The 141,092-nt window shown below is 44.3% G+C and overlaps 3 protein-coding genes across 9 annotated transcripts; all 3 read left to right on the top strand.

Moving 5' to 3' along the window:
* Nucleotides 1–34,564: 34,564 nt before the first annotated feature.
* Rrs1 (ribosome biogenesis regulator 1 homolog) lies at nucleotides 34,565–36,198 on the top strand. The gene has a single exon (NM_001079699.1). It carries the CDS (start codon nucleotides 34,654–34,656, stop codon nucleotides 35,749–35,751), a length of 1,098 nt encoding a protein of 365 aa, NP_001073167.1. The 5' UTR covers nucleotides 34,565–34,653; the 3' UTR covers nucleotides 35,752–36,198.
* An 897-nt stretch (nucleotides 36,199–37,095) lies between these two features.
* On the top strand, nucleotides 37,096–63,717 carry Adhfe1 (alcohol dehydrogenase, iron containing, 1). 7 transcript variants are annotated; one of them, NM_001025423.1, is made up of 14 exons: nucleotides 37,163–37,247; nucleotides 39,191–39,228; nucleotides 41,261–41,307; nucleotides 42,493–42,546; nucleotides 42,895–43,049; nucleotides 43,203–43,399; nucleotides 45,102–45,179; nucleotides 47,019–47,124; nucleotides 48,125–48,277; nucleotides 50,040–50,138; nucleotides 53,143–53,221; nucleotides 53,425–53,521; nucleotides 55,959–56,116; nucleotides 63,206–63,717. In NM_001025423.1, the coding sequence occupies exons 1-14, from the start codon at nucleotides 37,189–37,191 to the stop codon at nucleotides 63,287–63,289; spliced, it is 1,404 nt and encodes a 467-aa protein (NP_001020594.1). In that variant the 5' UTR covers nucleotides 37,163–37,188; the 3' UTR covers nucleotides 63,290–63,717. The 7 variants fall into 7 exon arrangements, with proteins under 7 accessions (XP_038966134.1, XP_038966136.1, NP_001020594.1 ...); XM_039110208.2 differs by lacking the exon at nucleotides 42,895–43,049 and having other exon boundaries at nucleotides 37,127–37,247; XM_039110203.2 differs by lacking the exon at nucleotides 41,261–41,307.
* Nucleotides 63,718–85,000: 21,283 nt separating this feature from the next.
* Nucleotides 85,001–110,461, top strand: Vxn (vexin). Its single transcript, NM_001109260.1, has 6 exons — nucleotides 85,001–85,424; nucleotides 90,741–90,796; nucleotides 95,711–95,873; nucleotides 101,825–101,886; nucleotides 105,102–105,193; nucleotides 108,007–110,461. The coding sequence occupies exons 1-6, from the start codon at nucleotides 85,358–85,360 to the stop codon at nucleotides 108,188–108,190; spliced, it is 624 nt and encodes a 207-aa protein (NP_001102730.1). The 5' UTR covers nucleotides 85,001–85,357; the 3' UTR covers nucleotides 108,191–110,461.
* The last annotated feature ends 30,631 nt before the right edge of the window (nucleotides 110,462–141,092 follow it).

The following is a 141,092-nucleotide window of genomic DNA, read 5'->3' as shown; positions in this document are numbered from 1 at the left end:
TGGCTTTTAAATAGAAGAAAGGTAATTTTCCTAAAACAGTGAGTTAAGCATGAACATTTAACTAGATGTACTAATGTGTTGTTTAGAATCAAGCACTGTAGGAGATTATAGGAACTATGGCCTCCCTTTAGTTTTGGAAAGGGCTGCCTTTAGACATAGAAGCTTTTTAACATAACTGAAAACTCTGAAAAGATTGCATGAATTTATTAATAGCCCTAAGATTGAAGAAATTGTCACTGATGAGGGCTATGTTTTGAGGATAAACAGTAGCCCATGGGTTTGATACCTTGTGTCTCTGCTAGTCCCTAGCCCTGTGGTTCTCAAATAGGAACACATCAGATCATCTGGGAAAGTGGTTGTTGCTGTGATGGACTGAAAGCATGCATGTCACTTTGTCCTCAAACATCAGCACACATTAAAATTACTTAGACTGGAGATGATCCCCTCCCCGCCCCCCGATGGCTCATAAGAACATGTATTCCTGTGCTTAGATGTTTCTAGTTTGGATGCTCTGTGCTGGGACCTGAGAGTTTGACTACCTGCACATTTCTGGAAAAAGGACTTGACTGAGAAACTCCACTTTATCACCTAACACTGAGGTAGTAAGTGTTACCAGTTTTGCCACATGGAAGTTTTCTTCAAAGTGCCAAAAGTATATCACTGGATGACAGCAGTGAGCAACACGAAGACTGTGCTTCAGTGTACATCATCATTATTACTGAAAATTAACAAGATCTAGAAAAGAACCATGAGGTTTTTAATTGTTGGGGCAAATTATTCTGAAAAGATAGGTGCATTCTTGAATTCAGTAAGAAGACACTGGGTGTACCAGGGAACATGGACAGTATTTTCAACAATTAAATATCACTCTAAGCAATTAAGCCTTCTCACAATTAAGTGTTAAAGCTTTGAATGCTTAAGTATTAAGGCTTGACACTTTATTAGGCAGGCAGTCTAACTGACATCAGTTTACACACCACAGTTCCCGGCACACTAGTCACAGAAGCAGACTGGTGATGATTTTTGGTATTGTAGTTCCTGTACATTGGAACAAACTCATAAGAATAAAACATCTTAAAATTCACTAAGCCAGTGATATTTCCAAAGGTTAGCCCTGTCCCTTGAAACCTTCTCTTAGGTAACACTAAATTTTATGTTGTGATCATAGTTCACATCAGACAGAAAACATAATCTAGATGTGAGGAGTGGGGATGTCACAACATGGCCTAAGAAATGGCAGTGGTTCCAGATCAAAGTTAAGTTTGTAGTTTGTTAACATAAAGCTTTAATGATCTCTCATCTATGCTCATTTGCTAATATCATGTTATCGTAGAGGTAACCCTTAAATATACATTCTTAAAATATACTGTATGTGATGAATAGTATTCTATTCTGAACTCTCTATGTTGTGGTAGTAGTGTAAACCCATGAAGAAAATATCAACATATTTATGGGGTATAAGATTTTATAACAGCCATCACTGGGCAGAAATCCAAGGAAGCCTCCCTTTATCCTGGTCTCATATGCATAGGGTTGGACTCACCCAAAGGTCAAATGAATTCAGCAAATGGCATTGACTTCCTTTGAGATTGCTTAGACTGTATTTTACTTAAAATAATAAAAAACACTAAGCTCTCGATTTCTTCTGGAAATTGAAAGCACGTCATATTTAAATGATCTTCTGATGACAGCCTATCATATATCATGCTGGTTGGAATGAATTAACTCCAGAGTATACAAAATGTATCAGTGTCATATTAAGGAAATAAAACTAATAAACCATTTATCTCCCTGTAATTTAAAATAAAAGTGGGCCCAGATTTTAATTTTCTTCTCTCTCCCTGTGTCTCCCATTGTTCCCTGTCTGTCCATTGTCTGAGCCTGAATTTGTGCCCTGACTGGATGCTGTCTTGTGAATCTTGTTTCTGTGCAGATGCCCAGTATGTCTGTCCCTACACCAAAGGGCTTTGCATTCTTTTTATTGAACAGCACAGAAAACACTGTGTGGGGAAGGAATGAAGGATGCTTTACAGAAATCTTCAACACATTGTTTACAAGGAATGAAGTCACTATCTCAAACTGACCTGAATAACACAACTACATGGCAAACAGCAGTTTATCAAGGACTATCTAGATGCAGATGAATCTATATTCATACATTGTGTCTGTAATTCATGGTGGATATCCATTTTATAAGATGGCTGTCATTCCACTTCAACGAATGATTATCTTGACATGCATACAAATGCACATGCACTGCTGTCTGCTCCAAGGGCATGGAAAAGCATATAACATCAGATTGTAGCTATGCTTTAGTTTGGGGTGTGAAGGTTGTTTCCATGGGAAATACAAGAAAAGTAAGGTTGGCTAGAACGATGTTCTGGAAGATCTGGTTAACAAACAGGACTGCCATAGGAGAGCAGTCTCATATGATCTTAAGGTAAATTGTTAACACTGGCTGTGAGGCCTCCTCTATCCATATGATTACACCCTAATTCACACTATTAAATAATACAGTGATCTTTACATTTCTAAAGGCACTATATTCTCAGGTTTACTTAGGAACCATGGATGTATTAGTCCACTAAACATCAGTTATATAGTTACTATTAGTCATTACTTCAAATGTGTGTCAGGCTGCTTTTCTCTGATCTGGAAAACTGTGTTTTAGTAAGTTTTTTCAAATATTATGCATGACAGTGATTCTTGTCAACTTGACAACATCTGGAATTAACTAAAACCTAAAATGCCTTGGCACACCTGTGTGGGATTTTTTTTGGTTTGTTTTTTTTGTTGTTGTTGTTGTTGTTTTTGTTTTGTTTTGTTTTGTTTTTGGTGTTTGTTGTTTTTTGTTTTTCAGGAAATGGGGCCAAAGCTTATGGCCTAAGCAGTTTTTTGTCATTATTACTTGTATTTTTATTTTTTTACAGTCCAGTCATTTACCTGGCTCCTGGTCCCCTCTCCCACATTCCTCATCCCATTCCTCCTCTCCTCTGTCTCCAAGAGGATGTCCCCACCCCTTTCCCCCCCCCCAACACACACATACACACACTCCCTGGGGCCTCAAATCTCTCCAGGGTTAGGTACCTCTTCTCCCACTGAGGCCAGACCAGGTAGTCCTCTGCTGTATATGTGTTGGGGGCCTCCAACCAGCTCATGTATGCTGTCTGAGAGATCTCACAGGTCTAGGTTAGTTGAGACTGCTGGTCTTCCTATGGGATCACCCTCCTCCTCAGCTTCTTCCAGCCTTTCCCTAATTCAACCACAGGGTCCCTGACTTCAGTCCAATGGTTGGGTGTAAGTATCTGCTTCTCTCTCAGTCAGCTTCTTGTTGGGTCTCTCAGAGGACCGCCATGTTAGGCTCCTGTCTGTAAGCACACCATAGCATCAATAATAGTGTCGGGTCTTGGAGCCTCTCCTTGAGATGGATCCCTAATTGGGCCTGTCACTGGGCCACCTTTCCCTCAGTCTTTTCTCCATTTTTGTCCCTGCAGTTCTTTTAGACAGGAACAATTCTGGGTCAGAGTTTTTGACTGTGGAATGGCAACCCCATCCCTCCACTTGATGCCCTGTCTTTCTACTGGAGGTGGACTCTATGAGTTCCCTCTCCCCACTGTTGGGCATTTAATCTAAGGTCCCTCTCTTTGAGTCCTGAGAATCTCTTACCTTCTAGGTCTCTGGTCCCCGCCCCCAACCCCCGTACCCCATATTTTGATTGGGTTTTTTTGGGGGGGGGTTGGAGGTTAGCTTTTTAATTTCATTATATATTTTGGATATTAGCCCTCTATCAGATGTGGGATTAGTGAAGTTTTTTTCCCAATCTGTTGGTTGCTGATCTGTCCTATTGACTATGGCCTTTGCCTCACATAAACTTTTCAGTTTCATGAGGTCCTGTTTATCATTTCTTGATCTTAAAGCCTGAGCAACTGGAGTTATGGTTAGGAAATCTGCCCCCTGCCTACACCTACATCAATGAGTTCAAGATTCTTCCCCACTTTCTCTTCTATTAGATTCAGTGTATTTGGTTTTACGTCAAGAAATTTTTTAAGGTGGGAAGATCCACTTCTAATCAGGACTTTGAGGTGGGAAGACACACTTTTGATCTGGGCCATACCTTCAGGTCACCTGTATAAAAAGCAAAGAAAGACAAAGTTTTTCTCTTTGCACACTCACTCTCACTCCTACTGGCAAGACCATTCCTCCACTGGCATTAAGGCCTACTTCTTCAGGATTCTGGCATACTCTGAATACCAGCTGGGACATTCAGCATCATGGACTGAACAAGTTCTATATTCTTAGACCTTCTATTGGTAGGCAGCTATTGTTGTACTAATTGAACCGTAGCCTTTAAACCATTCCAATAACCCCCCTCTCTGAGTTTTGCCTTTTCAATTAGACTAATAGCCTCTGAACTACAGTCATCTTGTCCCTCTGTGACATCTGGTGTTCCACTGCATTACACATGCACTAAGTATTTATTGAATCATGATTAATACAAACTAGAAAGTGGGAGTAAAATATTCTATTATGTGTCCATTTTCAAGGTAGCAAGAGCATGTTGCCACAAAGGCTCACAAAAACAGTTGCAGTCTGTAGTTTACGTCTATGGCTAACCAGAGAGCTATAATCTAAGAAAAATATAACGTACAAAAATGTTCTTAACATTTATTTACTCAGAAAAACTTGAGAAACCGAGATATGAAAAGTATTGATAGTGTCTGCTAAATTGTCTGCTATTAAATATAATGCCAAGGGACTATATCCTTCTGTTCCATAGTGTAAGAAATGGCTTTTAATGAGATGCTGAGAGTAGAGAAATAAGGACATTAATAAAATGCCCTTTGTTAAAACAGCCACTGTCATTTCCCTTACTAAAAAACAACAAGAATTAATAATCCCTAAATATTTCACATTATATAACTTTTAACTGAGGGATGCACTAGTATCTTATTTCCACAGCACTCATATTGAACAATTTACTAAACTTCCCCTAAAGAAAACCGTTTTAGTAAAAGCTTAGAAAATTATCCCTCCACAGGAGCATTTCCAACAAATCAATTATGATACAGAAATAACCTAACCAGCCCGAGTCTGACACAGACGGAGAGTAGGAATGGATGCCATGCCCCTCCTCCTTTCCTTCCTCCTCTGTCAGCAGGAACAAGCATTCCAACACACATCTTCCGTAGGCCACACAAGAACGGATGCAGCCAGATGTGACCGGTTTCCCTCTCTCCAGGTCCAGCCATCTCCACCTTCTCCTATCCCCTTCACATCTCTCTACTGCATCTTTTCTACTGCTATCCCTCTACATGGTCAAGGCTCAATGTTTGCTCCCCTGAACTCCTGCAGCCATCTCCTCTCTGAGTCTCCTCTGCTTCAGTGTCCTCAGTGTCCCAATCTGTAGGAATGATTTTTTCACTCTGTCAGCCCCTCAAGGCCTGTAGTTTCTGAAAGGCAGGAATGCTGTAGTCTCTGAAAGGCAGGAATGCTGTAGTCTCTGAAAGGCGGGAAGGCTGTAGTCTCTGAAAGGCGGGAAGGCTGTAGTCTCTGAAAGGCAGGAATGCTGTAGTCTCTGAAAGGCAGGAATGCTGTAGTTTCTGAAAGGCAGGAATGCTGTAGTCTCTGAAAGGCAGGAAGGCTGTAGTCTCTGAAAGGCAGGAAGGCTGTAGCTTCTGAAAGGCAGGAATGCTGTAGTCTCTGAAAGACAGGAAGGCTGTAGCTTCTGAAAGGCAGGAAGGCTGTAGTCTCTGAAAGGCAGGAAGGCTGTAGCTTCTGAAAGGCAGGAATGCTGTAGTCTCTGAAAGGCAGGAATGCTGTAGTCTCTGAAAGGCGGGAAGGCTGTAGCTTCTGAAAGGCAGGAAGGCTGTAGCTTCTGAAAGGCAGGAAGGCTGTAGCTTCTGAAAGGCAGGAAGGCTGTAGCTTCTGAAAGGTGGGAATGCTGTAGTCTCTGAAAGGCGGGAATGCTGTAGCTTCTGAAAGGTGGGAATGCTGTAGTCTCTGAAAGGCGGGAAGGCTGTAGTCTCTGAAACGCAGGAATGCTGTAGCTTCTGAAAGGCAGGAAGGCTGTAGCTTCTGAAAGGCAGGAAGGCTGTAGCTTCTGAAAGGCAGGAAGGCTGTAGCTTCTGAAAGGCAGGAATGCTGTAGCTTCTGAAAGGCAGGAAGGCTGTAGCTTCTGAAAGGCAGGAAGGCTGTAGCTTCTGAAAGGCAGGAAGGCTGTATTTTGCAACTTGCATCTTTACAACTCAGCACAGTTTCTGCCACACATTTGGAAGTGTGCCGTGAAATCCATGTGCAACCTGTCCAAACCTGCTCCATGTAGTCTCATTTCCCACTGTCCCTCCAAATGAGCCTACATCTGAACTGTTCTGTGTCCCAAGTACACGATACACTTTTATACTTCTGACCTTTTTTTTTAAGATTTATTAATTATTTTGTATATGAGTACACTGTAGCTGTCTTCAGACACACCAGAAGAGGACATCAGATCTCTTTACAGCTGGTTGTGAGCCACCATGTGGTTGCTGGGGATTGAACTCAGGACCTCTGGAAGACCAGTCAGTGTTCTTAACCACTGAGCCATCTCTCCAGCCCCTACACTTCTGATCATTGATAAACTATTTTGTGTTTAAAGTATTCTCTGCCCAGAGACTGGAGAGATGGCTCAGTGGTGAAGAGCCCTTGCTACTTTTGCAGAGGAACCTAGTTTGTCCCCAGTACCCATATCAGCCAGCTCACAATAGCTAGTAACTCTGTATCCAGTGGATTTGATGGCCTCTGAGGCACCTGCATGCACATGCGCACCAACATTCACATAATTAATTAAAATAAAATTAAAATAAAAATTAAATATATATTCTTGATCCATTTTATTCTGCCCTTTTCTCCCCCAGTTACAGATGTCTTCTGAACCTCAGATATTTGTGTTCAATCATAGTTACATAATAATGAGTAAAAATATGCCTCCAGTTAGCCTAAGCTTCTGCCTTTATTCCTACATCACCTTAGCCAGACTCCCCCATCAACACAATTCTAGGCTCACTTCTTCATGCTGACACTTATGTTACATGAAACCTAATATTGCTCTGCACAATGGTGCATGCCTTTAATCCTAGTACGAAGTAGGGAGAGGCAGGAGGATCTCTGTGAGTTCTACATAACAAGGCCCGGAGAGCACGGAGAGACCCTGTCTTTAAAAAAAAAGAAAAAGAAAAAAAACAGGTGGGCAAAGGATGTTGGGTTCACATTTCTAATACTCTTAACTGCTTTTTCTCATTTTCTCACCTTCTAAATTATAGAAATGAGAAAATACAGCATGCATTCAGGAATGGGACAAAAGTCATGAAATACTCATGTGTAAAGCAGAGAGGTATGAGATGAACTATGAGTTTTCATGTATTGTGCTTCATTCTGTGTCACTTAACAAAAAATAACTCATAAGAAAGAAGGGGGAGGAGAGGGAGAAAGGGAAGGGATCACTGTTAAGATAGAGGCAGTCCTCCTTCAACAGAGGAATGGATAAAGAAAATGTGGTACATTTACATAATGGAGTATTACTCAGCTATCAAAAACAATGACTTCATGAAATTCTTAGACAAATGGATGGAACTAGAAAACATCATCCTGAGTGAGGTAACCCAGTCACAAAAGAACACACATGGTATGTACTCACTGTTAAGTGGATATTAGCCCGAAAGCTTGGAAAACCCAAGATACAATCCACAGACCACATGAAGCTCAAGAAGAGGAAAGGCCAAAATGTGGAAGCATCAGTCCTTCTTAGAAGGGGGAACAAAATATTCATGGGAGGAAATACGGGGACAAAGAGTGGAGCAGGGACTGAAGGAAAGGTCATCCAGAGACTGCCCCACCTGAGGATACATCCCATATGCAGCCACCAAACCCAGTCACTATTGCTGATGCCAAGAAATGCTTGCTGACAGGAGCCTGATATGGATGTCTCCTGAGAGGCTCTGCCTCTGTATCAGCCCTACTAATACAGATTAAGATGCTTGCAGCTAACCATCAGACTCAGCACAGGGACCCCAAAAGAGGAGTTAGAGAAAGGACTGAAGGAACTGAAGGGGTTTGTAACTACATAGAAAGAACAACAATATCAACCAATCAGACCCCCTCACACACAGAGCTCCCAGGGACTAAACCACCAACCAATGAGTACACATGGAGGGGCCCATGACTCCAGCTGCATATGTAGCACAGGATGGCATTGTCCGTCATCAATAAGAGGAAAAGCCCTTGGTCCTGTGAAGGCTCATTTCCCCAGTGCAGGGGAATGCTAGGGTGTTGAGGCAGGAGTAGGTGGGTGGGCAGGGGAGCATCCTTATAAAAGAAGGGGGAGGGCAAATGGGAAAAGGGGGAACTGGGAAAGGTGATAACATTTGAAATGTAAATACATAAACTATCGAATAAAAAGAAAGAGTAAAGATAGAAGCAATCCTACTTAAACCTAAGACACTTACTTAGTTCCCAAGGAAGCAGCACAGCACTTAATGGAGGCAACTCACCAGCTACAGTGTAAGCGGGTTTCTCTGCCCAAGCCTAAGAGTGCTTAGGTCCTCTGAGAGAGGACCAGTGGATGGACACCTGCCTCCTCAGTGTGGAAGGTAGGCTGCTCTCAGAGAGCCCAAATGCAGCTTCCTAGGATCCATCCCCCTCTAGCTGATATGAGCAGGCATAGAAAGCGTAGACTACACTGATGTAGCAAATTTAATGAGAGACAACAATCTGAAAAGAACTTTAATAAAATATAATGGCAATTTCGGGACAGGTTTATTTAAAGGAAAGAAATGTTTTGGCACATAAAACAAACAAACAAACTTCTGGACTGAACTTAAAAAGACCACTGCTGCCAGGTGTGTTGGCTCATGCCTTTAATCCTAGCACTTGGGAGGCAGAGGCAAGTGCATCTATGTGAGTTCAAGCCCAGTCTGGTCTACAACGCAAGTTCCAGGACAGCCAGGGCTGTTATACGGAGAAACCCTGTCTCAAAAAAATTAAAGACGAACAAACAGATAAGCAAAAACCACTACTGCTAAAAACCCAAGTAGTAACTACAACCAATAAACTAAACAGGACCCATAAGATCAAAGAGAGAGAAGCTACCACAGGAAGAAACCCAAACAAAGAGGCACCACAAGAAAGAGATAAGGAAGCCATTCTGTGGAACACACATACAACCAAAAGTAAGGTTTTCAAAGAGAAGAAAAGACAAGATGCCACTGTAAAAGTAGATTTTCTACTTTTCTAAGCTAAAAGTTGCAGGAGGCCAGGCAGGACTGATGAAAACTTTAGGCACTTTCCATTGAAATATTTGACCTTCAAAGATGGGACAGGGAGGGGCAAACAAACATATAAACTTTTACTAAGAGAACACAAATGCCAGCCCAGGTTACTGTATCCTGCAAAACTCTCAATTAACATAGATGGAGAAACCAAGATATTCCATGACAAAACCAAATTTACACAATATCTTTCTACAAATCCAGCACTACAAAGGATAATAAAGGGTAAAGCCCAACATAAGGAGGCAAGCTATACCCTAGAAGAAGCAAGAAACTAATCGTCTTGGCAACAAAACAAAGAGAATGAAAACACACAAACATAACCTCACATCCAAATATGAATATAACGGGAAGCAATAATGACTATTCCTTAATATCTCTCAACATCAATGGCCTCAACTCCCCAATAAAAAGACATAGATTAACAAATTGGATATGCAACGAGGACCCTGCATTCTGCTGCCTACAGGAAACACACCTCAGAGACAAAGACAGACATTACCTCAGAGTGAAAGGCTGGAAAACAATTTTCTAAGCAAATGGTCAGAAGAAGCAAGCTGGAGTAGCCATTCTAATATCAAATAAAATCAATTTTCAACTAAAAGTCATCAAAAAAGATAAGGAAGGACACTTCATATTCATCAAAGGAAAAATCCACCAAGATGAACTCTCAATCCTAAATATCTATGCCCCAAATACAAGGGCACCTACATATGTAAAAGAAACCTTACTAAAGCTCAAAACACACATTGCACCTCACACAATAATAGTGGGAGATTTCAACACCCCACTCTCATCAATGGACAGATCATGGAAACAGAAATTAAACAGAGATGTAGACAGACTAAGAGAAGTCATGAGCCAAATGGACTTAACGGATATTTATAGAACATTCTATCCTAAAGCAAAAGGATATACCTTCTTCTCAGCTCCTCATGGTACTTTCTCCAAAATTGACCATATAATTGGTCAAAAAACAGGCCTCACCAGGTACAGAAAGATAGAAATAATCCCATGCGTGCTATCAGACCACCACGGCCTAAAACTGGTCTTCAATAACAATCAAGGAAGAATGCCCACATATACTTGGAAATTGAACAATGTTCTACTCAATGATAACCTGGTCAAGGAAGAAATAAAGAAAGAAATTAAAAACTTTTTAGAATTTAATGAAAATGAAGGTACAACATACCCAAACTTATGGGACACAATGAAAGCTGTGCTAAGAGGAAAACTCATAGCGCTGAGTGCCTGCAGAAAGAAACAGGAAAGAGCATATGTCAGCAGCTTGACAGCACACCTAAAAGCTCTAGAACAAAAAGAAGCAAATACACCCAGGAGGAGTAGAAGGCAGGAAATAATCAAACTCAGAGCTGAAATCAACCAAGTAGAAACAAAAAGGACCATAGAAAGAATCAACAGAACCAAAAGTTGGTTCTTTGAGAAAATCAACAAGATAGATAAACCCTTAGCCAGACTAACGAGAGGACACAGAGAGTGTGTCCAAATTAACAAAATCAGAAATGAAAAGGGAGACATAACAACAGATTCAGAGGAAATTCAAAAAAATCATCAGATCTTACTATAAAAACCTATATTCAACAAAACTTGAAAATCTTCAGGAAATGGACAATTTCCTAGACAGATACCAGGTACTGAAGTTAAATCAGGAACAGATAAACCAGTTAAACAACCCCATAACTCCTAAGGAAATAGAAGCAGTCATTAAAGGTCTCCCAACCAAAAAGAGCCCAGGTCCAGACGGGTTTAGTGCAGAATTCTACCAGACCTTCATAGAAGACCTCATACCAATACTATCCAAACTATTCCACAAAATTGAAACAGATGGAGCACTACCGAATACCTTCTACGAAGCCACAATTACTCTTATACCTAAACCACACAAAGACACAACAAAGAAAGAGAACTTCAGACCAATTTCCCTTATGAATATCGACGCAAAAATACTCAACAAAATTCTGGCAAACCGAATCCAAGAGCACATCAAAACAATCATCCACCATGACCAAGTAGGCTTCATCCCAGGCACGCAGGGATGGTTTAATATACGGAAAACCATCAACGTGATCCATTATATAAATAAACTGAAAGAACAAAACCACATGATCATTTCATTAGATGCTGAGAAAGCATTTGACAAAATTCAACACCCCTTCATGATAAAAGTCCTGGAAAGAATAGGAATTCAAGGCCCATACCTGAACATAGTAAAAGCCATATACAGCAAACCAGTTGCTAACATTAAACTAAATGGAGAGAAACTTGAAGCAATCCCACTAAAATCAGGGACTAGACAAGGCTGCCCACTCTCTCCCTACTTATTCAATATATAAGTTCTAGCCAGAGCAATCAGACAACAAAAGGAGGTCAAGGGGATACAGATCGGAAAAGAAGAAGTCAAAATATCACTATTTGCAGATGATATGATAGTATATTTAAATGATCCCAAAAGTTCCACCAGAGAACTACTAAAGCTGATAAACAACTTCAGCAAAGTGGCTGGGTATAAAATTAACTCAAATAAGTCAGTAGCCTTCCTCTACACAAAAGAGAAACAAGCCGAGAAAGAAATTAGGGAAACGACACCCTTCATAATAGACCCAAATCATATAAAGTACCTCGGTGTGACTTTAACCAAGCAAGTAAAAGATCTGTACAATAAGAACTTCAAGACACTGAAGAAGGAAATTGAAGAAGACCTCAGAAGATGGAAAGATCTCCCATGCTCATGGATTGGCAGGATTAATATAGTAAAAATGGCCATTTTACCAAAAGCAATCTACAGATTCAATGCAATCCCCATCAAAATACCAATCCAATTCTTCAAAGAGTTAGACAGAACAATTTGCAAATTCATCTGGAATAACAAAAAACCCAGGATAGCTAAAGCTATCCTCAACAATAAAAGGACTTCAGGGGGAATCACTATCCCTGAACTCAAGCAGTATTACAGAGCAATAGTGATAAAAACTGCATGGTATTGGTACAGAGACAGACAGATAGACCAATGGAATAGAATTGAAGACCCAGAAATGAACCCACACACCTATGGTCACTTGATTTTTGACAAAGGAGCCAAAACCATCCAATGGAAAAAAGATAGCATTTTCAGCAAATGGTGCTGGTTCAACTGGAGGGCAACATGTAGAAGAATGCAGATCAATCCATGCTTATCACCCTGTACAAAGCTTAAGTCCAAGTGGATCAAGGACCTCCACATCAAACCAGACACACTCAAACTAATAGAAGAAAAACTAGGGAAGCATCTGGAACACATGGGCACTGGAAAAAATTTCCTAAACAAAACACCAATGGCTTACGCTCTAAGATCAAGAATCGACAAATGGGATCTCATAAAACTGCAAAGCTTCTGTAAGGCAAAGGACACTGTGGTTAGGACGAAACGGCAACCAACAGATTGGGAAAAGATCTTTACCAATCCTACAACAGATAGAGGCCTTATATCCAAAATATACAAAGAACTCAAGAAGTTAGACCGCAGGGAAACAAATAACCCTATTAAAAAATGGGGTTCAGAGCTAAACAAAGAATTCACAGCTGAGGAATGCTGAATGGCTGAGAAACACCTAAAGAAATGTTCAACATCTCTAGTCATAAGGGAAATGCAAATCAAAACAACCCTGAGATTTCACCTCACACCAGTGAGAATGGCTAAGATCAAAAACTCAGGGGACAGCAGATGCTGGCGAGGATGTGGAGAAAGAGGAACACTCCTCCATTGTTGGTGGGATTGCAGACTGGTACAACCATTCTGGAAATCAGTCTGGAGGTTCCTCAGAAAATTGGACATTGAACTGCCTGAGGATCCAGCTATACCTCTCTTGGGCATATACCCAAAAGATGCCCCAACATATAAAAAAGACACGTGCTCCACTATGTTCATTGCAGCCTTATTTATAATAGCCAGAAGCTGGAAAGAACCCAGATGCCCTTCAACAGAGGAATGGATACAGAAAATGTGGTACATCTACACAATGGAATATTACTCAGCTATCAAAAACAACGAGTTTATGAAATTCGTAGGCAAATGGTTGGAACTGGAAAATATCATCCTGAGTGAGCTAACCCAATCACAGAAAGACATACATGGTATGCACTCATTGATAAGTGGCTATTAGCCCAAATGCTTGAATTACCCTAGATCCCTAGAACAAACGAAACTCAAGACGGATGATCAAAATGTGAATGCTTCACTCCTTCTTTAAATGAGGAAAAAGAATACCCTTGGCAGGGAAGGGAGAGGCAAAGATTAAAACAGAGACTGAAGGAACACCCATTCAGAGCCTGCCCCACATGTGGCCCATACATATACAGCCACCCAATTAGACAAGATGGATGAAGCAAAGAAGTGCAGACCGACAGGAGCCGGATGTAGATCACTCCTGAGAGACACAGCCACGATACAGCAAATACAGAGGCGAATGCCAGCAGCAAACCACTGAACTGAGAATAGGTCCCCCATTGAAGGAATCAGAGAAAGAACTGGAAGAGCTTGAAGGTGCTCGAGACCCCAAAAGTACAACAATGTCAAGCAACCAGAGCTTCCAGGGACTAAGCCACTACGTAAAGACTATACATGGACTGACCCTGGACTCTGACCCCATAGGTAGCAATGAATATCCTAGTAAGAGCACCAGTGGAAGGGGAAGCCCTGGGTCCTGCTAAGACTGAACCCCCAGTGAACTAGACTATGGGGGGAGGGCGGCAATGGGGGGAGGGTTGGGAGGGGAACACCCATAAGGAAGGGGAGGGGGGGGGATGTTTGTCCGGAAACCGGGAAAGGGAATAACACTTGAAATGTATATAAGAAATACTCAAGTTAAAAAAAATAAATAAATAAATACAAAAAAAAAGAAAGAAATACTCAAGTTAATAAAAAAATAAAATAAAAAAATAAATTAAAAAACAAAAAAAAAGCAGTAAAGGGAAAAGGTTAAGCAACATATAAAGACAGACCTATCAGAACTCTCACCAGAGACTATGAAAGCCAGAGGATCCTAGGCAGATACCATACAGACCCTAAGAGAACACAAATGCCAGCCCAGGCTACTATATCCAACAAAACTCTCAGTTAACATAGATGGAGAAACCAAGATATTCCATGACAAAACCAAATTTACACAATATATTTCCACAAATCCAGCCCTACAAAGGATAATACATGGAAAACTCCAACACAAGGAGGGCAACTACACACTAGAAAAAGCAAGAAAGTAATCTTCTTGCAACAAACCCAAAAGAAGATAGCCACACAAACATAATTCTGCCTCTAACAAAAAAAAAAAAAGAAAAATAGGAAACAAAAATAATTGGTCCTTAATATCTCTCAACATCAATGGACTCAATTCCCCAATAAAAAGACATAGACAAATAGACTGACTAACGTATGTAACAGGACCCAGCATTTTGCTGCATACAGGAAACACATTTAAGTAACAAAGACAGACACTACCTCAGAGTAAAAAGCTGGAAAACATTTTTTCTAAGCAAATGCTTCCAAGAAATAAGATGGAGTGGCCATTCTAATATCAAATAAAATCAACTTGCAACCAAAAGTTATCAAAAAAGATAAGAAAGGATACTTCCTACTCATCAAAGGAAAAATCCACCAAGTTGAACTTTTAATCCTGAATATCTATGCTCCAAATACAAAGGCACCTACATTCCTAAAAGAAACCTTACTAAACCTCAAAGCATACATTGCACCTCACACAATAATAATGGGAGACTTCAACACTCCACTCTTAGCAATGGACAGATCAGAGAAACAGAAAGTAAACAGAGACACAGTGAAACTAACAGAAGTTATGAACCAAATGGGTTTAACAGTTACCTATAGAACATTTCATCCTAAAACAAAAGAATGTACATTCTCTCAGGACCACATGGTACCGTCTCCAAAACTGACCATATAACTGATCAGAAAACAGGCCTCAACAGATACAAGAAGATTCAAATAATCCCATGCATCCTATCAGCTCACCACTAACACTGTTCTTCAGTAACAACAAAGATCACAGAAAGCCCACATACAAATGGAAGCTGAACAATGCTCTACTCAATGATAATTTGGTCAAGGAAGAAATAAAGAAACTAAAGGCATTTTAGAATTTAATGAAAATGAAGACACGGGGCTGGAGAGATGGCTCAGCAGTTAAGAGCACCCGACTGCTCTTCCAGAGGTGATGAGTTCAATTCCCAGCAACCACATGGTGGCTCACAACCATCTGTAAAGAGATCCGATGCCCTCTTCTGGTGTATCTAAAGACAGCTACAGTGTACTTATATATAATAAATGAATAAATCTTAAAAAAATAAGAAGAAGAAGAAAGAAAATGAAGACACAACATACCCAAATTTATGGGACACAATGAAAGCAGTGCTAATAGGAAAACTCATAGCTGAGCGCCTCCAAAAAGAAAAAGGAGAAAGCATACACTAGCAACATGACAGCACGCCTAAAAGCTCTAGACTAAAAAGAAGCAAATAAACCCAGGAGGAGTAGACTTCAGAAAATAATCAAACTCAGGGCTGAAATCAAGTAGAAACAAAGAGAACTATACAAAGAACCAACAAAACCAGGAGCTGGTTCTTTGAGAAAATCAACAAGATAGATAAACCCTTAGCCAGACTAACCAGAGGGCACAGAGAGTGTATCCAAATTAACAAAATCAGAAATGAAAAGGGAGGCATAACAACAGAATCTGAGGATATTCAAAAAATCATCAGATCCTCCTACAAAAGTCTATACTCAGTAAAACTGGAAAATCTGGAGGAAATGGACAATTTTCTAGACAGATACCAGGTACCAAAGTGAAATCAAGATCAGACAAACCATCTAAACACTCCCATAACTCCTAAAGAAATAGAAGCAGTCATTCATTAGCTATCTCCCAACCAAAAAAAAAACCCAGGACCAGTTGGGTTTAGTGCAGAAGTCTATCAAACCTTCATAGAAGACCTAATACCAACATTATCCAAACTGTTCCACTTAATAGAAACAGAAGGAACACTACCCAATTGCTTCTAAGAAGCCACAATTATGCTTATACCTAAACTACACAAAGACCCAACAAAAAAAGAGAACTTCAGACCAATTTCCCTTACGACTATCAATGCAAAAATACTCAATAATAATTCTCATAAATCGAATCCAAGAACATATCAAAAGGATCATCCATCATGATCAAGTAGGCTTCATCCCAGGCATGCAGGGATGGTTCAATATGTGAAAATCCATCAATGTAATCCACTATAGAAACAAACTCAAAGAAAAAAAAAAAAACACATGATCTTCTCATTAGATGCTGAGTAAGCATTTGGCAAAATTCAACACCCCTTCATGATAAAAGTCTTAAAAAGATCAGGAATTCAAGGCCCATACCTAAATGTAGTAAAAGCAATATACAGCAAACCATTGGCCAATATCAAACTAAATGGAGAGAAACTTGAAGCAATTCCACTAAAATCAGGGACTAGACAAGGCTGCCTACTCTCTTCCTACTTATTCAATATAGTACTCAAAGTCTTAGCCCAAGCAATCAGACAACAAAAGGAGGTCAAAGGGATATAAATTGGAAAGGAAGAAGCCAAAATATCACGATTTGCAGATGATATGATAGTATATTTAAGTGACCCCAAAAATTCCACCAGAGAACTCCTAAACCTGATAAACAACTTCAGCAAAGTGGCTGGGTGTAAAATTAATTCAAACAAATCAGTGGCCTTTCTCTACTCAAAAATAAACTGGCTGAGAAAGGCATTAGGGAAATGACACTCTTCACAATAGTCACAAATAACATAAAATACCTCTGTGTGACTCTAACTAAGCAAGTGAAAGATCTGGGTGACAAGAACTTCAAGTCCCTGAAGAAAGAAATTGAAGATCTCAGAAGAAGGAAAGATCTCCCATGCTCATGGATTAATACTGTAAAAATGGCCATCTTGTCAAAGCAATCTACAGATTCAATGCAATCCCCATCAAAATTCCAACTCAATTCTTCATAGAATTAGAAAGAGCAATTTGCAAATTCATTTGGAATAACAAAAAACCCAGGATAGCAAAAATAATCCTCAACGATAAAAGAACTTCTGGGAGAATCACCATCCCTGACCTCAAGCAGTATTACAGAGCAATAGTGATTTAAAAAAAAAAAACTGTATTCTATTGGCACAGAGACAGGCAGGTAGATCAGTGGAATAGAATTGAAGACTCAGAAATGAACCCACTCACATATGATCTCAGGATCTTTGACGAAGGAGCTAAAACCATCTAGTGTTTAAATAACAGCATATTCAACAAATGATGCTAGTTCAACTTGTAGAAGAATGCAAATTGATCCATTGTTCAATTGTACAAAGCTCAAGTTCAAGTGAATCAAGGACCTCCACAAACACTCAACTTATTAGAAGAAAAAGTAGGAAAGAGCCTCAAACACCGGAGAAATTTTCCTGTACAGAACACCAATGTATTATGCTCTAAGATCAAAAATAGACCAATGGGATTTCATAAAATTGCAAAGCTTCTGTAAGGCAAAGGTCACTGTCAACAGTACTAAATGGCTACCAACAAATTGGGAAAAGATCTTTACCAATCCTACATCTGATAGGAAGCTATCAATTGTATATCCAATATATACAAAGAACTCAAAAAGTTAGACTCCAGAGAATCAAATAACCCTGTTAAAAAATGGGGTACAGATCTAAACAAAAATTCTCAACTGAGAACTATCTAATGGCTGAGAAGCACCTAAAGAAATGTTCAACATCTTTAGTCATCTTTCAAATACTGATATGTGAGTTTAGTGGCTTTCTCTGGAGTGGTTCCAGTTTCTTGGGTCCTGGAGTAAGAAATTGGATAGAGATGAGTGAATGGTAATGGAAGCAGGACCATGTTATTAGAACGAGATTCATGTGGGCCGGAGAGATGGCTCAGTGGTTAAGAGCACTGACTGCTCTTCCAGGGGTCCTGAGTTCAATTCCCAGCAACCACATGGTGGCTCACAACCATCTGTAATGGGATCTGATGCCCTCTTCTGGTGTGTCTGAAGAGAGTGACATTGTATTTACCTAATAAAATAATAATTTTTTTAAAAGAAAAAAGGACAGAGACTGTCAATGGGCATGTCAAAACCTAGCTACCTCAGTGACTAGGAAGCACTAACCAGTGTATGAAGCCTGCAAAGTCCTCTGTGGGTGTGCTGGAAGACACAGCAAGATCTTTACAAAAAGAAATGGTTAGAAACACAGGAATGCTTTTTTCTTGAGAGAGAGAGAGAGAGAGAGAGAGAGAGAGAGAGAGAGAGAGAGAGAGAGAGTTTATTGTAGAGAGTTTTACCTCTATTGGTTGTCTCAGTTAGAGTTTCTATAGCTGAGAAGAGACACCATAACCAAAACAACTCTTGTAAAGGAAAGCAATTAATTGGAGCTGGCTTACAGGTTCAGAGGCTTAGTCTATTATTGTCATGGCAGAAAGAGAATGGCACTGGGCCTGGCTTAAACTTCTGAAACCTCAAAGCCCACCACCAGTGACACATTTTCTCACATGGGACCATGCCTACTCCAAGAAGACAGTATCTCCTAATAGTGCCACTGCCTGGTGGCCTAGCATTCAAATCTATGAGCTTATGGGGGCCATTCCTACTCAAACCACCACATTCCACTTTCTGATTTCTATAGGCTTATAGTTATATCATAATACATTTAGTCCAACTTCAAAAGTCCCCATAGTCTATAACAGCCTCGATTCTGTTTAAAAGTCTAAAGTTCAAAGTCTCTTCTGAGAATGAGATCACACACTTCCAACATACAATGGCGTAGGACGTACATTACCATTCCAAAGGGGAGAAAAGGGGAACACAGTGAGGAAATACTGGATCAAAGCAAGGCCAAAAATCAGCTGGGCAAACTCCAAATTCTGCATGTCCATATATGATGGCAATGTGCTCTTTAGATTTCTAACTCCTTTCAGCTTTATTGACTAAACACACTTGTTTCTGATACCCGATAGCAGCTCTCCTTGGTAGGGATTATATGACTCTCGCATCTCTGACATTTTGGGGTCTCCAAGGCAATCCAGGCTTCACTTTCAGAGCTTCACATGATGGCCTCTCTAGACCTCCATGTAGCGATCACCTGGCCTCAGTGGCTTTCCTTAGTCGTGAAAGGAGATTCCATAACCCCTGTCTTGTATCCTTGACTCTAAAGCCAGAACTGTGTGGTGAAGCTGCCAAGTTCTGCTGCTTGCTGGGCCCCCATCGATTCAAATATATTTTCACCACCTTTCTGCTTGTGATGGTTTCCTTTACAACCTAAGCTTGGCTGTCCTGGAACTCACTCCGTAAACTTGCTGGACTCAAACTCAGATATTCGCCACCCTTCTAAGTGCTGGGATTAAAGGCATGCACCACCACAACTGGCCCTAAGCTTTTAATTCCTTTTCACCAAAAGGAAGCTTAGGTGGTTGGGGTCATGCTCTGAGGTCATTAACCTTTTATTCCTTTATCAGCAGGCTTTCCTTTACCCTGTTTACACTTCCTTCTGGATGCTTCCTTTCTTCTCAAACTGTACATTGAGCAAGCTCAGCTTGCTCCTTTTCAATATAGATCTGCATAAGACTGGTCACTAAAGACCCTGTGAAACGGTTAACCCTGGGTTGTTTTCAAATCTCCTCTACCAATACAATCAATCTAAAACTCTTCAATTTAGCCTCAGGCCGACTTCAGACAAAGCAGCCACACTCTGAGACAAAATGTCACAAAAACAGTCTGTAGGCCACTTCTCCTCTAAAGCCACTTGAGTCACACCTCCACAATTCAAATCACTCTCAGTACCATTGTTTTTCTCTGTGCCTACCAGTATGTCCCATTATGGACCACTTAAAGCATTCAACTGCTTTCCAAACCCAAAGTCCCAAAATCAAAGTTCCTCCAAACAAAGGCATAGTCAGGCCTATCACAGAAATACTCCAGTTTCTGGCACCACACTGGGTGTGTGTGTGTGTGTGTGTGTGTGTGTGTGTGTGTGTGTGTGTGTGCATGTTTACTCTAAAAAGCCTTGTTTCCCTCCTTAGTTTCAATCCTGAGGGTCAATCCATCTGGGGATCCAATGACACTTTTACAGGGGTCACCTAAGACCATCAGAAAACACAGGTATTTGTATTATGAGTTACAACAATAAGAAAATTACTGTTATGGTGTATCAGCAAAATACTTGTATGTTGGGGAGTTGGGAGTCACCACAACATACGAAAATGTATTAAAGGGTTATAGCATTAGTAAGGTAGAGAACCACAGCTTCAGAGCATGCTGAGTTTAATTTTCGACTTGTTAAAATAAATGCGCTTTCTAGATGTGAACTATCTCTATTGCTGGTTTGAAAGCAGGGAAAACTTTGCTCTTTTAATGAACAATTCCTTTAGCTGATGGTGTGTTCATTGTCAGACAGTGATGTCGCTAAAAAGCTTTAAGTTGTCAGAAATTAATTGCAAAAGACAGGACAGTGCTCTCGGATGAAAGGCTCCTCTCTTGGAGTTGTGGTGATTTCAGAGCAGAATGTTACAATAATAAACTAACAGGATCCGAGACAAAATCTAGTTACTCATCATAAGTGCTCACAACGACATAGAAATTTTAGTTTAAAAGGAGATTAATTCCAGGAAAACACAGGGAAGTGTAAAACATCAAAGTATAAATGCAGGAAGCATAAATGTTGTAGCAGAGAACACATAGGTCTAAATACATACAACCATGTATGTACATGGACGCACATACATATTCAAAGTCTGAAACTGGTGAAATTAAATTGAACATATAAAAGTTTTAATTTAAAAAAAAAGCAAGAGTTTCCTCCTTCCTGGCAATGGTCAAAGAGACACCTTGTTAGTAACGTTATCATATCAGTCAGGGGCAGAGAGATGGCAGTCCTTTGTTCATCCTGGCTTGAGTCCTGGCTTGGTGGCTGTCTTAGTCAGGGTTTCTATTCCTGCACAAACATCATGACCAAGAAGCAAGCTGAGGAGGAAAGGGTTTATCCAACTCACACTTACACGTTGCTATTCAGCACTAAATTCAAGACTGCAACTCAAGCAGGTCAGGAAGCAGGAGCTGATGCAGAGGCCATGGAGGGATGTTACTTACTGGCTTGCTTCCCCTGGCTTGCTCAGCTTGCTCTCTTATAGAACCCAGGACACCCAGTCCAGGGACCGCACCACCCACAATGGACTGGGTCGTCCCATCTTGACCACTAGTTGAGAAAATGCCTTACACCTGGGTCTCATGAAGGCATTTCCACAACTGAGGCTCCTTTTCTGTGATAACCCCCAGCTTGTGCCAAGTTGACACACAAAACTAACCAGTACAGTGGCCAAAGCTGTTTTATGCCTGGGACACATAAAAAGCAAAGCAAAGCAAATCCAGGCAGCGCAGTACAAGAGGAGGAAGACAGAGAGCTGCACTCAGCCATGCCACGCGGTGCAGACCTGCCCTCCACTCTCCACCCTCCACCGTAGACACACAGACCCCTGAGCCCACCCTGCCCCCATGTGGCACAGTGCGGGAGAAGACAGACATGTCACCTACAGACCTGTTCTCCAGTGCACAGTACGAGAGAGCCATAGACACTGCAAAAGGATGTCATCCAGGGTCCCACCAGTCACGAGACCACACTGCAGCGGAAGCCACCACAACATATGAGTGTGTGGTAGACAGATAGGAGAGGAAGAGAAGTGGGGCAGCTTGAGCATTATGGAGAGAGATGGAACTGGAGACTCCAAGGTGGAAAGGAGTAACCGGTTGTGAGTGGCCAGCCCTACCCCCTGGGGCCGTGGTGAGGTCCCAGCCCAAGCAGCCGCCCGCTTAGGGCCATTATCTGGGTCTGGGGCTACACAGCGGCAGAGGTCAGTGTCGATATCCACGGATTATATTACCACTAGAGAACATGGAGATATTACTGGTTGCTGCAGCCGCCCGGGACCACGTGGATGTCCAGAGGCCGGGTAGAGCTGGCCCGGCCCCTAACTACCTGCTGGACAGTTGGCCCAACCTCTCACTGGCAACATTACTTAGGAGAACAGGACCTGTGCCTCACCCACAGAGCAGAGAGGCCCTGGTGGTGTGGTTGATGTTCTTACCGGACCATAAACTCCTTGAAAAGGCCTGTGTTTTGTTTGTTCATTTAGTAGACATTTACCGAGCATTAGTAAATACTTTTGCACTATTCTAGAATATTTTAGGCACTACAACTACTGCAGTGATCATAACTAAGTCCCCATGTTTTAAGTTTACTTTAGAAAGATGAGAGCAAATGAAACAGCCAAATGTTACGAGCATAATAGAACAGTTAACATGATGGAGGTGAGTGGCTTCTAAGATGCTTAGCTAGCACAAGGGAGCCAGTTTTTCAAGCAGAGTGCCATGAACCAGGATCTTACACAGCGCTGGGCTTAAGAAATAACTTCTGTGTTTAACATTTGTGTTTGTGGACACACGTGGTAGTCAGAGGACAACATGTGGAAGTCAACTCTCTGCTCAACTCTATACAGGTTTCAGGAATCGAAGTGGGGCCAGCAGGCTTGATGGCCACCACCTTCAGCAGCTGAGCCATTTCAAGAATACAGGCAAAGAAGTAGCCCATTTTTAAAATGTCTGAAATATTCAGGGAAGTTCCTCTGCCCTTCCTTTCCATATCAGACATGCACCTTATCTCGCAAAAATTAGATGAGCTTTCTAAGACTTCACAGGTCAGGTCACCTCACATAGAAAAATCTATTCATGACCCAGGAGTGCGTTCAGAGAAGAAAGTGCCTTATTAAAAAAATAATATTGGAGCACTTAAAGAATTCAGGATTGTACCAAGAAGAAAAGATCAGAAAGACGAGTCGAGGGCCTACCTAGTCAAACTCTTCATTTTCCAAATGAATAAGCTAGAGTCGAGCAGCTCTCTGCTCCCAGACCCGGTGAGAGAGAGGCCCAACCGCCTGGTCAGGTGGGCACTCCTGAGGCTGCAGAGCGGAAGAGACCACCAACACTGCTCACCCCTGCCCACATCCCTGGCCCAAGAGGAAACTGTATAAGGCCTCTGGGCTCCCGTGGGGGAGGGCCCAGGAGCGGCAGGACCCCTGCCACAGACACCCCCGGAACCTGAAAGAAACAGACCTGATAAACACTTCTCTGCACCCAAATCCCGTGGGAGGGAGAGCTAAACCTTCAGAGAGGCAGACAAGCCTGGGAAACCAGGAGAGACTGCTCCCTGCACACACATCTCGGACGCCAGAGGAAAAAGCCAAAGGCCATCTGGAACCCTGGTGCACTGAAGCTCCCGGAAGGGGCGGCACAGGTCTTCCTGGTTGCTGCCGCTGCAGAGAGCCCCTGGGCAGCACCCCACGAGCGAACTTGAGCCTCGGGACCACAGGTAAGACCAAATTTTCTGCTGCAAGAAAGCTGCCTGGTGAACTCAAGACACAGGCCCACAGGAACAGCTGAAGACCTGTAGAGAGGAAAAACTACACGCCCGAAAGCAGAACACTCTGTCCCCATAACTGGCTGAAAGAGAGGAAAACAGGTCTACAGCACTCCTGACACACAGGCTTATAGGACAGTCTAGCCACTGTCAGAAATAGCAGAACAAAGTAACACTAGAGATAATCTGATGGCGAGAGGCAAGCACAGGAACCCAAGCAACAGAAACCAAGACTACATGGCATCATCGGAGCCCAATTCTCCCACCAAAACAAACATGGAATATCCAAACACACCAGAAAAGCAAGATCTAGTTTCAAAATCATATTTGATCATGATGCTGGAGGACTTCAAGAAAGACATGAACACACTTAGGGAAACACAGGAAAACATTAATAAACAAGTAGAAGCCTACAGAGAGGAATCGCAAAAATCCCTGAAAGAATTCCAGGAAAACACAATCAAACAGTTGAAGGAATTAAAAATGGAAATAGAAGCAATCAAGAAAGAACACATGGAAACAACCCTGGATATAGAAAACCAAAAGAAGAGACAAGGAGCTGTAGATACAAGCTTCACCAACAGAATACAAGAGATGGAAGAGAGAATCTCAGGAGCAGAAGATTCCATAGAAATCATTGACTCAACTGTCAAAGATAATGTAAAGCGGAAAAAGCTACTGGTCCAAAACATACAGGAAATCCAGGACTCAATGAGAAGATCAAACCTAAGGATAATAGGTATAGAAGAGAGTGAAGACTCCCAGCTCAAAGGACCAGTAAATATCTTCAACAAAATCATAGAAGAAAACTTCCCTAACCTAAAAAAAGAGATACCCATAGACATACAAGAAGCCTACAGAACTCCAAATAGATTGGACCAGAAAAGAAACACCTCCCGTCACATAATTGTCAAAACACCAAACGCACAAAATAAAGAAAGAATATTAAAAGCAGTAAGGGAAAAAGGTCAAGTAACATATAAAGGGAGACCTATCAGAATCACACCAGACTTCTCGCCAGAAACTATGAAGGCCAGAAGATCCTGGACTGATGTCATACAGACCCTAAGAGAACACAAATGCCAGCCCAGGTTACTGTATCCAGCAAAACTCTCAATTAACATTGATGGAGAAACCAAGATATTCCATGACAAAACCAAATTTACACAATATCTTTCTACAAATCCAGCACTACAAAGGATAATAAATGGTAAAGCCCAACATAAGGAGGTAAGCTATACCCTAGAAGAAGCAAGAAACTAATCGTCTTGGCAACAAAACAAAGAGAATGAAAGCACACAAACATAACCTCACATCCAAATATGAATATAAAGGGAAACAATAATCACTATTCCTTAATATCTCTCAATATCAATGGCCTCAACTCCCCAATAAAAAGACATAGATTAACAAACTGGATACACAACGAGGACCCTGCATTCTGCTGCCTACAGGAAACACACCTCAGAGACAAAGACAGACACTACCTCAGAGTGAAAGGCTGGAAAACAACTTTCCAAGCAAATGGTCAGAAGAAGCAAGCTGGAGTAGCCATTCTAATATCAAATAAAATCAATTTCCAACTAAAAGTCATCAAAAAAGATAAGGAAGGACACTTCATATTCATCAAAGGAAAAATCCACCAAGATGAACTCTCAATCCTAAATATCTATGCCCCAAATACAAGGGCACCTACATACGTAAAAGAAACCTTACTAAAGCTCAAAACACACATTGCACCTCACACAATAATAGTGGGAGATTTCAACACCCCACTCTCATCAATGGACAGATCATGGAAACAGAAATTAAACAGTGATGTCGACAGACTAAGAGAAGTCATGAGCCAAATGGACTTAACGGATATTTATAGAACATTCTATCCTAAAGCAAAAGGATATACCTTCTTCTCAGCTCCTCATGGTACTTTCTCCAAAATTGACCATATAATTGGTCAAAAAACGGGCCTCAACAGGTACAGAAAGATAGAAATAATCCCATGCGTGCTATCGGACCACCACGGCCTAAAACTGGTCTTCAATAACAATAAGGGAAGAATGCCCACATATACGTGGAAATTGAACAATGCTCTACTCAATGATAACCTGGTCAAGGAAGAAATAAGGAAAGAAATTAAAAACTTTTTAGAATTTAATGAAAATGAAGATACAACATACCCAAACTTATGGGACACAATGAAAGCTGTGCTAAGAGGAAAACTCATAGCGCTGAGTGCCTGCAGAAAGAAACAGGAAAGAGCATATGTCAGCAGCTTGACAGCACACCTAAAAGCTCTAGAACAAAAAGAAGCAAATACACCCAGGAGGAGTAGAAGGTAGGAAATAATCAAACTCAGAGCTGAAATCAACCAAGTAGAAACAAAAAGGACCATAGAAAGAATCAACAGAACCAAAAGTTGGTTCTTTGAGAAAATCAACAAGATAGATAAACCCTTATCCAGACTAACGAGAGGACACAGAGAGTGCGTCCAAATTAACAAAATCAGAAATGAAAAGGGAGACATAACTACAGATTCAGAGGAAATTCAAAAAATCATCAGATCTTACTATAAAAACCTATATTCAACAAAATTTGAAAATCTTCAGGAAATGGACAATTTCCTAGACAGATACCAGGTATCGAAGTTAAATCAGGAACAGATAAACCAGTTAAACAACCCCATAACTCCTAAGGAAATAGAAGCAGTCATTAAAGGTCTCCCAACCAAAAAGAGCCCAGGTCCAGACGGGTTTAGTGCAGAATTCTATCAAACCTTCATAGAAGACCTCATACCAATATTATCCAAACTATTCCACAAAATTGAAACAGATGGAGCCCTACCGAATTCCTTCTACGAAGCCACAATTACTCTTATACCTAAACCACACAAAGACACAACAAAGAAAGAGAACTTCAGACCAATTTCCCTTATGAATATCGACGCAAAAATACTCAATAAAATTCTGGCAAACCGAATTCAAGAGCACATCAAAACAATCATCCACCATGATCAAGTAGGCTTCATCCCAGGCATGCAGGGATGGTTTAATATACGGAAAACCATCAACGTGATCCATTATATAAACAAACTGAAAGAACAGAACCACATGATCATTTCATTAGATGCTGAGAAAGCATTTGACAAAATTCAACACCCCTTCATGATAAAAGTCCTGGAAAGAATAGGAATTCAAGGCCCATACCTAAACATAGTAAAAGCCATATACAGCAAACCAGTTGCTAACATTAAACTAAATGGAGAGAAACTTGAAGCAATCCCACTAAAATCAGGGACTAGACAAGGCTGACCACTCTCTCCCTACTTATTCAATATAGTTCTTGAAGTTCTAGCCAGAGCAATCAGACAACAAAAGGAGATCAAAGGGATACAGATCGGAAAAGAAGAGGTCAAAATATCACTATTTGCAGATGACATGATAGTATATTTAAGTGATCCCAAAAGTTCCACCAGAGAACTACTAAAGCTGATAAACAACTTCAGCAAAGTGGCTGGGTATAAAATTAACTCAAATAAATCAGTTGCCTTCCTCTATACAAAAGAGAAACAAGCCGAGAAAGAAATTAGGGAAACGACACCCTTCATAATAGACCCAAATAATATAAAGTACCTCGGTGTGACTTTAACCAAGCAAGTAAAAGATCTGTACAATAAGAACTTCAAGACACTGAGGAAAGAAATTGAAGAAGACCTCAGAAGATGGAAAGATCTCCCATGCTCATGGATTGGCAGGATTAATATAGTAAAAATGGCCATTTTACCAAAAGCGATCTACAGAATCAATGCAATCCCCATCAAAATACCAATCCAATTCTTCAAAGAGTTAGACAGAACAATTTGCAAATTTATCTGGAATAACAAAAAACCCAGGATAGCTAAAGCTATCCTCAACAATAAAAGGACTTCAGGGGGAATCACTATCCCTGAACTCAAGCAGTATTACAGAGCAATAGTGATAAAAACTGCATGGTATTGGTACAGAGACAGACAGATAGACCAATGGAATAGAATTGAAGACCCAGAAATGAACCCACACACCTATGGTCACTTGATTTTTGACAAAGGAGCCAAAACCATCCAATGGAAAAAAGATAGCATTTTCAGCAAGTGGTTCTGGTTCAACTGGAGGGCAACATGTAGAAGAATGCAGATCGATCCATGCTTATCACCCTGTACAAAGCTTAAGTCCAAGTGGATCAAGGACCTCCACATCAAACCAGACACACTCAAACTAATAGAAGAAAAACTAGGGAAGCATCTGGAACACATGGGCACTGGAAAAAATTTCCTGAACAAAACACCAATGGCTTATGCTCTAAGATCAAGAATCGACAAATGGGATCTCATAAAACTGCAAAGCTTCTGTAAGGCAAAGGACACTGTGGTTAGGACAAAACGGCAACCAACAGATTGGGAAAAGATCTTTACCAATCCTACAACAGATAGAGGCCTTATATCCAAAATATACAAAGAACTCAAGAAGTTAGGCCGCAGGGAGACAAATAACCCTATTAAAAAATGGGGTTCAGGGCTGGAGAGATGGCTCAGCGGTTAAGAGCACCGACTGCTCTTCCAAAGGTCCTGAGTTCAAATCCCAGCAACCACATGGTGGCTCACAACCATCTGTAATGGGATCTGATGCCCTCTTCTGGTGTGTCTGAAGACAGCTGCAGTGTACTCATATATAATAAATAAATAAATAAAATTTTAAAAAAAAGATTTATGGGGGAACTGGGAGGAGTGGAGGGAGGGGAAACTGCAGTTGGAATGTAATGTATGAAAGAAGAATAAATAATTTTAAAAAAATGGGGTTCAGAGCTAAACAAAGAATTCACAGCTGAGGAATGCCGAATGGCTGAGAAACACCTAAAGAAATGTTCAACATCTTTAGTCATAAGGGAAATGCAAATCAAAACAACCCTGAGATTTCACCTCACACCAGTGCGATTGGCTAAGATCAAAAACTCAGGTGACAGCAGATGCTGGCGAGGATGTGGAGAAAGAGGAACACTCCTCCATTGTTGGTGGGATTGCAGACTGGTAAAACCATTCTGGAAATCAGTCTGGAGGTTCCTCAGAAAATTGGACATTGAACTGCCTGAGGATCCAGCTATACCTCTCTTGGGCATATACCCAAAAGATGCCTCAACATATAAAAGAGACACGTGCTCCACTATGTTCATCGCAGCCTTATTTATAATAGCCAGAAAATGGAAAGAACCCAGATGCCCTTCAACAGAGGAATGGATACAGAAAATGTGGTACATCTACACAATGGAATATTACTCAGCTATCAAAAACAACGAGTTTATGAAATTCGTAGGCAAATGGTTGGAACTGGAAAATATCATCCTGAGTGAGCAACCCAATCACAGAAAGACATACATGGTATGCACTCATTGATAAGTGGCTATTAGCCCAAATGCTTGAATTACCCTAGATCCCTAGAACAAACGAAACTCAAGACGGATGATCAAAATGGGAATGCTTCACTCCTTCTTTAAATGAGGAAAAAGAATACCCTTGGCAGGGAAGGGAGAGGCAAAGATTAAAACAGAGACTGAAGGAACACCCATTCAGAGCCTGCCCCACATGTGGCCCATACATATACAGCCACCGAATTAGACAAGATAGATGAAGCAAAGAAGTGCAGACCGACAGGAGCCGGATGTAGATCGCTCCTGAGAGACACAGCCAGAATACAGCAAATACAGAGGCGAATGCCAGCAGCAAACCACTGAACTGAGAATAGGTCCCCTATTGAAGGAATCAGAGAAAGAACTGGAAGAGCTTGAAGGGGCTCGAGACCCCAAAAGTACAACAATGCCAAGCAACCAGAGCTTCCAGGGACTAAGCCACTACCTAAAGACTATACATGGACTGACCCTGGACTCTGACCCCATAGGTAGCAATGAATATCCTAGTAAGAGCACCAGTGGAAGGGGAAGCCCTGGGTCCTGCTAAGACTGAACCCCCAGTGAACTAGTCTATGGGGGGAGGGCGGCAATGGGGGGAGGGTTGGGAGGGGAACACCCATAAGGAAGGGGAGGGGGGAGGGGGATGTTTGCCCGGAAACCGGGAAAGGGAATAACACTCGAAATGTATATAAGAAATACTCAAGTTAATAAAAAAAAAATAATAATAAGCTAGAGTCTGGGACAAACTGTGCTCCCTAGAAACCCAAAGGAAGAAAACCAGGAGCACCCCTAAATTCGCATACTGTAAATAAGGAGACAAAAGGGGTAAAATCTGAAAAATGCCAGTGATACAATTTATACATCTTCTGCTACACCAGAGTCTCCCAGGGCTGGAGAGGCTGAGGATGCTCAGATGCTAAAAGAATACAGTGACACCTTCTGGCCACTAAAGGATACAGTGACACCTACTGGCCACTAAAGGATACAGTGACAACTACTGGCCACTAAAGGATACAGTGACATTTACTGGCCACTAGGAGGTTCTTGTCCTTGGCAAGTGAAAACCCCAGAAATGAAAAGTGTAGTCTACAACCACTCTATTTATTTTCACTTTTCTAGGTATCCTACAAAACAATGGGTTAATCTTTAGAAACAAACCAGTCAGCAGGAGCCATAAGCTCCATGTGTTTTTAATGTTGCTGGCACAGGAAATTTAGAAGAAAAATTTGCTTGGCTGGAACTTTGTCAGGATTAATATATACTCACATAGTATATTATACTGTTAAACAATATTAATATAATGACAACTGAACATTGTTTTCCTTTAGACGGTTACTGATGACTTAATTACTGGGTCTTAAGTGAATCTACTCTTTAAAAAATTAAAGAGTTGCAGAGTTGGGGATTTAGCAAGGCCCTGGGTCGGTCCCCAGCTCCAAAAATAAGAAAAAAAAGAGTTGCTTTAATCTTTAATCTCAACATTCAAGAAGCAAAGGCAGGCAGACCTCTTTGAATCCAAGGCCAGTCTAGTCTACATGGTGAATTTAATCTAGCCAGGGCTACACGAGATCCCTGTGTTCTCTCTCTCTCCTCTCTCTCTCTCTCTCTCTCTCTCTCTCTCTCTCTCTCTCTCTCACTTGAAGGTTATCTCTCTCACATACACACACAATTGAAGACTTTCTCACACACACATACACAATTGTAGGTTATCACACACACATATGCACACACTCAAGTGAGCACACAATTAAAGGCTATTTGTTTCATTTCAGACAGCTATGTATCCAAAAGTGGTCTCTTGCATGCAGACTGCAAGCATACACTGATATAACCAGTTAGGATTTCTTGCCCATTGAGATCTTGCTCTCATAAATTTAAATTTAATTAAAAATAATTACTCAATAAGTAGACCTAAACTTTCTAGTTAGATACACTGAATACAAATACTTCTAAACTTCCAAAACAGCTTTCCTTTATACATGAATCTTTCATCTATAAATTAATCTTCTTCTAAAGTAACATCTCAAAGTTAGCACAAATCTCATTTTCTTGGATGTTTTATGAGTAAAAACGCATCATCTTACAGGTGGTGATAAGATTATGGCAAGTGCAGAATGCTTCATTGATCAATTTTTAGAAAACAAAGCCTTTCCAAACAGCAAAACAAGTAGACTCAGTGTGGTGGTTTGTATCTGCTTGGCCCAGGGGGTGGTACTAGTAGGAAGTGTGGCCTTGTTGGAGTAGGTGTGTCACTGAGGGTATGGGCTTTAAGACCCTCATCCCAGCTGCCTGGAAGTCAGATGACGATATAGAACTCTCAGCTCCTCCTGCACCATGCCTGCTTGGACACTGCCATGCTCCTGCTTTGATGATAATGGACTGGACCTCTGAACCTGAAAGCCAGCCCCAATTAAGTATTGTCCTTATAAGAATCCCCTTGGGGGGAAAAAAAGAGTTGCCTTGGTCATGGTGTCTGTTCACAGCAGTAAAACCCTAAGACACTCAGTTTCAGTGTTAAAACCCAAAGTTCCATGAAGATGAAAGTACAATGTTTGGTAGCTACTCTATCTTCTTCTCTACACAAAATTTAATAGCTATACCTGCTTTGTTTCTTTTTAAAATAATGGACTTTTAATAGGTTTCTAACTAAAACTGAAGGAAATGTGGTATGTGATTAAGAAGTTTTTCAAAAGGCTGGAGAGATAGATTAGTGGTAAGAGCATTTGCTCTGTAAGCATGAAGACCTGAACCCAAATACTCAGACCTGACTCAGAAAGCCCGAGTGTCTGTGTACTATGTATTCCTGTAATCTCGGGGCCAAGAAGAGACATTAGGAGAATCCCTGTGGTTTGACGGTCACCAGCCTGTATCCTGGTTCAGAGCGAGATGCTATCTCTGGGAAATAAGAAGGAGAGTCACGGAGCATGACACCTAGTGTCATCCTATGGAATGGCTCTCAATCTAGGAGTGACGACCCCACTGAGGGTCACATAACCCTTTCACAGAGGTCACCTAAGACCATCGGAAAACATAGATTACTTACATTATGACCCATAACGGAAGCAAATTCAAGTTATAAAGTAGCTGTTGGGGTCCAGAAGTCCCCTCACAAACCACACAAACACTGATCTCAGTCCGACAGGGATAGTTTATTGAGTATTCACCCCAGGTCTGAGCAAACAGGGCCAAAGACCAGACTCAGGACCCTAAGCGGGAATCCCACCGAGCTTTCAAGCCTGAAATCCATAAACACCAATCATGATTTAGAGACAGGGGATTTTTTTAGAAATATGTCTCTGTGGTACACTTACCTTGTTCCCACTGGTTGGGGTATTCAACGCTAGTGGGACACTTGCCTTGATAACGTTCATGTCTTAACTTGCCAGCCAGGATGTCAGTTACCCATGTGCATAACTCTTTCTGCCAAGTGGGATGTCAATTCTCAGGGAGGCCTCTGGAACTTTAAACTTTTTTCAATTCCTACCCAAAATGGAAGGCTTATTCCGAATAGCTATATATTGGTACAAACGTCTCTGTTATGTTGGGGTCCATCCCAGCGTCAGTTTATAAAGTCAAAAGTCAAAAATAAAAAAAAAATAATCTCATACACAGCTGCAGAAAGTGCTGCTGGCAGTTGGCTTAGTTTACGTTGGTTGACTATACAAAGCAGTTCTAACTGACTTCTATTTCGAGTGGTTTCCAAGAACATCAAAGCACAGAATATACAACCAACTCAGACATGAGAAAGTTTCCTAGTAACAATAGTAATAGCACATGAGAAAGGTTCTTTGTAACAATAATAATAGCATAAAATGCCTGCTTAGACAGGCAGCAGTTACCCAAACCTTAACAGTACCAATAAAAATCATTTTATGGTCGAGGGTTACCAGAACATCAGAAAATGTATTCAAAGGTCATCAGGAAGGTTGAGAACCACTGTCCTGTGGCTTACACACACACACACACACACACACACACCCCTTATGCATTTGTGTGAAATGTGTTAAAAACTCCTCATTGAAATACTTTCAACAGAAAATCACGAATCAGTAAAATTGAACCATGTGAAGGTGAGTTAAGTGGTTTAAGTGCCCCTAGCTAATATTTTATCAAATTAACTGGTGTTCTGGATTTCTTGAACAAAAATATTGAGAGTGAAAATAAAATGTTAACTGCAGATCTAAAATGTGGCTGAATCATCCTTAATAATTCCTACCATAATTCCCAGAAGGAGATGAAATTGAGCACCATTGAGAAAGCAAGGGCCAAGAAGGAGGCTCACTTGCTTGCTCCCATTTGCTCCCAATCCTGACATTTGCTCAGCATTTGCTCCCAATCCTGACAACCTCAGTTCAATTCGCAGAACTTTAAGAAATTTCTCCTCTGACCGCCATATATGTGTGACAGCACGACAAATAAGTTATTTAGTTTCATGTTTTAAAAAGTAAATCTAAGTTAATGTGATTTTTAAAGACTGATGAAATCCCTTTAAGTACTGGTTGCACTGATCAAAGTAACCATGTGTAGTGGGCTGGGCGAGGGCTGGGCGAGGGCTGGGCGAGGGCTGGGCGAGGGCTGGGCGAGGGCTGGGCGAGGGCTGGGCGAGGGCTGGGCGAGGGCTGGCCGAGGGCTGGCCGAGGGCTGGCCGAGGGCTGGCCGAGGGCTGGCCGAGGGCTGGCCGAGGGCTGGCCGAGGGCTGGCCGAGGGCTGGGGCTGCAGTGCCCTGCCCCCTGCCACCTGCCCTGCCCCCTGCGCCCTGCCCCCTACCCTGCCCTGCCCTCTGCCCTGTCCTGCCCCCTTCCCTGCTCCCTGCCCTGCCCCTGCCCCCTGCCTTGCCCCCTGCCCTGTGCCCTGTGCCCTGCGCCCTGCGCCCTGCCCAATTTTCTATTCCTGTGGATCTGTGTGGGATCTCTCTCCGCTCACACCTAGAGTACAGAAAACGGACTATATAACTCTGGGGAAATAATTTGTGTCGTCCATACACTTCTGTAATAGATTTACCCTCAAGTACTGTTGTGTAAACTCCATCTGGAAACTACAACGCCCGCCTGCAGTTCCAAGAGTTTGAGCAGCCCGCTTCCTACAGCGACCGCCCCTACCCCGCGGCATGCTGGGAAACGTAGTCCCAACCAGGCCTTGCGCTTGTTAGTCTTCATTCAGCCAACCTTCAGCGCCAGTCTAGCCAACATCCGGTTACGAGTCCAAGTCCCGCCTCTAAGCCCATCTGCTCTCCAATGCCGCCCTCTGCCGGTCCTTCCCTCACCGCCCAGTTGAGAGCAGGTTCCCGGAAGTGAGCTTTTCTCTTCCGGATTACGAGTCCGGACGTCCGCACGTGGTGGCTGGTTTTTGGGCTCTGCCATAGTAGCAAAGCATTCCGCTGCAGCCCCAAAGTGAGGGAACGGAGCCGGCGAGAGCCATGGAGGGGCAGAGTGTGGAGGAGCTGCTGGCCAAAGCGAAGCAGGAGGAGGCGGAGAAGCTGCAGCGCATCACGGTGCACAAGGAGCTGGAGCTGGAGTTCGACCTGGGCAACCTGCTGGCTTCGGACCGCAACCCCCCGACGGTGCTGCGCCAGGCCGGACCCTCGCCGGAGGCCGAGCTGCGGGCCCTGGCGCGGGACAACACGCAGCTTCTTGTCAACCAACTATGGCAGCTGCCAACCGAGCGCGTGGAGGAGGCGGTGGTAGCGCGCTTGCCTGAGCCCGCCACACGCCTGCCCCGCGAGAAGCCGCTGCCCCGGCCACGACCGCTCACCCGCTGGCAGCAGTTCGCGCGCCTTAAGGGCATCCGTCCCAAGAAGAAGACCAACCTCGTGTGGGACGAGGTGAGTGGCCAGTGGCGACGCCGTTGGGGCTACAAACGTGCCCGAGATGACACTAAGGAGTGGCTGATCGAGGTGCCTGGGAGCGCAGACCCCATGGAAGACCAGTTCGCCAAGAGGATTCGGGCTAAGAAAGAACGCGTGGCCAAGAACGAGCTGAACCGACTGCGGAACCTGGCCCGCGCGCACAAGATGCAGATGCCCAGCTCAGCCGGCCTGCACCCTACGGGACACCAGAGTAAGGAGGAGCTGGGCCGCGCCATGCAAGTGGCCAAGGTCTCCACCGCTTCTGTGGGACGCTTCCAGGAGCGCCTCCCCAAGGAGAAAGCGCCCCGGGGCTCCGGCAAGAAGAGGAAGTTTCAGCCCCTCTTTGGGGACTTTGCAGCCGAGAAAAAAAACCAACTGGAGCTACTTCGAGTCATGAACAGCAAGAAACCTCAGCTGGACGTGACGAGGGCCACCAACAAGCAGATGAGGGAAGAGGACCAAGAGGAGGCTGCCAAGAGGAGGAAAATGAGCCAGAAAGGCAAGAAAAAAGGGGGCCGGCAAGGACCTTCGGGCAGGAGAAAGGGCGGTCCACCGAGTCAGGGAGAGAAAAGGAAAGGAGTCTTGGGAGGCAAGAAGCATTCCAGGCCACCTGCCTTAGGTGGCAAGAAGAAAGGAGTGCCGCACCATGGAGGGAAGAGGAGAAAGTAGTGCTCTCCCCTCTGGACCTCTTCTGAAAAGCTAGAACCGTACTTGCTGTAGGCTGGTTCAGGAGGTGGCCGCTGTCCTCAATGAGCTTGACATTGAACGGGCAGGTTTGCCTCCCCTCGAGTCAGTGCTGGACTACGAATTAATGGAGACACTGACTGGTTGGTGTGTTTTGAGATTATGAGAATTACAGAAATACTGTGGTCAGAACCAGGAATAAGTTAATGCCTGCCTTTTTATCTTGACTTTGGATGCTGGGTAAAGGTTGATCAAATTTCTAGGTTATAGTAGACTGGTTTCAGCATTTTTGCATTATTTTGGTAATAAAGCTTGTATATTTATCAAAGCAGGAAGAAGGGGGAAATTTACAAGTTTGCCGGTAGAAGTTATATGTGAAGCCAGTGACATGGGTACCAATACGTGTGTGCTTGCAAAAAAAAAAAAAAAAAAGTTAAAATGGTTATAAATGACCCCTGGTATTAGGAAAACTCAAACATTCTTTTGGCACTAACTATAATTAAAGTATGGTGCTTCTTGATGTTGGTTCAGGTGGTGCATTTGGCCAATAATTTGGAACCACACTAAATGATGGTAATTAACCTTGTTACTCCAGAAAATGGTTGTCATTTTGTTTGTAGCTGATGGCTTTTGTTTAATTGGCTTGGGTTTTAGTTTTTAGCAAATGCTAGGCTGGAATTCTCTATGGAGCCAAGGCTGCCTGGAACTCACTCAGGCCAAGTGCTGAGATTATAAAGGAGAGGCTACACCCAGCAGATTCCATGGTTATTTCTGTCCTGGATGTTATTTTTTTAATCTTAATAAACTTATCTTTGCATAAGTATTAATACTTGAATACTTGCATTATTTTTGTAAATTATGAATTGGAAATCTAGAATTGAGTGAGGGAGGGGTGTTTTCTGTTAACCAAGTTGGTCTGTCAGGGCGGAGTTACTTTTAGGAAAATGCAAGAAAAGCTCAACTTGTTTCATAGCAACTAATGGAAATACCGATTGTTAATGACTTTGGGTAAAAGTTCTAATTAGGTTCACAGGCCTTGGCCATCTTTACTGAACCTTTCCACTGGGGAGCCCTGCCAGTTCATAGTTCTAAGTATCCATGAGAACGTTATCAAACCCGTTGGCAGCTAGAAGTAACCTCCAGCCCAATTTCCAACAGCTAGTACTTTGGGGGTTGGTCGGTTTGGGGCTTCCTGCCCCCTCCTCTCCCCTCCCCCCCCACCCCCAAGTTTACGAAAGACCCTGTGGAGTTCTTGCCATTGAGGCAGTTTCAGAGTTACCTGGAAAAAAGAAAAATGACCTAAGGCTGGGTCACGTGACCTTACCGAGTGCTTTGGAGGCAGATGTTTTCCTCCTGAAGACCAGCCGCGACCGGATTGGCTGGCAGTGGGGGTGGAGTAGCGGGTGGACAAGGAGGACTGCCATGGCCGCAGCTGCACGCGCTCGAGTGACACATTTGCTGAGGCACCTGCAAAGCACAGCGTGAGTACAGGCTGCACCAAGGATCCCTCAGTACGTGGGAACCCCTGCGTGCACCCAGCTGGGCAGGCAGTCACTGTCCGATACTTACAGGTTCTGAAAAGCAGGCCCCACAGTGATGCACCGGGCTGTGCAGGGCCTGAGACCATGGTAGGACTGCGTGGTGCAATGTGGCCCAACTACCATTAAGGAGATATTCTCAGAGAAGCTGGCCTTGCTCCCACAGTGAGAAAAGTAACGTAGACCTTGGTGTTCTTGCTAAGACAACATATCGAAGTGACACATATGGGCCCATGTGCAGAAACCGCTCTTTTCCGAGATATAACAGTGAAGGCTGAAGATGGAGGGCTGCTTAAGGATTCCAGTAAGGGGACAGACACCTGCCGAAGGTCTCAGCAGATGGGTTGGTTGTAAAGGAGAAAAGACCAGAGTTGCCTCCTTGACCTGATTCCTTCCAGAAAGGCTGAGTGCGTGAGTAAGTCATTGCGAAGGGCCGGAGACAGCCAGGGAAATGGAAGCTGCCATGAGCTGGGGAAAGGAGAGGGAGAGTTGGAGTTCCGGGACCCAGCATAGAGTCTGGGCCTGCCTTCCAGGAGGTAGTAAGGACTGTGAAGTGAAGGAAAAACCGTCGATGCATAGTAGTCTGAACTGTGGGTAACAGTAAATGTAGACCAAGGGGAGAACCCAGGGATGAGCAAAGTGATTCAGACATGAATCACTTATAGGAAGGAGAGTGAGGAGGGAGCTGAGGAAAGTAACCCAGATGGCCTCGGAAGGCAAGGGAGGGCCAGGCAGGAACCTCAGCTAAGGGCCAGAGATGCGTTAGTTAGCCTTAGCATTTACAGTAACATGAATGGGTGGGGAGAGGCAGCTTAGCCTTAGCATTTACAGTAACATGAATGGGTGGGGAGAGGCAGCCGTATTCCCGACAATAATTTCAGATGTCTGTCTTCCCTTTGCTTCTCTAGTCCTTAGAAGTTTAGTGCAGGTTAGGTTCTAGAAAGAAAGCCCTATCCTGGGCCTTGCCTGCTTTCCTGGCAGAAGTGGACGGCCGCTAGGTGGCAGCCTTGCTTTATGTTTTTTCTTGATCTCAGGACGTTCTAAGATTCCCCAGAGCCAGAGTAAACCACCTTCTTTTCTCCTGTTACCTTTTCCCTCCCCGGGTGTTTTAATTCCAGATTTGAATTTTGGCGCGGTCAGGATGAGACTTTGCAGTCAAATATTTGCCGACATCCCGATATGGCAAGATCCTCTGAGCCATAAAGAGAAACAAATGAAAAGGAGAAACTGAAGCCAGAAGGAGGAACTGTCCAAAAAAATAACCGATGTGGCGGGAAAGGGAGGGAAGTTTCCAGGGGGAAAAAAAATTTACAAAAACAAAAACATGGAGAATGCATAAGTGACGAGATTCAGGAAGGAGATTGTGCGAGGCCTCCCTGCTGTAGAGATAGGACCAGCTCGGAGCCTGGGGTCGTAGAGGATGTAGTGGTGGGACGTGAGTAGCTGACCTAGAAGGCCAGCGGTCTGAGAACTTCTGGAGGCTCAAGTGCAGAACCACTCTGAAGATAAACCTTGAAGATGTGGGAGAATACATTATATAGAGTATTCTCGGCTTCAAGCTGAGTAGAAGAGCCAACATGGTCGAGTCAGAGCTCCCCATCAGTGTGTGCCCTGAGCACGCTCCTCAGCTGTCTGCAGGCCTTGGCTCAGTAAGTAGACTTGAATAAATAACCTCCTGGAAAGGAGCGTCTGAAGTGTCAAAAAGTCAGCAGTGGGCTGGACTTTGTCTTTGGCGTTACCCTGGGTTTGGGTTTTTCTTGCTATCTCTCCTACACTGCGAGCTTCCGCCCAGGTTAGTCTCAGGAGAACGTCGTGTAAGAGTTACTTTAAGGCTTCTCGCTTTTGGTTTCCTGATTCTGTTTCTATTTTCCTTCTCTCTCCCCTAGATGCCAGTGTCCAACTCATTCTCATACCTACTCCCAAGGTAACCCATTTTGAATTTTTACGTCAGCTTCAGTTTCCATTGTACCGCTGGCATTTTGGGTAAAGTGTGGAAAAGGGAAATCAGGGTTTGCTTGGGGCAGGCTGATGAAAATAGCCGCCTCTCACTGGGAAACTGGTAAGATGGCTCAAGCTGTGACAGTTGAGTCCACGATATTTAATGCTATTTATCTGTTCAATTTTCCTTTTTTATATATATTTTTTATTTTATGTACATTGGTGTTCTACCTGCATATGTGTCTGTGAGTGTGTCAGATCCCCTGGAACTGGAATTGCAGACACTTGGGAGCTACCGTGCAGGTCCTGTGAATTGAACCCAGGTCCTCTGGAGGAATAGCAAGTGCTCTTAACCATGAGCCATCTTTTTCAGCCCCATAATATTTTCCAAAACTGAAAACACACATGATATTTTAAGAATGTTTAGGTCCTTCAGGAACAAATCTTTTGGGGTTAAAAAAAAAAAGGAAACTAAAAGCTAAAGTAAGGTGATCGCTAGAAAAAAGAGAAGTCTTGTCCATATCCAATTTTAAAATACTCTATTTCTGTATAATTAAAAATAACAAAAGTCTTCAGCTCCTACCATCTTGATCCTTGCCAGACTCTGAGGTCCATAAAGTTCAATGTGGCTTCAGCACGTTCTCAGGATGTCATATGGTTGACAGAAAAACAGATTCTCTTCTTGGAGAGAGGTAAGGTATAAACAGATAGGGGACAAGGCAAGGTCAGCAGTGCAGCTCCAGAGCAGTGGCCTGAGGAGGAGGAGTTAGATGAGAGGTCCGAGGAAAGGAGGAGGAGTTAGAGAGGTCCCAGGGAAGGAGGAGGAGGAGTTAGAGAGGTCCGAGGAAAGGAGGAGGAGTTAGAGAGGTCCGAGGGAAGGAGGAGGAGGAGTTAGAGAGGTCTGAGGAAAGGAGGAGGAGGAGTTAGAAGAGAGGTCCGAGGAAAGGAGGAGGAGTTAGAGAGGTCCGAGGAAAGGAGGAGGAGTTAGAAGAGAGGTCCGAGGAAGCTGGTGATGTGGTCTCTGACCACCAGCCCTGAGGTGAAGCCAGCCTTTGTGGCTTGGGAAACAGGCACAGTTCTGTTCCACCCATTTGCTCTAATTTTGGGGGGCTTTTTTTTTTTTTGCGTTTCTTGGGGGAATGCCAGAAAGATAACTCCAACTTCTGTTTAACTTTTAGCAGCAGAAGCAACAGCAGAAGCAGCAGCAGAAGGAGCAGGAGTTTCTATAGAGCCTTAGAGAAATCAGAAATGTGGATTTTTTATAAGATGCCTTTACCTTTAGAGAGCTTGTTGCTGTTGTTGTTGCTGTTGTTGCTGTTGTTTTGGTATCTACTTCTGGTCTCTTTTTTCTTTAAGAGCAAAAAAATGGTGGTGCAAATTATTCTCTTGACTTTCCTTTATCTTATGGCTGACCAGAACTGGTTATAAAAAAGTAGATTAAAAAGAAAGATGGGGGGTTGGGGGGAGCCCCATGGCAACTCACAACTGTCTGTGATTCCAGTTCCAGAGGATCTGACACCCTCACAGGCTGAACACCAATGTACATAAAATAAATTTTTTTTAAAAAATTACTTTTTTAAGGAAAGATAAGGAGGGTCCAGGAGGTGGTTCACCAGGTAAGGGCCCTTAACTGTGAAAGCCTGGGGACCTCAGTTGGATCCCAGAATTTGCATGAAGGTGAACCAACTCCTTAAAGTTGTCTTCTGACCTCCATGTGCATACTATGGTACACACAGCCACCAGGCACACACAACAGTATTAACCTTTTTAAATATGAAATTCATTGGTGGTCTCCTATTGCCCCAACATAATAATAGAAAGAAAAAATATCAGGTTTTCGTACTTTTTTTTTAAAGATTGACCTATATGTAGTAGACAACCATAAAAGGGCAAAAACATATACTTTTAGGTAAGATTTCAAGGAAGATATTTATGCTCACTGTTGGATTTTATTTTCAAAGACAATATTTAGGCTTATATTTTGATACATGATCTGATGGTACTCTCTGTGCTTCTAGTCCCTGGACTCTCACCTTCAGGAAAAACAACGGATTATGCATTTGAGGTAGATTTCATTGATTCATTCTTTCTTTTATGGATGACATGAAAAAAAAAAAAACCTGCAGTATTTGCTGAAGCTTAAGTGTTCCACTTGAAATCTGTTGTTAGATGATGGTCCCCATCTCATTTTGATCCGGCTCTGTGCAGCAATGTGCACTGTGGAGATAGAGGAAGACAGTCAGAAAACAACAATAATGTTTAAAACACTGTCTTTCATATAGCTATTAAAATATGACAGACTCCCCGATCTACATACTCCCAAATTATATGTGCTATATATCAAGTCTCTATCTAACAAAAGAAGCCAAAGTAATGTTTTGAAGCCAGAGTAAATGACCAACCAATTCTGGTGCAATTTGCTATACTAATTACATAATTACTTGTAATTATATGTTTAGCTCCTGCTGCCTCATTTAGGAATCATAAATTAGGTCACCAGGAACCCTCTGCTAGCTCACACCCCATCTGAAGGTTCTCAGCCCCACATGATAGCTGACAGTTGAAAACTGTAATCCTGACGGTTACTAGGTCATTGGAGAGTAACAGAGATCTGGGTGACTCTGTTGGAATTGCTTAAATCCTCATTTAGGGAGCTAGTAACCATTTAGGGAAGAAATAAAGGAAAAGAGAGAACATACAATGAATCAAACACACCGTGATGGCTTTGGTTTGTCCTTTAATTGAAAAGTGGCTGATGTGCGTTCGTGTGAAAGCTCTGTCCTTGTATGTGAACCCCAGAAGGCCATGTATGTTAGTTACTTGTGTTATCTGAGTCCTGAACAAGGCCTTCGACAGAGCACCCTCCGTGGTCGTGGTGGACAGGACACTAGACGGATGTGTACAGATGTATAGATGCACACAAGGATTGGATAAATGAAGGGGCAAAACCACAGATGAGAAACATGAATTGGAAAGTAGAAAAAAAATGTGTCTAATTTTGATGTCAGAATTAGGGAGAGCAGACACTTGAACGAGAGGGAGTGTAGTGTCTTTGGCAAAAGACAAATACAACATTTCAATATGACTGGAGCCAGGGTTTGCTTGAAGGAGAGGGGAGGCCAAAGGGTGAGACACACAGAAGGCCTGGTACAGAACTTGCTATTTATTCTCTAGACCATGAGAAGTCACCTCAGGGCTCTAGGGATACACTGGCCAGCTCTAATACACCTAAATGTGTTTCTTATTTCAGATGGCGGTCTCGAACATTAGATATGGAGCAGGGGTTACAAAGGAAGTGGGCATGGCAAGTATTTGAGATGTCTGCAGCGTCTACAGGTTATATCTTGTAAACACATGTGTCAAAGGACCAATAATCAAGTCCTTTGTTCTTTTTTTAATGTGTGTTTATTTAATGTACCAGTGCTCTATCTGCATGTATACCTATGTGCCAGAAGAGGGCATCAGATCCTGTTATAGACAGCTGTGAGCCACCATGTGGATTTGAACTCAGGTCCTCTGGAAGAGCGGCCAGTGCTACTTAACCATTGAGCCATCTCTCTAGCACCAAGTCTTTTGTTCTTAAAGAGCACATTAAACTTGCCCTAAAGGTGCTGCTCTCCGAGCCTAACTTATGAGTTAATTTTTATTGTAGGATCTACAGAATATGGGAGCTAAGAATGTCTGCCTGATGACAGACAAGAACCTCTCCCAGCTCCCTCCTGTCCAAATAGTTATGGATTCCCTATCGAAGAATGGCATTAGTTTTCAGGTTTATGACAACGTGAGGGTGGAGCCTACAGACGGAAGGTAACACTGTGTGCTTCTTAGTTACTTAAGCAGAAGCCAACAAAAAATGGCTGCCATTGAAAATTTATCCCCGACCTTGTTTAACAGCCTGACAATGTGGTCTTTGTTTTTTTAATATAGCATAATGCAACCTTTGTTTTCTGTTCTCTTAAGCTTCATGGATGCGATTGAATTTGCTAAAAAGGGAGCCTTTGATGCCTATGTTGCTGTGGGTGGGGGCTCCACCATGGACACCTGTAAAGCCGCTAATCTGTACGCATGCAGCCCTCACTCTGAGTTCCTTGATTATGTCAATGCCCCCATTGGGAAGGGGAAGCCAGTAACTGTGCCTCTTAAACCTCTGATCGCAGGTAAACACTGCTCATTTGCTTTCTTTCGCCACTAGCGAAAAAGTCCGTAGGTGCCATGCTGGCTATTAATGCCAAAGTCTGCATTTCCAGAACCTCTAATATGTTCATTTTAAATCAGTGTGTGTTTACAGATCAACAACAGTTAAAGGTTCTTTAAAAATTCTGACCTTCACCATTACCCAGTCAGTCAGCTTGGGTCAGTTAGAGGAAGCATGGAATTTTAGGCCAATATGTCGCTGTGTAGAGGAGACGAGGATCCTCACTGGCATTCGGTAGGCCACTGTCTCCAGTCCTGTCTGCCTTGTCTCATTTCCCAACCACCATGGAGTTTGCAGACATTTTCTGGCTTCTCTCGGTTACTCAATCCTTTCTTTCATATAATGGCTCATCAGCTGACCTGGAGTTTTTGTCTTCCCCGGGACATGTGGCCAGCATGGATGTGTTATTTTGGATGTCATCTGTTCCACAGATGCACAAACCCCTATCAAGAAATAGCCTGAATGTCCCACAGAGGCACTGGAGTTTTCCTAGCCTCTCCTTCCCTTTAATTTCTATGGCTGTTAGCACACTACACACTAAGGTTCTGTTGTTAAAATACACTACCTAGGAATAAGGACGCAGCTTAAGTATCGTGCCTGCCCACCCCCTTCTGCTCTATTGTAAACGCCCACAGTAGGGACCTGAAGGAGTCAGCGGCAGATGAACTGCTGTCGTGAATGAGGAAGAGTCAGCAGGGAGAAGCATAATTGGGGTCTGGAACGGACCCCGCTGGTGAGACTGTGTCGGCACCACACAGAGAAGCGATTAGTAACGTTTACAGACTTGACAGAGCTACAGAACCACAGGGCCCAGCAAAAGCAGCTCATTCCTATGCCTGTTGCCAAGGAGAATAAAGATGTCTTTTAGAGACAGGATGTTTAAGCGTTCCTACCAGAGGTGCTAGGCAACTTGATCTCTGTTGGCTCTAGAGCCAAGCTTCTCAGAGCCCATCACCACTAATATGGCAGACTCCCCACACTGCTATGATTAACATGTACATAGTAATACTACATAGACATCAATTACGACAGAGTTCATATATTCAACACAGGCTAGTGTTAGTGCAGACACAGACAACATAAGTATAAAACCTGTTTGCAGGCAGCATATGATTAAATATGCATGTTAACCATGCATGTATATTTATTATGTATTCATTTATCATAAATTCATTAAATGCAATTTACATATATAGATAGCAGGCATATTAAATACTCACATATATTAACCATACATAAATTGTTAATGCAGTCATGTATAGTATGTAGCCATGTTAATGCAGCATGTAGGTTATGTTAATACAGATATAGAAGCCAGGTAAATGTTAAATAGACCAATAGAACTCATGTTAATACAGATCGATGTGGTATATTTTAAGAATGCATGTGCATTCAAGCATTATAATATATGTTAAACATATATTTATGTATATACTAGCACAGATGTAGATTGCATACATGCATTCTAATGTAGCCACAGACATAGCATGCTGATGGGAACACTCAAAGCATGTTAACACAAGCATGGACATCACATGAATCCTTCACATGCGTGTTACACAGATACAGTTGTCAGACTTTGCTCCTTGTTTCTGAGATGGAATCAACTATCTCCTTTGACACCTGTTCATATTTCTTCTAATATTAATATTCTTTCATTCAAGTTCCAACTACCTCGGGGACTGGCAGTGAGACTACCGGGGTCGCCATTTTTGACTATGAACATTTGAAAGTAAAAACTGGTAAGAATTTTATTCCTAACCCTTTTGAAATTCTGTCTCCCACCCTTCCACCTCCCTCCCTTGTCTTTGGTGCTGTTCTTTAGAAATCAAGGGATGAGAGGAACTCAAGCACACATTTTCTCTTCCCAATCGTATATGAATACAATAATAGGCTGGTAAGTTTCTGGTTGAGAATTACCTGAAAAGTCTATCAGGATGCTATGAATCTCTTTTTCATACACATCGTTATTTACGAGCCTGTATAAATATATTTCAAAGCTGTGGGAATGGCTTTGGAGGCCAGGAGCTGTCAGATCCCCTGGAGCTGGAGTTACAGGCAGTAGCGAGCCCCTTGACTCAGGTGCTGGGAACCAAACCTGCGTTCCTGGAACAAACAATAATGCTGTAAGCCACAGAGCCATCTTCCCACCCCCAACACCCACCCCCCCAACACCCTCCCCCATGCCATGGATCTTACTTAATAGGCCATTCTCCTGCCCCTATCAGTGGTTGGATCAACGACAAACAGATGTTCCCTCTCTTTGACATTTTTTTTAACATTTTAAATCAATTTTATCAAAAGATGCTTGTATACAACCAAATGCATAGTTTCAAAGAGTCTGTGTGTTGGGCTTTAACAAATAAATACACGTGGCAAAGCCTAGACACTCCATAACTCCTCAAAGTTGCCTCGTGTTGCACCCCAGCCAGTCCCTCCAGACCCATGCCCAGGTCACCTCTGTTCTGTTTTCTGTCTTCTTAGGCATTTGGGCCTCCCTTCTCCTTAACTGTGGTAGAAATAAGTTTGGTTCAGTAGACTGCATCCAGCCTTGTTGACAACTGCACATTTAGAGTAACTCCTTTACTTTTGTTAAATTATACGATCCCTTGACATGGTTGACGACAGCAGTAACAGGCAACTCTTAAGTTCAGCCTTACGGTGTTTAAAAGGCTTATATACATATTATCTCACTTTATCCTTTTAGCTCCTGAGACAGATATTGTTACCGTGTGTGTGTGTGTGTGTGTGTGTGTGTGTGTGTGTGTGTGTGTGTGTGTGTGTGTAGGGCTTAACTCCCAGTGGTTAATCTGTAACATAGCAAGGTGTAGAACAATGGCCAGTGGTCTACCAGTAAATAACATTTTGAAATTAAATAAGAACTAAGCCCTGGTTTGTAGTTCCTGTCAGCTGTGTGGTCAATGCTGTCAGCTGGGCCAGTCACTCTCCCATGCAGCTCGAAGAAGAGCTACATGGGCTGGCTCCTGGGATGGGGAAGCAGGCCAGCATACCACCAAAACACCGGGTAGGGCTGGTTTTGTGTGTCAACTTGTCACAGCTGGAGTTATCACAGAGGAAGGAGCCTCAGTTGAGAAAATGCCTCCATGAGACCCAGCTATAAGGCTTTTTCTCAACTACTGATCAAGGGGCGGGAGGCAGCCCATGGTGGGTGGAGCTGTCCCTGGACTGGTAGTCCTGGGTTCTGTAAGAGAGCAAGTTGAGCAAGCCAGGAGAAGCAAGCCAGTAAGAAACATCCCTCCATGAGCTCTGTATCAGCTCCTGCTTCCTGACCTGCTTGGGTTCCAATCCTGACTTCCTTTGGTGATGAACAGCAATGTGGAAGTGTAAGCTGAATAAACCCTTTCCTCCCCAGCTTGCTTCTTGGTCCTGATGTTTGTGCAGGAATAGGAACCTGACTGAGACACACGGTTCTGGTCCCAGGTTGCCTCCCACTGCTTCTTGCACCATTACATGAAAATGAATCTTTTCTCAGACTTTTGTTTTTAAGTTTATTGTCCTAAGGTTATTATGTTTTTTAATGGTGCCCACACATTTAACGTATTAACATTCTTGTGTTTTAGGAATTGCTTCACGGGCCATCAAACCCACCCTGGGGCTGGTTGATCCCCTGCATACTCTCCACATGCCTTGCCAGGTGGTTGCCAACAGTGGCTTCGATGTCCTTTGGTAAGAACTGGTGCCTCCTGGAAGGGCTTTTCAAGACTGATCTGTGAACAGGATTTCGCCGCTGGACTGCCTTCACTGATTAACACTCTGGAGCACTGCTCCTGTTGGCTGTCATTGTCCCCTTGCGGGGCGAAAATGTGAAGGCGGGAAATGTCGCTGATAGGATGTAGTGGTGTTAGAGCCCACAAGCCTGTCTCTGGACAGAACACCCTAGACAGCATCTGTGGCAGTGCAGTCACAGAGAAAGGATCAGTTCAAGATGACTCCAAGCATCTCTGAACCACACCACCTGCCACTGTGGCCACACAAACTAGGGAAAGCTCAGGGCTGCACCCTGGGGGAGATCAGTCAAGGGGCTAGTGTCTCCAGGATACAGGCCCATGTGTACTCCCAGAACCTCACACACATCGCTTCTCTGTAGCCCTGTGCAGCTGACTCTCTCGGAGATTGGGTGTCCAGTGCTTAGTAACTTGACCAGGTTCACATAGGCTCCTGTGGTTTCGGCTGTGATGTGTCTGTCTACTGCAGACCTGTTCCTGAGCCAGGCCATTAGTGCCAGTATTTTCACTTTCAGCAAGTCTCAGACCACCATAGTTCATCCACTGATACAGCATATTTTGTCACATTTTTGTGAGGCCAGACAAGGCCGTCCATTTAGGGGAACATGATCCATAGACAGGCAGGCATCAGGCTCAGGAACGGCCCCCACTGCAGTTGTTGGCATGAAATCTAAGCTGCTCATCTCCTACATATGTGCCTAGGTCTAACCCATGCTCACCCTTTGGCTGTGGTTCAGTCTCTGAGAGCCCCTACGGGTCCAGGTTAGTTGACTGTGTGGGTCTTCCTGTGGAGTCCCTGTCCTCTTCAGGTCCCTTGGTCCTTCTTTCTGAGGATACATTTTAGTTGTAAAAATAGTTGTAAGAATAGTTACAAGAATAAGCTGTGCAAGGGATGGAGAGAAGCAAAGCTCATTCTGCGTATTTTAAACATTTCTCTTCAGCCATGCTCTGGAGTCATACACCGCCATTCCCTACAGCATGAGGAGCCCCTGCCCTTCCAATCCCATCCAACGACCAGCATACCAGGGTAGCAACCCAATCAGTGACATCTGGGCAGTCCATGCACTGCGCATCGTTGCCAAATATCTGAAGAGGTATGTCAGCCTGAGGGCAGGGAGATGGGACATGCTCTCAGGGAAAAGGGCGGCTGACCAGATTAGTCACGTGTGACCTCTGAAGGGATCCGAGACAGGCAGGGGAAAACTGGAGTCCCTCTGTTCAAAAGGCGGCAGTTTCAGAAGCCAACTGAAGCTCCTAATGCATAAAGGATACAGATAAAATTTAAAAAGGTTTTCTCACCAAAGCCCCAAATTAGCCACATGGTAGTGAACACCTGTAATTCCAGAACTTGGGAGTCTGATTCAGGAGGATTTCTATGTATTTGAGGGCCAGTCTGTGCTACATGGTTAGTACTAGACCAGCCAGGACGGCAAAGCAAGACGCTCTCCAGAGCAGTAACTCCAGCAGTGAATCTGGCATGAGATGTCTGTGAGGCTGGGCAGGACTGAGACACACAGACAGATGCTGGCTGGGTCATCTGTGCCCAGAAGCCACCCCGTGAGAAAACCCAGGTGAATTAAAGTCAAGGGGGAAAATGGAGATACTCAGGAAACAGGTAATATAAAAGGGTTCCTGAGAGGTTTTGAAAGATTCAAGAACACAAATACAGACTGGGCGTAGCAGCACACAAGGAGTTCCGACTATGGGGGAGGCTGAAGTTTGAGACCAGCCTGGCCACTCACTGTAACAAGACCTCAAATCTGAAAGCAAAAATTTTACTTAACTATTTTATTTTTATTTATTTATTTTTGGTATTCTTGAGACAGGGTTTCTCTGTGTACGCACTGGCTGTCCTGGAACTTACTTTGTAGACCTCAAACTAAGAGAAATCAGCCTACTTTTGCCTCCCAAGTTTCGGGGTTAAAGGGGTGCACCACCACTACCCAGCATAAATTTTTTCCCTTTTTTTAACTTCTCTCTCTCTCTCTCTCTCTCTCTCTCTCTCTCTCTCTCTCTCTCTCTCTCTCTCTGTGTGTATATATACTGTCTATTTATTTTGGGATTTTTGAGACAGATTTTTTTTCCTTTCTCTTTTAATTGACTATTTCTTTTTTATTTTATGTGCATTGGTGTTTTGCTTCCATGTATATCTATGTGAGGGTGTCAAAGCCCCTGAAACTTGAGTTACAGACAGTCTGAGCTACAATGAGGGTGCTGGGAATTGAACCCAGTTCCTCTGGAAGAGCAGCCAGTACTCTTAAGTACTCAGCCATCTCTGTAGCTAAATATTTTAGAAGTTGACTAATCTTTAATTTTTTTTAAACAACACAAATATGTAAGTATACATATTTACGGCCATTTTTTATGAAAGACCAAATGGGAACAGGTTCCCAAAACAGCAGAAATGTACAGTTCAGTTTGGATCACAGAGAGGAAGGTGACCTTGCTGGCTTAGCCTGCAGTTGGCCCCAGGTGACAGGGCTCTGGGTGAACTCTGAGAACGTGCTCACCCTGAATCCATTCACAACCATCAGAGCCATTGACAAATGAAGACTGAGGAGCCCCGGGTCACCTCTCCAGAGCGGCGCTCACAGTGCAGGGTCAGGGCCTTGCTTCCCTGGCACCCTCCTATCAGTTAGGCGGCTGACAGAGTGTTTATTATGCCCTCAGTGAAGCCGTTGATGAGAAAAATATGTTTGCCTTCCGTTTTCATTGAGAAGACAAGGGGTTGTTTGAATAGCCTGCCTAATTTTTCTTCCTACTAAGGGACATTCCCCCATCTTGCCTTTCCCTAAGGCAACCCTTTATTCAGAAGGAAATGCCAATGTTGTCGCTCCACACTTATCTAATCCACAGGGCTGTCAGAAACCCTGACGATCTGGAAGCAAGGTCTAGCATGCACTTGGCAAGCGCCTTCGCTGGCATTGGCTTCGGAAACGCCGGTGTTCATCTGTGGTAAGTGAGTGTGCCGTTCATTTTCCTAACTCAAGCTACTGCTTCTGAGTTTTCATATACAGAACTTAGGACAAGTGGGAGATTTTAAATATGCTATATAAAGAAGAAATCCTGAATCCCCAAATGTTTCCTTAATTGGAGTCAGCTTATCGGGTCATGGACTACATACTCAGCCACTGTCACCAACGCCCACATCGCCCTCCGCGCTCAGAGATTATTGAACAACCTTCCCTCTCTTTGGAGTTCTGCATTTTGGAGTGTCGCAGACATGACATAGCCATGAAGTCACATGATCCTCTGTGCCTGCCTGCTTTATTTAGATACTGTTAGAACCTCAGTTCACTCGTGCAGGAACACCTCAGATCTTTTCATTACCAAACAGTGTTCCATTATATGGAGTACCACATTTTATTTGATGTATTATCACGTGTGTGGCTCTAAATAATGTTCTGTACAAGTATTTGCATGAATATTTTTTATTTCTCTTACTTGATACAAATGAATGGAATTTCTGAATCTATAATTTTGTAGTATTAATTTTTTTTTTTTTTAGAAACTACCCCTCTTCTTTAGTGTTCACACCAACACTGGATGAGGGCTCCCATCCCTCTGTGTCTTACTATGTATTGTGCTTACAAAATCCCAAGTACAGGGGTAAAATAAATGGAAACTGTTGAGAATCAAGAGTAGAGCTATGTTAGGGTGTACGGCAGCGGTGAGCCTCACGTTCTGTGGCATGGGAGGGTGAGTTTATTATATCAAAAAACAAGTAAGCAACATGTACTAAAGCCTGAAAATGTCCATCCTCTTGGCCCACTATTTCACGTTTGGAAATCCAGCCTGAATAATATTTATGGTCTCTGTGATCAGTTCCCATATAAAAATGTTCACTTAAGTGTAATCTACAATTGAAAATTATGGACGCATGTTTGATTTTCAATAGTTAGTGCTCAACTGCAGTGCTTAAAGAATAAAATAAAGTCATGTTTAAGGCAGATTTATATAGAAAAATGTTTGCAGCATCAGGCACAGTAGCTCACACTTGTAACCCCAGCACTTATGATGTGGAGGCAGGAGGATCACGAGTTCAAGGTCATCCTCAACTACATAGACAGGTTGAGATCATCCTGGCCTACACGAGACTCAGTCTTAAAATGAAGAAAGAATATTAGGCTACAGAAGTAGGGTACAGGGGCAGGAGAGATGGCTCCGCAGTTTGGAGATCAACAACTGCTCTTCCAAATGACCCAGGTTCAATTTTCAGCACCCGTGTGGTGTCTACAGCCCCTGTAACTCAAGTTCCAGGTGATCAGATGCCCTCTTCTCACCTCCCTGGGCACTGCAGGCCTGGAGCACAGACATACATGTAGGCAAAACACACACAAACACATAAAATAAAAAAGGAAAAACAAAATCTTGAAACTGTGTTCAATATGATCATTAAATATATGCATAAAGTGGCCAGAAGTAAAGAGACTATGAGTAATTTTTATTTTGTACAAAAAACATAGACAACTATTAAAAAACAATTGAAATTTTGGAGGCTGGAGAGGTGGCTCAACACTTAAGAGCACTGGCAACTCTTCCAAAGGTCATGAGGTCAATTCCCAGCAACCACATGGTGGCTGACAGCCACTTATAATGGGATCTATACACACATATACAGACAGATTTTTAAATTTCAAAAGAATGAAAATTTAAGTATTGCTATTGAGTTGCCTTTGAAAGCTATGTGAATCCTAGTACTTCTTGAAAGCATACTAATCAATAACTTTCTGATTTCAAGAGAGATAAAGTACATCCTAAAGTACCCAATAACTCAGGGAAGTGGTAGCTTCCAGTTTATCTCATGCAAGGTATCTGAAAACCTTTGGATAAATATTCGTGTAATTCACTGAAATGCTTCCTTCCATGAGATCCTTGCTGAACAACCATGCAGTCTTCCAATAGTCCATATCATAAGAATAAGACCATTTTTTTAAAAAGTTTATTTATTTATTTTATATATATGCATACACTGTCTCTGTCTTCAGACATTACCAGAAGAGGGCATCAGATCCCATTACAGATGGTTGTGAGCCACCATGTGGTTGCTGGGAATTGAACTCAGGACCTCTGGAAGAGCAGTCAGTGCTCTTAACCACTGAGCCATCTCTCCAGTCCCAGAATGATACAATTTTGCTCACTTCATTTCTACAAAATCAATCGTGAATATTATATATTAACTTGTTACAATATTCTGAACCATCTACTAATCTACAATGTCTTCCAATTCGTTCACTGAAAGTTCAAAAGGATACAAGGTTTCTATTTTCTGGTGAAAGCAAAGCCCACTGTGAGCTGGGGAATGGTTCAATGGGTAGAGTGTTTCTGTGCAAGCATGAGGGCCTGAGTTTGAAACCCAGCACTCACTTCAAAATCTGAAGCTGGGCGTGGATAGCTGCAATCACCTATAGTCCCAGCACCATGAGATGCAGAGTTTCTGGGGCTTGATGCTGCCAGCCTAGTTCTAGATTCAAACCTCTGACCTGAGGAAATAAAGCAAAGAAAGAACAATATGGCAGGACACCATTATCCTCTCCTGCCCTGTGTTACACACAGACTTGCAAAGGTAAAAACCAGGCAAATAAAAGTCAATTAAATGGGACTGGTTTACCTAGCTTCTTAGATTAGACTAGTCCTTTATAATTCAGCACCATTAATATACAACATCTGAAACAATCTGTGGGTTATTTGCAGAATGGATCCCTAGTAGGTCCAGCTTACATATTACCCAGTGCATACAACCTGTTGATCATTGGAGTCTGGTCATGTCAGAGGTTTTGTTAGTGAATCCAGTAACTTGGGGTGTGACACAGTACATTATCTGCATCCAAGAAGCTCATCATGTAGAACCTTGTGAGTAACAATACAGTCCAGAGACAGGAGGGGCGCTCTGCAGCAGTGCCCATGTTGCTGAATTCTACATCTATGTATTAACAAAAGATTTTTTTTTCTTTTCCAGCCATGGCATGTCTTACCCAATTTCAGGTTTAGTGAAGACATACAAAGCCAAGGAATACAATGTGGATCACCCTCTGGTGGTAAAAACATTTAGTAATAAATCACTCGACTAGCTCTTATAATTGACCCTGAGTTCTATAAGTGGGTGTGGGGATGGAACCCTGGCAAGACCTCTGCCACCAAGCTGCACCCCAGCCCATACGGCGAGCTCTTGACTGCTCGCCGCAGTACTAATCATGCCGGAGCTTTGAGGAAGAGCAGCTGTGTGTGCATCTCTCCCCAGCCCCATGGCCTCTCTGTGGTGCTCACCTCTCCCGCAGTGTTCACCTTCACAGCCCAGATGTTTCCAGAGCGGCACCTGGAGACGGCAGAAATATTAGGTACGAACCTTTTCTCACAACTCTGAGGCCCTCCGAGGTTGGAGTGTTTCCCGGGGATAAGAACAAAAGCTTTCACATTGGAGTAGCAAAATGAGAAGATGACGGTGGCTTGCCTGAAGCCCCGGACAGCTCTTAAATCCATAATTTTAGCCTGCTAAGGATCCATAAAGAAATGGAACCTAAAATTGACCTTATTAAGTATGGCCTGCTGCTCTTGGCTCTGCTCTCGCCTCTTGAGAAAGTCCGGCTGAGCACACAATTAATGTCCTCTCTGACTTCTGCCATGTGGTCACTGATAAAATGAATCGAGAAAGCAACAGCGACCTCTCAGTCACAGAGAAGCCAAGCAATAAACCAAAGCAATTGCGAGTGAGTAATCTGTGCGGCCAACTGTGGAATAAGCAATCTCTCTGAAAGGATGCCCACTGTGCCTTTTGACTCTTACAGAAATAAAATTATATTCTGGATAGCCATGGCAGGAGGTTAAGGCAAAAACAATCTGAGTGTTTTTCTGAAACAAGGACTCTTTTTCAGGTGACTTGGAGAGCTTGATTTACTTGTAGAACATCTTATTCCCCTACTTGTGCTTAGGGTGGGAAGAGAAAGGCAGTAAGGCAAACGCTTCATTATGCTCTTGTAGCTTGAGCCGTTAGAAAGATTATTCCCAAGGAGGCAGGACTGACCACAGGCATCCTCCCTCGGGGCTACTGCCCCAGCCCTCCCTCACACACCAGCCCTTTGTGTGCCCTAGGGCTCCAGGTGCTGTGTGGGGAATGTTAATGTCAGAAGCATGGGACTTGGAGCCAAGTCCTGGCTTCAGTTTGCAGTGTGTTCTGTGTGGACACATTGGCAGTGACACCAGGGGCCTGTATCCCTTCTCCCTCTAGGGAGGGGACGTAGCTCTGGCCTTTGTAAATATACGAATGGCAAAAATTAGGGGGAGGGGTCCTAAACGGTAGACTAGATCTACTGTAGATGGGAAACATCTTAGTGAATTTTCAGGCCATGTTCCAGGAAGCAGACATTACAAGGGAGATCCCCTGTAAAACTGGGAGAAGGACCCAGCAGTCCTTCCTAACTGCTTAGAAATTCCAGTAGTATCCTGTATTGCCAGTTAAATATGTTAATTCTCTATGAAATCTTAGCTTTTTCTTAGCTATACCAGTTTATTTTCTTTCATCTCACCTCCTTTTTGTTATTTTTTCTAAAACTGCTTCCTAGGAAAGCCTAGATGTCTGTACTGTGTGTTCAACGGCAGCCATCCCAGGATCATAAAACTGTAACCCCATATCCTGTCACGCCTCTCACCTAATCCACTCTTAGGGGCTGCTGGGTACTGCAGACGGATCTGCCAGGTCTGGTGTACCTTTCATCCTGTTGCTCTCCATCTGGCCTGTATCTGGTTCTGTTTACCTTTTCCTGGAACTAAAGCTCACAGAAGGAAGAGGCGTAGACCTGACTTACCGTGTGCTGTAGCAAGGAGGGGCTTCCTCTCCCTCCTAGGCATTTTGTTTATACCTCATCCAACGCTACCTTCATTTGCAGAATGCTAGCCCTGTGGGCAGCACAGGTACTCCACTTAGGTGATCGATTGACAGGCCATGTGCTGGGCGAGAAAGTTTTTCTCTCCCTCTGGGTATTGCACACTACCCTGCCTAAGAACAGAACTCCAGGCCCCTTCTAGATCTAGATCTGACATCTCTGCTCCTGCTTGTGCTGTGAATCATTAAACTTCTGTCTTTACAAATCTCCAAACCTTGGCAACCTTCTTCACACGGTTATCTTCCCAGGAATCGCTATTCCCTGGGTCCGTGGTCTTTGTTGTGCCCCTGTACCCAGCTGCCACCGAGACATTTATTAAGAAGGTCATCCCCTGTCCTTTGGCAACATAGACAGATTTTTTTTTAGGTATAAAGAGGAAACCTGTCCTTCCCTAGTCACATGTAACAGAGTTTTGTCACTTTCTTCCCCTTTGGTGGTCGATGTGTGATATCTGTAGTTCCATATCCTTGCCTCGAGCTGTTTGCTTTGTGTTTTTGTTCTATTACATGCACACACCTCTAGGGGTCAGTAAGTGCCAAGCCTTGAAAGCCATATAAGCTATGCCTCCTACAATGTGCCACCCCTGCATCCCGGTGCCAGCACCTTTGCCACCCTCTCCTCAGCACCTCCTTTCTTGGCTCTGTCATTCTGCTCCCCCACCACCACCACACAAAGGGTGAACAGGGAGGAATCAGAAGTCCCCAGCCAGCTTGTCCTAAAGAGCCGTTAGCTATTGAGCCTGTCATCCATGGGCCACTGACCACAGAGACATCTCAGGAAACTTCAGTGTTTGGAGGTGGCATTGGGTACAAATTACATGTTCAGCTGATATTGTGACCGAGCCGTATCTGAAAGCTGCTTCCCTCTCTTCCTATGGTCTGAACTTCTTTTCAAGGAGCCAACATTCGCACCGCCAAGATCCAAGATGCCGGGCCTGTGTTGGCAGATGCTCTCCGAAAATTCCTATTTGACCTAAATGTTGATGACGGTCTCGCTGCCCTTGGTTATTCTAAAGATGACATTCCTTCACTGGTGAAAGGAACACTGCCCCAGGTAAGAGTCACAGTATGGCCTCCATGCCTGCTAAACACAGAGCCAGAGGGGACCAACACCCGGTCTGCTAGTGACCTGGCAGGACCCCTCACTGCCTCGAGAGAACCCACAGTACAGAAGCAGCCTGGCCCGCTGTGCCTTTGTGTCCATCCATAAAACTTCGGCAAAACTGAAAGGACCCTTTATGAAAACTTCGAGATGCAAACTGCCAAGGTGACTTGAGCTATGGAAACCCCACCCTTTTCCCACATTTCTGCTGTTTACGGAGTTCCGCCATCAGATGGGGCGAAGCCATTTCTAAAGGACCACTGATGTTACTTTCCACTATAAAGCATCAGAGATTCGCGCTGTTCTGTAGAATGCAGCATTTAAGTTTAAGTTGAAACTATCGCAAGTTTGCGTTTGAACCATCTGGGGGGACATTGTACATTTTATCCACATCCGTGTCCTTCCATGCCTTATTTATTTAAACTTTGCTAAAGAACATGAACTAAATTTTCCCCCACTTGTAAAGTAGACTCATTCCCGATAGAAAACTCCCTTTCCCGAGAACCTCATGAAGATGTGATCTGTTTGAACCTCCTGGAGTTAGTGCACCAGATGATAACGGGCCAGGACCCTGGTATTGCAATTTACCATAAAGTAGGAACCTCAGATCCTTGAGCACTGCATTAGTAGACCACACCACGCCTACCACACCCAGCGCTCTCCCCAGTCAATATGGAAAAGTTGGCAATCAGGGATCATCATGGGGCTCTCTTGTCCAATGTCAAGCATTCACAGCACACACACACACACACACACACACACACACACACACACACACACACACACACACAGAGTACTGAGACAGCAAACAGCTAGACTATCCACTCAAGCAGGACCTTGCTTACTACAAGGTGATGCCTTTTGAAAGCAAGGTCTCAAGCTAGCCCCTCCTTCCCCACGGCATCACTGTACAGACATGATAACCTCACCATTCACAGAAGATGTTTGCAGTTTGAGCTCAGAGCTTCATATGTCCACAGAAGCATATGAGAATAGCAATGAACCGAGTCCTCTGAAGTAACAGTAGAAAGCAGTGACCCATGGGGTGGGCGAGCAACCTTCATGTAATCACTAGCTATCATTAACTATAAACTTAGGTTCCTCTGTGGGTAGAATTTCCAACTTCTAAGAAAATCATCAGCTGGGTGCTCCTTGCACCTAGTTCAACGCCTTCTCAGTATACCAGTGAAATATGGCCCTAACTTAGATTCGAGCCCAGTAAATCCAGTTTTATCTAGTGGTGTAAATGAGTGAGAAACACAAGTTACATAAGAGCTGAGCCAACCCACAGATCCATAGTTCTAATTCGTTGAGCCAAAAGCTATGACCTCGTAAGACTTCGTCCCAGCTACCTGAGGAAGGCAGGAAGTGGCTTTGCCGCTCTGTCCTCTGCCCCGCCCAGCACAGGCTGGTAGACATGTTGAGTGACCTCATGCCTGCAGTTTCTCCCTCTAAAATGTCTGTCCTGGTGAGTGACTTGGTGGCAGTAACTGTAGGTGTTTGCTAAGACTGGGTAAAACAAAGGCAGCCACGAAAGTCTGGCCACAAACTCCACAGACCTAGTGGCCACCATGATCTCAGAGTAGTTTTTGGTTTCATAGCATTTTCTCAGGGACACTCCCTTTTCTAAAGTTTATCCTAAGATTGTGTTTAAGAACATAAATTTTTTTAGACCAATAAAGTGATTCATCAGGTAAAGAAAGGTACTTGCTGCTAAACCAGTTCAACTCCTGGGACCCACATGGTAGAGAAAACTGAATCTCACAATTGTCCTCTGACCACGCCCCTTGTACCATGGTGCATACGTGTGTTTGTGTGTGTGTGTGTTTGTGTGTGTGTGTGTGTGTATGATATATATACATATATATATATATATATATATATAATATTGTAACCTCTTAACTTCTTAAAAATTAAAAGAATATGAATTTACTTCCAAGAACTAATTATGGTAGTTAGTTTTTGTAACTTGACACAAACTCGAATGACTAGCTGAAGTCTGCCTCCATCAGAGCCTGCCCTTGTTTCATAAGGTGTTTGAGGGTTAATGATGTGGGAGAGCCCATCCCACTATGAGCTAGCCTGGGCAGGTGGTCCTCGTTGTATAAGAAAGTAGGCTAAGGAAGGAAGCCATGGAGAACAAGCCAGGAAGCAGCACTCCACTGTTCAGTGCTTCAGCTCCTGCCTTGGCTTCGTTTAATGATAAACTGTAACTTATAAACCAATTTTTAAGAAAAAGCCCAATTGCCATGTGCAGGCCTTTAATCCTGGCACTCAGGAGGCAGAGGCAGGCAGATCACTGCGCGACCGCAGAAACCTAAATAGGACAGAAATTGGTACCAGAGAGTGTGATTGTGGTGATGGACATGACCATAGTGTTTTGGGAGTTTGGGGCTTGAAGAAGCCACTCAAATCCAAAGATCTTACTGAGCTGTTATGGGGGCTTGGGAGAAAGCAGTGTTAAAGAGAGAAGCAGATGGCAGAGGCCCGGCTTGTGAGGGGTCACAGGGAAGATTGAGAGTCCCTCAAAGATGATATATTTATGAGTCTTATGTAAATACACTGTCACTGTCTTCAGACATACCAGAAAAGGGCATCAGATTCCATTACAGATGCTACCATGTGCTTGCTGGGAATTGAACTCTGGACCTCTGGAAGTGCTCTTAACCACTGAGCCATCTCTCCAGCCCCTGGTTGATATTTCAAATTCAGACTCCGGTTTCTGGTCAGCTGGGATTGAATGATCAGCGGTGATTAACAATAGACCAGCAGCATTGAAGTGAACCTTGACTTTACTGAGATAATGGATTCTGGCTAGCTGGGGCTGAAAAATCAACTGTGCTTAATCAGAGACCAACATCACCATCAGAGTTTCTGGGGAGTATTTCCTGAGGGCTACTACACAGAAGCTGTGGTCTAGAGGGGACAAAGGCTACATCTCAGGCTGGTAACCAAACTTGGTTATGGTAAGAGTCTTCTCCAAGGTACTGGTTTTGGCAGTGTGATAGCAGACCAGTAAGCAGTGCCTCCATGGCCCCTGCTTCAGATCCTGCCTCCAGTGTCCTGCCTTGAGCTCCTGCCCTGACTTCCCTTGGTGTTAGACTGTGACCTGGAGAACTGTCACAGTGAAATTAGCCTTTCATCCCCAGGGTGGGTTTTAGTCTGTGTCTTGTCACAGCAACAGAGAGCCCTCAGTAGAACAGATATAACCTGCAGATGAAAAACTGGTCTGGGAGGTTTGGTTTTGATTTTGGTTTGGTTTGGTTTTTGGCAGCAACAAACACTTTACGGAGATGCCATGACAACCTCCGAATTTACACGTACGGTGGGCCAATCTTCACTCATTAATAACTACCAGGTTTAATGTAATAGGATTCGGATATACTGGTCCCTGCAAAAAGCCTTGGCAGAAAGCTAGTCCTATACAGTTCTTCTCTGATAAAGGCTCTTTTATACTCAGAAGTCAGGGGTTGGCTTTCTCTAGAAGGACCAGCAGGCAAACCAAACACCACAGCCTACCCTAGTGGCAGACAATGGCAGCCCTGCTCACAGAGGCTTCCACTCAAGGCCCAGCTGCAAAGGGAGTGGGCAAGAACAAACTCACCTTCAGAGCTGGATTTCTGAAACCTCTGGAAAGAACCATTTTACATTTCAAATCAAAACATTTCATCACCAGGGAGAGCTGTCTGCCCAAGTGAACACTCCCACGCTTGGTAGACGGACCAGCTTGAAATAGTGTTATTTTATGAATGTGCTAAAAGTAGAAGTATTTATTTCAGTGCCCATATTAATCAGTTGTTCTCTGGTCTTCCCAACCGTAAATAATAAATAGCACATTGCCCAACACATCTTCATTCTGAAATCGTTTGGCTTTTATACAGTGTGGGATCAGATACTTTGTCCCCGTCTGTGTTTGCCCAATCACTGAGGTTGGAAATGTCAAAAGGACAGGTAGGAAAAGCGTGGGCTTAGCTGCTCCCGAGAGTCCAGGACTGGTTGCCTCTCCAAAGATGAACAGATCATGGTCAAAGGCTCTGAGCTCATCAGAGGACTCCTACTCGTTATTTCCTCCCACTCTCTCTCATTTTTATTTTCTAATTGTAGTAAAGTCATGTTAATTTGTCATTTTAATAACGTTCATGTGTACATTACGATGCTACTTGACAAATGCATGGCACTATACACTAACCGTTACCCACATGCATGGGTAACTTTTTGTTTAGTATCCGAGCTAGCTCTGTGTCCACCAAACAACGCCTGCCCTGTTGTCTCTCTCACAGCCTGTAGTGACTTAAGCCCTCTGGAAGTGCCTAGGCTGGGCGCTCCATGTCCAGGGCTCTGGGACCGGCTTATTTTCTCTTAATGTGCTGACCAGTTCGTAGCATGTGTCAGCCCTGGTCCTGTCTGAGGATAAGTTACATTTCTCTGTGTGAACAGACCACATTTTGTTTACCCATTTCATGCATGTGTTAGAAGACATGCGGGTTGTTTCCACCTCTGACTCTTCTGGACACTGGTGTACACACACGTGCTTGTGCCCCTTCTGTTTCTTGGAGGAAGTATGAGTAGAGCAGTTAATTCGCATGGTAATCATTTTATTTGTTTGGCTTTGTTTGAGACAGGATCTCACTTTGTAGCCCAGGCTTGCCTTGATGTAGCCCAGGCTTGCCTTGATGATCCCAACTTTGACTCCTCAGGTGATGGGATTTCCAGCATGTACTACCAATCTCGGCCCAGTTTTTCACTTCCTAATGCACTGGCAAACTTTTCCATGGTGCCCACACCATTCTAGTAACAACATGAAGGATTCCAGTTCTCCAACCCCCTTATTTTCTCCAACAATTGTTAGTTTCCATTATTTTATAATGGCCATCCCAGTGGTGTGGGATAGATTAAATTTGCACACACACACACACACACACACACACACACACACACCCCAAAAGCTAAAAATACCAACCATCTTGTCCTGTGCTTATTGGCCATTCATGTATTTTTCTTGAGAGAAATTTTTTTCAAGTCTTTTGCTGATTTCTGGGTTGATCATTTGGTATTTTGCCGTGGTGCTCTAAGAATGATCTGTATATTTCAGGCATTATCACATATACTGTTTGCATGTTCCTTCAGGGCTTTTGGGGCTTACGCCTGGAGCTTGACTTCCTTCTGAGGAGAGGCAGGCAACAGGCGTCTGCAAGTGAGACATAAGTTCAAATGTGATCACTGGTGGGATGGGAAACCTGAGGAGATGGAGTGAAATCCTGTGGGGACGATGTGGAGGGAACTCCAGTGAGGGCAGTCAGGTGGCTGGGTGACATTCCCAACCCAGACATCGTAACTAGACAAGGTTAAGAGATTGGCTAAAACTTAAAAGGGATGGTGGGTCTGGGTATGGTGACCCTGCACCCAGCACTTGGGAAGCAGGGGCAGAAGCATCAGTAGTACACGGCTGTGCTGAACAGTCAGTTGGAGACATAGACTCTGTCTCAACGGAACTGATAGGGAGAGTGAGTCAGTGGGAGAGGGGTGCTGAGAAACAGAGCCAAAGGAGGGAGACATCAGATGCCATGATATTGGTGGAGGACTGAATCTCATTATCCCAAGATGGCCTCAAATGTGATACGTAAGTGAGGCTGGCCTTGAATTGCTCACCCACCACCCTCCATCTTCTATGGGAGCCACTGTTCCTAGTTCTGTTGTATTGGAGTTAGAAGCTGGGCTTCTTGCAAGCCAGGCAAGTTCTCTACCAACTGATTTACATGGCAGCTCCGGGATTTTGTCCTTATCACATAGGGAGGTTATCCAGAGCTTATAAACCCAGGTCACTGCTGTGGGAAAAGATCTGGCTGCTGTCAAGAGAATAGCCACTAGGGGGAGATAGTGGAGCAAAAATGGAAACAGCTCAACTGCAGCGCTCTGGTGCCTCAGAGATGGTGGTGCAAAGGGATGTAATTCATCTTGAAGGTGGGTCTGACAGACTGGGTGATAGACTGAACTGGAAGATCAAGGGGATCTGTATGCAAAGATATCCTTGAGATATTTTTTGTCTGAACTTCTGGGTATCCTTTCTGAAATGAGGAAAATGGGAAGACTGGGCAGTCAGCAGTCGGTCCCGTATATTTCAGATGCCATTATCCGCTCTCCCCACCACCTTCGTTAACTCAACAGCCAACTGTTGACAATGCACTTACCGTATGTTACACGCTACGATGAGCCGGACCAGAGCACTAGCCACAGCAGGGCCTCTCTCCACCTGTGCTCCTATCACAAGAAACTAGTCCAAATGGCCCATGAAAATGGGACCCACAGGATGTCACGTTTCTTCCTTTCATCTGGGTGGCAGATACATCATCTCTTAGTCCCTTGTCCCAGAAGGATCATGGAGCCGCTGACAGAACATATAGCCACAGGATGTTGGCATCACCAACTCCACCCATAAAGATCACTGGGGAAATTAAATAAACTTCTAAACTAGTTTGGAAAAGTAAATATAAAACTTTGGTCAACAAGAGGGGGTGGGGGGGAACAGATTCCTTGCTTCCTAAAGCCTAAACAGTTATGTCCTGCAGAATGTCCTTTTGGATGAATCTAAAGACCAAGCTGTGAAGAACACGGTCTTGAGTCACTTTTCTTAGCAGCGCTGCACTGTCCTTACTGGGGACAAGACTCTCTGTACAGGGACAGCTGGCAGAGGCTGTTGACTGGGCTGGTTTGATAAGTGTATGGGATGGTTTGTTTCTGTACATCTGAGCAGAAGGCTAGAGCTGATGGCTTTCCAAAGCCTCATGAGGAAGAAGTAGTTCTTGATAAACCTGAGTTGGAAGTTAGGGACCTGGGGGTGGAAACGTTCCTTGCTCATCTGTTTTTTGAGCCTTGAGTTCATGGCCCTGCCTCTCAAGTGCTGGGTTGTAGGAATGTGCCAAGACACAGAGCTGTTTCTATAGGATATTTAACTATCCGCCATTGTTACTAATTCACAAAACCACGTAGCATTGGCAAACTCGCGGCCAAGCCGAGGATAACTCCTTTTGTTTGCTGTTTCAGGAAAGGGTCACGAAGCTTGCGCCGCGTGCCCAGTCAGAGGAAGATTTGTCTGCTTTGTTCGAAGCATCAATGAAACTGTACTAATTAACAGATTAATGAAAAGAATCGCCATCGGCCCTTACAACGGAAGCTACGAGAGCAGAAGTTGGTCAGGGCTGGCCTTTGCCGTCTTATCTCCACACTTAATTCCACTGTTACTGGCTTGAATGTGACGTGATTTTATCCTTTGGGGGATTCCTTTGTGCTCATTATGTAAGACCCCAGGAGTCAGTGTCCCTGCACCAAACCCCATCAAATACAGAAATATGCCTCTGTCCAGACACTGCATGTCTAGAAATTCACCCTGAAGAAATACTAGCATTAGTATACAAAAAACATGACAAGGGTGTATCTGACAGTATGGGTAGCAAAAATTAAAACAATCTAAATCTTCCTTCCTAAATGAATCCTAATATAGTCAGTAATAGAATACTGTGGTGTTGTTAATAAAGATGAAGCCAAACTCTTGAAAATGTGTCTATTTCATAAAAGATGGTGGCAGGAAACAAGCAGCAGAAACATAGCCAAAGCTGGTCTTGAACTTGAGGTCCTTCTGCTTCTATCTTCTTAGCGCTGGGATTAGCAATGGGCACGTTCCTGGCCTGTTCTCTCACTTCGTGTTTTATACATATTTACTGTCTGGGTTTGTTAAAGAAAGCGACTTTCTAATCTTAAGAGAAAAGGCAGGCTGGGAAGGTGGCTTGGTAGGTAAGGTGCTTGTCACCCATCCATGAAGACTTGAGTTCAGATTCTCCCTCACGTCCATGTAGATGCCAGCCACAGCTTCAGACATCGATGAGCTTGGCAGTGTGGTAGCAGGCCAGCCAGTCCAGATTCACCAAGAGTCTGTCTCACAACAGAAGGTAGAAAGTGACAGGAAGACACCTGATGCCTGCCTCTGACCTCTACACATGCACACATGAAACAATCAAACAAGGCACGCACACACACGCGCGCACACACACACACCAGCAGCAGCAGCAGCAGCAGCAGCTCCCTGGCCAGCCACCTAGCCAATTGGTGAGCTCTAGGTTTACTGAGAGACTCTTTCTCAAAAAATAAGGTGAAGACCAAAACAAAGACACCCAGTGTTGACCTTTGTCTTCAGAGTACACATGCACAAATGCACAATGCACAGCTACCCACACATGTGCACACACATACACCACACCCATAGGAGGGGGGCTGAGGATATAACTCAGAGGTGGAGTGCATGCTAACCACATGACACACACACTCAAATGTGTGTGCGTGCACACAAAGATAATTCCTGTAAAATACTCCTGTTGGTCATACCCAGTACCCAAAGACAAGCATCAGGTGATACCAACAGTGTGCTAGCTAAAACTGACTATATCTACTTAAAGTTACTTCCTGCTCTCTATAAATGATACATGAGTAGAAGCTAATGTGAATACGGCAGAGAATGGACCAGTTTTGCTGACCCCTGTAACATTCGGTGAAATTTGTCAGCTAATGAGAGCACATTCGGCATAGCAAAATGGGATTCTCCCATTGCCAACACCGCTCTAAAGAAAAGTCCAAATAAAACTCTCATGATACACCATTCTTCTGTGTCCTTAGACAGTTGGTTCTAGGACTCCCCGAAGATACTGAAATCTGAGAGTGCCTTCCTTCCTACACATAAAATGGTGTAAATGGTGCCCCCGACCCAACAAACGCTCACCTGTGAGCCATGTCGCCATGTAACCTATGAACAGCCTTCTAGTTCCTTAAACTGTCTCTTTCTCCTTCTATCCAACACAGAATAACACCGTGCAATTGCTTGCTGTGCTGAGTGTAAGGGAAGGACAATGAAGCCTGTATGTGCTATTGTAGGTCTAACTTCACAAGACTCAGGGCAAGCAATGCCACCTTGAGCAGGAGAGCTATGCAGGGCAGGAGACCCCAGCAGTCCGTGGCTACACACTTACCCCCTGCACACAGCGACGTCATCAGGGCACAGCAGACTCGGGTTTGCTCGTGGGAAATCTGTGAAAACTTTTTCTTTAATATTTCCACTTTGGAATTGGTTGGTTTGCCAATATGGAGCCCACAGGTAATGTCTTTTCTCTGCTGCCCCATGGTGTTATTTAGACTCTGGGGTGCTGGATTTTTGTTCTGAATCCTACTTCATTTAGCCAAGGCCTCTTTAGCTTGAAAATGTTACGAATATATTTTATATATCATTGACTCTTGAATGTGAAATTCTTTTTAATTCAAGAAATCTAATGAAAAACAATTCGAGATATAAAAAAATTAATTCTTTATCCTTCATACGTGCTGCTTTTCCTAGCAGTAGCCAGATGTCTGGATGTGACTCATGAGAAATGTCTGGCATTCGTCTTAACAATGGCTCTGCCGAGGAAAACTGTAAAGGCCATGCACTAAGTAACAGATTTTGGAAGCCTTCTCTTTTTTTAATCTTGAAACTCACCATTTTGCTCTTTACAATTTGAAAGCATGGTAAAAGAAATGTTTTGTAAATTGTCCACTAGTTAACCATGAGAGAGAAAACAAGGCCAGTGTCTGTAAATCATGTCAGAGGGAACAAGTGCGTTTTTCTCATTTCAGAAAATCTTTTTTCTATTGATTTTCTTTTAAAAACCATTTCTAGAGTTACAGGTTCATTTACTTGGTTTCCTTAGCAAGGGAGGGAGAATTAAAGGAATGACATCCAAGAGTTTGTATAATGTCATCATATATGACAACATTTTCACACACCTCTGATTTACTTATGAGGTAAATACTAATTCACTCTAAGTTAGGCCATGTCACCGTGATTTATCGTCACATGCCACAATAAACAGGTTTTGCTCTCTTGTCCCTTCTCCAGGAAGGGCCATGTTGAGCTGGGCATTGTTGGTATAGGTCAGGACACAGCTGCGGGGTGTTTTGACGTGTTCAACGAAGTAATTCTTCTCTCGTAAAACTCAGACAAGTACAGTATCAAAACAGAAAGCGTGTGCACAAAAACTGCTTTTCTGGCCCCTTTAACCCTGAGAGAAGATTAATGGTTGTTTAGATTAGAAGCTGTACCCTAATGAGGCATGTTACCCCTGGGGAAAGGGGTCTGAGTAGGATAACTGTTCACCTCCAGGTCAACACTGCACAGGCTGATTCCTCATGCGGGCAACCCCAAGCCAGACAGCTGCCATTAAGTGCCTAGTCCTCTGGGAACCATTGGCACACAAGGCCATTCCCATCAAAATGGCCAGGGGAGGTAGGTCCGCTAAGCACAGCCACAGTGAAAGGATGTGAATTAGTTCTTGAGGACCCCACTGAATTGATGGCAGCTGCTGTGGGAGGGCCTGGTTTCTTCTGCTATTATTCCTCTGCTTTTCAACTCCACTCATTCTCAGATTAAATGCAACGTCCTTTCAAAAAGCACCAAGGGCCTGAGGCATCCCATGTGGTGTCCCTCATGAGGCTACACCCAGAACAACTAACTCCAAGCCTCTGTTCTTTATGGCTTTAAATATTGGATTTTTCACTGGGTGGTTTTAATCACTTTTCCAATCTGTAGATTGTTTTTTATACCTTGGAAACTAATGAAAATACTCAAGAGAAAAGAAAAACGGCCTAGAATCCCATTACCCAAATGTGGCTTTAGTCATGTGATCTCTTTCCCTGGCTTTCCCCATATAGAAGTTATACTCTTCATCCTTTTTTTCAGGAGATATGACGTTTTAAATTTCCCTGTGCTTCTGCATCATCTGCATGATTGCTTCTTTAAATGACACACAATAGTTCACAGGGTAGAATTTTAATAATTCATCCAGAAGATGGGAAATTGGGATGACTTCAAATTTTCACTGTCATCAGAGCAGCAGCAGAGCATGAACGATAGGTGTGTGTGTGTGTGTGTGTGTGTGTGTGTGTGCGCGCCCGCGCGCGCGTGTGTGTGTGTCTGTGTGTGTGTCTGTATGTGTGTCTGTGTGTCTTTGTGTGTGTATGTGTGTGTCTTTGTGTGTGTATGTGTATGTATGTGTGTGTGTCTGTGTGTGTATCTGTATGTGTGTCTGTCCGTGTGTGTGTGTGTGTGTGTGTGTGTAGTTCCCAAGTTTTCAATTACTTTCTTGAGTTCCCCCACATCCAATTTTTACATTTTAAGCATGAACTTTTGAAATGTATACAGTAGCTCACCTTAGCGTTACTTTCTCATCCCTTTCCCTGTCTCTCTCTTCAGAACAGCACAATTAACGCAGCCGGGCTCATTCACACGGATGGACCCAAACAACCTGGGATTTTTCTTTTGTCAGGACAGTCTAACCTTGGAATCCATGGAGTTTCTAGAACACACCTTGGATACCTAACAGCTTAAGTCCTTTGTATAAAATTATATAAACATTACTTATAACTCCACATAATTGAAATCACCTGGAGATGACTTACATTGTCTGAAAAGTTATTTCAGTGTTGTTTATGGAATGTCAAGAATGAGGAAAGTCTGTATATGTCCAGTACAGATGTGGGGGGGAGGGAAGGAGGAGGGAGGGACAGTGTGTCTGAGGCCCTCTTGGGCCAATTTAATTTGCCTTTCTGCTGCAGAACACCAATGACTACTCTAAAGCTCAAAAAGAAAAACAAAACCCTCTATATTTTGTTTCACACCAGGCATTTAAGGAGTCCTCTGCAAAGTAAGGCTTCCATGGACTTCTGACCATGTCTTTTCTCCAGCAGGCCTGTCATACTCACACTTTTCTCACCCCGTCGGCTGATTTGCAGGCAGCCATCTTGGAACAAGCCACAGTATAGAAGAGGTCTCCCTTACCACCCCTTCTGCCTTGAGCTGGCATTCAGTGAGCTGGAAGCAGCGCCAAGCCGAGATGGCAGAAGCAGAGTTCTGGAGAGGCAGGGACTAGGGCTACATCTGGTGACGGTCTTCATGCGGGTAGAGGCCTGCTGGGGCACAAGACACTACATAGCAAGAACAGAATTGCATGTGGGTGTCAGGTGTGATCTTCCCCTGAGTGTTTTGATGCTCACTTGAATCTATAGGACAAATAGAGATGGGGAGATGGCTATATAGCCTGACAGAGTGGTCTGCATAGGGCAGATGAGCTCAAGCCAATTTATACAATGTACTTGAGTGAAGGGGAAGGGAATCTGTAAATCACAAAATCTTTCGTGCCTTATTTACTTACTTACTACGTATTCATCACGTGGTCTTCTTGCCCTCTTTGAGAGTGTGGTTCCCTAGCCAGTAGACCTGTTTTATCAAAGCTGTGGGCCATAGTTTTCCTGGCTGAGAACGATATCCAAAAGTTCTATTCTGTAAATAATACAGGCTTGTTAGTGCAAGGGTTGCTGCCCTGTGACATCTGAGTAGGGCAGAGAAGCATCCCAAGATGCATCCCAAGGGTCCGAGTTGCTTCTCTCATCAGAACCTTCTGGAAGCTGTATGTGCACATTCTCCCTCTATGGCTTGGACAGCAACTATGGGGCAACTAGTGTGAGCTTTATACCATGTACTAAACATAAGGGAAAATGTTTGTAAGACAAACCATTATTCTATTTAGTTATTTAGAAGCAGAAGCTCATGGATCCCAAACTGGCCTCAAACGTGCTGGGCTACCAAGCATGGTGTGCACTGTCACTCCTGGATTTATGTGGTAATGGGGACTGAATCTAGGGCTTCATACATTCTAGACTAAGCTACATCCCAAGGCCTAAACTTTTGTGTTTCTCCCCAGTTATTCTAGCAAGCTTATAGGGAGCCATTGTCACAGATTGGATTCACGTCGTGATGGTGAACATTTTGTCACATGTTGACTGTCCTTTTGGATGAAGGGTCTCTTGAAATATTCACCTTTTGAATTCCTAACAAGCTGTGCACACAGGGCCAGTGACCAAAGGCAGCCTTGGGAATTAGTTATAAAACTTTTAGAGACTAATACCTCTTCCTGGCTTGATTAATGAAGATGGTAATTTAAAAAAGAAAAGAAAAGAAAGGAAAATTAGAGGATCCCAAAGGTAAAATGCCAAATTTTACCCCCAAATCAGCCTTGTCAGACCAGGCCCCCAGATACTAGCTCAGTAATGTTAACTGTAAGCCTAATGCTGGTCATTCTTGCATTCTTACACATTAGGCACAAGTCATACATTGTATGTATTAATATTGTTTGCTGATTAAAACAATAAAGAATAATTAATAAGGAGGTGCTTACAATTATCTCCATCTTATGAATGATAAGATTAGGCCTCTCAGAGAAGTCACATTATTTGACCAAGGTCACACTGCCTGCAAATATAAACAAAGAAGGAGATTGCTATACCACAGGTTACCAAGACAAAAGAGGTGACGGAACCCTGTCACCCATGAAGAAGAATAAACTTTTTCTTCCACAGAATGCCTAGGCCTAGTGCTAGACACTAAACAGACAAACTTTCTCTCCAGCACCTTGGGCCTCTCTGTCCCCTACTCCCACCATCTCATTTGGCCTTCAACAGCAAGGAAGGTTTAGAGCAGACTCTTAGAGACATTACGAAGGATGCTGTCCTCCCTGTCACATCCTTCTTCCCTCACAGCTCATAACAGTCCACCTCCTTTCATTCTCCCTGGTTTTCCACTCTGTCCTGCTGTGTCTACCAGGATCTCCTGTGGACTTTGTACTTGTATTTTCCCCGGTTCTCAATGCCGAGGCCAGGCCTCTAAGTGTTTTGCGATCTTTGGGTAAGGATGAAGTTTAATTGAAGTCATGAGAGTGTGGTCTTCTTAAAATAATAGGAAGAGGCCAGTGCTCTTCGTCTCTGCACACGAACACACAGTAAGAAGCACGACACCTTCCATTCAAAAATACTTCTCTCACCAGAATAATATGGTCTTCATATAATACATATTCATCTAAATCTTTCAGTAGACGGTGGGGGCTTAGCTCAACGGCGGAGCATCTGAGTAGCCTATGTGAGTCCCTGGGTTCGGTCATCCACACTGCCAACAGCAAAAAAAGGGAGAAGATGGAAAGAAGGAGCAAGGGATGGAAAAACGGAAGAAGGAAGAAAGGAGAAAAATCAAATCTCATTGACTAGCTTTCACCCCGGACAAATCAAGGAACACTGATTTAAAATGCCCTCTGAGCATCCTCTGTGTGTCTGTGTGTCTGTCTGTCTGTGTCTATCACTTACTGTCTGCTCTATTTCTCCTAGTATGTTACCTAGGGGTAAAGGGCGTGGTCTTTATCAAAGATCTCCATCCTCTTCCATCATAGCCAGCAACCATAGCAGTGAATTGGCAATATGTATTTCAAGAAGAGAATAGAATAGAATGAAAAAGACTATTTTCTCAGACTATTTTTGGTTGGGCAAAGTCTCGCATCCTGAGTGAGAAAGGCTTCATGCCCAGATCCCCAGCTGCTGTAGACGGGCACTAGAAGCAACACCTCTGTCCTGTAACACTGTGTTAGAATGAACGGCAGGAAGTGTCGTAGAATTCACATCCTTAGAACCAAGCCTCCATCGTCCACTTCAGATGCTAGGAGGTCAGCCAGAAAGAGTCAGAGAACAGCCAGACAGATGTGCAGACAGATGTGCAGACAGATGTGCAGAGAGATGTGCCCAGAGCCTGCAAGCTAAGCCAGGGTAAGAAGTGTCTAAAGAGTGAAGTTACTGACATAAACAGTCCTGATGAGCGTCCATCTCAGCAGGCCTCCTGTTACAAAACTGACCTTCCTCCTCCTCCTCCTCCTCCTCCTCCCCCTCCTCCTCCTCCTCCTCCTCCTCCTCCCCTCCTTCCCCTTTTCTCCTCCTCTTCCTCCTCCTCCTTCCCCTTTTCTCTTCCTCTTCCTCCTCCTCTTTCCCCTTTTCTCCTCCTCTTCCTCCTCTTTCCCTTTTTCTCCTCCTCTTCCTCCTCCTCCTCCTCTTCTTTCTTCTCTTCCTCCTCCTCCTCTTTCTTCAGAGCACAGTTTGAGTGTTTGTTTATTTATTTAAGCATTCCGATGGTGCTTTATTCATACAAATTGCTCTCTAACTCATTTCATTATGAAAGTTCACGAGTGCATTGAAGTATATAGCATATTTATAGGTTTGGATATATTTGCATTGATGGTACTTATACAGAGGAAAAGTCATGGGTAGTTCCTTAGACCCAGTAGCTAACGTAACAGAGATTTTTTTTCCCTCATTGAACCTGACCAATAAAGCATGCTTACTTTCCTTGACAAAAACAGAACATCCTGGCATTCTAACCACAGGTAAAATGGGGGAAATACAGTAGGCCAAGTAATCCATATGTGAATATTAATTGATAGAAGTGCAAAAGAAATTAAATTTAATGCTGAGTAGACTCTATATGATATTTGACATGTTAATTATTCCATTATAAGAAGCTTTCTGGGGGCTGGAGAGATAGCTCAGCCATTAAAAGCACTGACTGTTCTTCCAGAGGTCCTGAGTTCAATTCCCAGCAACCACATGGTGGCTCACAACCATCTGTGATGGTATCCAATGCCTTCTTCCCATGTTTTAAGTCATCAACAGTGTACTCACAAAAATAAATAAATGAATCTTTTAGAAGAAGGAGAAGGAGGAGGAGGAGAAGAAGGCGGCGGCAGAGGCAGCAACAGCCATCTGTTTGGATATTTTCAGTATTTCCTTTGCTCAAACCCCTTGTTCACCACTAGTCATGCAGACACTTGAAAATATCAGCCATGAATGAACAAGTGTCTGAATAGGAATCTCGCATTCCCTTTGGCTCTACACAGTCCCAAGGCCAGGTCAGGTGGCTGTCTTTCTATTCTTTCCAAGGGCAGATAGTGTGCTGACCTTGTAGTGTCATTAAGCAAAGGGCTTTAACATGAAAATTTCTTCTGGTGTCTGGAGATTGACATTTTACCACTCAGTTCCTAAAGCCATTTACAGCGGACACACCAAAGAAAAGAAAACGTTGTCTTTCTTAGAACACAGAGCAGCCAAGATTATGCAGAGAAACCCTGTGAAAAACCAAGCCAATGAACCAAAGCAACAACAAAAATAAACAGAAACGGTTTGAGAGTTTATGAATTTAAAATGACATAATAGAGCTGTCAGCACAGAGTGGGTGCTATGCCATGTTCACAGTTAAAGGGGGCTCTAGAGTATGTAATGGTAAAGAAACGCGAGACTTACTGGGTCTTCTCGTTTAAATCCCTTAATCCTTTGGGTTTAGATTGAGAGACTCAAGTTTTTCTCTGGGGTCTTAATTTTTATGTGGCTTCTTATTGCATCTTTTATCTCTTCTAAAACTCTAAATCCCTTCAACATAGCTTCCCTCCTTCCACGGCTGAACTAGCAGCAGGCTGATCTTTTTATTGGTGGGTAATGGATTTTGTCTGATTGCTGACATGGGAACAATGAGAGGGTAAACAATTCCATTTGTGACCATGAAATCCCCCATCTGTTGAGCGCATTCAAGACTGAAGAGTTCTGGGCAGAGACAGATGAGTGAACCTGCCACATCAATGTTAATGACATCCATCATACAACGGAACATGTGGCTTCATAAATCAAGGGCTGATGGTAATAATGATTGCTCATGTCATGAACAAGCATTCCGATTAAACGCCCAAGCATTTACCTTGACATTGGGACTGGTGACCTGACATGTTTCTGATCTCACTAAGAATCTCAAGGAAACAGAAAAAGACTATTTTTCTGATAACACATTCAAACTTTTGTAGCAGTTGCACATACGGGCGGAGCGGTTGTCTGGCTGCACCTGGCTTCACCCCGCAGGATGCCACAAGCAAAGGTTCCTGACTTAAAAGTGGCTTCAAAATAAAATGTTGGTGAGAGGGAAGGTAGCAATATAAATGAAAACTAAAACTGACCACCGTTAAAACTGAGCAACAGGTCCTAAGGGATCATAATAACATAGTCTCCTCTTTGCATACATTTTGAATTAGTATACGGAAAATAAAATATGTACAAAATGGAGATTACTGAAAAAGTTCTAGCATCTATTGTTTGGTATTTTTATAGTTTTTTTTTTAAAAAGAGAAAAACTTGCTCACATAACAGTTTAAACATTTAATAAGGCAAAGAAGTCGCCACTGACTAACGGGAATTTTGCAATGCATTTCACAGGCAAAAAATCAGTTCCACTGGCTGCTGTCTTCCCTGGACCCACTCACCATAGAGGCCACATATATGGCCTTTTCCAGGAAGACAAATCAATGAGCCACAGTAGCCAGCATGAGGGCCACAATGGGAAAAACACCAAGCACAATGACTAATCTTGGTTTCTGACTTGATAACCCCTGAGAAGAAAGAAACTCTATCATGGCCATGTCTGTGAGGCATGATCTTGATTGCTACTGATGTACAAGGGTCCAGCCCACTCTAAGTGGTATCATTTCTGGCTAGCCCTGGGCTATATAGAAGAAAGGCTACTACAGAAACCAGAGGAGCAGAAAAGGATTGGGGGAAGGAGCTCAGGAAAGGGAACTAGTAGGCTGCAGGTGCTATGAAGGTGGAAACGGGAAAAATTGGGGAGGGGCTTTAACTGAGCATCGAGGAAGGACAGCAAATACAGAGGGGGAGGGAAAAGGAGGGGGTAGATAACACTAAGGATATTTAAAAGACAGCCATAAAGAATATTAGTTTTTGTTTCTATGACATTACATGTAATATATAAGTGTATGTGTACTCCACATATGTGTATGTATAGTCTAAATGAAGTTGTAGCACTAAGGTCAATAATGCCCTCCCAACAGCCACAGTCTGAAGTACCAGACATGAGAAATTTTCTTCCAAGTTCAGGGAAGTCCAAGAGACTCCCACCAAAATGCAGGTTATTGGCATTGCCTTGGTTAACTATGGAATTTGAAGGTAACTCCTTATTGTCAAAGACACCAAATACTTCAGGGAGATAGGACTCAGAGGAATTTAGCTGGAACTGACTTGTAAGCCTTCTCCGTTGGGACGAGCTCTCACATTACTGAGAGGTGCTACACAAGCTTCCAAGGGAGAAAAGTGACTAATGGTCTTACCCAGCTATAACCCCTGTGGTGCCTATCCCTATGGATGCATACGATATCTAACAATGACCAGTACAGTAACATACCCCCAAACATGTGATAGTGGCATTTATATCTTGGGGATGATCAACAGCTTTTAATTAGACTTAAGGCCCACCCACTAGGAGGGATTCATGATGAAACTGCAGACCTACCCATGGCTGGTGAGGTTGTGGACTCTAGAGGAGAACCTACTATTACCATTTTCCTAAATCAGAATGTATTTTAACTGCACTCTAAATACTCGTACACAGAGAAAGGGTAGCGCTCATCTCTCATCAGAGAGAGCTTCTTCTTGCAGCAGATGGAGACCATCTCAGAAATTCACAATTGGTCAAAATTCAGAGAACATCTGAGCATGGGGAAGGATCCCAACCCCTACTGACATATATCTACAACACTTTACCGCTAAGGGTCATTGAAGAAGAAGCAAGAAGATTGTAAAAGCCAGTGGACCAAGGCATCTGCTAAGAGACTACGTTTTCTACATTGAATAGGGAAACTGAGCCCATGAAATCTCAACAACATGGAAACCTAAACAAAACCTGAATAATGACAACATCAGGACAACATCCTAAAATGGAAGTGGGAAATTTCACAAGGCCACACCCCTAAATGAAGAGCTGCAAGCAGTTAATGACCACAAGAGAGGATAAGTTTTCCCAGGAACGAGCCCCACCCCCACCCCACCCCCACCGCAACTGGTTATCCAATACTAAGTGGTTCAGCCCTTGCACCTATTGCTAGAAGCAACACTAAACAAACTGAGCAAGTTGTGTTTATATATTTATATGTGTGGACACATGTAACAATGGTAATTAAAGGAAACAGAAATAGAGACAGTATGTGAAAGTATTATGATACTTGATAATCGTGTATCAGAGATGATCGAAGTATATTATAATGCATGCAGGAAGTATTGTGGTGAAATCCATTATTGTGTACAACTGATAAATGACAATAGGAGCAGAAAACAACTACAAAGGAGACACAGGTGAGCAAGCCAGAGGAACAAGCCAGTAAGCCCAATTCCTCTGTCTGAGGTTGCTGCCTCATGGTTCCTGCTTAAAGCTCTTGCCTCCGCTTTCCTTAATAATGGACTACAACCTGTAAGCCAAATAAAACTAACCCTTTCCTCCCCAAGTTGCTTTTGGTCAGTGTTTTATCAGAGCAACAAACTGAAGTAGAATACTTAGCCTGCCTTGAGGACTGATGCTGGCACCAAGAGTGCCAAGTACAAAATCCAGGAACTACTAGAGATCAGCACTGTCCAATATGGTGGCCAACTGCTACATGAGCTATTGAAATGTGTTGTCCATAGGAAATACATACCAGATTCCAAAGGCAGCATGAAAAATATACAGTGAATCAAAATTAAGTTTTTGTTAAAATGTAAAATAATTCAGCTACCTCATTAATGATTTTTTTATAATGGTTACATGGTTAAGTGGTATCTATTCAATTAAATATAATTTTTTAACCACTCTTCCTTCTCTGAACTTGTGGCTTTTTTATTTCTTTTTTCCTTCTTTTCTCAATGCTAGGCAGTTAACTTAGTACCTTGCACATATTAACCTAGCCTTCAAACACTGAACTACACCTCACCTCAAGAACTCGTAGCTTTCTAGTTCATTCTCAGCTAGCTTGTCACACTACTGAGTTCACCGATTATTTGGTTTGAATAACTTTTGACTAGGCTAGGCATCAACCTAATGCCTGTGCATCTAGGCAGGAGTTCTACCACTGAACTACTTCCCGGCCCTCTTTGTACAGGTTAAAAAACGTTACGTGCAATATTTTTAGCTTTGAAGTCGATGTTCCACACATATTTCTATTTTCATCTTTCCCCCTCTTCGATTAAAATGTATACATTTGGGTTTTTTAATATACGGAGAACATTCATTCTTAATTCACCAAACTTCCTGTCCTAGAGGCAACCATTTTTAACCTCACAATTAGAAATTCATCCCTAGATATCATCCAAAGATCTCCAGCTTGACTTCTAAGAATGTACCGTACTGGCAGGCCTGAATGTGTGTTAGCACTAGAAATAACTACGGTAATATATCAGCTCCCATTAAATATATTATGATTCGGTCAAAGCAAAGCCCCTGAAGAGGATGAGTAGAAGCTGGGTGTGGCTGTGCACCTCTGCTATCCTTCCCAGCTGCCTGGGTCATTGGAGGTTGAGAGTCAAAGACCAAGCTGGTAGAATAGTAAGACCTTTCACTTAAAGTTGTAAAAAGATCAGAACAAGGTAGACTTCCTTGGACTGTATCCACGTAAGAGCCTTTATGCAAGTCTAGAAAATCCAACACTAACTGGTTTAAATAGAAAAGAGATGCATACTGGATAACATAAAAATCATTAGAGTTACGCACATGTATCCACATGCAAACACCCCCATGATAAACCGCATACAAATGTTGAAGTTCAGTCTACCTGTTTCTTTAACTATTTATGTGTGCGTACTACAACATTTTAAGTTGAGTGTGTTTAGCATTGGATTTCCCCTGTCTGAGCAGATGCTCTTCCCAGATGTTTGCTGTTTCCCTCATTTGCTTCAGCTGTTTGTCAAGATCATTTTCTTTACTTGCTTTATTTTTGGCTTTGATGTGTGTGTGTGTGTGTGTGTGTGTGTGTGTGTGTGTGTGTGTCTGTGTGTGTCTGTGTGTGTATGTCTCTCTGTCTGCATGTATGGACATCTGTCTGTGTGTGTGTGTATGTGTGTGTGTTTGTGTATCTGTCTGTCTGTGTATCTATGTGTGTCTGTATGTATGCATGTATGTCTCTGTCTGTGTGTCTGTATGTGTATGTGTGTGTATGTCTCTCTGTCTGCATGTATGGACATCTGCCTCTGTGTGTGTGTGTGTGTGTGTGTGTGTGTGTGTGCGCGCGCGCGCGCACGTACACGTCTGTGTTCAGGTGTGTGTGCAGATGGGTATGCCCATGTCCAAGCATGGGCATATGGAAATCAGTGAAGGATAGACAGTATCTTCCTCTATTGCTCCCAGCTGTACTGGCTAACCAGTGAGTTCCCATGATCTACCCGTCTAGAGACACGTGGTGTCGTGCCTGAGTGGTATGGATTCAGACTCAGTTTCTCATGCTTGCACTCCGACCCACTGAGCCATCTCTCCAACCCAAGAAGATCACTGTTTGGATACAGTTTTCTCCTCGCTTCTGTTTAAAATTTCAATTTTCCATTCACATCCTCTCGTCCCTGTTTTTCTCTCTCTTTTTCCATCCATCACTATCTAATACGCCTCACATGCTGCTTATCTCATCGTTTGTCTCACTCGATAGCACCCACAAACTTACATCCTCTTACCCCCAAGACCTGGTTCATAGCACATGCTCAATGAATATTTGTTGAAAAACATAAATGAAAGGAACATGAATGAAAGGAACATGAATGAAGTTTGAAATATTACGCCAGGTAAAAGAAGCTAGACACAAATAGTGCCATTCTTGGGAGTCTAGTTATCTCCAGAAGTCAACCCTTAGTAACAGAATACAGACTCGTGCTTGCCAGATGCCATGGTAAGATTGAGCGGTAATAGTTTGAGTACAGGATTTCCTTTTCAGGGGCTGTATTAGTTACAGTTTCATTGTTCTAACAAAATACTTGATTAAGCAACTTAAGGAAGGAAGAAGCTATTTTGGCTCGTGGTTTACAAGGACACGATCCTTCAAAGTGGGGAAGGCATGCAGCAGGACACGGGGTGCTGGTCACTCTGCCGATGACAGCCAGAAGAACTCTGGAACCCTCTTCCATGGGAAGGTGCTACTCGAATTCAGCACACATCCTCCCTCCTGAGTTACACTCCTCTGGAATCATCTTCACGAATACTCCAGAAGTGTGTCTCCTAGGTGATTCCAAGCCCAGTCAAGTTGACAATGAATACCAACTATCACACATGATATGATGTTTTGGAATTAGGTAGTGGAGACTAGCACAATATTGAGATATACTAATTTCCACCAAATGCATATATCAAAATGGTTGGTTTGTGTTACATGAGTCTTATTTCAATGAATAGGAAAAAATGAAAAACCAAAAACCAAAATTGAAAGTAATCATTCTTACAGAGTGGTGAGGCGTGGTTATCCAAGATCTGTATACCACAGGCCAACCTGAGTGTAAGGTTAAAACTCATTCTCTTCTTCCCAAGCATAGGAATGTTTGACTATTGCTGCAGCTGCCTAGGAGGCTAGAGCAGAAGGATCATCTGAGTCCAGGAACTCAAGAGCAGCCTGCATCTCAAAATAATAGTAACAATAACAGTAATAACTCATTCTCTTTAAAAGTCAAGGAGAATACAGCCCCATAGCAAGTAGAATGCAAGTAACTGGCTTACTGAGTGTAGCAATTTTGAACACAGCCAGATTTTCCACTAGAAGAAATCCATGCTTCAAACTATAAACCTGGTCAGAAGGCTGCGAATGGATAACCTAGGCGCAGAAGAGATGCTAATACTGTCTGTATTACTAATGTTACCAGAATGCCTTCTAAATATTTGTCTTTGCTCTTATAGATTAGCGCTCAGTCGTGATCAAAGACTTTTTGCTGTAGGCAACAGACATCAATAGAGAGATTCACAGATGGTCAAAATGCTAAGAATAAGTGGTTATTGAGTACTCAGCCCTAAATTGGACTTCTATATCAACTGTTCTCCCAGCTCCTCAGGACTCAGGAATCATTGCAGACAGGGGTAGAGAGAATGTGAGGACCTGAGTTGGGGAGGAGAGCTGTGAGATGCTGTCCTCCATCACTGCAGTTCTGCTTCACAAGATCAAGCCAGTCAACTCTCTAGTGAGGGTAGGCAGGAGGCTTATAAGGTTCCACCTCTGTCCAAGGCTGGTGAGGGAAGGGGAGCTCTTAGATATGTGGCTACTGCTCTGTTGCTCGTCACATACCTATGCATATTCAGGCATCAATGATTGGACACAGAAGGTTATAAAGTGTATAAAAGAACAGAACAGGACATGAAAGTGGAAAGGGAAAGGGAGGAGGGGGCGGGGGATTCGGGTTGGATTTAACTAAGATACATTGTATACTTTTATGAAATTGTTCAAAAATAAATTTTAAAATATCCTTTTAAAATAGCCAGTAAATTTAAATTTTAGTAAACAATAAAATAGTTTTTAGTATAAATGTTCTTTGCAATATTTGGAGGGCATACTTATGATTTTTAAAACCCCATCTGTTGTTTTTGTCTAAAGTGAAATCGACCTGAGTATCCTTTGTCTGACCATGCTACTCTCCAGGGCACCTGCTGTATGAACATGTCTTCTTTACTCTCCAAGGAGCATCACTTTGCCTAAATTAAAGACTGAAACTATCCCTCTGTCTCTCAGAGAACTATACAGAGAATGTTGCATCTGCTAGCACTGAATGCATTTCCTAGTCAATGACTACCTACAGAAGCTTCTGAGGTCCCCACAGTATAGTTATAACTCGCCCAAGTCAGGGTCTCTCTCTCTCTCTCTCTCTCTCTCTCTCTCTCTCTCTCTCTCTCTCTCTCTCTCTCAATGGTGAGTACACTTTGCCAGAATGTTGAGCTCATGTTTAAAGTGTCTGGCCACCAGCATATATCTATGTGATGGAACCTGGTGCACGTGAAACAAGTAGATGGCACGATTCAACACAAGCCAGAAAGTTACACACAGGTCACCTCTCAGCCTGGGAGATGCTATCTATGCTCAACCACAGAATCCACACCTTCCCCATCTAAAGCCACATATCTGTACGGAACTTTGGAATCAGGAAGGAGTCCAGGCATCTGGAGATATACCAAGAGGTACATGCAGCCCCAGACTGCTCAATCACAGATCCAAATCTTGGAGGAGGGCTCTGTCAACAATGCTGGGCTTCCCTCTGGCTACCAGAGGCTCTCAGACTATGAGAGGAAGAGCATTTCCCTGTAGGGCTCATTCAAGCAGACCAAAGCCTCCACCCAAATGAAGAGTTTCTGCTGAGCAGGCTGAAGGGACCTGAGATATTTGCATGTCTAACAAGTTCCCCAGAGGTGTTGCTGCTTCTGTGAGGGGGTGATCTGAAAACCACTGTGGCATATCCAGGGCTCTCAACCCTACCTAGCGTATGTTAGTAGGCAGAGTGTTTTCAAATGTATCCCTTGGTCATAGATAGTTGGGTTTATTTTTGCATATGTATTTTTATATAGTTGGTTTTAAATAGACAGAAGATCTGAGCTCCTCTCTATTTTAGTGCCCTTGGGTTACAGACTGTTGTAATGCTGGGTGTGGTGGTGCGCACTTTCAGTCAGCATTTGGGAAACAGAAGCAGGTAGGTTTCTTTGAGCTTGGAGCCAACCTGGTCTACATAGTGAATTCTAGGCTAACCAGGCTCTGCCTCAATAAGTTAGATAGATGGATGGATGGATAGATAGATAGATAGATAGATAGATAGATAGATAGATAGATAGATAGATAGATAGATGATAGATAGATAATAGATAGATAGATAGATAGATAGATAGATAGATAGATAGATAGATAGATAGATGATAGATAGATAGATAGATAGATAGATAGATAGATCTTTCCTTAGGTGATTTCTGCCCTAATTCTAAATGTGCCCTGGGACCCGCACTGCCCTACCCAGATCTGGAACCAGGATCTGCCTTATAAGAAGAGCTCCAGGTGGCCCAGACGGCTGCTAGCATCTCAGCTCAGCCTAGGTTTCACCCTAAATGCAGTTTCGTCAGAGAAGGTTTCTCGTAGCACTTTTGGTGGATGTGATAGATCTGTGGAGCTCTTGGGTTCATGAGAGAGAGGCAGAGAATATACCATCCAGGTCCTCTCATTCCCAAACAGGTAGCGAGCATTCGGCAGAACGTGAGGGAAAGAAAAACTTCCCCTGATATGGCTGCCCTTGACTACAGAGATGGAATGGAAAGAAAAAAAAAGACAGTAAGTGAGCCCCCATGTAATGAAGGAAGGAACCCCAGTGGTGATCTCCAAGCCTTTGGAGAAAAGGATGTTACTCGAGTCAGAGCAGGTCTGACTGTGAGTAGATTTACCCTGGGCACCAGTTGATGCTACTAGTCATAGGCGTGGCGTTGGCTTACCGTTTCATATCACATACCTTTTGCTTTTCTAACGTGGCTTAGCCATTCACTCCTCCGAGGGTTGTACAATTCCAAGTCCAGGAAGATCCTAGCTGCCTAATACGATCAAACTTCTGAGCTCTGAGCCCACGGGTCAAACATGGACATCTATAAAAATGCATACACAAATATAAACTGTGTGTAGTAGTTTCCTTTTAATGTAAGTATATACGTGCACATGGATACCTGTGCAAGTCAATAGACAACCTCAGGCACTGTCCTCTGCGTGTCACCTGCTTCCATTAAGACAAGGCCTCCCTCTTGTCCAGAACTAACCAAATAGGCTAGACGGACAGGTCCAGGAATCCTTCCCTGTGTTCCTCCACAGTGCTGACACTGCAAGTCCTCGACACCTCCGGATTTTTATGTGAACACCGGCGAGCAAACTTGGGCCTTGGTGGTTGAACAGCGAGCACTGTAACAGGGCCTGCAGCCTTGTTTCTAATTTTCAAAACTAGAAATAAGCTATGGAAAGGGGGTCGCCTCAGTTCTTAGAATTCGTAGGCCTCCTGCTCGAATCGGGAACTGTCTATGTTGACATTGCTGCATGCAATATAACTAGATTTCTGTTTGTAGGAGCTCATAATATAGACTTCGACATAAGCGTTAAACACCGCTGATCTATACAGAAGCCACTCTTAGGAAATGAGACTGTACAGGAAGCAGGTTTTCAGTAGACCCATCTTCCGTTGTTGATATAGCAATCGCATGTGGCTTTTATTAGTTAAAAATATTTCAAAACGTGAAAATGATTTCTTCAGAACTATGTCTTCTGAATGTGCTTTCCTATACCATCCCACTCAGCTACATGTTTTGGGCTCATTAATTAGCTGTAACACAATAGACCCGAGTTCATTAAGTTTGGCTTTCCTTAGATTAAACCTAATCCGATCTCCATCCCTTAGAATTAGATCTAGTTTAATTCTGCTGCCCCTCCAGGAGTTCTTAATTTTTTAAAGATTAATTTTATTTATGCGTGTATGTATATATATATATATACATGCTTATGTGGGTGCAGATGCCCTCACAAATCAAAAGAAAGCATCAGATGCCCTGGAGCTAGAATTATAGGCACCTGGGAAACACCTTTGTGTTGGAAGCTGCACTCTAGCCCTCTGCAAAAGCAGCGAACGCTCCCAATCACTAACCACTGAGCTTTCTCTCCACACACTGCAAACAACCCCAATCGCTAACCACTGAGCTTTCTCTCCCCACTCTGCAAACAACCCCAATCACTAACCACTGAGCTTTCTTTCGACACTCTGCAAACAACCCCAATCACTAACCACTGAGCTTTCTTTCCACACACTGCAAACAACCCCAATCGCTAACCACTGAGCTTTCTTTCCACACACTCCAAACACCCCCCAATCGCTAACCACTGAGCTTCTGCCCAGACTCACATTCTCATTACTGTTAGAGATGGGGTCCTCAGGTCTTCATCTCTGCATTTTAGTGCCTGTGTTCTAATAGTGCTGCTTATTAAGCTTAATGCTTATTAAAACCTGAGGTTCCTTATTAATAAACTGCCACTAAGTCAGTTTTTACCGATTTTTACAAACATGTGGGTCAGATGCCTGTTTCCTTCTCTAAATTTCATCTCGTACACTCCAGTCAACCATTTAAGTTTGTTAACGTAATTCTGCATCTTTGATTCTATCACAGTAGATGCCCCTCTAAGTTTGGCAGAATCTGAATATGTAACCACTATGAAGGCCGTAAGATATATACTCAATACATACCAATGAGTCTTCTAAACAGTAAACGTTTCCATTGAGAATGACGGACACCTGCTTAATCTTACTTTGAAGGAAAGCTGTCATAAAGACTGGACATCTTACCGACAAGGGAAGAAAGTCAATCACAGGGCCCAGAGGCCCGTAGCAAAGTGTGCGGATGCATGCATGCATATAGAGGTCAGAGGACAACTTCGGGAGTCAGTCACTCTTTCACTGCGGGATCTGGAGAATGAGGAAGGTCCCCAGACTTGCACAACAAGCATTTCCCCCTCTGCATCATCCTGCGGGCCCCATCCCAGTTATTCTTGCTTTGCTAGTCTTTGAGAGAAAGTCTGTTTATGTAGCTCATTCTGGCTTTGAACTCTCTATATTACCTAGACTGTGGTCCTCTTGCCCCAGCCTCTACTGTTGGAATTGGAACTTATAAACCCAGGTCATATCTCTGGTATTGAAGTTCACACCTTTCTTTGTCCCCAGACCAAAACTCCACTTTAGTGGCAGTTTTCAGAAGGAAGCACATAATATTAGCCATCCACTTCAACTCAATCAAATGTGGCCAGAGAGGCAAATCCAGACAGAGCAAACATGGCTGCCCAGAGGCACCCTCTATCATAGGTGCAATTCTCGGAGAAAGAGATGAAATTCTGAAAACTACCTAGGGAACAAGCATTTGTCCAGTACAGAAATATCAGTAAACACAACTTCATGTCAAAATGTGGTGAATTAGGTTCGCCCAAGGTTAAAGAATGCCAGTTCAAGACTGAAGAACTGAACACAAAAGGCTGAAGAGACGTTTCAGTGGTTAAGAGCGCCAGCTGCTCTTCTAGAAGACCAAGATTGATTCCCAGCACCCATGTAGCAGGTCACAATCACCTGAAAATCCAGTTCAGGGGATTTGTTGTCCTATGCAGGCAAAACACTCATACACATTAAATAATTTTTTAAAAAAAAACTAATAGAACATGGCTGTGCATACCTGTAATCTATACATTGGGAAGGCTATGAATTTGGGGCAAGCCTGGGCTATAGCATCACACACACACACACACACACACACACACACACACAGAGAGAGAGAGAGAGAGAGAGAGAGAGAGAGAGAGAGAAGAATTTGAGGAATTAGTTCATTAACTTTCCAGTCAATCCTATTGACTGATTAAATCCTATTTTGACACAAATTAGCCATTTTAATCACCAGAAAAACTAAAGTCTTCATACTTCAGTTTCTTGAGTATTCCATGGTAAAATAATAAATAGTTAGAGGCATTGGTTAGTTTAAGATACTCCCTGGCTTGTAATTAATATTAATAGGGCAGCTGTCACTGTTACTATCATTACCCTCCCTCAGTCTTAAGATGTGAAACTGTGTAACATAGTAAAAAGTAGTGGGAATGGATAAAATGTATATGCTTACATAGGCTTATGAAATGAATAGCAAGCATGACATTTATTTGTATATACATTGGGAAAGATTATATGAGGAAAATATAGCATAACCATAGACTATACAACACAAAAAGATAAGGCAATAAATATATTCCAAATATAGAAGATAATAAAGTATAACTACCCTATAACTGAGTCCTTTGACGGGTTCACTGCCTGTTGAATGACTACGCACACCTGTAGGGTTGTACAAAGAAACACTAAATGTTCACCTCCTGAAATTTAAACCTTGTTGTCAGAGTGGATTGAGAAAAATATGTGGTGGAAAAACTGTCCTTTTATTTAAAAATAGAAACTTTGAAGGGAGCGGAGTTAATATATGACAAATGAAGATTCAGCTCCCCTGGAGGGGGAAAAAAAGCCCGTCCTTTCTGGAATGAGACAGGGGCATGACTGATAGCAATACTGACGTTTCCTCTTTCCCTCTTCTGTGAAATCCTCCAGCCAAGCTGTGCGCTAACCGAGTAGGCGAATTCACTTCGTCACTTCACAAAAGACTTCCAAATTCACTGCGGCAGACACTGCAAAATAAAAATGTTAAGTACATCCTAGCTGAGGGGGAGAGATGGAAGGCTCCGTGTTCAATCAAAGGTTTGCAATAATAGGATTCATTTTAAAATAAGACAGATGGGATTAGGAAATGTTGCTGCGGTGAGACTGTCATGAGAGGCACAGGCAGCCTGTCTTTTGTGGACCTGCACAATGATCCCAGAGCCAGACTGGCTTAGGAGACCCTGGGACTAGGGCTCCAGAGAGAGGCCATCGGCTCCGGGACACCCTGCAGGGCAGGAGGCGGAGACCATGCATCAGATCTACAGCTGCAGTGATGAGAATATTGAAGTTTTCACCACCGTGATCCCTTCCAAGGGTGAGTAATGATCATAACAATTGCCCTTGGCGTCCCCTACTGTGGCATCTTATATGGGAGGTGACCTGGTGCTGTCGGACTAAGGTACGCTGGTACGCGGTTCCGGTACCCTCAGGTCCCGAGGTCTGCTGGCTTCTCCGCATCGATAGCATTTGATTTCCCCCCTTTCTAAAGAGGGGCACAAGGATAAACATCAATCATTGGGAAACAATCTATTAAGGCGGGGACGAGGACAGTGTAGCCTTCCTGCTTCACTTAATTTGAAACGGGCAACCCAGCAGGCTCAATGGCAGGGACAATAAGTGATTTTTAAAGAGACAGAGATGGAAACAAAATGTCCAGGGTAGCCTGATAAGCTTTTTCGTTGTCTCCAGTAAAAAAAAAAAAAAAAAAAAAAAAAAAAAAGCAGGTTCTGAAGGGCGAATCAGCTGTTCCAAAGCCAACTCCATCCGACTTGGGAGGGGAAAGGCTCCCAGCTGGCAATGAAACTGAACAGGTTTTCTTAACTATAGAGCCCCAGGGTCATCTCACCTGGTACCACCAAAAGGGAATCTTGACTTTATAACCTCTGGTTCCTAGTAGTGTGGAGCCCTGGGAAGGGCTTTGTGAGACTGCATTGAGGGTAGTGCCGGTGACCCAGTATAGAGCACTTTACCTTGACATTATTCTAGCCTTGCAGCCCCTTGTCTTGCTATGGCACAGGCTACTCCTGGCTTCACTGCGATATTTGACTGAAATGGTTTGGATGTCTGCTAGTGCAAACATTCAGACAATTCTTCCTCCCTCCAATGTGAGCCACTGACAGGTGTCTTGCTGGGGGTTAGCCTGGTGGGTTGAGACAGCCTGGACTCAGGCAGACAGCTAAACATAAATTGAGCCCTCAACATCTACTCCTGAGGGAGAGGGAGGAAAGGGGGGAATTGGGAGTGTGCCCACGTGTAGGAGTTGAAATGCTCTCTGGAGATTCTGATAACCAACCCTTCTGAAGAAGAATGAATTAGATCTGTGTGCATAGAAACGGCTTTCCCATTTACTTTATCTTTGCCTTTTGTCTTTGTGGGGTTTTTATTTGGGGTTGGGGGTGAACCAGGAGTCCATGCAAGGGAAGCAAGAGCTATACCACTGAGCCACCACACAAGACCCATAGATCATTGTAGAAGGAGGAAGAAAAGGCTGACAATCGGTCTATGCTTGGCACACTTGGAGCTCTAAGATAATTCTGTGGAGTGTTTACGAGTTCATTTTTAGAGCAACGTATAAAAACAAGTCTAGAAGGGCCGGTGTGTTATAAAATCAGTGAGTTCAGTGGTCCTGGAGAAGGGCGGAAGGATTGGAGAAGGTGAGAAGGGGGTCTAACCTCCCTGTGAATCTTCGGAAAGTAAAAATATTAGTATGTCTGTTTTCACTGAGAAGAGCGGCTCATGTCTATAACCCAAGGAAGCTGAAGATTGCCAGGTCCAAGGCCAGCTGGGGAGCAGGAGCAGCACACTGTCCTCAAAAGAGAAGAAAAAGTGTGTCCATTTCTTGTATTAAAAAAAAAAAAAGGGAGGAAAAGTCCTTGACAACGTGGTTATAAGACTTCTATCGTTTCTGTACTGTGTGACCTTGGACCAGATACTTAACCTCTCCAGGCATGAGTTCCCACTTCTGTAAAAGAAAAAACAGGATTTAGCTCCCAGAGTTATCATGGGGAATTCACAGGCTGATTCATTAGCTCCCAGAGTTATCACGGGGAATACACAGGCTGATTTATAGAACAGCTATAACAGAGCTTATATGACCACACACTTAAACATGGCGCATACAAAGTGATTTGAGTCTTCAGCCTGCATGTGTGGCCATGGATATGTTTAGTTAAAGATAAATATTTGATCCTGTTTTCATCCATCATCGTGCCTTAAACTAAGTTTTCATAGATATTTCACTGCTAGGGAGTTACTCTCTAGGAAGGATTGTTTGCAGCATTTGTAGAGGCATCAGTGGGTGGATCACATCTCTTTCCATGCCTTGCTTCACCCTGGGGCCTCTCAAGAGCCTTTGAGCAGAGGGCTCCCTTGGACAGGATGATGCTCTCAATTCTGAATCACTGTGTACAAAAGCAACAAATAACCCTTATTACAGGTCACCCAAAGAACTGCAGAACACGAGCTGGCTTGACTTTGTCTAACAAGGTCTGAGTCCCCTGAGTGGGCCACTTCCCAGAGGCTCTGTATGAGCAATGGGCACCAGTGAATGATCAGTCTCCATAGGACGGGCTCAGCAGTGCAGGCAGTATAGCCTGGAACGCCTAGTGGTTAGAACTGAAAGCCTTAATCCTAGTGTAGCAATACACATCTGTGGTCCCAGCACTTGGTAGCTTAAGGTGGGAGAATCACGAACTCCAGACAAGCCTGGGCTACAAAATAAGACCCTATCTCAAAATGAATGTGGGGCCGTGCCTCAGTAAGTAAAGTGCCTTCCTCACAAACACAGGGAGCCGGGTTTAGATCCTCAAAACCATGTAACAAGCTGGGTGAGTAGCACCTGGCCAAACTCCAGCAGCAGAACAGAGACTGAGAGATCCTTGAAGTTCACTAGCAGCCACACTAGCCAAACTGATGAGCTATCAATCGATGAGTTCAGTGACAGATTTGTCTCAAAATTAATGATGATGATGATAATAATAATAATAAAAGTGAAGATAGAAAGCAATGAAGGAAAACCATTCAATGTCATACACTCACACACACACTAACAAGTACACGTGCCACACAATACACTGTTAAGGACATATACCACACAATGCACACATACACACACACTAACAAGTGCATATATACACCACAACACACACATACATGCACACTAATGGGTACATGTGCCAAAACATATACACCCACACACTAACAAGTACATGTGCCACACAATACACGTTAACAAGTACATACACCACACCACATGCCCACACACACACATACACACACACACACACACACACACACAGAGAGAGAGAGAGAGAGAGAGAGAGAGAGAGAGAGAGAGAGAGAGAGAGAGACAGTGTGGCTGATATTCTTCCAAGAACTGAGTGAATGTTGTGGTCCTGGAAACTCGGAATGCTGTGGGATCTGTGCAGCATGGAAACTCAGAGTGGAGAGGAAGCTGACCAGCCATCACCTTCAGGTTCAACTTGAGCCATTAGCACATCCGTGTCCTTCTTCCCTTTCTAGTGTTCCTGTGCTGGGCTCAGCCTGATAGCCACACTGTTTAACTGACCTTGGAACATTAGCAATAGAAAATATTATGGTAGTTTTAATTTATGGTAAAGATATAAACCATCAGCCAGGTCTAAAGCTGATGTGTGTCCTCTTCAATTCTAGAGACAAAGAGCCCTTTCAGGAAATATATGTTGTAGATACAACTCATAGTGACTTCTGAAGATACAAGCTGTTTCCCTCAGAAGTTGCACCAGAACTTACTCCTGACGAGTACCTCAGAGAAGGGATGGGGAGCCAGGGGCCAGCAGGAGGGAACAAGATGGGCAGCAAGAAGAGTTCCTAGCTGAATCAGAAGCCACAGCCTTCCATAGGTAGCCATTATACCTGGTTCTTCCTCGTGCCTTCATCTGGCAGGAAAGTTCTACAAACACTATTTCCTGGGTACCCGCTCTTTGCCAGGTACTGGGCAAGAGCTTTGTGAAGGCTGGTTCATTTACTCCTTGACTTAGTCCTCTAGGGTGGGTGCTGCTATCATCCCTGTCTGACACACGAAGAAAGTGAGGCCTGAGAGAGTGAGAAAACTGCCTAGCCTGTCAAGTTAGATTCACACCTGACTCAGGGAAGCTGGAGTCTGACTCCAGACTCCACAGCTACAAGGGCTTTGCAAAGAACAAAGGAGACAGCACTGTGTGTCTGACAGTCACTCTTGTGATATGTGTTAAAAAGCCAAGTCAGGCCAGGCAGGGGTGGTGCACACCTTTAATCCCAGCACTCAGGAGGCAGAGGCAAGCAGATCTTTGTGAGTTCAAGGCCAGCCTGGTCTACAGAGTGAGTTTCCGGGCAGCCATGATTACACAGAAAAACCCCTTCTCAAAAGCCAAAATGAAAGGAAGAAAGGAAGGAAGGAAGGAAGGAAGGAAGGAAGGAAGGAAGGAAGGAAGGAGGGAGGGAGGGAGGGAGGGAAGGAGGGAGGGAAGAGAGAGAGAGAGAGAGAGAGAGAGAGAGAGAGAGAGAGAGAGAGAGAAAGGGAAGGAGGGAGGCAAGGAGGAGGCAGGCAGGCAAGCAGGAAGGCAGGAAGGAAGGTAGAAGAGGACAAAGAAATCAATTCTAATGAGGATGGAGACACAGTAGGATTTTGGTTCCATTAGATCATAGCAATATGGAAGGCAGATGACTGGGGATAGGGTGACATGAAACATACAAGACCAAACATTATGTGTATGTTCTGTTGTGAGGAAACTTGAGTAGTAGACCTTATAGAAACGAAAGGGAGGAATGCTAGTTACCAGAGCTGGGAACTATGACTATTACTATAGTAAGATCCATACCTTGGCCCAGCCAAGCACTGTAAGATAACTATAAGATAATTGATTTATTTAAGGTTTCTTTTTCTCTCTAAGATAGGGTCTCCTCTGTTAGCCCAGGCTAGCTAGAACTCACTATGTAACCAAGGGTGACTTTGAACCCCTGATCTTACTCCTGTCTTACTATATTATATATATATATATATATATATATATATATATATATATATATATATATATATATATATATATATATATAATTGTAAATGTTACCAATTTACCACACAGGTGTACAGACCAGTGACAAGGACATTCAGAGTGCTGCACACCACTACCACCATCAGTCTGACTTTTTCATTGTCCTAAACTGGATCAATAAATGCCCCACTCTTCCAGCCTCCCAGCCCCTGGGAATGGCCAGTCACTTTGTGTCTCTATGACCTTGACTGCCCTAGACGAGTCATAGAGGTAGAGCACGGAACAGTTCTCCTTTTGTGTCTCATTTAGCCTAGCACAATCTTTTCAAAGTTCATTTACATTCTCCTTACTTTTTAAAGGCTGAGCAGTGGTCCAAAGTGTAGGCATACCATGTTTGTTTATCCATTCATCTGTCGGTGGGCACTTGATTCCTGGCAACCTTTAGCTATTGTGAATGATGATGCTACAGAAATTTTGTTGTAGTCAGCCAAGTGACATCTTAAGTCCCAGGGGAACTCTGCTTCTTCTCCCCCTCCCTTCCCAGTAGCACGGCTGGGACCTTTCGGTTTATACTGCACCCTTACAGGTATTTTCTAAAACCACTTCTTTATCTCTTTCAGTGCCCAGCCCGTCCAGGAGAAGAGTCAAGAGCTCTCAACACCTCTTGGCCAAAAATGTAAGGAAACTCGTTTAGTTAGTGTTGATGCTCTTTGACTGACCCCTCTCTCTCCCCTGACGTCAAGGATGAGCGGGCAGGGGGTGTTTTCAGTGTCTCCTGTGGTGGTTTGTTCGCTTACACAGAATAACTGAAATATCAAGTGTACACCAAAAAGTCCCCAACAGTCCCTCATCTTGCCACGTCCCCAGGCACAGGGAAGACCTCACCCTACATGTGCAGGAGTTCGTGATGTGGATGTACCATCCTGGTCTAGGCATCTGTAACACTATATATATAAAACATTATATATCTCACCATTATAGCTAGCAGGGACGTACCCATACAGTTCCTTGTCACGTAGGACTCCAAGCAGAATAAACAGATAAAAGAATAAGAAGAGAGCATCCACCCACCGACCTAGCTACCCATGAGTATTTGCATACCTAGTATGTTACACTTGCTGTGATAGAAGTGCAGCGCAGAAAAGCAATTGTGTTGCTGTCTGACTGCTTGCCTGAGAGAGTCCTATGTACCTCAGGCTGTCCACAAGCCACCAAGCAGCCCAAGCTGGCCTGAAAGTTGAAATATCCCTGCCTCGACCTCCAAAATGCTGGGGTCATAGGCATATCTCTTTTCAAAAATGCATTTTTACCTACAGGTTTGTCTGGTAATGATAGAATTCTGAACGATTCAGGGGGAGGCTCCCAGGCTTCTGCTGTCCTTCCCCTGCAGCCTCATCAACATGGACTTTCATTTCTAACGTGTGCTTTGGTATTTTTAATGCGCTGTCTTCATGTTGCTTAGACACCCATAGAGGCTAGTGGTACTTTGCATCTCTCACTCTCCACACACAGTTCTTCCTGTCAGAACCACCAATACATCTGCACCGTGTCTCAGAAGGAAGGCTGTGAGCAGCTGCTATCACTGATCTTAGACAGCACCGTTAAAATTTTTTTTAAGTATTGTGATTTTAAAAAATATCTTTTTGCTGTTTTAAAGAAATGTTTTTTTTAAGTTAAAATAGGTTTATTTGCTGTTTCTGTAAACAACCTCTAGACTTTAAAAAAAGAAGAAGAAGAAGAAAACAGGTACACTGATCGTCCTGGACAGGGTGGAGTGCCCCATCAGTGGAACAGTGTTAGGCAGCTTGGTGACTCTTCAGTCCCCAAGTCAACATGCACCCATTACAAACATCACAACCACTTTAGTCTCCCAGAATTCTGAGACACTGTGGAACACGGTAGAAGATTCACAGAGATTTTCTCTGCAGGTTTCTTATTCCTCTCCTTTGTTTGCTTCTATGTCAGTTGTGTAGCTATAAATAGGGACGTTTGGGAACACTGTTAGGGAAGAGAAGGCATGCAGGTCGTGAGGCTAAGAGAGACGCACCTCGTTCATAAGGAGAATGAAAACCAAAGTGTTGTTCACAGACAACTCAGAGTTAGGAAACTCTACTGCAAGGGTTTAGGCCTTCACCAACAGCTTCCAGCAACTCCATTTAGAAAGTTCTAGCCTAGTCATAGAACATGCACGCCAGTCTGGGCAGGGTGACTGAACTCCTGCCTTGGTGAAACAGGGGGTTCTGTCACCTTCTCCAGGTTGGTAGCTTGAATGTACCAAAGGAAAACCCATCTTACTTTGCACAGATACTGACATCTACAGTGTTCTTTGGTCCCAAATGTTGATTTGCATTTCCTGTCACTCCTTGGGCTGCCAAGGAGGGAAAACAGACATTTTTTCCTCTATCACTTTTCTCTCTGAGTCACCCTCAGCCCTTGCTTTTTCTTCCAAATCACAAGGCACAGACACTTCTCTGATGTGCTCTCTCTCCCCTCACTCCCTCTCTCCTTCTCTCCCTCTCTAAGGTCTCTTCTTTTCTGATTCCCAGTCTGTTTTATTGACATCCTAATCATCCCAATGCCTGTGGATGTCATAGAATATCTAGAGAGCCCTTGCCGTATTAAAGTGACACTTCAGTAGACTGTGTGATGGCCCAGAACAAGGAGATCCCATCCTTAAATCCTTGTTCTCCCTTTTCTACCCTATTAGCATCTCAGACTCCCATGTCTAGACTCAGACACTAAGTGAAGGCTCACAGACCAATTTGTTCTTCAGCTGTCAGCAGTAAGTTCTACAGACAAGAAAATAAGCCAGGCTCGCAGGAGCCAGCTAGTGTCCTACTTTGAGGTATGTGGCCCTATGTGATAGATAACCTGGAAAGTATCAAGAGGCACCACCATCACCACCACCATCACCACCATCATCACCACTACCACCACCACACACCAACATCCTCCATCCACGCTGCATTGAGCAGCTAATGCTTCTCCTCGTCTCTTCCCTGTGTCCCACCACACACAGTTCATTGAAGGCCTGGAAAGGTGGCACATCTTCTTCTCCAAAGAATATATGCATCTTTATTTCAAAAGAGGGAAGATGCTGGTGTCTTCTCATGGACCCCTTGGGCTTTCCCATCTGCCTTACGTTGTCCTACAACTGAGTATGAGACACCCTACACACACACACACACACACACAGTCAACTCACATTCTTATCCTGGAGAAATGCTAAGAACCAGAACCAAAACATCGGGCCTAGCTGCAGTGCCAGGTTAACAGCACGCAGCAGCACAGCTGTTCGTCATGTGTGAGGCTCGGCAAAGAAGACTCGCTTTCTCAGAGATCCCTTATGACCCAAAGTATGTATGCCCAGGGGGGCATCACTCAGAACTACTATTAATCTGGTAAATCCCATCTGCTGGGTTCCATTATGAGAGAAACTGCACCTCAAGAAACAAGAAAAAAAGAGGTGGCAGCCTATACAGGGAGCATGCAACATTGTGTTAATGTGCGTTTAGTCACTGACAGCATATTTTATGGCTTTTGCTCATTTTTTTTCTCCTTTTCTTCACTTTTGTGAATTTTATTGCTTAGTAAAGAGTTTTATGAGCATAAGAATTATCCCTCATCATATGCAATACTATGTGTTATATTAATCTATATTCTATTTCAGTATTTGTTGTTCAACCTCAGCTTTGACCTGGCTTGTCACTGAACCCAAACCAGTGCCCTGATATTGATTCCAACAATATCATTAAAGATACAGTCTCCTCCACTGACTTCAAACACCACCCAGTTGTTTTTAAAAGCCCGTTTACTTTTCTCCGGCACACACCCCCAACCCGACACTATAGTTCTGTGTGGTCAATTCAAAGGGGGGCTGCCAAAACCTGGACTATAAGGGCTGAGCCCCTCTGCCTCCCTCGCAGATGCCCGGGCACCCGGGAGCTGACACAGAATGGGCCCTTGCAGAGCAGCGGTGCGCAGAAGGAAGTGAGTGGGGGTAAATCGAGCCTTAGGGAGGACCGGGCGTTCCGGAATACTGAAGCTTCTAATGAATGAGCTTCATGGAGCAAAGACAGCCAGAATGAATGACCCTGTGTCCTGGAAATGGATAAAATATGCAGAATCCGCTCCCTGGCTGCCAAGATTCCCCTCATGACTCCCCGTATTAAAACAAAATGGCTGCTGTTATTTGTCTCCTGTTTTTCACTTAAGTCATCTCAATGGTTTAAGTACAGATGCCCCTCAGTACCCTCAGGGATTGGTTCCAAGACGTCCACAGATACCGACATTCACATGCTCGAGTTTGCTGTGCAAAGGGCACACACTAGGCACAGAGTCCTCTCACACACTCTACTTTAAATCATCTCTGGCTCACGAAGTTACCTAAAGATAATGACATGTTATGAAATGCCATCTGCTAGGAGAGAAAGAACAACTTCTGTGTGTTCGGAGCAGATTCCAGTTTTTTTAAGACAGCAGTTTTAAGAATTCCGTACAATACTTTGATCTTATCTTTTCCTTCCCTCCAGCTCCTCGCAAACCCACCCAACTCCAAGTTCCTTCCCTCTCTTTAAAACAAACAGCAGAACATGGAAACGGATTTGAGTTGGCTGACCTATACTCCTGAGCGCAGGGGCCGCTGGCGTGTGACTGATATAGTGTCGCTCTACTGGAGAACACTGATTTTTCCTCTCCTTGTGGCTGTCAATTCTGGTATCCCCTAGGCTAGGTGTGGGGCTTCATGCCCACTGCCCTTCCTCGTGCTGGGCCGGCTGGAACTTGTGCAAGCCGCACAGCCTCTATACATTCATATGTTCATCTTCCCTGTTGCATCTGGAGAACAGTTTCCTTGAAGTCACCCACCATCTCTGCTTCTTACAATCTCTCTGCCCTCTTTTCTGATAAGCAAATATAATCTTTTATTAACTTTTTCATACTGCGTGTTTTGATCACACTCACCACCACTCCTCTTCCCAGCTCCTCCCAGACTCACCCCCACCTTTCAGCTTCACATCCTTTTATAAAAAAAACAACCTATTAAGTCAACTTTATGCTGTCTACATGCTTATGGGTGTGAGGCCGTCCACTGAAGCATGGTTGATCTACCAGAGGTGACAGCATTGAAGAAGCTCTCCCTCCAAGAGAAGCCATCCCCATTGGGAATAGCTGTGGGGGAGGGATCATGAGCCCCTCCCCTTCCTGCTGGAATGTTGACTGGCTTGCTCTAGGGCTGGCAGTCACAGCTGGATCCTATCCGGAAAGGTCCTCCCTGACCTCTAGCTCTTACAATCTTTCTGCCCCTCTTCCTTAATGATACCCGAGTCCCGGTGTCTCAGTAACTGATGTATTGTTTGTGGCCGAGCTCCAACAGGCGACTGTAATGCAACCACCTTATCCTTTAGCACCGACTTTCAGCTATCTCCTCTGACAAAGACTCAAGGAAAATTCACTTCCTGCCACCCTGGTCCAGGTTCACCTGGCTGTGGCCATTTATTCATTCATTACAGTTCCACATGAGGCGGGTGCGGTCCCCAGGTGCAGGGGAGACTCAGGAGGATGATGACTGACTGTGCTTCTCACCCTGCAGGTGGTGATCGAGTCCGACCTGTATCCGCCACCGAGACCGCTAGAGCTGCTGCCGCAACGCTGTGAGCGCAGGGACACAGGCGACCGCAGGTGGCTGCAGACTGGCCGACTACAAACCGCCAGGCCACCCGGGACCCATCCCACTAAAACCCCCGCCAGACCTGGTACGTGAGTCTCAGTTCCTCAGGTGCGGAGACCCCTGAGAGCCAGTGACGTGCCCGGGCCAGCAAAAGCGCAACAACAGCTTGTACCCTGTGGTTCTCCCTGCCAGACTTATTATTGAGCATCCAGCTTTTTAAAAAAAAAGTACCTGCTGGGTATGACCTACAGCAGCAGGAGCACCAACGCCTTCACCTATGCTGCGCTGCCCCTCTAGGTGCAAAGCGAGTGACGATACCTATGTGCCACATGCTGCAAAGGTAGCTGCCCACTGTTAAGAAGATGTTCATCCTTGTGCCCTGAGCAAGAACTATAGAGACTAGGAAGAGCACACCTCTTGTGCGCAGCGGGAGGCGGGGCGTGAGGTGGGGGAGGGGCGGGAAACAGGGTTTCTCTGAGTAGACTTAGCTGTCCTGGAACTCACTCTGTAGACCAGGGTGGCCTCGAACTTATAGAGATATGCCTGCATCTCCTTTCCCATGTACTGGGATTAAAGGCATGGCCGCCACGCCCAACTAGCCAAATTGCACCATATTTTTATTTGAATGACTTAATATATAAAAAGAATTTAGGGGCAAACCTGTTTGAAAACTGGAAACAGTAATGTTACCTTGGATACTAGGTTTTTGTCTTTTTTTTTTAATGGCTTACACCCTAAGCAATCAAAATAGGATTCAGCATCTAGCCCACTGACGTTTGATTTCTTTTTTTTTTTTTTCCCCCCGGAGCTGGGGACCGAACCCAGGGCCTTGTGCTTCCTAGGCAAGCGCTCTACCACTGAGCTAAATCCCCAACCCCCCCCACCCACTGACGTTTGAAATAGTGTTTTCTCCTTAACTGATAGTTTAGGCATTTATTTTCTGTTGTGCCAACGACGTAAAGTTACTCGAATTATAGTCCCAAAACACACTGAGAATGATGGCATACACCTGTAATCTCAGCTTGAGAGGCTGAGACAAGAAAAGTGTCGTGAATTCAAGGTCAGCCAAGGCTTCAAGACGATAGCCTACCTCAAAAACAAACAAAAACCAGGAGTTGCAAGACAGCTCAGCTGATAAAGTATTTGTGACACAAATATCAGGGCCTGAGTCCAATCTCCAGACCCTACAGAAAAAGCTTGGTGTGATGATGTGATTCCAAGCCAGTGCTCCCTGGCCAGCCTAACAGGCAGGCTTCAAATCTCAGTGGAAGAAAGACACCTGAGGTTAACTTCTGGCCTTCATATGCCACCCTTCATGCACCCACATACACTAACACAAACACACATGTGTATACACAGAAAGAAAGAAAGAAAGAAAGGAAGAAAGAAAGAAAGAAAGAAAGAAAGAAAGAAAGAAAGAAAGAAGGAAAGAAAGAAAGAAGGAAAGAAAGAAGAGGGGAGGGGACGGGAGGGGAGGGAAACCCAGAATGTTGTTAAAGCTTTAGGTATTAGTTTTGCATTTTACAGAAACTGACATAATTCTCTATTGACTCTGTTCTTTAACAAGCTTTTCCCATCCCATGATCCTCCTTTGTTCCAAGTTTCACTGTGGTTGTTCTAATCACTGCTTTTCCGAGTCGATGTTCTAGGTTCCTTTGGTATTACTCTGCACTTAGGATCGAAGGTACAGGAAGATAGAACTAAGCTGCGTTTTCAGCTAATGTCGGCTGCACACATGTAAATAGGCTGGAAGCATTAGAAAAGCCACAGTCTGACTTGCAAATTAAGAGGAGATAGATTTTTTTTCTCTGCGTCTATGTATATATAGGTGAGTGGGTGGATGTGTGGTGAGGGGGGAGAAAAATAGGCAGAATATTCCTCTTGGCTCCAAAAATCATAAAGTGAATTTAGAATCCATGCTTCTCCACTTATCATAGACACGAGAATCAGTTAGGAGGCTTTCCCTGATGCAGACTTTAATTCAGAAGGACCCTGGTCCACTGACAGATCCCAGGGTTTCATTCCTGGCATGCACTGCTCTTGCAGCTACAAGGTCAACAGACTGAGTAGCAGGGGTTTAGAGAGAAGTTAATGCAGAGATTTTCAAAATGGGGTCCCAGTAGCAGCACCTGGAACTACATTGGAAAAACACATTTTACTTGACTAGGAATTCCAGGGCTAAGGCATATCAATCTGTGTCACACACACACACACACACACACACACACACACACACACACACACACACCTTGAAATAATGCTCAACCACGCTACAAGGCAGACTGTGGTTTTTCTAATCTTCCATTTGACCTACTGCAGTCTCCCCCTCCCAGTTTACAGAACAGAAAAACCAATGCTGTAGAAATTGACCGACACAAGGTGACATTTCTTGGCAGCCACAGAGCCAAGGTACAATACCCAATCTCCCGGTGTAATGGTCAATGCCATGTTCCCCAGCTGTCTAGTTTTAGGGGACACTTTAATAGTATTTAAAAGACAGTATCTCATAATGTAGTCCAAGCTGACCTCAAACTCATAATCCTCCTGCCTCAACATCCCAAAAGCTAGGATTACTATGCTTGGCTGCTTTTCCAACTTTGCAAGTAGTTGGTGTCCTCTTGTACTGCAAAGTCAGTCTTTTATTCTGAAGACAAGAGCAATAGGTTATGAAATGGGAAGTCTGCCCAACATGTGACAGTCAGCTCACGCAGGGATGTGCTAGTCAGGTTTGGGTGGGGAAAAAATAGACTCAGCTGGGCATTGATTCAATTCCCTCAGTGCTTCCAACTTGATAGATTCCAGGATGGGTAGGAGGAGTGTTGCTGAGCCCAAGCCAAACCTTGATGCTCTCCAAGGAAAGGCTAGGCATCAGTCCATGGGTATCAATTCTTACTTCCTCCCATCAGTAAGCCGAGTGTCTCTAGGGACCTCAGATCGAGGGGCTTGCTCTTTCTCTCAACTACAGGACAAGGCTCGTGGGTGCTACCGACATCTCAGGTAGGAGAGAGGTGAGGAAACTTGGAGACCACAGGGATGCTATAGGTAGAATCAATTAAGACATTCTCACAGTCTCGGATGCAGTAAAAGGACAGTGCCCACCTCCTGGGCCTGGACTATTTATAGTACTTTTTCCCAGAGATGAACTAGGGTACCTCACAACCAGCTTATCAAAACAAGCTAAAAGGTGTCACCTCTTACCAGGCATGACTGTCCAGCTTTCCACAAAGTCTCCAGCTTCTATATCCTCCCCACCCACTTTATACACTGAGCTGGCAGTGTCACCCCCAGAGAGCTCTTGCCTTACCACTTTTGCAACCTGCCTCAAGCTTTCCAGCCACAGACCCACCATGTCTCACATATGTGGACGATGACGGTGAGGGGTCTCAGCCTCCAGGCCCTCTCCCTCTCCAAAGCTCCCAGACTGTCCTTCCTAAAACAGGGAGCTTCCTCTGTCATCTTTTGTTTTTCACACTGTTGTCTCTTCTTGCCCACCTGTCCTCCAAGCCATAATGGCATACCATGGCCACCTCCTGGGCTACCCTGTCCTTACCATTCTGTCCTTCCCGTCCTAATCCTGCAGCCCAGGGTTATTCTACCTTACATAACCCTGATGGCCCAGACCATTATGTTGCCCTGAGCCTTTGTTAATGTTCTTTCTGCAGATCTCCTCTGTGTACAAAGCTCCATCTCCTCCTTAATTGGGATATGCTGTCCCTTAATCAAGCGTCCTTTGAGAGGTCTAATACTCCCTGAAATCATCCTTATCTGGCACTTTAGATGCTTGTCTGTTGCTGTTATAAAACACCATGATCAAAGCAACTTACAGAAGGAAGGGTTTATTCTGGGTTTACAGTTCCAGTGGACTAGTAACCATAAAGCTTACTAGCTAGTCAGGGTTACTAGGGCTAGTAACCATAAACAAGGATAGCATAGCAGACAGCAAACATGGTGGCTAGAACGTCAGATGTGGCTGAGAAGAACTCACATCTTAAACAGAAAACAGAGAGAAACTCCCAAAGGCCATCCTCAGTGATACACTTCTTCCATCAAGGCCACACCTCCTAAGTCTACCCAAACAGGGGGACCAGCTAGGGACCAAATAGTCAAATGCCTGCAGATACAGGAGATATCCAAACACATCTGTTTTCAGGTTAATGGTCATGTATCACCAATGCCTTGATTTCCCCAACTAGAACATGTAAAATATCATGGCACCTTCTCCCCTTTTATGGTGACAGTAGCGTAAATGAGGTGTAACTGTCTCCAGATCAGGCATGGTTGACTTCAAGACCCATTTAAGATGTCAGACTCTACAATGCTCAACCCCTTTATGTAAAATAGCATAGAAATTGCATGTAACATATACACATTTGTCTTTCTGTCTTCTTTAAACCTTCTATAGATGATTAAGTACCTCATGTGATACAAACATTATGAACGTTATAGTTATACCGTATTGTTCAGGCTAGGGCAACAAGGAAAATAGTATGTATTTGTTCAGTACAGTCTCCTGTTTTTGAAACAGAGTTTCATGATCTGTGGTATGCCTTGGACTAACTTGCTTTGAACTCTTCCTCCTCCCACCTTCACTTACCAATGTTGGGATTACATGTGCTAGCATGCTATATGCATGTATTACCATGCCCTCCTATATAAATGCAATTTCATCATTATTATTGTTATTGTTGTGGTGCTATGTGTTGAATCAGGGTCTTTCCTGTCCCGAGCAAGTCACCTACCACTGGACTATACTCCCAGCCCCACAAATGCAGTATTTTGAAATACTCTTTAGCTATGAATGTGAGGTCAACCATTATTGTGCAGTTATGCCCAGCTCAAGGCATGGCACGCTTTGAAGATAAGCTACTGATACTAACTACTCAAGGATACACTTACTGTGGTTTGCTCTTGGCAGGGTTAAGGGGGAATTTTCCTAGACCAATTGAATTTAGTAGCATCTGTCTTTGGGTAAAACCATAGAAAAAGAAATGATTCATGAATTAGACGATGCCCAGAGTAGGTTTTCCATTCTAACCAACACCACTGGTAGGCAGCATCCACAAAAAAGCCCAGAAAACAACCCAGTCAACCAACCAGTCACTTGGTTCTCAGTTAACTAGTAAGTTGTTTCCCAGCCCAGCTCACCAGCAAGCCATTGGGCATGTGGAATCCTTTAAGCTCAGCCACTGTGATGAAATGCTGTTGGGTTGGGTTTAGGCAAACCCAATCCACTCTAAGGCCACCTACAAATTGACAGATCTGCCATACCCCATGTCAATCATCTAATCTCAGTCATCAGGTTTGCACTGCAGGCGCCTTTACCAACCAAGCCATCTCCCAGCTCCTATGAGTTCCTATGTAGGCATGTACGTGATGAAATTAGAAAAGAGAATATGAGACAGTGAGGGAGGGAACAGGAAAAAAGGGCAGGCAAATACTGTGAAACAGAAGCAAACAGGCCCAGGATGGAGGAGAGGGGGACCAGCAGGAGGAGGAGGATGGGTTTGAACATAGTACACTTGAAAATACTGTAATAATGAGACTCTACCTTTTAACTAATTTCTTGAGAGCTGAGGTCTTAGGAAAGGAGGAAGTGCTGAGGCCACATTCTGTGAGCACCGACTACAGGCAGACACAGTGCTAAATGCTCTGTTTTAATTGACTTAGTTTTTTCCAGCAGTTTGAGGCTCCCAGCAAAACTGACCTGAAAGCACGAATACTTCCTGTATCTGCCTCCTGCTTGCACATACATGGCCTCCTCCACTCTGAACATCCCTACCTCAATGGCTTGCTTGTCATAGCTGTTGAACTGCACTGAACTTAGTTCCAACTTCCTGGAAGAGTGTCAGGGATAGAGGTCACCCCACTTGGCAGTTAGCATTGCCTACCCAGCATCATAGTCCTTCAGTGCTTGGTACAACAGCCCAGAAAAATTCACTCTTCAACCGGGTGGCTAGCAGGATAATTGATTCAGAAGCAGAGGGAGACAGAACGCAGAGTACAACTGAGTAATGTCTCGTCTGTTCAATCCCACAGTGGGAATTTCTGAACCCAAAGCATCGAATCTGTGTGGGAATCGCGCATATGGAAAGTCATTGGTAAGTAAAATAAGCCAGATTTATTGTTTCCGTTGTGCTTGAAACTTCTCAATATGTCTTTCTGGTGCCAGAAAGAGAGCATGTTCTTTGCCCTGGGCTGAGGATTTTTAGGAGAACAGCGCTGTGGTTCTTTGCTCTCGGAACTAGCCATTGATGCCACTCTGTGTACTTAGGATAGTTATGGCTGCTCCTCTTTTTCAACAGGAATTCAGCACATACGCAAACAGAAGCAGGGACTCGTTATCATCTCATGCATGGGGGAAGACCCAAAGGGTCTGACCAAACAGCAATACCTGATTAATTTCCAAGTGCAGCTCTGGGTAAAGTGATGTAAAGTTCTCCAGCACTAAGAGGGGCTGTATTACAAGCCCCAAACCCTAGTGTCTTAGCTCGGCTGCTACACATACCATAGACTATGGCACTGTAATATTTGCTTAGAGCAGACTTGGTGTCTGGAGAGGGCTCTCCTCTTGCACTGCATTTGGATTTCTTCTTGCTTACTGCAATCTGTTCATACAAATAGAAGCACTGCAGGAATCTCTTATCTTCTTATAGCATCATAGATGTTCCACGCTCGCTATCTCCATCTACACCTAGTTACTGCCCAGAGGCTCCACTTCTAAACACCACCCCACTACGGGATGGGTAGGGCCTTAACAGATGAGTTTAAGTCAGTCACAAACATTCGGTTCATAACGACCAGTCATTTCAGGACACGGTGCTTCTGGGAGCACCCCTTTAGAGGTCAGGTTCACTGAGATTTGAAGACTGAAGAGTAAGACGCGTCTTAGCCATCGATACCAGTCTTGAGAGAAGAGAGGTAGCTTAGGTGGAGGGAGCAACTGAACCAAGACCCAGGCTTAGCACTTGTATGGCCCATGTGTGGGCTCTAGGGCTCAAGTTGCCCACACAGATGAGTTTCAACTGGGTGCAAATGGCTCACCTTTTGTCTTCCCTCCTCACTCCATTAGGGTGTGTGGGCTATCCCAGCAAGCATATAACTCTGGGCAAGGTGGCCTGCAGCAGAGAGACACTTCACTACCCTCTACCCATCCTGAAGTTGAACAGCTCGTGCCATCTTAGAGAGGGATTGGGGACATGTCCCCAGATTTATCTCCACTTCTCCTTTGTTCTCTTCTAGAGATGAGCATGAGGCTCCCTCTCGCCTGAGAGCGGTGAGTGGAGATTACCTCAGACATACCAGGCTCTTGCAGCCGCTGCTGTTCAGCAGGAAAACTAGAAGAAATTCCGGGCCAGCCCCTCATCCTTGTGGAACAAATTAGATAGATATGGGTATTCACACTCTGGGCAGGAGATCTAATCCAAGGATTTTAATAAGGTCATTGTGTTGGAAAAAGCACAAGAAGGGTGGGGATGGGAGAAACTGTTGTCAAGGAAGTCTCCTCTCCAACCCCACATGCAGAAACTAGGATGACTAGGCAGCTGGCAGCGGGAGGAAGACTGTCTTGAGAGTTCTGAGATGGGGGCGGGGAGGTCAAGGTTAAGGAGGAAGGAGTGGAGATTACCTCAGACATACCAGGCTCTTGCAGCAACTGCTGTTCAACATAAAAACTAGAAGAGATGTCAGAAGCATTCTGGGCCAGCCCTTCATCCTTGTGGAACAAATTAGACAGATACGGGTATTCATGCTCTGGACAGGAAAGCTAATCCAAGGATTTTAGCAAGGTAATAGTACTGGGAAAAGTATGCAAAGGGAATCTAGTAGCCTGGGATTCCTGCTCCCAGGCCTCAGGGGAGGTTTAGACTGTGCCCTTGGCAGATAAGCAGCCGTACCACGGAACCAAAGAAAGCTGGGGTTGTGTGGGGCAGGGGTGAAGAGGCACGAGCAGCATTTCCATGGGTCTGGAAAGAATGGAGCTATGCCCCATCCCTCATCCGATGCTCGTTGTGCAGAGACAGGAGAGAGATCCAGAGAGACCCAGGGCCCGCCCATCTAAATCTGATTCAGTGCTGACATAGATGAGGTATGACTAAGGAAGGGGCAGGAACCAGACTTTCCCTTCGAGAGCTAAGGAGCTATGGACTATGTTAACCCAGCCATTGGCATGCTGGGAAGGAATAGCTAAGGAGAGGCCACAAGGTGGCACAGTAACTCTGCCCTCAACCTTCCCCACCCCAGGACAGGGGTAAGTAATGGTGTCCTTGACCTGGAATTTTTCCAGAGACTTCCGGAAATGTGCTGACTTAACGCTTTGATGAGGTTTGGAACAGAAGAACAAAGCACAGTGTATGCCCATTGATGAAGCAACTGCTGGACTTAGCCCTGATTAGGCCATCAGTTAAGTTTCAGTTCAACCCGTGGCCAAGTCCCAGACTCTTTGTCATGCAATTTGTCTAGGGACCAAGATAGCAACTAGAGAACTAGAGAAAGAAAAATAAAAAGTGAGAAGGCACAATTTATCATGTAGTCTACACAGTGACCTGGGGACAGCGGGACAGACAAAGATGAACGTGGCACACAGCCTCAGGGCAGATCTGGTAAAAGTGGCCTTGAAAGGCTGCTAGAAATGATCCAGAGAAGTCCTAAGACGTGGAGGTCAGCCGTAGAAAAGGCATGGAGCTTCTCGGAAGTGGCCCTGGATCGGCTGACTTGCGCAGTCAGTCATAAAGGAAGCTGCAAGTCAGTATTGCAATGCCTCAAGGAGAAAGAGGCAGAGTTGGCCTGAGTCTTCCATGCTGACAGGTTGGGTTAGGGGTGGTTCCAGAGTCCACGAAGGACATGGAGAGTGTAGCAGGCCTGGGCCTAAACAAAGTCTGAGTGGACCATTATTTGAAAGGTGCAAGAGAGCAAAAGGAAACGCTCATGCTGGTGTGGGCAGCATGGTTGAAGACAGACTCTACAAGATTAACAATGAGACACCAGCAGTAGAAGGGAAAGGGTGACAGCTCTCTTGGAAGATAAATGGCTCTCTCTCATGTGTCTGTAGGCTAGTGGTTCTTAAAGTACAGTCCCAGGGTCAACTGTCTCATAGACCTTGTTCAATCCAGCAACTCCAGGCAATGTCCGGCCTGGTAAATCAGACGCTGTGTGGGGTTGGCACCACCGAAGTCCTCCAGCATGTCTGATGCTGACTAGGGGAGGACTTTGCCCAGGTTGGGGGTTGGTACCTTTAGGCAGCCCTCTTATAAATGGCTCCAATAAATGCCAGAGTGGGAACATGGTGCCATCCTCAATTCTTTTCCCACTTCCTCAGATTCCTCCAGTGGCCAGGATCTCAGTGAAAACTCCAGCTGTGGTGGAGGTGACGGCCAAGGGCTCAGAAAATGGAGCTGCTCTGGGAAGGGGGTAAGTACACTGCTTTCCAGCTGTGCTGCCTGCAGGGTTCTCCACCCATCCATCCATCAGGAGCAGGAGAGGAACAGGTGGTCAACTCTTCACACACTTATTATGCACAACAAAACCCATGGCAGCCGCATATTATCTTGTAATGAGGCCTGCAATCCCATGTCCAGCTATCTACACATCACCTGCTTGCCTGGGATTAAGCTGAAGTACTTGTCATGGTTTCCACCTCATTAACACTGCTCTTGGGGCTTTGTTTAATTAGATGAATGTAATCAGGAGCCGTATCCAGAACCTCTGTGGATGACGTCAGGAATGCCTCATGAACTCTCTTAGAATGGTCCAGCACCTGGCTAGCTTGCGTGAGGTCCTGGCTTTCACCCCCGATGCTTTGAAACAAACAATAAAGTACAGGTTTTTAAATATGTAACGTGGGCCCCTGTTAACTCCATCCAATAAATGGCCACCCTAAGATAACAAGAAGGTTATTCCACCCTAAGATAGCAAGAAAGTACCCACAGGCCTTCAGTGCAGGAGGACAGCCAGAGCCTGCAATTCAACATGGACTGTTGTGTCTCGATACTCACTTTCCACACTACAGGTTGTGACAGGGAGTTAAGGTGATGGTGCAAAATGAAGGCTTTGGACTCAAATCTGCTTTCTAGCCTGGCACTTCCACTGGCTCTGGCTTTGAGAAAACCATCCTCATCTATTTAAAAACAGAGAGGCTGGGGGAGGGCTCAGGGGTTAAGAACAGGTACTGCTCCTACAGAGGACCCAAGCTTGATTGGCAGCACCCAGGCCAGGCCTCTCATAACTACCTGAAACTTCAGCTCCAAAGAATCCGATGCCTCTGGTCTCCAAAGACATCTCCACTCATGTATACAAACAGGCACATTAAAAGTAAAATAATAAAGTCAATCTTAAAAAAAAGAAAAAGAAACCCATAGTTGTACATGGTGCTGCATGCTAGTAAGCCTGTACTTGACAGGTAGAGACAAAGGACCAAGAGTTCAAGATGAACTGAGCTACTCATCAAAACCTTGTCCCAGAAAAATGCATATATACAAGCAAGATAAAAGAAGCTTTCTTGGCCATTCTCAAGCAGGAAATTCCAGGAATGGTCCTGACCTAAGTCCATCTCTATGTCAGTATTTAATATTGAATAAATGCTTGCTTTAAATTCCCCCCCTCCCAAAATAAGCTTCTTGAATGGCCGTAATGGAAATTAGGTGAAGTCATATGTAGAGACAGATGTGAGAGTCTGTGCCTATAATTCCAGCACTCAGGAAGCAGTGACAAGAGTCCAAAGCCGTGCCCGGGCTACACACCAAGGTCATGTTTCAAAATACACACCAAAGAAAGAAAGAAGGAGAGGAAAGAAGGAAGGAAGGAATGAAGGAAGGAAGGAAAGAAGGGAAGAAGGAAAGAAAGGAAAGGAAGATAGGGAGGGAAGAAAGGAAGGAGGGAGGAAAGAGGGAGGGAGGAAAGAGGAAAGGAGGGAGAGGGAGGGAAGGAGGGAGGAGAGAGAGAGCGAGCCTACACCCATGATTCCGAAGCAAGAGAACCAGAATTTCAAGGTCATCATGGCTACCATGGTGAGTTTAATGCTATCCTAGAGTTCCTGACACCTTGTCTGAAAAGAAACGGAGGAAGGCACGTATAGATCAAGTGTGGAGCTTGTCTTAGGGTTTCTATTGCTGTAATGAAATAATATGAGCAACTCCTCCAGAAGCAACGTCCCCACTGTAGGAACGGAACTCAATCAGGGCAGGAAGCGGAGGCAGGAGCTGATGCAGAGAACACAGAGGGGTGCTGCTTACTAGTTTACCAATCATGGCTTGCTCAGCTTGCGTTCTTATAGCACCCAGGACCTTTAGCCCAGTGAGGGCACCACCCCTATAGGCTGGGCCATCCCCATCAATCACTAAGAAAATGCCCTATGGCCAGATCTTATGGAAGCTTATTCTCAACTAAGGTTCCCTCTTTTCTGATGACTGTAGCTTATTTCAAGCTGTCATAAAACTCACCAGCACATAAAGCATATAAGCTAGCTTGGAACTTGAGAATAGCTGCTTTTGCCTCCCAAGGGCTGAAAATACAATGTGGTCCCTGCTCTCTTAATATCTCAAATGGAGATTAGATGTCAAGACTAGTTGTTGAAAAGCAAATATTGACCAAAGGAAGTAAAGCCCTGGGAGTTAAAGTAGGAACCTTAAGGATGGAGTTCCCCTAGAAAGATTGTAAAAACCAAGTTGTATGCCATTTGATGTATTAGGATTTAACAGGGGGAAGTTGTCTGCTTGTTTGCTTGTTTGTTTGTTTTAACTCATTTGGCTTGGATTTGTTAGCATGTTTTTGCCTGGGGGCAGTGACTGTTGTAGACTGCTCAGGTAGACCAGAAAGACAGTACAACATACCTTGTAAAAGTCAAGCTTTCTAGGCCACTGTGCTGTACCACTTCTCCAAACCCAGCCACCCCTCCCCTACCTTACCTGCCCATCTATGCTAGAGATTGGTAAGCACTCTACCACCCCACTCCTCAGTTATTCCTACTGGTTAAGCAAGCAAGACTCAACGCAGAAGGACAGGAGCCCATGGTCTTCTCTTCTCACCCTATCTTAGATGCACACCCAGAGCCATTTCTGTGGGTGTTGTATAGTGACCCTCCAGCTATGCAGGACATGGTCATAGCATGGAGGAGGAGAGGAGAGCTCTGGCTGGACACTCTCCTCAAAATTACAACTTGAGTCTGACTCAGTGCAGTAATTGCCTTCCCTGTTCGATCCCCACCCCACTCTTTGGTTTTCATTTAGATCCAGACACCTCAAGAAGATAACAGAAGAGTACCCAGCCCTTCCCCAGGGAGCGGAAGCCTCGCTGCCATTAACAGGCAGTGCTTCCTGTGGCGTCCCCGGCATCCTGCGAAAAATGTGGACCAGGCACAAGAAGAAGTCTGAATATGTGGGAGCCACCAACAGCGCCTTTGAAGCCGACTAAATGCGACCTTTCGTGGGCGCCTTGCTTTGGCCCAGGTTCACAGGAAGATACTAGAGTTGAGGACTGGGACTGAGCCACCCTCCCCTCTGCTGGTTGCTGGTCCAAACACATCATCATTCCTTACTCTGGCATGGGGCATGGAAAGTTAACATCCTCAGTAGCTAGTAGGAAAGCCATTCCTCAGAACTACTAAAGCCGTTGGTCTTAAAGTCAAATTGGTTGATACAAATGTTATAACCCTATCTTTAGGCAAAACCGTACCAAAAGCAAAGCTTCCTGGGCTTTCTGAAAGCCCTCCAAGGAAAACAGAAGGCAGTTGAGCTGTCTTCTTTGTGAGTTTCTACAAGACGTATGGTTCCTGGTATAAATGTAAAAGTTTGACTCTGAGGTACTTGGAACACAGTGGTTCTTACTTTGCCCATTTCATGTCTGTTTTGCCTTGGTGAAAAATGAAACGCTTCATCTCTACTTTGTTCTAATATCTACTTAATGGCAGCCATCGTCGCTCTGCTTAGCTAACCGTGGGCACGACTGCATGAGCTCTCTTCTTTTAGGTGTGTTCTTTTTTATAGAAAAGCACCTAAAATGTCAATGTTAACTTTAATGTTCAATACTTTGTGACGTGGTACAGTTGACCAGCTTTGTATAACGACTTTAACCCAGAGAGCTTTCTCCCATTGTTGTCTCTTCTCACCACTACAAAACCTCTGCTAAGAAAGCACTGTGGTCCCCAGCTTACAGATGAGGACTCTGGAGCATCTGGATGGCAGTATGTGACAGCAGGTTGTGGGACTGTCACCAGATCTGAGCTTCACTAAAATAACTAATTTAAGAAAGTTTTTAAATGGAGAGAATCTGATGATGTTGGAACAAAGAAGTGATTTGAATGAAATTCATCATTGTGCATTTGATAATTAAGACAGGTGTAGTCGCAGAGAACAGGGATCCCTGTGTCTCAAGAGAATCGCATGTTTGAGACATGCCTGAGCAGCCTAGCAGGACCCTGACTAAAAAACAAAACGAAGTACACATGCACGTGCAAATGCACAGAGAGAGAGAGAGACAGAGACAGAGACAGAGACAGAGACAGAGAGACAGAGAGACAGAGAGATTAAATGAAACCAGAAGAAACCGCCATTTTTGTAGGTTGAAACAGCTGAAAAATCAATTCCCTATGGCTCAAACCAATGACGTTTACTATCATTTAAAAATGATCACGTAAGGAATAACGGTAATTGAAACTATTCTTTGTTAAATGCCTACCTGCCCTATGCCAGGCACAATGTTGAACACCTCGCATGAATTAAGCTACTTTCTAACAGCTAACTTAGGTGAATTTGCCCACTGTATATGTTGATACTAATTCAAAAAGATTAAGTGATTAGATTGAAGTCACCACACTCTAGGTGTCCAACTTCCATGCCCATATTACATCTTCTCCTTCACACAAAATAGGGAACAGGGAAGGAAGGAAATCAGCAAAGAATCTTCATCTAAATGTCCTGGGAGAGGCTGCCTGGATCACAGTGTGGAGATGAGGTATCAAAGCCCGGATACTGATGAGTGGTATCTGCCTGTGGAGTGGTCGGTAACGTAGACCTTATATATTTCTCATCTGTGGCTTACAGTCTGCCCCTGGAAGTTTTGTTCCCTAATTCAGAGGTTTAAATTAATCCAATCTTCTTAATGAAAGCAGAAACTCTGTGATAAACTGTACCCTAGGATTATGTTGAGAATCACCAGGTCTTAGCACAAGAAGGAGTTTAAACTGTTCGGGTCTCAGGCTTGCTTCTGATGCTCTGTGGACTCTGCTCTCCTGTTCCCGATGCTCTGGGAGAACTGGAAAATGGCAGTAGGTCAAAGATGAACTTCCAGGTTCTTGCTGTTTGCTGCTCTTCCACCGCTGCTTTAGACCCTCAGCACCTGACCCCTCATGTCCAAACAAAGTCTGGACACTTGAGCATCAAGTGCTGTGTCCCAGTGAACCATCCAATGTCACATATGATATTAAGTTGGGATCCACAACAAAGTTAGGAAACAAACAGGTCACAGAGTCTCCAACGATTGAATTTATTTAACTTAAAATCGATGTCTTAAATGTGTGTGTGGCACCTGGAGATTTATTTTACATGTAGACTGGGACTCATTTATTTATCATTGATTTAAATATTTCATGGGGAAATGTTTGCCTTGTGTAGAACATTTCATTTGGCCAACTCAAATAAAAATAAAGGATGCCTTGTTAGTGACATTAAGTGACTTGAAGATTGTGTCTGAGGCTCCCTCGCTCAATGAGAGAAGGTTTGCAAAATGCGAAAGAATTATGCACGTGGGCCTCACTGCTCCTTGAAATAAGAGAGAAATATGAAACCAGCATGTTCTTTCCATCCTGAGACAATGTCTAGGTCTGATATCACAGACCCTGCCACCAGACAGCACCAGGGCCTCAGCTGAAGGGACTGGCTGAATGACCTATCATCCCAGGGCTTCCCCTTCTCCCTGCTGCTGAGGCCTTTCTGTACTACCTACAGATTCCAGGCTCCCAGTGACCATCCTCAGCTTGCTGGCTTCTCCTCTGCCTTGAAAAGATCCTAACTTCCTTCTCTATGCCCACCTCATGCCTCTTGCTGGAGACTGCCCCCATGACTCATGGCACAGCCACTCACAGCAAGATGCCAGGGCTGACTGCAGACTCCTGTCTGGCAATAACCAAGATTGGAGTCTGCTTGAACCAGAGGCCTGGTTTTCAGGACATGTAGGGTAATAAAACGGCCTCTGTCAGGACAGAGGCCAGTCACATACTTCTGTTCTCAGTCTGGAGATGCCCCACCCCACCCAGCACCGAGGTTGCCTGGAACCGGCAGATGGGCAGTGGGTAGGAAAAGCAAGGCAGCCAAGACCAGTTTTAAAAAGAAATCATGTGACAGGTCATCTCTGACACAAAGTTGGCAGGGACAAAGGGATAGATAGACAAGAAAGAACGTGGGCAAAGAGAGTTCTCTGGAGAATTAGAATTTGAACTCCATCTCTAATGTCACCAGAATGTCATTCTCCACCAGGATATCCAGGGAGTTCCGGACAAGTGTATCCCTGTCTCTCTCAAAGGACAAGGAAAAGACTGTTCTAAAGACCAACCCCCACAACTGGTCATTTGATTTTTATTTTGTCACATGGAACCTGGAGCACCATTCTTTGTCTACCAATACCCTCTGTTGGGAAGGAGCAAGAAAGTAGAGAAATGGCAGCAGACGGAACCTGACGTAGCACCATTTTGGACAGGGTGGCTAAGCTTACACAGGCGATAACTCCTGGACCTTGCTCTGTAGAGGCATCCAAGATGAGAGGACCTTACAGCTCTGTTTCTCCCATGTCTCTCAGACTTCTCAGGCCAAACACAAGCGCCCTTTCTGGGATACCACATCCCATACCTCACTCCTCCCATTTTCCTTAGTACTAGGATTTAATCCAGGGTCCTCAGGCACTGGGCAAGCATTGGTGTTCCCTATCCCATTTTTAATGTCTATTTTGAATCACTAAGCTACCTGACTGACCTCAAACTTGCAGTCCTCTTTCACTGGATTTCCAAATAGCTGAGGTTATGAGCAGGGGTCACTGTCTCAAGCTCTGGGCCAGAAAACACATTTGCCATTCCCCTATCATAGGTGGCTGCAGCTTTGCGTGTCAACCTGGGGGGGCGGGGGAGGGCTACATTTTCAAGTAGACCAGGTGTCCCAGGAGTGCTGAGCAAATGCTGACACATATTTGGAGGCCTACCCACAAAGAAACAAAGTAAGTGTTCTTTTCAGTCGCCTGAATTAAATCCAGGGCTCGATTCAGGGAGAGGCTCACCTCAAGTCCTGTGTCCCACATCACACTACATGGAGCTAAGCATTCTACCCAGCCAGAAGATGGAGGCACTGGCAGAGGGTTGGGAAAACGTGAGGAGCTCTCACTAAATAGGACACAGCTGTTTGTAACATACTAGATTCTACAGGTAATGCTCCAAGAACACACGAGTTCTCCAGAAGCCAGCCTTTAGATAAAGAGGCAGCACAAACTATGCAAATTGTTTCTTGGTACCAACCACCCAGGACTAGTTCAGACCAAATCTAAACAGTGAGGGCAAACTTGTTCTGTTTTTCTATGTTGTTGCCTCAGGCTCAGCAACTTTTCATAATCACACACACACACACACACACACACACACACACACACACACACACACCACTTTCCAGTTCCCTTCCTTGAATTCCCCACACCCCACCCCTTGACCTCCAGAAGGGCCTGAGACCCTAATTCTCTCTGGCCAGCCAGTACTCTCCTCTCCTCCACCCAAAGTCTTGAATACCCCATGCTCTGCACTTTCAACTGACAGAAATCCTGACAGTGAGAACTTGGGTGACTGTAGACCCTCATGAAAATTTCTGAGTTCACATTTCTTCTGAAAAAGAAAATGTCTAGGGCCTAGAGAGATGGCTCAGAGGTTCAGAGCGCTGACTGCTCTTCCAGAGGTCCTGAGTTCAATTCCCAGCAACCACATGGTGACTCACAACCATCTGTAATAAGATCTATGCCCTCTTCTGGACTGTAGGTATACACGCAGGCAGAACTCTGTATACATAATAAATAAATCATTAAAAAGAAAGAAGGAAAGGAAGGAAGGAAGGAAGGAAGGAAGGAAGGAAGGAAGGAAGGAAAAGAAAATGTCCCACCTTCCTCCATGTCTCAGTTCCTGGGCCAATATGTAGCTGATTTGTATTAGTGTGGCTACTCAAGTGAGACTATTGGAGCACTTCCACACTAACTGAAGATGCCAGGGACCACCCTGCCCTGAGCCTCCCTCCATGTTGTCCCTGGTTACTGAGCCCCTCCCTTGGTGTTCTCACCACTTGAGGGATAGTCACGGCAATGCCCTAGAGGTTAGAGGGATATGGGTTTGGTTAGTATAATGACCAGGATTCATCCTCGCCAGTCATTTGCCCAGGTTCTGTCAGTCCTTAAACCTGGACTGTCCTAAAGACAATGCATTAGAACGTGCTATCTTATAGGCTATAGTGTAGACCATGTAAGGATAAGTGGACCTGATCAAGAGGGGTTACCTTCACATCATTATGGGCCATATAATTACCTTTACATTGTTCTAGGTCATATAAACCTTAGGGTGATTGGAAGAATGCATATGAGACGCAATTTGAGACTGGAAGGTAAGATTTTAAGGTAAGATTTCAAATTCTTTGCACTCAAAGCGTAACAGTCTTTAGAAGCGCATGTCCTCTATAAAGAAAAGAAACTGTTAGCAGGGCCCCGCCATTCAGCCCAAGAGCTGTGGACCACTGACAGTATAGAAACTGGACGGGGTTGGGGATTTAGCTCAGTGGTAGAGCGCGCGCAAGGCCCTGGGTTCGGTCCCCAGCTCCGGAAAAAAAAGAAAAGAAACTGGACAAGTGGCAGACTCAGGGTTAGAAGCCAAGGTGCCAGATCCCACCTCACAGTGGGGAGTCCCCTTGCTGCCCAACTTTACAGAGCCTCTAGTTTGCATTTAAATTAAATTACCTATCTGATCTACCTCACAGGCTGATGAAAACTCAACAGAGCCCAAGCCTAAGGGGCTTTGCAAATTGTTAATTGCATTAACATATGGTGTTGTGATAATCCGCCCCATTCAGAAGAAGCAGAGCCGGGTGGGGATCTTGAGTGACTCAGGCAGCAAGGCAGGCAGGCGTCAGGACTGAACACTAAGCAGGGACTGAAAATAGAATCACTTCCTGAGCCAGGGTCCAGGGTTCTCAGAAGAAGGTGGGCAGGGGAAGGGCTCCAATCTGGCTGAATGCAAGGCTCTTCACTTCACACTGCAGCCCCAGGTGGTCACAGCATGCCGGGTCAGTACAGGCCAGTGACCCTTGGCTCAGAAGCAAGACGTGGGTGGTGACTACTCTTTTGAATTCAAGAGTCTACTTGCTGCCAACTGCTGCCTTTGGCCTCTTGCCGGCATTCCCTACCAGCAAAATTAGTCCTCAGCTGAAACCTACAGAGTGCATTAACTTAGGAGACCACAGGCTCTTGCCTGGCTGCTCCAACTCTGAGGAAAAAGGTCCTCCCCTACTCATTTAGCCTCACTAGGCTTCAAGGCAGACCCCAGGACTGAAGTGCTCCTGAGGAATCAGGTCTGCTGGGAAGCTTGTTTGGTTAGGTATAACCAGGCAGAGACTTGGTACTTCATAAATAAGCCCTCTGCACCACATTCCTGTTATTCATTCAGGCCAAGGAAAGCAAGACAATAACTCAAGAAACAGTGACCTCACCAGGAAAGCAGGCGGTGTAGTCTCTCACACAAGTCCCGCAGCCACAAAGCCAGGAGATTCTATTCCATGAAAAGTCCTTGAGTAGGTACAGTGTGGAAGCAGGGAGGAGAGAGCCCTCTTATCTACAGGGATAAAACCTCAGGAATGAAAAGGCACTTTTCACCCCCCAGGGACCTGTCCCCTTGTCACCTTGTAAAGATACTAGAAAGGAAGTCCAAACGACTTGTCATCTTGGTCCTCTAGGGCATGTCCAAGCTCTTGCTAGCAGACTGCCCTGCAGCTGCTGGGAGCTGGACGCTATTGTAAACTACACTTCCCCATCTGTGGTATGCTCTTCCTTAGAACTGGGCTAGAGATGGAGCTTAGAGGAAGGAGGAAGAGGAAGGATGCTTCCTGTTCCAGCTACTGACTCTCTGTTCTCCCAGCCCGAGGAGGAGAGTGAAAGGCTCTATTCCTAGCCTCTGAATCCTCTGGCTGAAGCCGCAGGTGTTCCGTGCTGCCCCTCTGGGTTCAGTGGGCTGTTGCATGTGAAGACAAACACAGCTGAATTAGCAGGGGCTGATGTATGTAGTTTACATGTGGTAGGCTCTGGGTTAATTGCTTAAAGTACCTCACTCAGCTCATGTGCTCCTCCATCCAAGACAAGACAGGCTTTTATCTTCCCAATACAAGATTAGAAGTACAGAAAATCCATCATGTTCCTGACGGGAGCCTCAATTTCTTTTTAGAAAGAAAATGTGTTGCTGGTATCTCCAGAAGGCAAGAGGCCCAGGAAGGAGGCCAAGAAGGGCCCTCAGCCAACCCATTACTCAGCAGGTAAGCTAGTTGTGAAAGACAGTGGCTCAGTTGTCATCCCAGTGTCCAGGGCAACAGCACAAACAGTATGCATAACACAGGTCAATGCCCTGGCCTCCCTGGCATAAGAAAAATGCCCTGTGGCATGTGGTGAGAGGGGGCAGGGCACAAGAAAAGCAGGTAGGCTGGTGTGAAAACGTGCCTCCACCTGGGGACATGGCTAGCCTCTCCGCTGTGCTTTGGCAGTGCCTGTGCAGAAAATAAAACCACTGACCTGTGTGGAGGCCGTCTCCAGGAGGAAGGGCCTCCTCCCACCAAGACATCTGTATTTGTGTCAAAGGTTTCAGAAACATGTCCCCCTCCACAATGTAATGCTACACTTCTCAATGCAGATCCTCCTGCCTTCCCCCAAAGAGGACAAAAAGCAAGCGTCATCTTCAAGAAATAGAATTTAGCAGTGTGAGAAGAGATGATCAGGACACAGGTCCTAAAAGAAACAAATGGAGAAAGAGATGTGGGAGTCTAAGACAACAGAAAGAAGCTCAGAGTGACAACGGGAGGGACAGCTCAGCATTTGGGGGAACTTGCTGCTCTTGCAGAGGACCCAAGTCCGGTTCTCAGCACCCACATGTTGGGGTTCCCACACCCTTTTCTGACTTCACAGGCACTAGGCATGTACTTGGTATACATACATACATGTGGCACAAAAATAAATACTTACTTCTTTGTTTCTAAAAAGCAGATCAAGAGTGGGTAAGCAAAATCATTTCGACGTTGAAATCAAGATCAACTCACTTTTCAGCTTACAAGACTGGACACCAGGTGGGCAGAGACCAAGAATGCTTTTTTGTGCTGCAGTCCACGGACGGTACCAGCATAAGAAAGTTAGAAAGCTATGGGACCTGTGTGGGTATTTATATGTAGTTACAAGAAAAGGAGAGGGGGAAAAATTGAGTGACAGAAGAAGGAAACATTTGATCTGGGTATTGGAAGACGAGTCCATTTTTGCCAAGAAAAGAAAGAGTGAGGACCGAAGGACATCCAAAAGTCAACTAGAAAGGGCTTCAAGGAGAAGTGCTAAGAACCTGCAAGTGTCTCTAACGTGCTTCCCCACGGCTCGTATTGACCCATTGACTGACAGCCAGGCAGTTTGAGCAGTTGATGTCATACAGCCCAAAACACTGGCCACACTCAAGTCACCAATGGCTATTGCCAGCAAGAACAGCAGCAGCAACTGACTACCCATGGCTACAAGTCAATTGTCCCACCTGTCTAATAGCCCTTGGCCTTATCAGCCAATGCCCTCATATTGTGTCCGACCAGGGGCGTGACAGTGTCTCCCAGTTGCACTTTACATGGAACCAGGGGCTGAAGGGAAAACTCCAGCCACCACACTGGTGTCACATCCTGCTCAACAGGACAGGCAGCTGAAAATGGAGCCCACTAAGTACATTCGTTATTACCTCGAGGACAGCAATAAGAATGCCTTCTTTGGGAAAATCTAAGGTAAATGTTAATCCAGACAGGATGCCAGAGAGGGACACAGCACAGTCAGGGATGGCCCAAAGCGATCCATTCACTCTAGTAACTGAAAGCGATTTTAGCATCTCCATTACATTGTAAGGAAAGCTAAGATTTCAGAAAGTAGTGACTACTAATAATTGAGTTTGGCAACAATGAAACGTAACTCACACTCAGTGATTCAAAATCACACATCCTTTTCATTATAAGCAGAAATTAATAATAACTTATTTCATGACAGAGATGAGTTTGAGAAAGAAAATGTCCAAAGAAGACTGAACTGCTGGGTGATTTGCAACCTACTACTCTCCAATCAGTAAAGCCTCAGCAAGGAGAACCTCCATTGGCAACTACCCATCCAACAGCTCACCTGAGCAACAGTGGGCATTCAAAACTGCTAAGTGATAACCAATGGTCACACACACGTCTTCTGTCCCCAGCAATCCTGGGTTCTCTGTCTCCTTGACCTTCCCTTTCCTAGCTCCCAGCTCCCTTCCTGATCTCATAATGTAATCGTCACTCAAAAGTAGGGATTCAGTACTTCCTTTAGGAGCACCCACTTGAGGGGGCTGGGGACAAGGCTTAGTTAATAGAGTCCTTCCTGGCGTGCACAAAGTCCTAGTTTCAACCCAGAGCACTGCTTAAAGCTAGGCATGATGACATACACCTGTAATCCCAGCATACAGACACATACACGTGCGCACACACACACGCGCACACACACGCACACATACACATACACAGAGATATACACAGACACAGAGAGACAAAGACAGACAGAGAGACAGAGACAGAGAGATGGAGGGGGGGAGAACTTCCCAGTGGTGGAGAAGAAATGGGAGAGCGTCCAGACAAGAGCCAACAATAAGGCCAGTCAGTTTTCAGTCCTCTGCCTCTGCCCAGCCCTGTCCCCTCCACTTGCCTCACCGCTGTTTCATGCCCAGCCATCTCAGCCCACTCTATTCTTGCCATACATCGCCTTGGTTTTCTTTTCTTTTTTTTTTCTTTTTTTTTTTTTTTTTTGGTTCTTTTTTTCGGAGCTGGGGATCGAACCCAGGGCCTTGCGCTTCCTAGGCAAGGGCTCTACCACTGAGCTAAATCCCCAACCCCGGTTTTCTTTTCTTTATTTCCCTTCCACCCTGATTATTCCCTCTCGCTTTCCTGGGTCCTGAAGCACACGGCTGTCTTGGTTTGCAGGGTTCTGTGCCTCAGCCTCCTGAGATGACTGTTTTACAGCATACTTTTGCATATCTTTACTCCCTTCAGTGTTTTAACCAAAATCCCTCACCCTTCCCCAACTTTTCTGCTACTGGGTTTCTCTCTCCTGTTTATACAGTCCTCTTCTACTTTCTATCATCCCAATAATAATCGAGTAATAAACAAGTTTTTAAGGAGCTGGGGAGATGGCTCAGTAGTTAAAGAGCACTTTTTGTAAGGGATGATAGGCTATTGTGTGCTTATGAGATTGTACTTGAACAGAACGTCTCTGGAAAAATACTTTAGAAACTAAGAGGGCCTCTGGGGTGGGACCTTGGGGCTCAGGGGAAGAAATGGAATGGCAGTTCATACCCCCTGCCTTTTGAATTCTTGCTTGAACAAAATGCATATTAATTTTTAAATTGCTTTTTAAGATTAGTCTTTAACACTTTTAAATTTATAAAGAATTTAAATGGTCAGATTACAGAGAGCTCCCACCTTCGCCCTCCCCATTCCAGCCTAACTTTAACTGTGTTACAGTTGATTGGCATTTTATTAACCAAGGCCTTCACTTACCTTAGCACTCCCTTCTAGTAATGTCTCTTCGGCTAGTGTGTAAAGACATACAACTCCCATTGATTGGAACCTCAAAATAGTCTCAGTGTCCTAAACATCCTCTCCTTCCTCCTTCTTTCTCCTTCCCCCTCCCTCCTCCCTTCTCCTTTCTTCTCCATCTTCCCTTCTTCCTCCCTCCTCCCTCCCTCCTCCCTCCTCCCTCCCTCCTCCCTCCTCCCTCCCTCTTTCTCCCTCCAGAGACCCTGGCAACAACTAGATGGTTTGCCTAGTGTGTACTTTCCTTTGTTTGCTTAGGGAATACTTCTGTTGTGCTGTTGTTGGATTGTACAGGTTTGTTTGCCTTTGTTTTTGTTTTTCTTCCCACTAAACTACATCTTTACTTATTTTACAAAAGACTTTATTTATTTAAAAAAAAAAAACAAGTTTTTAAGGAGCTAGGGAGATGGCTCAGTAGTTAAAGAGCACTTGCTGCCTTTACAGGGAACCCAGCACCCAAATGAGAGCTCATCTGTAAGTCCAGTTTCAGAAGATCCAATACCGTCTTCTGTTCTCCAGGGCACCAGGTATTCATGTGGTACACATACATGCGTGCAGGCAAAACACTCATACACATAAAATAAGTGCATCTAAAACCTTAAGTCTAACTTAACTTAGCCTCTCAGAGACTCCTTTCAACCCATAGCCATAAATGGATTTAACATTAGGTAATGCTAATAAAAATATGTTAAGAAAACTATTGAAATATGGTTAAGTACGTTTATGGATAGGCAGTGGTGTGTCAAGTGTCTAAAATTAGTTCCTCTGATATAATAATGAAACTTGGGCAGGGGCCAGGGAGACAGCTCAGTGGCTAAAGCACTTGCCTTGTAAGCGTGGCAACCTGAGTCATTTTAACCTCTATCCTTGATCCTTACCTCAGCCCCACCTGACCTCTGGGGCACTCGGAAGCATTGGGACAGAGGTGAGCCTGGAAAACTGGTCAGGACTGAGAGGAATGACCCCCTTGTTTCTTTTGGTGGTAAAGCCAACTTTAAAAATAAAACAGCTCAGGCTCAACTCAACTTTTTAGGCTTCTTTTGTGTGCAAAGCAGAAATGACAAAATCGATGTGTTCTGAAGGAGGAGCCCATCCACCTCATGTGGCACGAGTGGCAAAGTGACCGATTCCAGCAAGCCCGGGCATGCAGAGAGGCACTGTCATCCAAGTGTACTATGCCCCACCCCCATGTTTGATGTGTTTCACAGACCAGTTTTCCAGGATGAAGTGCTTTCTCACCAAAGGAGATCCTTCATTTTGCTCTCACTAGACACTACCAGAACTTCAGGACTGTCCAAATCAGCTCTCCCAGTGGCTCTCACTATAAGCTATGATAGACTTCGTGGTGCTGAGCGAGGAATGACAGCTTAACTAAATACCTCTAGTCTTCTTTGTCCCTTAACCACCTTCTGGCCTGCGTTTGCAGAAACCAACAGGGGGCATGACCAGTTCCAAACACAGGCCAGGCGTGTCTTGGGTCTCAGGAGCAGAGGGGCACAGAAAGAAGGTCGGTCGTCCAGTAAAGCACTTGTTTGATAGCGACTTTTACTGATATTCTATTATGCTTGCTGACAGGAACCTACCATTACTGTCCTCTGAGAGATTCTATGCAGCAGCTGACTGAAAGAGATGCAGAAAACCACAGCCAAACATTGGGTGAACATTAGAGACTCTAATAGAAGAGCTGGGGGAAGGACTGAAGGCCCCGAACAGGATAGCAACTCCACAGGAAGACCAACAGATAACCTGGACCCCTGGGAGCTCTCAAAGACAGAGCCATGACCAACAAGCATACACGGGCTGGACTGAGTCCCCCCCAACCCCAACACACACATAGGTAGCAGATGTGCAGCTCGGTCTCCATATGGACCCCCAACAATTGGAGCGGAGACTGTCCCTAAAGCTGTCGCCTGACCGTGGAATCTATTCCCCAACAGGGCTGCCTTGTGTTACCTTAGACAAGGATGTGCCTAACCCTGAAGAGACTTGATGCGCCAGGGTAGGGGGATACAGGGCGGGGGTGGGGCCCACCCACCCTCTCTCAGAGGAAAAGGAAAGGAGGAATAAAGGGGAAGGACTCTGAAGGGGGTGACCAGGAGGTGGAGCAGCATCTGAGATGTAAATAGATAAAAAGAAGATAAGTGTCAGAAACATCAGGACAGAGAGGAATGACCCCCTTGTTTCATTTGGTGGTAAAGCCAACTTTAAAAATAAAACTGCTCAGGCTCAACTTTTTAGGATATATATATATAGTCAACAGTGTGTGTGCAAAGCAGAAATGACAAAATCGATGTGTCCTGAAGGAGGAGCCCATCCACCTCATGTGGCACGAGTGGCAAAGTGACGGACTCCAGCAAGCCCGGGCATGCAGAGAGGCACTGTCATCCAAGTGTACTATGCCCCACCCCCATGTTTGATGTGTTTCACAGACCAGTTTTCCAGGACGAAGTGGAGCGTCTACTTAAACTCCTAATCTCCTAAAATCCCCCACTGAGTGTGTACAGAGGCATACTCCTACCTAGGCTTCTCACCAGGAGATTATGATAGATTTAGGAACAACATTTTAAAAAGTTATCAGTTACATTAAAACCTTAGGGCATCCGTATGACAGTGGGGCAATTGGCCCACAATTGTTTGCGGGTTTCTCCATTTTCATTTCCGGTCCCCTGCATGTTCCGGCAGAGAAAATGGAATCCTACAGGGGACTCTTGCTCAGATATTCTGTACATCATTGGCATTTCCTTGTCACTTACACCCGATCTGTCTCAGGAAACCTTTAAGTTGGTCCCTGCCTGAGTAGGTCTGAGACTCGAGGTGAATTTAGAAAGTGAAGATGCAGAACCTCACAGAGGGCGGACCTTTGCCAGCGGCTCCTCTCTTTTATCACAGATCCTCCCATGGAACCCTCCCGGCTGTATTCCATTTGAGAAGCCTGAGGCTTAGAGAGGCTCAACCGCTTGTTCAAGGTCACAGAGACACTACAGGTGTCTGCCTCCACTCTGGTGCTGGAGGGCAGGTTACCTACCTAACAGCCACAGCGGCGTGTTTCATCTAACAGGCTGAGAAAAAAGCAGAACCTTTTTGAAAATGCTTTCACTTGTTGGCTACACGAGCATGACGGGTAATAACCATCTTGAGGAAGGAAATAATTTGGCTACTTGTGGTTTAGAAATCCTGCCCCACCCCTCAGTGTCATACTTCCCGGTGACCTCTTAGCTTATGTGCCCTTGGCTTGAGTCATGTCTTTGTGGCAGGAACTGGAGAAAGGGGGATTCCATTGAGTCTAAAATCTTAGTTCAAGAATGGATGACTCAAGCACCAATGCTAATGTGCCTTCCCAACCTGCAGTCCCCACTAAGAGGACGCACATGGTCAGCACACAACAGCAGGTCTTGGCCTCCAGAACTTCAGCTTTTGGCCGATGGCTCAGTTATGAACCCAAAGTAAATATAATACTTGTTACACAAGAAATTTTAACATATGCTACTTGTAAAAGAGAGATTGTATAAATATGTTGATGATTCGTGTTAAAGGAATCTAGAATCCCCTTTCCTTGTCTGTGAGGGATTACCTTGGTAACACTAGCTGATAGGAGAAACCTCATCCACACCGTAGGTGGGATCATTTCCTGGGCAGAGGATGCTGGATGGTATAAAACGGAGACATCACGCTGAACGGTGAACTGTTCTGTTCCTGGGCTGTGGATGCAGTGCGGCAGCTGCTTCGAGCATCCGCTCCTCTGACATCTTCCCGAATGATGGACTACGCCTTGAACTCTGAGTCAAAATAAGCAGTTTCTCCTGGAGTTGCTTCTCTCTGGGTATTTTATCACAGCAACAGAAAAGGATCTAGAATAGCATGAATAAGTCAGGGAAGCCATGAAGCTGACAATAACGGGTGCAGAATTAATCTGACTTCGTCCCGAGATGTCAGAAGAAGAGGGAAATACTGTCATAAACAGAGTATTCAGCTAAAGTGCATCTCCGTTGACTTCATTCTTTGTGAGTTCAACACCCACTGGGTACTGAGGACACAGGGAAAAGGTGGGTGGGTGGGTGGAGATGAGTCTTTGGTAGCAGTGGGTATGATGCATGCTGGGACACAGGAGGAGCTGAGGCAGGGATGCAGAGGAGGACTGACTTGCCCGTTCAGCCCACGGGAAGCTGCGATGCTGAAGAACCAGGAGGAAGAGGTGCTTCGTAACAAAATAGAAAGAGTTTTAGACAAAATGAAGAGTGAAACAAAACCAGTGGGGCCTGAGAATACTCTTAGGAGACAGGGAAATAGCCCAGTTAATAGAATACAAATATTGGCTGGCTAAAATCAATATGTTTTCTCTGAAAAAACAAGAAGAGTGTATCATTGGAAGCACTGAGGGAAAGGCCATGTTGAGTCCTGTGTTTTACTGTGGTTAGCCGTGGAGAGCTATGGGAAGCCCACATGTAGAGCAGAACAAAACCGAATCTGGGCATTTCATTCATCTTCCAACCATCACTTGAGGAAGTATAAGGGATACAGTGAGACACTTGCAGAAGTATGTAACACGAAGACCCTGTGTAGAGTGGACTGCCCTATGCTCAATGGTGTATTGCATCCGGTGGGACATTCCAAAGTGTGACTAAAAATGCACAGCATACAAAATGACATTTGGTTCCATCAAATTGTTAATAAAAATGACTACCTCCCGTCCCAAAGAATGGTTTCCTTTGCTGGACAGGGCTTCTTTGGAGGATACAGGACACATGAGGAGTACCTTCCAGATTTTTTCCCCCATTAATCCACTTGTAAGACATTTGTCATGGTCTCTCGTGTTGAGCAATCTAAAGCTTATAAGAATACAGAGAAAACAAGGAGAGATGGCGTCAATCTCAAGAGTGCGTCTAGGGCGTGGCATAGCTCCAACGATATGAGATCAGCAACATGGCCCTTCACAGCAGCACAGACGAGATACTAGAGACATCTTAAATTATTTGAAAAGCTGTAGTGGGGCTAGAGAGATGGCTCAGTGGTTAAGAGCACTGACTGCTCTTCCAGAGGTCCTGAGTTCAAATCCCAGCATCCACATGGTAGCTCACACCCATCTGTAATGAGATATAATGCCCTCTTCTGGTGTCTAAGGACAGCTACAGTGTACTCATATATAATAATAAATAAATCTTTAAAAAAAAAAAGAAAAGAAAAGCTGTAGTAACAGGACACAATTCAAAAGCTGCCTAAGTCTTTGTTTCTTGATTTAAAGTCCACTGATCTAGAGCCTGTTAAAAGTGTAGAACTACAGTGTCTGCCCAGATCTACTGTATTGAGAGCTGTGTTTTCCTAAGACCTCTCTGGTGGTGTGTGTTCAAGCCTGAGGTATGCTTTTATTAAGCTTGTGAGATATTAAAGCTCATTTTAAATGAAGTCCTTACAAAAAGTGATCAAAACTAAATCACTCATTATGGTAAGATTAGTCTAACCACCATATAATCTTTCAAAATTAGTACCTCTTTCTCTCAAGTGCATCTTGTATTTCTAATTCGTATATTATTCCTCCTGAGAAGCACGCAGGTGTGCGGTGCACAAAGATAAAAAGAGAAGAGGAAAATTGGCCCTCACCGGGAAGTAGAGCAGGCTGACGACCTACCAGCAGATTCGGTGCTAGAATACGACTCCTGTGAGCTTTGAGGTGGTCAGCGGGCACGGGAGCTTAGATCTCCGTTGCACCTGTCTGCCAGCTGCCCTGTTGCCCTGCCACATCAACGCTGCCGTACAGATCCGTGTGCCAGCTCACTGCACATGTCCACCAAACAATCCACTGCATGAGCTAACGCTCTAAGGTACCAAATGATGTCATCTAGTGATTGCTGAAACACGTGTAAGAACAAATAGCAAGCAAATATTAGCAAAAGAGAGGTAGCAAAGCAAAGAGGACAAGTGCCCAGACACCAGAGGTCTGGGCTCAGGAAACCCTGGCAGGCTTCATGCAGGAAGCAAAAGTGGCCAAGCCTTGAATGTAAAAATTGGAAGTGGCAGAGTTTGGGCAGTGGTCCTCAACCTTCCTAATGTTGCCGCCCTTTAACACAGTTCCTCATGTTGCGGTGACCCCAACCATTTTCTTTGCTACTTTCTAACTGTAATTTTTCTACCATTGTGAATTGTAGTGTAAATATCTCAAATGCAAGATATCTAATATGTGACTACTGTGGAAGGGATTGTGAGCCACAGGTTGCTAACCATTGTTCTTGGGCTTTATTTTCACTTTTAAGGATGTATGCTTGTGAGTGTGTGTGTGTGTGTGTGTGTGTGTGTGTGTGTGTGTGTGTGTATGTATGCGTGTGAGTGTGTGAGTGTGTATGAGTATATGTGTGTGTATGTATGTGTGTGTATGTGTGTGTGTGTGTGTGTGTGTGTGTGTTATTTAGATACAGGTACACATGGAATACAGACAAGGTGTCAGCTGCCTCATGCAGATGTTAGGAATTGAACTTGGTTCCTTTGCAAGAGCAACAAGCATATTTAACCTCTGAAACATCTCTCCAGCCCCTCAGCACATTGTTTTATGGTATGTAGGGGATGTAACTCAGGAACAGAGCACTTTTCTAGCATGTGTGAAGCCCTAAGTTCCACGTATAGCACCACAAAAATTAACTAAAACCTAAAAGGGGCAGTTGTACCAAATCACTGGGGGATTGGGAAGATGACCAATTTCTCTGAAGAGCTGGAATCTGGTTGTGGATCTGGCAAGATGGTTCAGCAGGGAAGGTTCTTGCCATACAACGTAAGATTGGGAGCTCAAGTCATCGACAACCACACCAATGCCAGGTGAGCATCGAGGCCACGCGGCCTGTGCTCAGGAGGCAGAGACATGGAACAAGCCACTAGACTAGCTGACTCCTCAAGTTCTGGCATCAACTGAAAGGTCTGACGATACCTAAAGCGGAGGGAGAGCGTGACAACCCACAGTCAACGGATGCTCAGCACTCACGTTCTCAGGGGTCGGGGCTCCATCTAGCCCCCTCGAAGGCTTTGTCTAAGGTTAAAAACCAACCCAGCCGCTGGCCTACAAAAACTGGCTTCTCAGGCTCGTGATTTAGTTACTTTTCTATTGCTGGAGTGAAACACCGTGACCAAGTCAACTTGTGAAAAGATTGATGCTTGGAGCTTACCGTTCCAGAGGGTTAGGAGTCTGTCACCATCACATCAAAGACACACGACCATAGACAGACATGGTGGCAGGAACCAACGAGAGTTCCCAGACCGAACTCCAAGCAGCAAGCAGAGGGACCAAACTGGGAGTGGCCGAGGCTTTGAGACCTCAGCCACATACTCCCCAGTGACGTACACCCTCCAGCAAGACCACACCTCCGAAGCCTTCCCAAAGAGCACCAACGGGGGACCATGTGTCAAGTGCCAGAGCCTGTGGGGGACATTCTCATTCAAGCCACCACACTGGGCACGCTCATCAGACAAGGAAGCCGTGTGCCAGTAGTCGCCTTTCACTGGAGCTGCTTCAGGGTGTTTTGCTCCAGGAAATGCTTGCCTCCGTTTTCTATGAAGCTAAGCCCCTGACCTGCTCTTTCTTCTCATGTCAGGCACAGACCTTGGCACCTAGATAGAACCGCACGATGAGCCTGTCTGCTGGCTGGCTTAGTATAGAACACAAATGAACTACCGATTGCATAGGCCAAGCTTAGGGTATGACCTTAGCGAAAATATAGTCAATATGAAGCTGGAAGTAAGCGTCTGACCTCCTCCCACTCTTGAGAGTGGGAGTTTCTCTGTCACCCACTCCTGTGGGGCTGTGGTCATTCCTAGGAATGGCAGCTCTGGCCTCATGGTGGCCTGCAGGCCAGCTGGGTGTGGACATACACCAAGCGCCAGGGCAGATAGCACTTGAGACGCAGTCGAGACATCCTGACCCCTTACTAAACCTCAGCTAGTGTTCACAGTGCTGGTGTTCACTCCTAGAAACAGAAATGGAGTGAATTCTTCAACTATTTAGAAGAGAGTTTTAAGCTAAGAAAATTCCACATGTTCCACTTGGCCTAGACCAAAGTACAAAGAGGTTGGTGTGAAATCACTTGCCGAGCGGGGAGCAAAGTGAGACATGTTCAGTTGCTTCCCAGTGAAGGTGAGGAATTGTTCCTCTTGGTTCATAATGCCCGTGGAGAATCACATAAGTAAGTGTGAGGTTAGTCCTTCCTCGTGAGGCTTGGAGATCTTATCTGCTCAGAGAAATAAAGAGGCCTCCTTCTCCACATGGCCTCAGATCTCCCCGGTCAAATCACTGTAAGGTTTTAGTCTCCTTTGACTTTGACATAAATTTATAAAGGAGAAACAAGAAGCCAGTGAGGTAATGCAACAATGTGCATTCAAATTAGAAGTCATCTGCAGAGCCAACGACAAGGCACACCCTGCAATCCCAGCTCACAAGAGGCCGAGATGGAGAACCTGAGACCACCTTAGTTTCCGACATACTAGCCTAATTCAAAACAAGAACAACGGGCATCATCTCCACCTTTTGATCAGGACTTGAGCCAGATCTTCCATTTCAGAACAGATCTGGTTTGCCTGAGCTCAGTCTCACTGTGGCCTCCCAGAAACACCGAAGCCAGGACTGGACTTCTCAAGGTGGAGGCAGTAACAGATCAAAGCATTCTGTCTCTGCCCTCTCATCTGCCACCCCAGCCCACCACGGTGCCCGGCCAGCTTTCTGAGGGGGCATGAGTGCTAGACAGTAAACAGTTAGGTTTCTTAACTTTCATAATAGGATCGGCTTTTATTGCACTTCACACGCATAAGCTTATTTTTAAGTTTTTAAGTCAATTTGACTTACCCCAATGTGTACAAAATATGGTCATTTCAATATAGCACACACACACACACACACACACACACACACACGTTTTACGTTTTTGTCTTGTTTTGTTTTTTGTTTTATAAATATCTTGGAAATCTGGTATGGTATATTTTTTGCCCATAGATAAGACTCCAGTTCAGCGTCAGTGTTGAGGGACGAATGGCTCGTTGAGGTAAGTAGCTTCTGTTGAATCTCTGAGTCAGAGAAGTAAACATGAGAGGAAAGATAACCACACTCTATTCTGACAGAGACGTTTTAAAATGGCTCCCTATTTCAGGAGGGGAAAACAGAGGAGAGTAGCTAAAACTCTGGGCAGGAGCCACCATAAGTACAGAGAAGGCCATGGTCACCATGGTCACAGTCATCTCTATCGTGTGCTGCCTCGATCTTCACAAACCTCGTTCCTTCCATCTTCAGCCCGAGGCTGCAAATTGGGTATGACTGACTCCTTTCCGGTTACCAATAAAGAAACGCAGGATGGGAGTGAAGAGGAGGAAGAGAACAGGGCATCAGCAGATTAAGGATTTATCCAAGGTCACAACATGTACCAGTGAATGTGGGGTACAGTATGGGAGGACTCAGCCCCCACCCCCACCCCCAGACATCTCCATGACGCTGTTCTATCTCTTTCCACAGATTTCACTCTTCAGCTCGTCTGGGGTTTTGTTTGTGGTTTTTAGTAGAGTCTCAGTCTAAGGCCCAGGACACCCTGAAGCTCAGAGCAACCCTCCTGCCTGGGTCTTCCACATGCTGGGAGCCGCCATGCCCAGATTTCGCCATTTTAGAAGATCAGTGATACCACCCAAACATACACACACACACGCCTGTCCCTGTTCTCTGGGATAGTCTCAAAATCAGTTAGCAAGGAAGGCAGAGGCTAGTGGGCAACCTTGAACAAACAGGCCAGAAGCAGCTTTTCAGGTCCGGGGTGGGCGTTTAGCTTCATAATAGGAACCCTCTGCTGGGCACTCAAGCTCTCTCCCGGTCTCACACACGAGGAGTTTATTTTGGTGCTGAGTATCACCCCCTGTATCACCTGACTGTTTCTCTCCAGGAACAATAAAACTATCATGAGCATGAGGAGGGAGGGGAGAGGAGCGTGCTGTACTGACCAGATCCTCTCGCCATCTATGATGGCCCTTCTACAGCAAATACCCACCTGGAGGGCAATCCGGTAGGATGGACGTCAAAAAATAAGTAAGTTTTAAAAGTTAAAATGACTTTAAAAATTTTTAAAAAGCTTCCGACCTAGGGCAGGAGTGTTCTGCAGCCAACTGCTCGTGTTCAAGTCCTCAAATCCCAAACGATTCATTTCCCACTGCCTAAACTGTCGTCAGCTACAGGCCTGGGTAAGTTGTATTCACCAGAACCACAGTAGATGATTATAGGCAGAGCAGAATTCTACTGGTCCCTATCCACCTCTCCTGTCAAACTATAAGCCCACTTTCAAGGTGCCCATCTCCCCTTTCCTGCCAAAAACTCTGGTCCAGATGTACTTGGGGGAAAACTTGCAGATCTCAATGTTGCCCCCTTCCCTTGCCAGTCCTCCAGTCTGCACGGGCACACTCTGTAGGAGCTCCTGGGGCAGCCATGGACTCAGCAAGAATCCATAATCCATCATTTCTGCTATGTTTGCATTCAGAGGTTCTTAACAATGACCCATGGGACCAGCCGGTGCTCGCTGGAGTGCAAACATCTCCCTGGTCTCTGCCCCCAAAGGCCAGATGGAAACTCCCCCGCAGTCGTTGGCCCAGATCGGACAAGCAACTAACTGGCTTTCATCTCAGAAGGTAAGAGGGCAGTTCTGAGCTACAACTCCTCCCACCAGCACACACAAAGTCAAAAAGACATTTGTTCAAAGGGCCTGTCACAGAGAAAACAGCTCTTTTACTTCTTTCTTCATTTCTAATTTTCTTTTCCCGCCAAAATGCCTATAGCAGTAGCAGCAGCAGCAGCAGCAACAGCAGAGGGTCCGTGGGGACACCTGCCATCTGACCTGCCGGTGCCATCCCTAATTCTGCTCCATCTGGTGTCTAGCAAACACAAAAGCTGGCAGCCGCTACGGGTCAGGCTGTGCATTTGTGCAACACGGGCCACAGCCGCCTCGCGTCAAGCCGACGCGACTCCCTTCTGGCAGGCGTGTGGGCTGGGAGCACTGGGCCAGACAGACAAAGGCCCTGGGCCCCGCCCTGCTCCTTGGCCTCGCTGAGGACAGCTGGTCAGCCTCAGGCCTGAGCAGGGGATATTTGGTCTCCTGGCCTTCAGCAAGAGGCAGGCAATTTAGGGACCCTTAGATCCTTAGTGAGCATTCCTCAGTCTGACTCAGTGCTTCAATCTAGGAATTTCCCGGGATTAAACGCACGATTTATGGACAGTGCTGCCAGGTGTGTGCGCCGCACTACCTTTTTTTGTGTACTCGTAAAACTTTGGACACACAATTTAACTAAGAACGAGGGAGACAGATGTGATAGTTCTTGCCTGTAATCCAAGCATTTGGAAGCTGAGGCAAAACGACTGCCAGGAGTTTGAGGCCATCTTGGGCTGCATATTAAGTTGTAGCCCCTGAGCTACAAAGAAGCTGCTTCGAAAACCAAAAGTATTAAAATAAATAGAACGATAGATAGATAGATAGATAGATAGATAGATAGATAGATAGATAGATTGAAAGACCCCAGCTTAGCAGCAGTAACGCCATTTTGCAAGGCTGTACTTAAGATGACTGGTTCAGGGAAAGGTTAGAACACTGAGTACACAGCGGCTGCCAAGCAGGATATGTTTGGTTGAAGGCCTGGCAACAGGACGACTGCGGTTGAGCACCTGACAATGAAAAAAAGCCCCGGGAGAGGTCCCACACCCTGGTGGGGGGCCGAGTCAGTCGTTATGTTCCAAGAAGGTAGCTAAGAAACTTGCCCCCGGGCTGAACCCTTGCCACATTAGAATCCACCAATTATATCCCTGTAACCATGCATCTGCTTCTGTATGCTTGCTTCTGCTCCCCAGAATCCTATAAAAAGCCCATCCTTGGTTCCGTGGGGCGCGCCAGTCCCCCGAGTGACTGAAGCGCCCGCAGGTGCCTGTGCCTGTGTATCCCGACAATAAACCAAATCCTCTTGCTGATTGCATCCTGTGGTGTCTCGGTCTGGTCTTTGGAGTTGGAGGGTCTCCATCCCGAGGGAAAGTTCTCCCTGAGAGCTTTTCAAGATAGATAGATAGATATAGATAGACAGACAGACAAGGCTGGGTTGGGTTAGGGACCATCTCAGTTCTAGCCCATCTTGCTATGAGCCACTCCCTATATTCCATCCCTAATGCAGAAAAGGGTGGGAAGAGTAAGCAGGAGAAAAAAGAGTGGATAGTTCGGGTTACATAGGGGGCACTCATCAGTGTAAAATAGAGTCTAATTGACCAAAAGTAATGCCAGAGGCCTGTTGGGATCAAAGGACACGCACAAGGGCTCGCTGCTACAAACTAAAAGAACTTGTTACAATATTACTGCATTTGCATGTACGGACACAGGTATGTAAGCCAACACAAAGTGTATTCAGCAAGATGTTCAACATGATCATTTCTAGGTGGTGAACTCGGGTCTGCTTTGATCTCTCTAGCTATAAGTAAATAAACTCCAGGAGTGTTGTGTTTCTGTGTTGCTGTCACATAAAGCCATGGATGAAATGACATTATCTGTGGGTACAGATCATTTACTTGTTAATAATGATGTCGCTGATCCTCTTTTCTGTGTGGAAACGTGAAGGGAGCCCCAGCAGAGGCCTGGGGACTCCGTATTTACAAGTTAGACCCAGAAGTACAAGGATAAGATGAAACCAAGCGTGCCCAGGAGAAGAGGAAGCAGGAAGCAGGAAGAAGGAAGCAGGGATCTCAGAGCCCAGGCAGGTGAAGGGAGAGCTGGGCAAAACTGGCTGTGGGGGGGTTGGGGATTTAGCTCAGTGGTAGAGCGCTTGCCTAGGAAGCACAAGGCCCTGGGTTCGGTCCCCAGCTCCGGAAAAAAAAACAAAAAACAAAACAAAAAAAAAAAAAACCTGGCTGTGGGAACCCGTGTGAGGAGGCAAAGACAGAAGGAACTCCGCCCTGCCCGAATAGCTTCCACCCCTGAAACTCGTTTGTGAGTAGGACCTTACCAAGGTGTGTATGTAAGTGAGGGGATGGAGTTGGCTGTGAAGAGTAACAGAGACGGGGAACTGGGGTAAAACGAAAATGACCAGGTGGAGAGAGTAGGGACACGATGCTGGAGAGCAAGGACACTAAGACGGGCAGGCAGGCTGGGTGGCGGGGTGGTCTGGCTTACATGGAGCTTGAACCATGACGTCCACTCTTGCCAAGGAGAGAAAGCAGAGCAAAAGTGGGCGTGACTCCGGGGAAGTTGCCGGGTGCGTGGGGGATAGGACTGAGGTTTGCGTTTGTTGCACCACGTATACAATATGAATCGGAAGATAAGAACACGAGAACAAGCCCCTGAGCCGGGAGGGGGTTCCAGGCAAACACAATGGATTGCTCGGGTCAGCGGGGACCTCTTTTTTCTCTCGGTTCACTAGGGGGCCATCACCAAACTTGCACGTAGTGGTGGAGACAAGGCCGCCCTCCAGCATGTTTCTCAAAGCAGAGTTCTGGGTTGGGGCGCCCTTCGCCTCCTTACTAGGAACAGCTTCTTACCCCTGCCTGAAATGTGTTCTGACTTCAAGACTTAATGTGGGGGGTCATACCCCACAGGAAGCTAGGGAAGACTGTCACCGAGGGCAGGAAGTGTCACTGGATGAAGGCATCTGTTTCTAAAACTAGACCCAGAGCTCCCTGAGGCCCCAAAATGCAGTCTTTATTGTTAGCTCTTAGCTTCTTCGTGTGGAACTTAAAAACAGGAGTTCCATAAATCTGTGTGGTGTGAAAAGGGTTGGAAAGGGGGTGGCGGGTCTCCGTATTTGTTACTGCGGAAGTTAAGCAGGTCTTCTGGGGTTTTGTGGTGCCAGGATCAGGACTTGGGGCCTCGTGTGTGCCAGGCACGTGCCTTGGAGCTGCAGCTTGAATCCTGCTTATAAAACACCCAAGAGTTGCAAATAAACATTGGCTTTATCATTAGACAATATTTGGAATTAGAGAGACTACGATGTGTTTGTCTGTTGTTAAACATCGTTATTAATAGAAGCATGTTTTGAGCTCCAATTTAGGTAAGTCATGTGTTCTCTTCCGTTATAATTATTCTCATGTTAACCAGGATCTTCCGAGCCATTCTCCCAAAATCACAGGTCCCCATAGTTACTTCAGCACCCAGATGGCTCTGTCAGCGGGCTGAGTACTGAACGGGACTGGGGTAGTCGCCTTGGTCCAAACATTTAGATTAGTCTAGCCTTGAACTCACAGCAATCCTCCTGCCCTTAGCCCACAAGAGTTGGAATGGCAGATGTGAACCACCATGGCTGACGAGAAATTGTACATCTTAAATGTTTTTTGTTTTTTTTTTCTTTTGCTTTTTTGTTACAATTTCATTAGCTATATACACCAAACAACCCTAAGAAGAGGAGGAAGAGGAGGGGAGAAAGGAGGAAGAGGAAGAGGAAGAAGAGGAGGATTTAAACCAGGACTTAAACCTCTGTGTTAGGCAAGAGCTCAGCTACTGGGCTATTGATCTAGTGCCCTTAAGCAATTATTTTAATAACGCTATTGAAATACAATTTACAGGGGTTGGGGATTTAGCTCAGTGGTAGAGCGCTTGCCCAGCAAGCGCAAGGCCCGGGGTTCGGTCCCCAGCTCCGAAAAAAAAAAAAAAAATCTACACACTATAAAATTTATTAACTTTAAGTGCTCAACAATTTTTAGTAAAATTTTAGTTGTACCACAATACCACAGGGTTCATATTAATTTTATTCATATAATTAAAGTCAGGCCCATCATTAGGTTTTTTTTTTTTTTGGTTTGTTTGGTTTTTAATTTTATTTTTTATTTTTTTTTATGAAATGAATTGCTTAGTATCTATAACTCCATCCCAAACATGTATCCCTAACTCTTTTTTCCTTTTCTCTCAGCATGTCATTGTTAAGTAACTTACGTCAGTTTCAGTAAACAATTTCACCTCTTAGGAAAGTAAACGGACTCACACAATAACCATGTTCTTGGGAGTGATGCCGTTTTGATAGCTCTTTTGAGGACATGCTCCACCTTCTATTTTTATGAAAGAAGAGAAAATAATTGTAAGTGAGGAGACGGCTCTCTCCTTACACTACAGGAGAAAGTTGATAGCTGACATATGATGGTTTAATTGATGGCCCAGAGCCACGCTGCCTGCCACAGGCTCTTCTTATCCTGACCCCAGCAATACAACCCCCCAGCCTTGTGGTTTTACTTAGACGTCCCACCTTGTCATTGACTGCCATTTGCTCTGGATTATAAGAAGAAAATCTGGGCAGGTGCTGGGAAAGCAATGAGCCTGTTTTTCCTTGGCACTGTGTACTTCGGAGAATATAGATCTTAAAACACCAATCTACTTCTCTTTTACCAATGACCTTAACAAAATGCCATCTTGACTACAGTGCCGGTAATTTTAATTGGAATATAGTATCGCCATGTTCTTATGCCTAGCATTGTGAAATTGATTAGGATAAGAAAATGAGGTTTCTCATATCGAAGTGCCAAGGAAACATGGGCTCGTCTCAGCAGGTTTCATGACATGCCGTTCAAGAGCAATATAACAATACCAGAAGTCCTCAGAAAGAAATAAAAGAGGTCTTTCTAAAGCTCTCTAGCAAAAAGCTACATGGACGAAGTTTCTTACGTAAGAGGCTCAAGTGGTACCCGGAAGTTTGGATTTCATTCTGTGATTTCGAAAACAGGTTGGGAAGATGGCACTCAGGGTAAAAACACTTGCTGCCCAGGCAAGAAAACCCAAGTTCAAGACCCTAGAACTTACAGGAGAGCTAGAAGCACAATGGGAGTGTCTCTCATCATGGTGTTCCTATGGGGGAATTGGACGCAGAGACAAGAGAGTACCCGGAAGTTCACAGGCCAGCTAGCCTGGTACCCAGCAGAAAGACAACAGAGTCCCTGACTCAAAGGGAAGGAAAAACTGACATTAAAGCTTTGTCCTTCCACACTTGCACCTTGGCAAACACATAAAATGTGCTCTTTTTCCCTCTCAGTGCCTCCCTTCCTCCCTCCTTCTCCCCAACCCTCTCTTTGTACATGCACGCGCGTGCGTGCACACGAGCACACACACACACACACACACACACACAAATAAATAAAAACCTTAGAACTTAAGAGTTGTAAGAGGCCTAGGACTTCTATGGGGAGAGTCATCGTCAAAAGTCTTTTTTTTTCTTTTTTTTTTAATTTAGAGAATACTTTATTAGTTTTTGTAATCAAACCCACGTAGATAAGACCTTACATATTTAATACAGTGTGTTACCCCTGTACAAATGGAAAAAACTTAAGTTCAACATTTCTAGACCAATATGGCTGTTAATTTCTGTACAGTGCCAACTCAACACAGTAAACGGGGATACTTTTTTCCAAAGTTGACAGCACAGCTAAAGTTTCAAAAAATTCAAATTATATATCTGTATATATATTTATATTTATATAAAAAGACCAATAATAGCAGTGTGTTATGCATCAACAGCAGCAACAGCTTTTCCAGGTTCTGCAGTCATCTGAACAAAACTGTAGAGACATCCAGCACACTCCATTAAAAAAAAAAAAAAAGTAAAAAAACAAAACCCGAGAAAACAGCACAGTTCTGTTACTCTTGTGGTACCTGGCACCATTTTTTTTTTTTTAATTAGCTTCTCAATCATCATCTGGAAAGAAAACATTCTGAGCAACATCATTAAAAACAGCTCTGATAAAGCACGGTCACTACTACGTATCATAAAGCAGGTACAAGCTATTTTACATCCACAGAGGTATGATACAGTACTGTCCTACATCTATAATACTAGAGGATACAATTTAAAAGGCATTATTTGAGACTTGATTCTACTTTTCCAGCAGAGGGCCCAAAGGATGGTGTGACACAGCTTTGTAAAGAAACATACTCTAGACAGGATTTCCTTTCACTAGTGGCACAGTTCTAAGGATTCATTCTCTCCATGAATGTCAGCTAAAACCGTTATTAAAAAAATGAAATATCCCTAGAACAAAACCGTATAACCACCAGATTCACATGAAGATGACCTAGTGGAGACAAGCTGGACCTCACCTTACCAACAAGCTATCAAATCTGTTATGTTTAAACAGTGAGACCTCCAAGGAAGGAGATGCCAAGTAGTGCTTCAAAGCTTTGGACCACAATCAAACACAGCATCCTTTTCAACAGAAGCAGAAGCTCATCTGAATATGCTCAAGGATGCTGACATCAACATTTAATCATCTCTTCACTCATCCAGGAAGAAGGGGAGATCAGTTACTACTGTACTTTATTGTGTTCAACCAAATCACCATGTTACAAAAATAGCAAGCTGCCATAATAAAAAATAAGGCTCCTCTATCCAGCACCAGATAGCATCATTTTACTTTCAAGCCTAGAAATTGCACACTTGTATATAAACCAACCGAAGATGAGGATTGAGAGTTCATCTTGGTGGATTTTTCCTTTGATGAATATGAAGTGTCCTTCCTTATCTTTTTTGATGACTTTTAATTGAAAATTGATTTTATTTGATATTAGAATGGCTACTCCAGCTTGCTTCTTCTGACCATTTGCTTGGAAAGTTGTTTTCCAGCCTTTCACTCTGAGGTAGTGTCTGTCTTTGTCTCTGAGGTGTGTTTCCTGTAGGCAGCAGAATGCAGGGTCCTCATTGCGTATCCAGTTTGTTAATCTATGTCTTTTTATTGGGGAGTTGAGGCCATTGATGTTGAGAGATATTAAGGAATAGTGATTATTGCTTCCTGTTATATTCATATTTGGATATGAGGTTATGTTTGTGTGCTTTTCTTCTCTTTGTTTTGTTGCCAAGACGATTAGTTTCTTGCTTCTTCTAGGGTATAGCTTGCCTCCTTATGTTGGGCTTTACCCTTTATTATCCTTTGTAGTGCTGGATTTGTAGAAAGATATTGTGTAAATTTGGTTTTGTCATGGAATATCTTGGTTTCTCCATCTATGTTAATTGAGAGTTTTGCAGGATACAGTAACCTGGGCTGGCATTTGTGTTCTCTTAGGGTCTGTATGACATCAGTCCAGGATCTTCTGGCCTTCATAGTTTCTGGCGAGAAGTCTGGTGTGATTCTGATAGGTCTGCCTTTATATGTTACTTGACCTTTTTCCCTTACTGCTTTTAATATTCTTTCTTTATTTTGTGCGTTTGGTGTTTTGACAATTATGTGACGGGAGGTGTTTCTTTTCTGGTCCAATCTATTTGGAGTTCTGTAGGCTTCTTGTATGCCTATGGGTATCTCTTTTTTTAGGTTAGGGAAGTTTTCTTCTATGATTTTGTTGAAGATATTTACTGGTCCTTTGAGCTGGGAGTCTTCACTCTCTTCTATACCTATTATCCTTAGGTTTGATCTTCTCATTGAGTCCTGGATTTCCTGTATGTTTTGGACCAGTAGCTTTTTCTGCTTTACATTATCTTTGACAGTTGAGTCAATGATTTCTATGGAATCTTCTGCTCCCGAGATTCTCTCTTCCATCTCTTGTATTCTGTTGGTGAAGCTTGTATCTACAGCTCCTTGTCTTTTCTTTTGATTTTCTATGTCCAGGGTTGTTTCCATGTGTTCTTTCTTGATTGCTTCTATTTCCATTTTTAATTCCTTCAACTGTTTGATTGTGTTTTCCTGGAATTCTTTCAGGGATTTTTGCGATTCCTCTCTGTAGGCTTCTACTTGTTCTCTAAGGGAGTTCTTTATGTCTTTCTTGAAGTCCTCCAGCATCATGATCAAATATGATTTTGAAACTAGATCTTGCTTTTCTGGTGTGTTTGGATATTCCGTGTTTGCTTTGGTGGGAGAATTGGGCTCCGATGATGCCATGTAGTCTTGGTTTCTGTTGCTTGGGTTCCTGTGCTTGCCTCTCGCCATCAGATTATCTCTAGTGTTACTTTGTTCTGCTATTTCTGACTGTGGCTAGACTGTCCTATAAGCCTGTGTGTCAGGAGTGCTGTAGACCTGTTTTCCTGTTTTCTTTCAGCCAGTTATGGAGACAGAGTGTTCTGCTTTCGGGCGTGTAGTTTTTCCTCTCTACAGGTCTTCAGCTGTTCCTGTGGGCCTGTGTCTTGAGTTCACCAGGCAGCTTTCTTGCAGCAGAAAATTTGGTCTTACCTGTGGCCCCGAGGCTCAAGTTCGCTCGTGGGGTGCTGCCCACGGGCTCTCTGCAGCGGCAGCAACCAGGAAGACCTGTGCCGCCCCTTCCGGGAGCTTCAGTGCACCAGGGTTCCAGATGGTCTTTGGCTTTTTCCTCTGGCGTCCGAGATGTGTGTGCAGAGAGCAGACTCTTCTGGTTTCCCAGGCTTGTCTGCCTCTCTGAAGGTTTAGCTCTCCCTCCCACGGGATTTGGGTGCAGAGAACTGTTTATCCGGTCTGTTTCCTTCAGGTTCCGGCAGTGTCTCAGGCGCAGGGGTCCTGCCGCTCCTGGGCCCTCCCCTACGGGAACCCAGAGGCCTTATACAGTTGCCTCTTGGGCCAGGGATGTGGGCAGGGGTGGGCAGTGTTGGTGGTCTCCTCCGCTCTGCAGCCTCAGGAGTGCCCACCTGATCAGGCGGTGAGGTCTCTCTCCCACGGGGTTTGGGAGCAGAAAGCTGCTGCGGGCCGGGATCCGCGGGTGTGGGACTTCCGGTAAACCTCGTCAAAAGTCTTACTTGGCTGTGACCCTGAGTTTACACTAGCAACTAGACAGATGTGCCGCTGGTGTGGGAGTGGCAAGTCAGTTCATGAGCGTTCGTAACCAACCGCTCTCTGATTAGACTGGAGGCCCAGTTCATTGCTGGACACATTGCAGGCCATGGTGGAGAAGCTGTTGCTATTGCTTCACTAAATAAACTTGATATATCTTCAAACTGCCTCCTAAAGAATTACGTTTATGGGGGGGGCTATGTTTATACACATAGATTACTGGTGCCACCAGCTTTGGCCCAAAAGCTCAGTTTTGCAATGGGGAGCAATAACTGTAGTGACTTATAACTGCCCAAAGCACGGAGAGGAAGGAACTGGTTTCAAAAATATGTGTCTGTTTGTTTACTTATGTATATGTTTATGTGTAGCATACACACACACACACACACACACACACACACACACACACACAAGTTCATGTATGAGTGCATATGCATGCCACGGGGCGTGTGTCATAAAACAACTGACAACCTTGGGTGTCAGTCCCTGCCCTCCATCCTGTCTGAGAGAGGGTCTCCCTTGTGTCTGCCACTACACTGTGTGTTCCAGTCTGGCTGCCATGGAGTCCCAGTTCACTGTAGGATGCCGGGGTTACAAACACTTACCACCATATCTGTAGGAGTCTGAACTCGGGTGATCAGGCTTGCTTAGCAAGTGATTTTTTAGTTACTGAGTTATCCGTCTGGCCACAATGAGAGACTCCGCCATATTTAGGGCTTCTACATCACCACCTCCATTATTGAGGGAATATCATAGAAGATAGGTCAGAAAGAATGTCAAAGCTAGAGGAAGTAGATTGTAGACAAGCACGACATGGTCACTGCATTCTTGATCCTGTACAGTTGTAACTAACAGCCCAGAAAGCACACAAGACTGGAACTATCAGCATTCCCTTATATGAAACAGAAGAGTCCTTGACTCACCCCTTCCCTAAGACCTACCAAAAAGATAATGGCAGATAGAGGGAGAGGTTCATGAGGCCCACACTCCTCCCTGAATAGCTATGGACAGTTAATTGTAACCGGGAGAAGGAGGTATAATTTCTTCAGTAGTGCAGCCACTTGTAAGCTGCTTATGTTCTGATGAATAATCCCTTACCCAGAACCCTGTAAGAAACCCTCAAGAACCTCATTGGGTCATCAGAAAGGCAAGGTAGTTGTGCGGTGTGAGAGACTACTCAGGAAGAGGGAGAGGATCAATGAGAACAGGAGATGGTACGGAGAAAATGATGATAAAAATGCATTACATGCTCCATGAAAATGCCGTAGTGAATCCCAATAAGCATAATCAATATAGGCTAACATGCGTTTACTTTTATTGAAAACAAATTTTAATACAATATATTCTGATTACGGTTTTCCCTCCTTCAACTCCTCCCAGATCCTCCCCGTTCCCCACTCATCCAAATCCACATCCTTTCTTCCTCTCATTAGAAAACAGATATCTAATAACGATGATGATGATGATGACAACGATGATGATATAAAAAGCAAACAAACCAGAACAGGATAAAACAAACAAAAAAAATTTAAAAAGAACCAAAGAAAAAGTACAAGAAGCACACTGGTGTGGACACTCACCCATTCACTGGGGCATAACCCATCCCAGCACTGGCGGTTTCATCCAGTGACAAGAGATGTCCAGTTGAACTTCATCTTCCCTGTTATTCGGTGATTCTGTTTGGGTTCCTTTCATATGCGTGCATGTTTTGAGAAGTGTCTGCTGTATTAGGTTTCCATGCAACTCCTCAGATGGCCCTTAGTTTTAGCTCTCCCTCCTATCACCCCTCCCTTATGCTTCTTGTCCCTTTCCCTTTCTGTGTGATCTTCCTCCATGATGCATAGCCAACACATGCTAATACAAAATTTGAAAATATAAAAATCTATAACAGACTTTGTGTCAGAAGATGCAAGTTTTGAGCTGTATTTTTAAAAATGTCAGTTCATGTCTGCATGATCTCGGATATGACCTAAGTACCTAGGTCATGAATTTCAGTGTCTGCTTACTAAAACAAAAGGTATGTATCTATTTTTTTCAAACTATACCTGTCAACTTTCTTTGAACAAGATTATGTCCTCACCCAAAGCCCCTTTCCCTTTTTAAGAATTTAGTTCTCTAAAAATTTCATGCAAGAAGTATTTTTTAAGACGCCGTCCGTTCCTTCCCCAGCTCCACCTAGTCCTTTCCTATCTGCCCAACTTCTTCTATTTCCTTTCTCAGCCATCCCACACAACCGCCTCCATACTCTGACTGAATCCCTTTGCCAAGGTTTTTAAAATGTTCATGTATATATGTCTGTCTTTCTCAAGAAACTTTAAACACTGAATCCAAGCGTTCCCATTAGCTTCTGTGATAGCTATCCATGATCTACACACTGGAGATTCTTGGTGTCTCTTCCTGCTAAACTGAATGGAAAATGACCTTCACTGTTTAACAGTATCACATTCGAAGCCTTGGGTCTTGATGCATAGCACTTCTCATGTCCTGTCTCCCTGTGTCAGCACCAACTTGACTGCTTTTCGTTTGAAGTAATGAAGTACTTGAGTTAAAGGAAAACACTCGTCGCACTGGTACATCAGATGGGTCTTTAATGTATATAAGAAATACTTAAGCTAATAAAAAAAAGAAAAAAGAGAGATAAAAAAATAATTTTTCTATGATGTTTGAAGTGATATAGGTTCCTGGGTGCTTTTAGGACAAAAGTTCAATTTCTCATCAGGATTTTTAATACCCTTTATGACCTGGCTCCCAGAGACATGTTCACAGTGTTGCTTCTTCAAGGCAAAGTGGACCACTTGTCATTCCC

This window comes from Rattus norvegicus, chromosome 5 (assembly GCF_036323735.1).
Source record: "Rattus norvegicus strain BN/NHsdMcwi chromosome 5, GRCr8, whole genome shotgun sequence".
Taxonomy (NCBI): domain Eukaryota; kingdom Metazoa; phylum Chordata; class Mammalia; order Rodentia; family Muridae; genus Rattus; species Rattus norvegicus.
The sequence above is the reverse complement of the archived record's forward strand: the minus strand, read 5'-3'. Positions and strand labels throughout refer to the sequence as shown.

Excerpts from the sequence above, each read along its gene's own strand:
- Rrs1 (NM_001079699.1), top strand. The coding sequence starts at position 34,654 with ATGGAGGGGCAGAGTGTGGAGGAGCTGCTGGCCAAAGCGAAGCAGGAG.
- Adhfe1 (NM_001025423.1), top strand. The coding sequence starts at position 37,189 with ATGGCCGCAGCTGCACGCGCTCGAGTGACACATTTGCTGAGGCACCTG. Across the intron at positions 42,547-42,894 it reads TTACAAAGGAAGTGGGCATG|GATCTACAGAATATGGGAGC; the intron begins GCAAGTATTTGA and ends TTTTTATTGTAG. Across the intron at positions 43,050-43,202 it reads GTGGAGCCTACAGACGGAAG|CTTCATGGATGCGATTGAAT; the intron begins GTAACACTGTGT and ends TGTTCTCTTAAG.
- Vxn (NM_001109260.1), top strand. The coding sequence starts at position 85,358 with ATGCATCAGATCTACAGCTGCAGTGATGAGAATATTGAAGTTTTCACC. Across the intron at positions 95,874-101,824 it reads TAAAACCCCCGCCAGACCTG|TGGGAATTTCTGAACCCAAA; the intron begins GTACGTGAGTCT and ends TCAATCCCACAG. Across the intron at positions 101,887-105,101 it reads GCGCATATGGAAAGTCATTG|ATTCCTCCAGTGGCCAGGAT; the intron begins GTAAGTAAAATA and ends CCACTTCCTCAG.